Source organism: Hyperolius riggenbachi, chromosome 2 (assembly GCF_040937935.1).
Source record: "Hyperolius riggenbachi isolate aHypRig1 chromosome 2, aHypRig1.pri, whole genome shotgun sequence".
Lineage (NCBI taxonomy): Eukaryota > Metazoa > Chordata > Amphibia > Anura > Hyperoliidae > Hyperolius > Hyperolius riggenbachi.
The window spans coordinates 328,306,070-328,450,248 of record NC_090647.1 but is presented as its reverse complement, the minus strand read 5'-3'; the positions used below and the strand labels follow the sequence as shown (position 1 = coordinate 328,450,248).

General features: G+C 45.1%; 2 protein-coding genes across 5 annotated transcripts; one reads left to right on the top strand and one right to left on the bottom strand.

Moving 5' to 3' along the window:
* Nucleotides 1–37,083: 37,083 nt before the first annotated feature.
* SNRNP40 (small nuclear ribonucleoprotein U5 subunit 40) lies at nt 37,084–73,763 on the bottom strand. Its single transcript, XM_068269297.1, has 10 exons — nt 73,563–73,763; nt 64,408–64,537; nt 62,128–62,221; nt 52,785–52,950; nt 51,945–52,067; nt 49,823–49,943; nt 40,380–40,462; nt 40,237–40,298; nt 40,016–40,119; nt 37,084–37,940 (listed from the first exon to the last, which is right to left on the bottom strand). The coding sequence occupies exons 1-10, from the start codon at nt 73,641–73,643 to the stop codon at nt 37,891–37,893; spliced, it is 1,014 nt and encodes a 337-aa protein (XP_068125398.1). The 5' UTR covers nt 73,644–73,763; the 3' UTR covers nt 37,084–37,890.
* A 64-nt stretch (nt 73,764–73,827) lies between these two features.
* ZCCHC17 (zinc finger CCHC-type containing 17) lies at nt 73,828–101,642 on the top strand. 4 transcript variants are annotated; one of them, XM_068269294.1, is made up of 9 exons: nt 73,828–73,874; nt 79,776–79,879; nt 84,151–84,208; nt 84,292–84,392; nt 85,030–85,121; nt 85,253–85,353; nt 94,379–94,500; nt 97,361–98,921; nt 101,277–101,393. In XM_068269294.1, exons 2-9 carry the CDS (start codon nt 79,838–79,840, stop codon nt 101,300–101,302), a joined length of 2,103 nt encoding a protein of 700 aa, XP_068125395.1. In that variant the 5' UTR covers nt 73,828–73,874; nt 79,776–79,837; the 3' UTR covers nt 101,303–101,393. The 4 variants fall into 4 exon arrangements, with proteins under 4 accessions (XP_068125395.1, XP_068125394.1, XP_068125397.1 ...); XM_068269293.1 differs by having other exon boundaries at nt 73,872–73,944; XM_068269296.1 differs by lacking the exon at nt 97,361–98,921 and having other exon boundaries at nt 73,872–73,944; nt 101,277–101,642.
* The last annotated feature ends 42,537 nt before the right edge of the window (nt 101,643–144,179 follow it).

Sequence of the window (144,179 nt, the reverse complement as noted above, 5' to 3'; positions counted from 1 at the left end):
TTAGATAGTGACAGGGAGTGATTGATGGGTGATTTAGGGGGGTGATTGGGTGCAAACAGGGGTCTGGGGGGTGGGCAGGGGGGGGGGGGGTCTGAGGGGTGCTGTGGGCGATCAGAGGGAAGGGGGGGGGCAGGATCAGTGTGCTTGGTGCAGACTAGGGTGGCTGCAGCCTGCCCTGGTGGTCCCTCGGACACTGGGACCACCAGGGCAGGAGGCAGCTAGTATAATAGGCTTTGTATACATTCCAAAGCCCATTATACGCATTGCGTGCGGCGATCCGGGTGCTAGTAACCCGCCGTCGCTTCCGAACGGCCGGCGGGTTACAGCGCGGGGGGGGGCGGAGCCAGTCGCCGGCGGCTGATCGTGTCATGAATGACGCGATCGCCACATAACCACGCCCACCGCCGCCACCGCCGATGGGCGTATTGCGGTCGTTTGGGCCCAGCCCTTGCCGCCGCCCATCGGCTTAAGGCGGTCGGCAAGTGGTTAAAGCGGATCCGAGATGAAAAACTAACTATAACAAGTAACTTGTCTATATATCTTATCTAAAGTTTAGATAGTTTACACAGCAAATCTAGCTGCAAACAGCTTTAATAGAATATGATTATTTCTTCCTGTGATACAATGACAGCAGCCATGTTGTTTGTAAACATTACACAGAGGCAGGCTTATCTGCATCTTGAGCAAGAAAACCTAATCCCCTCTCCTCCTCCCTCCTCCCCTCTGCCTCTGAAATCAATGGCTAGTAACACCTCCCCCTCCTCCTGCCCAGACTGAGCTCCCATGAGCCCTTGCTACTGTCTGAAAGTGCCTTGGCTCTCTGAAAACCTGTGGGCGTGGCTTGTGTAGTTTATAGGGAATTAGAGTGTTAAAACAAAAACTAAAAAGTATTTGGCTTGAGAAATGCACTATAAACAATAGGAAAGGTACACAATTATGCAATGAGTAAAAGTTCATCTCGGATCCACTTTAAGGGGCGAAAAGACTGTGGTCCTCAAGTGGTTAAAGTTAATTGAAAAATAAAAGTAAAAATAAACATACACACTTAACATAAACTAAACATACATACATACTTACCCCCCGAACAGTCTACTCATCAATCTTTCTCCTCTCCTGCATCCTGTTTGTCCACTGTGATCGGTGGGATTCTTTGTCTTCCATTATAAAAATGGGGATGACCCTGTAACAGCTTCAGGTCAGCACACTGTTAACCTGTAATATTGCCCACTTGGCCCATAGGAAAACATGGACATTATCTTGAGTATTTGTCCTTTCAGTGACAACCGACAGCAACTGATATAGTGGAAAAGGGCTCTAGATCTAGTTGGAACTGGAAGGAATCATTGTTAGAAGAAAATGGTGAGCTTCTAAAATAAAATACTGGTGAGATAAGTATGTAATTTTCATTTGCAGGTACATCATATGTTTATTTTAAACAATTTTACTCGGTTCAGTCTTCCTTTAAGCTAGCCATACACAGTTCGATTATGGCCCAATATACCTAGCTGATCGATTCTCTATCTGACTGGAATTCCATCAGATACTGATTAATTCCTACCATACATAGAAAGCTCAATTTTTATACAAATTTAGCAGAAATCTATCAAGCACTGATGGAACCACAAGCCTTGTACTGCCCGATGCAGTGCAACTCTATGAGCCATTGATTCCCCATTACTTCTGCTTTGCACTGTTGCATGTAAATTTTCCAACATGTCCAATCAGACTTTCAATAACTATACAAAATCAAATCTCAATTGATTGGATATGTTGGTGCAATTACTGGCGGATTTGATCAAAGTGATTGAATCTGTCAGAAACTAATCAGAGAAACATATGTGTGTATAGCCAGCTTTATGTTACAGTCCAACTCAAGTCCAACCAAAAAAAAAGTGTAAATTACAGGCCTAGATTGCTAACCCTTACAATGAGAAAAAAAGGCATACAGCCTAGTTCTATGTTGGCTTGTAACTGTACATACACATGCTTATTTCATCATGTCACATGTCTGTTTAAGCACCCTTTAAATTTCTATCTAAACAATCCTTGAATATTAATAAGTTTGGGAACAAGTGTACTTTTGTTAATGATAATCAGGGTATGGAATTACATTTCCTTGGCTGTTCTATTTATGAATTCTAAAAATCTTGCTGTTGCACTCTTATGCAAATCTGGCTTTATTATAGAATTGCCATTGTCATTTTTTTATGTTGAGCTGTTATCTAGGAAAGACTGCTGTTATTGTACACTCTTTATCTTCACTTTGTTAAATAACAACTCACATTATGAACATTTAAAAAAAAAAAAAATCTTAGATTGCTTATATGCAAATTACGATTATGAGTCTAATGCCAGCCATACAATTGATCTAGAAAATCTATATCTGTGGAAATGTTGGTGATCATTTGCCAGATCAAGTGTACCAATTTATACCACTCAATTTCTATCAGATTTTAACAGGAATCTGACTTAAAGGGTACATGAAGTAAGAAAAAAATGAGCTCTGTAGCCCCTCATCTTAGCCGGCCTTACCGTTCAAAGCTCCGTTTGAACCCAGTCAGAGCAAGGGCGCATGCTCTGTCCATTGCAAATCCAAACACCATGGGCTGGGATGGGAACTTTCAAGCAAAGCAGGTAGCGGGTCTGTAAATTCAGACAGGCGCATTTCTCTAGCTGCAGCTTCTGGTTGACACCAGACAGCAGCTATCTATTAGCACTTTCAGAAAACCTCTCCATTGACATTGCCAGATGAAGGTAATGATATAAGTGTAAGGTGGCCATACACTGGTCGATTTGCCATCAGATTCGACCAACAGATAGATCCCTCTCTGATGGAATCTGATCAGAGAGGGATCGTATGGCCACCTTTACTGCAAACAGATTGTGAACCGATTTCAGCCTGAAACCGTTCACAATCTGTGGTGGTGCTGCCGGCGCTCCCCCCCCCCCCCCCCCGCATACATTACCTGCTCCACCGGCGCGAGTCCCCAGGTCTCCGCTGTCTTCTCCGCTCTGGTCTCCGGGTCCGGCATGCTTCACTTCTTCCTGCCAGGCAGGAAGAAGTGAAGCATGCCGCAGACCAGACCAGACCAGAGCGGAGAAGACAGCAGTGACAGCGGGGACTCGCGCCGGCTGGAACAGGTAATGTATACCCGCTGTATTGCGTCGGTCGTCGGGCATTCGAACGCCGCTATCCACGCACTCCCGACCCGCCGGCGATCGAGAAAAATCTTCTGCACAGATCGTCGGGAATGATCGATTTCAGACGGAAATCGATCGTTCTGTCAGCGGTGTGCGCGGCGATTTCACAGCCGATTTGATCACTGTGATCGAATCGGCCGTATAACGGCAGGAAAAGCGTTAGGTGTATGGGCCCCTTTAGGCAATGAGACAAGGCACTTCTTTGTTTGGTCTAGTACTGTTTTTTGTTCAGTTTTAAAGAAAACTATATTTTCTATCTTTTTTGCCACTGTACATACAGGGTAAAAAGTAAATGTCAAAGTGCAGCAAGTAGGAGTGAAAGTTTGTAAATAGAACCATAGCCCTACAAAAAAACCTATTTACAGGGAACGCGAAATGAGAGGTATATGGAGGCTGACTAATGATCTGCTGAGCTGTCTGCACAGGCAGACAGCTTTTTGACCAATCTTTAGGTCTGAGTGTTGCAGGTCTCTGGAAAAGAGACCTGTTTTCACTGTGCAAGTTTCAGAGGTGCTGTTCTGGTGAGGAATTTGCATCCACTTGTCATGCAAATTGCTTAGCTGCTTCCTTTGATGGCTTGCAGTATAAATACCATTTCCTCCCAGAATTCCCTGCTGGTCATGATGGTTTGTTCCTGCTAACTTACCTGGAGTCTCAGCCCTCTGCTCATTGCAGGCTATTATGGTTAGCTTAGAGTAATCTTCCTTTGGGAGTGCTCCTTGCATTTCTATTTAGTGCATTCAGCTTCGTGTTAATTTGTACTGCCTATTCTGTCTTGTCTTGTCCTTGCGATTGCACTGTCGCCAGCGGTTGGCGGTAGTGAATCGTTCTGTCTGTTTGTATCGCGCTCGCCCTAGCGTTCGAGGCGGTGGATCTCTCTGTATTCTGTCTTGGAGTTTAACCTTGGCTGCGGTTGCTGTTGGTTACTCCTGTCTGTCTTGTTGTATGGATCGCATTCGCTCTTGCGGAAGAGCAGTGGATTATTTCAGTCCTGTTCCTGTGTACGGATCGCACTCGCTCTTGCGGAAGAGCAGTGGACCCAATCTGACTTGTTCCTGTTGTCTGTTTGTCCGGAGCAAACACTTGCTGTTGCCTGAGGTAAGGCATCCGATTAGCAAGCGTTTCTGTTATTTGTTTGTTTGTGTTTCTGGGTTTATTTGTTAGTTAGGGTTGGCGTGTTTTTTCTCTGTTGCGCTTCTCGTGCGGAGACCGCGCCATTAACGTGTTTTGTCGCTGTTGCACTTCTTGTGCGGCGACCGCGTTTAGATAGTGCGTTTGTTATTTTTTTTGGCGTTCTGATCATTATTGTTTGCTGTGTCTTTCTTATTACGTCTATGCTCTATCTTTACTCAGTCTTGTGTCGCTGTTAGCAATCGCCATTTCTTGCGATTGCTTTCCCACTTGGTCTTCACTGTTGTGTGTTCACCGTCGCCAGGTGGCGACTAGATTGGTGGACATACATACATTCTGTCTCTGTGCTCACTCTCTTTCACTAGGGGCTATCTTGCCCTCTATTTCTTCCCCTCGTACAATTCCTATCTGGCATCTGTGGCAGTACAGAGGGTTTATTCCTCTGCACTCCACAGCTCCATCTGCCGGTGGGAATTCCCCCTCTACAGGTGCATTGCACCACAGCTGGGTTCTGTTATTCAGGTGTTTGTGGAGGATTTCCGCAGTGTCAGCGCACATCTTGTGCGTTGACCACGGAAATAATTCCACAATCGTTACACTGCCATATTTATTTCATTTTAAACAATACTAGTTGCCTGGTAGTCCTCCTGATTCTGTGACTAATACTTTTAGCTGTAGACCCTGAACAAGCATGCAGCAGATCAAGTATTCTCACTCAGCTTTTACTGAATTAGCCATATGCTTGCTCCAGGGTTTTGACTCTGACACTACTTATGCTAGAAGACCAACAGAGCTGCCAGGCAACTGGCATTATTTCCAAGGAAAGAAATATGGCCTCCTCCATATTCCTATCACATCGGGTTTCCTTTAAACTTCACTTTTACCTTTTCTACATACATACTACCTGCGCAAGTGCAGAAAACTACTGGTGACAGGGCGCAACGGGGCCACGCATGGATGCATGCTCAGTACAGCCTGGTAGGTGTGACTGAAGCCTCCCTAACAGAGAAGAATGAAGAGGAATGGAGCCGCATGGGAGGAAGCCCCAGGTAAGTATACATTCTTCTGCTTTACTCCTCTCAGGATTCCTTTAAAGTGAACCCACGGTGAGAGTGATATGGAGGCTGCCATATGTAATTCCTTTTAAAAAATACAAGTGGACTGGCTGTATTGTTGATCTTCTCCCATCACTAGTGTCTTAGTCACAACCCTGAAACACGCATGCAGCTAATCCAGTCAGATTTGAGTCAGAGCACCTGCATCTGCATGCTTGTTCAGCGCCTAAATAATAGAGATATAAAATAAGGGGGGCAGTCAGGCAACTTTTAAATTGTTTAAAAGGAGACAAATATGGGAGTGTCCATATTACTCTCACCTTGGATTCTCTTTAGGGCTTGAATCATTCTATTTTTGCTGTCTCGCATTTTAAGGCAGAGGACTCAAATGGACAAAACAAAACTAATGATTTTCTAAGTGCCAGTTCCCAGTGACACAATAGGCTCTATTCACAATGCATTACCGCATTCAGTAATGCTGAAAACAGCTGATTTTACCGATCACCTTTCCAAATTACAATTCACCAAACCTATCTCCACACAGAAAATAAGAGTTTCTGACTAGTGAGGTAAATTACCGACTTGTGCAGTAATTACCTCAGGAAATGTCAATTCACAAAGATTTCCGCATTTTATTTACCGGCCAAAAGTGTGCAGTATTTTTCTCCAGCTGACAGGAGCTGATAACTCACTCTACCCATATCTCTGTGCGGTGGATTTGACAGACAGCCTTTGGAGAGAGCCAGGCAGCCAATAGGGAGAGCCACACAGGCTGCTTCTCACTGATTTGATGGGGTATCGGGTGGGTCTTTCACTGTATCAAAGCAGAGGAAGCTGACAATTCTGACGGCTTTCTTGCATCCCTTTAGATGTGTAAATCTGTATTCTAGCATACAGAAGATCAGCCCCTGGTGGTTGCAGCACATCTAAAGGGATGACAGGCTGCATTGGACAGAAAATCTCCGAGTCCTACACACAGCTCCCTTGCATGCCCACTGACCCGCTGCTACATGCTGGTAAGCCACACTTACCAAGCAGGAATGAGTGAATTGAGGCATGTTTGTTCGGTAAATTACCAAACTTCTGCCTCATGCGGGAAAACTTTAGCGAATTTGAAAAAAAAGGTGTAAAATACCAAATTAGGTATTTTACCGACCTAAAAGATTTTACCGAACTGCCCATTGTGAATAGAGCTAATTGTGTTTGAGTCAGTTGCTGAAAATAAAAATAGACTGCATGCATTTTTCCAGGCAGATGATTTCATGACCATTCATTTGATGAAAAGCATTGCCTCTACTTTAGAGCAACAGAGGATCCTGCAACACACCTCACCAGAAGTACAGAATATTCATCAAAATGGATGCAGTACCGTCTGACTAAGTGTGAACTCTGCCAGATACAATTTGTAAGAGTGTATCTATGTGAGTGAGTCTGTGATCACAAACCATCGTGCCATAGAGGAATTGACACTATGGTTTTACAGAAGGTGATGAATAAAACAACAATTCATTCTGATTCTATAAAAGGAACTCCCAGTTCTGAGATGAAGAGAGGTTCCTACTCGGACTCATAATGTATTCATTGCTGTAACATGATCAAAGGCAATTCATTTCATTACTAACATACTGGCCAATTGATTAAAATGAAAGGTTATGCCATCGTTCGTTTGTGGTTTATTTACTAAAATGTCTATGGTCCATATCCTATATGCTTTTCTCTTCAGTATTCTCCAAGACGATATTTTCAAACCTTATCAATAAAATACCTCTAAAGTTACCACCAAGCAAGAAATTGCTCAAAACAAATTTGATATTACCATTTTACCTACTTTATAATACTTTTTCATTTGCCAAGTGTTGAAAAGTTATTTTTTAGATAAGATGAAAATTATCTCCTCTGAGAAACCTTAGGAGAAAAAGTTAATTGGAGAAGGGCCTAGGCAGCTTGAGCTACATGGACCAGACCACATAAAAACGAAAAAAAAGAGAATCGCTCATAAAGATGCTATTAGGGATAAGTTTATCTATGTCCCTATTGATGGCATTTCAAAGAACAGGCAGATACAGACAATTTACTCATCTCCAGAGTGCTCGAGCATCCTCAGTGAGAATGTCAAAAGTATCCCAGAATACCTGGACTGAATTTGAAAAAAATTATGCTGTAAAAGTTGGTAGCCTTGACTTGGGTCATACTGAAAGCAGCATGACCCATAAGACCATATCCTATTCTATATAAGTAGCTTGCAGTGAGTGTGCAAGCTACTTATCCCCTGACCATTGCACGATTACTGGCAAAAACAATTGCCAGCTCCACTCATGCAATGGCCGTGTGGTAAAGGACAACTGTAATGAGAGGGATATGGAGGCAGCCATATTTATTTCCTTTTAAACAATACTAGTTGCCTGGCAGCCCTACTGGTGTATGTATCTGCAGTAGTGTCTGAATCACACCAGAAACAAACATGCAGCTAATCATGTCAGATCTGACAATGTTAGAAACAACTGATATGCTGCATGCTTGTTCAGGGTCTATGGCTAAAAGGATTAGAGGATCACCAGGACTGCCAGGAACCTGTTATTGTAAGGAAATACACATGGCAGCCTCCATAGACCTCTAATTACAATTGTCCTTTAAGGGCATTACTCAGGTGAATACTAGCTATTTGCGCAGGCGATTCTCCTGCATCCTGAGTGATGGAGAGTGAGTTTTGTGATGCAGAGCTGTCCTTCAGCACCAGGGGAGCCTCTAGGCATAGACAGTACAGGCCATTGCGTGGAGTGTCATTGGTCCTGGGGGCGCCATGTTGCTGGATTAAGCCACGCCCCTATGTAAAGACAGGCCCCCTGACTAAGCCCCACCCCCACAGGTTTTCTATTACTTGCTTCTGCTGCATCTACTTAGGGTAAGTTGTAGGCAGCTGCCACTGTGTCCCTCGGTGCCTTGTACATCTTTTTTCCCCCTTTGTGCCTCCTTATGTCCTTTTTGTGCCATCTTTTGTCTCCTTCAGTCCCTTGTACCATGTCTGACCCGTTTGTCCTTCTGTCTCCCTTTGTGCCTCCTTCTGTCTCCATGTGCCTCCTTCTGTCCCCCTGTGCCTCCATATGTTCCCTTGTGCCTTTCTTTGCCCCCCTGTGCTACCTCTGCGTGATGTTCCTCCTTCAGTCCCACTCTGCCTCCTTCAGTCCTCATGCGCTACCTTCTGTCTCCCTTTGTGCCTCATTCTGTCTCCATGTGCTTCTTCAGTCCCCATGTGCCACCTCTATCCTCTCCACCTTCCTCTGTCCCCTTGTACCTCCTTCTGTGCCCCTTTGTGTCTTCTTCTGTCTCCCTGGGACTGTCTGTTCCCCTCTGCCTCCTTATGTCTCCCTGTGCCTCCTTACATCCCCTGTGTCTTCTTCTGTCACCCTTTTGTGCCTCCTTCTGTCTCTCTTTGTGCATCCTTCCGTTCCCCTTTGAGTCTCCTATTGTCTTCCTGTACCTTCTTCTGCCCCCTTTGTGCTTTTTTCTGTCCCCCATCATTCCTCCTTCTGCCCCCTTTGTGCCTTCTTTAGTCCCCCTGTGCCCCTTTGTGACGCCGGGCGACGCCCAGTCGGCCAAAACGCAATTGCGGTCGGTTTGCGACACAAATCGTTAAACCAAGATTTGATGTGTAGTCTCCCTCTGCCTAGGAACAGCTGGGGGATTTGTCTTAACTGAGTAAGAGCCTGGGGGGAGGTGTTAATTAGCTTGGACATATTCCCTGTGGAAGGCAGAATAACATGGAGGCATGAATTCCCTTTTCTGTTCTGGGAACCAGGTGACACCTAGATGTTAATTAGCCTGAGCCTTTCATAACTTGGAGAGCCAGGAAGCTAATCCCAGCAGGGGGCTATTCAAAACCTGCTTCCACTCCAGACTCAACGGCACCGAGCACGGGCCATAAGAAAGCATGGGTGGTAGGATTTCCTGTCGGTATACGAAAACCGTATATCGCACAGCTATGATATTCATATAGTCTTGTTCGGTAAAATCTGGCCATCGGGTTGATATGAAATTTATTGTGATGGCACATCCGGGTATTGAGATATGAATCTTCTCAGGAGCCTGACCCGCTGGCTTAGCCATGTCTGATGTCATATTAATCTGTATTTTCCAACAAGTATGAATCTCTTACCCCCCTAAATATAACGTGTATGGTTCAGGAGTTACAGCAATTCATAAGTTTAGCCTTAAAATCTCTCAGAGGGAATAAACTGTCATTTGTTGGTAACTCAGAGGGGGCCGGCATTGCCACACCCCCAAACCAGCTTCATCAAAAGCACATGGCCAGCAGGCGGGCTTCATTCCTCCATTTTAACATCTTCCTGAACACACACGGCCACTGTGAGGAACAAGTGGTGGCCATCTTGCCGGAGCTGAAACAAAGGACATCCTCCATTTTGTTTGGATTTTAAATCTTGCTGAACTTTATCCTGGAACAAAGAACTTTGAGAACTTGAAACCGTTTTGCTTGGACTTGATGATTTTCCCACAAAAGGACATATTTCCACAAACCCTAAGTATTTTCTCCCTTTTATTTTTTATACTGGCTATTACTGTTTTAATAATTGTTGATTTTAATAATTGTCTGTATATATTAATTATTTATATTGCTTTCAATAAACCGACGCTATCGTCAGTTGTTGTTCTAGCTACCCTACTATTCAGCATGCACAGAAACTAAACTCAGATCTCTGGAGAGACGCTACTCTTGTTGTTGTTGGCTAGACAGAATACAGTGTGTTTTAACCGTTTTTATTCGCAGGATCAGTCAGGCAGTCGGGTCCACGGGCCCTACCCGTGGTGGTGGCAGTCTTACCCTGAATCGTGTGTGAGTTGTAATTGCCCGTATCTCACAGGCTCCCTTCTGGTTTGTCTGCGGTTTGTCCCAACGGTTCCTGCGCATTGACTGCGACCAGAGTTCGCACGATCCGTGCGCTGGCACCGTTTGGAAGGCCATTTGCGGTCTGACCACCAGGGATCCTGTGACACCCTTCTTTCCTCCCGTGTCTCCTTTTGTCCCCCTTTGTGCCTTAATCTGTCCCCATTGTGCCTCCTTCTGCCCCACTTTGTGCCTCCTTCTGCCCCACTTTGTGCCTCCTTCTTTCCTTTTTTGTGCCTCCTTCTGGCCCTCATGCCTTCTCAGGGACGGATCAAGACCAAGTTGCGCCTGGGGCAAGGTCAGGTTTTGGTGCCTAAAGGTCAGGTTTTGGCGCCTAAGCTGCCATTCATTTTGCCGCCTTTTTAAGAATTTAACAAACTGCGCCTGGGGCAAGATACCCGCTTGCCCCCCCCCCCCTAGATCCGTCCCTGTGCCTTCTTCTGTCCCCCTGTACTGCCCACTGCCCCTCTGTGTACTTCCTTCTGTCCTCCTGCACCTCCTTCTGTCCTCCTTTGTGTCTCATTCTGTCCCCCATTGTGCCTCCTTCTGTTCCCTTGTGCCTCCTTCTGTCCTCCTTTGTGACTTCTTCTGACCCTCATGCCTCCCTATGTGCCTTATTCAGTAACCCTGTGCTTCCTTCTGTCTCCCTTTGTGACTCATGAAAGTGGAGCCCTGCCTATGTGTATTTTTTGGTGAAATGTTGCCGCAGTGAGTGTAATTTCTGGTGAAACGCTGCCGCATTATGATTATTTTCTGGTGAAATGCTGCTGCAATATGATTTTTTTTCTGGTGAAATGCTGTTGCGTTACAATTATTTTCTGGTGAAACGCTAGCGCATTACAATTGTTTTTGGGTAAATTCCGATTACCGTATATTCCGGCAGATAAGACGACTTTTTGAACCCTGAAAATCTTCTGCAAAGTGGGGGGCCGTCTTATACGCCAGGTGTCAGGTGCGGGGTGTTAGTATTGTGGCAGGCAGAGCTTACCGGGTGCAGCAGCCTTGGCAGAAAGGTCCGCTCGTGTCCTCGGTCCTTCTATGTCCTCCACTGTCCCCCGCATCATTTATGTCCACGTCCCCTGTGTTTGAAAATGCAAAGCTGCAATATAATAGCATCTTGCGAGCAGCCGCTCGCATGGATAATATGGCAGCTTCCCGATTCCGGGTCACCTGACTGGTGACGTGCGCTCCACAATTCAGTGTCTTCCTCTTCCTATGCACGTCACCAGTCAGGTGACCCGGAATCAGGAAGCTGCCGTATTATCCATGCGAGCGGCTGCTCGCAAGATGCTATTATATTGCAGCTTTGAATTTTCAAACACAGGGGACGTGGACATAAATGATGCGGGGGACAGTGGAGGACATAGAAGGACCGAGGACACGAGTGGACCTTTCAAGGCTGCTACACCCGGTAAGCTCTGCCTGCCACAATACCGACCAGTGGTGCTCAGCAGAGCTCGAATATTCGAGTAGCTCGAATATTCGAGCTCTTTTTTTCAGCTATTCGAGCTCGAATACCGAGCTCAAATAGCTGCAGCTATTCAAATGGGCTATTCGAGTTAATTCGAATAGCCCATTCACTATTCGAGCAAACAGCGCTATTCGAGCTCGTATACCGCGCTCGAATAGCGTCATAGCCCAGATTGATGTCCTTAGAGCCAATCAGAGGGCTCCCAGGCCCTCTGACGGCAGCCAATCACAGAGGGGGACCCTGGCCAGCCCCTACCCTATAAATAGCGGCCGCCATGTTCCGTTTTTCCGTCCTTGCCTGACTTTGTACAGAGAGAGATCTGCTTCTTTGTGCTTTGGCTTAGCAAGAGCTTTATTGTGGTCAACTACCTAGCGTTTTTGCTCACATACACCTCCTATATACACCTATATTGTTGTTAGTTAGATAGACATTGTATTTTAGTTAGTAGCTTGTGTGTTACATAGAGACAGACACAGCTGCTGCAGGCAAGCTTACACTGCTTTAGGCCTCAGGGCCTTGCCTGTGTGGGCAGCTGTCCTCCTGTCCTCTGTTAGTTTATTATACCAGTGTTTCTGCTGTCCTTTACTACTGAGTGATTGTATTTTGTAGTAACTGTACTAGGACACTCACTGTCACTGTTTGTTCATAGCTCCTGCGTGTGTGCGTGCAGTACACACACTCTATTTCCTTCTGATTACTATTGATTATTGTAATTTCTAGTTGTACTTACTAACTACTTACTACTAGGGACACTCAGTCACTGTTCATAGGCTAGCTCCTGCGTGTGTGTGTGCGTGCACTGTCAGTACACACACTCTATTTCCTTCTGATTACTACTGATTATTGTAATTTCTAGTTGTACACTTACTTACTACTAGGGACACTCAATCACTGTTCATAGGCTAGCTCCTGTGTGTGTGTGTGCGTGCACTCAGTACACACACACACTCTATTTCCTTCTACTTAATCTGATTACTACTGATTATTGTATTTTCTAGTTAGTGTACTAGGGGACACACTCACTGTTCACTGTTCACACTTATTCTGATTACTGAATTATTGTATTTTGTATTAGTACTGTACTAGTAATCACTTAGCGATCTAATCACTTAGTGATTAGTGTCACCTCACCCACCAACCCACTCCATTAAAGTACCCCACTTTTTCACCCGCCCTTTTAAAAAACTTTTTTGTTTACGCCCAAAACATCAAAGATGTCTGGAAGTGGCAGCCAGCGCGGTTTGGGCAAGGGGAAGGGCAGCAAGGGAATCAGGAGGAGAGGGAGCAGCATTGTGGCAAGCCGCGGCCGCGCCACCATGCACAGTTCCGCAGCAGCAGCAGCTGCGTCAGTGGCTAACATTCCGCCTCTAGCCACTGGCCGTGGACGCCTTGGGCGCCGCCCAGCAGGAGCATCTGCAACTCACGCTGCAGAGACACAGCAGCAGCAGCAGCAGCGTGTAGTGCCTGCTCCTATTTTCCTCCAGCCGGGTCGGAAACGTCCCATTGAGGAAAAGGATGCAGTCACTGTGGTGCAACTGATGACGGAGGATGAGCAGCCCGCCATCAGCTCTGCATCTGAGGCCTCAACCCTCACCACCACCACCCCTGTTCGCAGCAGCCGCCCAGCAGGGCCTGGGGAGGAGGCCAGTTCACCGTCAGTCGCCGACCTGTCATTCAGCAGTCTTTTGACCCCAGGCATCATGAGTCAATTGTCTGCTGTTGTTGGCGATCTTGAGGAGGAGATGCTGATGGGCACTTTGGGGGAGGAGGGATTGGACAGCAAGACTGTGGCGACAGTCAAGCAGCCCATCCATGCATCAGAAGAGGAGTTTGGGGGGTCATCATCCCAGCAGGACATGTTTCAGGAGGGGGATGATGATGATGATGACACAGTGACAGACAAAGACTGGGTGCCACCAGCTCAAGGGGATGTCGTCATCAGCAGCTCTGAGGAGGAGGATGCGCTTGTGGGCCTTGCAAGGAGGTTCACTCAAATTAGGCAGGCACTAAGTTTGGTGAACTGGGATAATGTACTACAAGGGGAAGACACTGAAGGGAAATGGAAAGCTTTTAAACTTATACTCAATCAATACTGTAGTATGTATATCTCATATGGAAACAAAATGTCTAGGAATAAAAAAAGGCCTCTATGGATGAATAGAAAGGTTAAAGATAAAATGAAGAGGAAAAAGAATGCCTATAAGGTCTTAAAACAGGAGGGGACCGAGGCTGCACTAAGCAATTATAAGGAGTGCAATAAAAATTGTAAAAAAGAAATTAGGCAGGCAAAGATTGAAGCTGAAAAACAAATTGCTAAGGATATCAAATCTAACCCAAAAAAGTTTTACAAGTACATTAACTCTAAAAAAAGAAAGGTTGACTGTATAGGACTCCTAAAGGATGAGGATGGGAACTCAATGGTGGATGACCAAGGTAAGGCAGAGTTATTAACCACTTGCCGACCGCACGCTTATACCGTGCGTCGGCAAAGTGGCAGCTGCAGGACCAGCGACGCAGTACTGCGTCGCCAGCTGCAGGCTGATTAATCAGGAAGCAGCCGCTCGCGCGAGCGGCTGCTTCCTGTCAATTCACGGCAGGGGGCTCCGTGAATAGCCTGCGGGCCACCGATGGCGGCTCGCAGGCTAAATGTAAACACAAGCGGAAATAATCCGCTTTGTTTACATTGTACGGCTCTGCTGCGCAGCAGCGCCGTAAGGCAGATCGGCGATCCCCGGCCAATCAGCGGCCGGGGATCGCCGCCATGTGACAGAGGACGTCCTGTCACTGGCTGCACAGGACGGATAGCGTCCTGTGCAGCCTGGATCACTGGGGGGACAGGTAGGAGAGGGAGGGGGAGGGAATGTCACCGTGGAGGGGGCTTTGAGGTGCCCCCCCCCCCCCGCAACATGCCACCAGCAGGAGCGATCAGACCCCCCCTGCACATCATCCCCATAGGGGGGAAAAAAGGGGGGCGATCTGATCGCTCTGCCTGCCCGCTGATCTGTGCTGGGGGCTGCAGAGCCCACCCAGCACAGATCCCATCAAACAGCGCTGGTCCTTAAGGGGGGGGTAAAGGGTGGGGGTCCTCAAGTGGTTAAATGCTTTCTTTGCTTCTGTCTTCACAAAAGAAACAGCACTGTTGCAAACTACAGAGGCGGAAGAGTCTCAATCTTCTAACTGTAATATTAAATACTTAACGCAGGAAGAAGTGAAGGCAAGACTAAATAAATTAAAAATAGACAAGGCACCTGGCCCGGATGGCATGCATCCTCGGGTCCTAAGGGAATTAAGTTCAGTTATAGATAAACCCCTTTATCTTATCTTTTGTGACTCTCTTGCAACTGGCAGAGTCCCAGTGGATTGGCGTACAGCCCACGTTTTCCCATTATTTAAGAAGGGCAAAAAATCTGATCCAGGAAATTATAGACCTGTAAGTTTAACTTCAGTTGTATGCAAACTATTTGAGGGGTTACTAAGAGATACTATACATGACTTCATAGTAGAAAATAATCTTATTTCTCAGCATCAACATGGGTTTACTAAAGACAGGTCCTGTTTGACTAACATGCTCAGCTTTTATGAGGTAGTGAATGCTAATATGGATATTGGGAATGCTGTAGATGTGATATACTTGGACTTTGCAAAGGCCTTCGACACTGTTCCCCACAAAAGTCTGGTGCAAAAGTTGAGGATGCAAGGACTGGGGAAGAGTCTGTGTTCATGGATAGGGAACTGGCTAATGGACAGAAAACAAAGAGTTGTGGTCAATGGATCGTACTCAAAATGGGAGACTGTTAGCAGTGGGGTCCCACAGGGGTCTGTTCTGGGTCCAGTGCTCTTCAATTTATTTATTAATGACCTAGTAGATGCAGTAGTGAGCAATGTTGCTATTTTTGCATATGATACAAAATTGTGCAGAATCATCAACTCTCAGGAAGATAGTGTCATATTGCAACAGGATCTGGATAGGATGGCTATATGGGCACATACATGGCAGATGAAATTCAATGTTTACAAATGTAAGGTCATGCATTTTGGACGTACTAATGGTCTAGCACCATACAAAATAAATGGGATACAGTTGGGGACATCAAACTTGGAGAAGGACTTAGGAGTACTCATTGACAACAAGTTAAATAATCGTACTCAATGCCAAGCAGCTGCAGCTAAAGCTAACAAAATTTTGGGATGCATTAAAAGGGAAATAAAAACTCGAGATGCTAGCATAATATTGCCCCTGTTTAACTCTCTAGTAAGGCCACATCTGGAATATGGAATTCAGTTCTGGGCACCACATTACAAAAAAGATATTGCAGTTTTAGAGCAGGTGCAGAGACGAGCAACAAAATTGATGTGTGGGATGGAAGGTCTCACTTATCGAGAAAGGTTAGATAAACTGGGTTTATTTAGTCTAGAGAAAAGACGCCTTAGAGGGGATCTAATTAACATGTATAAATACATCAGAGGGCAATATAATACCTTGGCGGATGAGCTTTTTGTCCCTAGGCCTTCTCAAAGGACTAGAGGACATGATCTGCGCATGGAGGAAAAACGTTTTAGCCATTTATTTAGGAAAGGGTTCTTTACAGTTAGAGTGATTAAGATGTGGAATGCATTGCCACAGGAAGTCGTTATGGCAAACTCTATACCTGCATTTAAAGGGGGCTTAGATGCTTTCCTTGCGTTGAAAGACATCCATGGCTACAATTGCTAGGTAATGCCTAATGATGTTGATCCAGGGATTTTATCTGATTGCCATCTGGAGTCGGGAAGGAATTTTTCCCTTTAGGGGCTAATTGGACCATGCCTTGTAAGGGTTTTTTCGCCTTCCTCTGGATCAACAGGGATATGTGAGGGAGCAGGCTGGTGTTGTACTTTATACTGGTTGAACTCGATGGACGTATGTCTTTTTTCAACCAAAATAACTATGTAACTATGAGGTGCATCATTGCAAGCATTGGCAGCAGTAGGCAGGTCCCACAGCCTGCTGGTGTCTCAGGCTCAGCAGCAGCAGCAGCAGCAGCAGCAGCAGCATCTGCCAGTACCACCACCAGCCGCACCCAAGCCCCCGCCCCAACCACCACAGGGAGACAGGCAGCAGCGGCTCCAGGCCGTAGGGGGTTGTTTTTGTCACCAATCTGGCGATTTTTCACCATGCCCACAGTGTACAGCAAGTACGCCACTTGCAACCACTGTCAGCGGAAGTTGAGCAGAGGTGCAGACCCCTTAAAGTTCAGCACCAGCTTGCTCATCAACCACCTTGCTGCAAAACATTTCCACCAGTATGAGGAGTTCCAGAGGCTGAAGGCATCTGGTGCTGGCAGTGGCACCACACCCATCACTGCACAGCCTTCAGCAGCAGCAGCAGCAACAGCAGCCACCCGCCCTCCTGCTCCTCCAGCAGCACCAGCAGGAGTGCGGAAACGCACTGCTCCTCCCCCCTCTGCAACTCCTGCTGCCGACACTGAGGCCTGTTCTGGCAGCCAGTCCTCAGTGGCCTCCTCTGCTGTGTCCGCTGATTCCCGTGCCAGCAAAAGGCCACGCCAGAGCCTTTTGAGCGAGTCCTTCCAGGGGGTGGTTAGGGCTCTGCCTCCCAGCAGCCGTCGCGTGCGTCAGCTGAACGGCTTGCTGGCACGGGCCATGTGCTCCCAACTCCTGCCGTACACGCTCGTGCAGGAGGGGAGCGACATGCGTGCGCTGCTTGCTTGTGCAGCCCCAGACTGGCAGCTCCCCAGCAGACACTTTTTCGCCCGCAAGGCCATTCCTGCACTGCACCGCTTTGTGATGGCCAATGTGGAGCGAGGGCTGGAGCACGCGGTTGGTGAAAGGGTCCACGTCACCATGGACTCCTGGAGCAGCCGCTTCGGGACAGGCCGCTACCTGTCCTTCACTGTCCACTGGGTCAGCTTGGTGGAAGGGGGTGAGGATGGGAGAGCAGCAGCGGGCACAGCAGCAGCAACACAGTGGGAGGTGCCACCCCGCAGGGTCAGGGGAACTGCAGCAGGTTCCTCCGATCCTCTGCCATCCTCCGGCACACCTGGCCAAACCCCCCGCCTCAGCAGCAGCGTGAAGGACCGCCACTGCCAAGCGCTGCTGCAGTTGGTCAGCCTTGGGAAGACCAAACTGACCGCAACCCATGTGTTGGCCAAACTCCAGGAGCAGGAGAGGATTTGGCTGACCCCCAGAGGCCTCAGAGTCGGAGAGGTGGTGACCGACAATGGGGCCAATCTGGTTGCCGCAATTGACAGGGGAAACCTGACCCACATCCCCTGTCTTGCCCACGTGCTGAACCTGGTGGTGCAGAAGTTATTGCGCACCTACCAGGGGATGGGCGAACTGCTGGAAACGGCAAGGAACGTTGTGCGTCACTTCCGGCGCTCGGCTGCAGCCTGTGCGAGCCTGGAAGACATGCAAAAGGAGCTGGAGCTGCCACGCCATCGGCTGATCCTTGACGTTCCAACTCGCTGGAACTCCACCCTGGCGATGTTGGAGCGTCTGGTTGAACAGAAGCACGCTGTCAACCAGTACCTTGCCCTGGCCACTGTTTCCGCCGCTCAGGGAAGGGACAAGACCAGCAACATCGTCCCCGATGATGACTGGAGGCACATGCAGCAGGTGTGCTTAGTGCTGGCTCCCTTTCTGCAGGCCACTAACATGGTGAGCAGGGACCATGCTATGGTCTGCGAGTGGGTGCCCCTGGTTTGTCTGCTGAACAGGGCCCTCGATGCTTTGCTGGAACAGGGAGCGGCAGCCTTGGACCAGTAGGAGCGGCAAGCAGCTGCACAGTCCACATCTGAGGGGGAGGAGGAGGAGGAGGAGGACTTGGTGGAGGTCCCTGACCTTGCTGCTGATGAGGGGGATCAGCACAGCGCAGCTGAGTTGGTGCGGGGGTGGAGAGAGGATGAGGCGGCAGAGGAGGAGGATGAGGACAGCACTGCCGTCGATGTGCCAGCACACGTGGCCCGCCTCTTCCCAATGGCAGCGCACATGCTGACGTGCCTGCGCAAGGACCCCAGGGTGATCCAGATGAAGCAGAGGGAGGACATCTGGATCAGCATGATGTTGGACCCACGCCTCAAGGAGAAGTTGAGCCAGTTCCTGCCGCCTGCAGGAGGAGACCCAGCGCAACAAATAAGGAGCTTGCAGCAGGCCCTTGTTGAGCGCTTGGAGGAAGCCTTCCCCCAGCCTTCCACCCCCACTGTCCAGCCAGCACAGAGGCAGCAGCAGGTGCCTGCATCCAGCAGAAAGCGCCCCACAGACCTGCTGTCTCTCAGCAACGAGCTCTACAGGACTGTAGAGGCTCCGGCAGCAGTGACTAGAGAGGAGGTGCATGCAGCAGCATCCTCCTCCGGTCACAGCCAGCGCCTGACCCGCATGGTGGCTGACTACATGGGGTCGTACAGCGGGCTTGACAGCGATGCCCCTGTTGATCCCATGGAGTATTGGGTCAAGCGCCTGGAGATCTGGAGCGAGCTGGCGCAGTACACGCCCTGGAAGTGCTGCCCTGCCCCCCTTCCAGCGTGCTGTCCGAGCGCTGCTTCAGTGCAGCTGGTGGCGTGGTCACCGAGAAACGCTCACGTCTGTCTCACAAGTCTGTGGACAGACTGACGTTTCTCAAGATGAACCAGGCGTGGGTGGAAGGCGAGTTCCTGGCCCCTGTTGTCGGCGAGAGGGGGACATGAACTGGCTGCCGGAAGAACCATCGTTAATGTGCCTTACCACCCTTTACCACCTCCTGGCTCCTGCTCACTAAGCCAGCCTGGTTCACTTTGACTATTACGTCGCCTGCAGCCACACATTTTACATCTACAGTGGGCTGCTGTGTACTGCCCTTCTGCTGTCTGTCTGTCTGTGTTTCCCACTGCCAGGGTACACAGATTTACCTTCTGCTGCCACTCTGCCACCAGCTATTACGTCAAACAATAGCTATATCTGTGTAATTTGCTGTAAAAAAAAAAAAAGTAAACCATTAAAAAAAAAAAAAAAAAAGTTTAATTTTTCTGAGGTGCCCGGGTTGAAAACTGTGTTGTCCCAGTTGTGTATTGGACACGATGTGGGCTGCACGACCGCTGTCTGGGACCTCCTGTTGTGTTTATTTACAGCCCTGGTATCAACGCTAGGTACCAGGGCTATTATGTCACGCTGCCTACCTACCTGCTGCCACACTCACACTACTCCTCCATTCCTCCTGCTGCTGCCTGTGTTTCCCACTGCCAAGGTTACACAGATTTTACCTTCTGCTGCCACTCTGCCACCAGCTATTACGTCAAACAATAGCTATATCTGTGTAATTTGCTGTAAAGAAAAAAAAAAAAAAGTAAACCATTAAAAAAAAAAAAGGTTTAATTTTTCTGAGGTGCCCGGGTTGAAAACTGTGTTGTCCCAGTTGTGTATTGGACACGATGTGGGCTGCACGACCGCTGTCTGGGACCTCCTGTTTTGTTTATTTACAGCCCTGGTATCAACGCTAGGTATCAGGGCTAATATGTCACGCTGCCTAACTACCTGCTGCCACACTCACACTACTCCTCCATTCCTCCTGCTGCTGCCTGTCTGTGTTTCCCACTGCCAGGGTACACAGATTTACCTTCTGCTGCCACTCTGCCACCAGCTATTACGTCCAACAATAGCTACTCTCATTACTCCTCCATTCCTCCTGCTGCTGCTGCGTTTCCCACTGCCAGGGTACACAGAATTACCTTCTGCTGCCACTCTGCCACCAGCTATTACGTCCAACAATAGCTAATCTGTGTAATTTGCTGGAAAAAAAAATAAAATTAAATTTAAACAAAAGTTTTAATTTTTCTGAGGTGCCCGGGTTGAAAACTGTGTTGTCCCAGTTGTTTATTGGACACGATGTGGGCTGCACGACCGCTGTCTGGGACCTCCTGTTGTGTTTATTTACAGCCCTGGTATCACCGCTAGGTACCAGGGCTATTATGTCACGCTGCCTGCCTCAATGACTGCCTGCTGCCACACACTCATCCTCCTCCTCCTGCTGCTGAATTTACCTCCTGCTGTCTGTGTGTTTCCACTGCCAGGGAGCACATACAATGGCGCTTCCACCATGCGCCACCAGCTATTTGTTACGCTCAAAAATAGCTGCATTTCTTTAAAAAAACAAAATATATATATATATATATATATATATATATATATATATATATATACACACTTTTTATTAATACTTTGTGATATTATTTTTAGAGGTGTCCGGGTTGAAAACTGTGTTGTCCCAGTTGTGTATTGGACATGATGTGGGCTTCACTACCGCTGTCTGGAACCTCATGCTGTGTATTTACGGCCTGGTACCACCGCTAGGTACCACACAGCCTATTATGTCTCGCTGCCTGCCTCATTGACTGCCTGCTGCCACACAATCATCCTCCTCCTCCTGCTGCTGAATTTACCTCCTGCTGTCTGTGTGTTTCCACTGCCAGGGAGCACATACAATGGCGCTTCCAACATGCGTGCGCCACCAGCTATTTATTACGCTCAAAAATAGCTGCATTTCTTTAAAAAAAAATTATATAAAAGAGAAATAAGTGAAGAAGAAGAAGACGATATAGAAGAAGAAGATATAGAAGAAGAAGAAGATATAGAAAAAGAAGAAGGAGAAGAAGAAGAAGATATAGAAAAAGAATATGGGACTCTTTTTTTTTAAACATATTTTATTTGTTCCATGTGCAGCAAGGTATAACAAAACTGCATAAGCAGATACACAAGTCATACACAAGCCATTTCTTGGACAATTGCCCCAAACCAGCCAAATCTTCAGAGCAATTTAATAAACAAAATCAACAGTGGAACAGTTGTCTTTTTCCCCTTTTTCTTCCCCCCTCCCATCCCTCCCTTCCAACCCCCCTCCCCCTTCTCTCTGCACGGACCTTATACCTACTATATGAAATTTTGGTTCTAAAGTCTCTTTTTATTCTCAGTGTCAGCGATTCGTAGATCTTATTTTCAATCTGCCCAAAGAGTCCATAAGATCCTCTGTACAGTACCATGTTGTATATTTGAAATTTTCCATGAGCAAGTTTATTTCCTCCTGTGTAAAATATTGGACAATAAAGTTCCTCCAGAGTTTGAAAAAGTTCTTTGCTCGTTTTTCTTTTGCTTGCAAAACCAAATATTTTTCTATTGCAAATAAATTAAACATTTCTTTTCTGATATCAAGCATTTTTGGTGGACTTGGTTTTAACCACCAACTGAATAAGGCTTTACGTGCTATAATAATAATTATATGAAAGAGCAATGACGGCTTTACATTTGGGTCCCCGTCATTTGATTGGAAATAGTTAAATAGGCATAAATCGCTATCTTTGGTTAACTGCTTGTGGCACATCTCATTTGCCAATTCAAACACTTTATCCCAAAAGATCTCAATCCTTGGGCATTGCCAGACACAATGAAACAAATTTACGTTAGGTAGTTGACATTTAGGACATTCTGGGACGTAATATGCCGGAGAATGTTTATATTGAATATTAAAGGCGTATTTGGCCTTGTGTGCGAATAACATATGAGATGCACGCCATATTTCGGATTGTATGACCTCATTAATTAGTTGGATCCCTTCACAAATTTTAGTATGCAAATTCACATCTGCTATGTGCTTTTGCCACGGCTTGGCAATTAGCACTTTGCCTTTGTCTTCTTCCAGACCTCTTAAGTTATTATATATCTCAGACAAAGATCGTATGGGGGTTCTGGGCCCTATTAATTTATCAAATGTTGTAGGCAGAGCTATTTTTGTAATGCTTCGTACTGACGCCCCAACAAAGGATCTTATTTGCAAGTAAGGGAAATAATCCATGGGCAATAGAGGATATTGCTTACGTACTTCCACGAATGGAAGCCATGCTCCTGTATGTATGTCAAGCAAATTTCCCAGCCTCTTTATTCCTTTTTCCTCCCATATGGTAACATTTTTTTGTGGCGTACTTGGAGGAAAGTTTGGGTTTCCCCAAATAGGCATGTATTTGGAAATTAATATTGGCAGTCCCAATTTTTTCCTGACTGCCTTCCATGTGGCAATGGTGTCTCTAAATATAACGTTACTTTTGAGCCTTAGTGGTAGAGTATGTAATTTGGAGTGTAATAGTCCCAGTAGTGACCAAGGCTGTACCACTTCTGCCTCCAGCTCATGGTTGGAAAATCTGCTTGTCCCTAGTATCCAATCCTGCACATGCCGCAGCAGCGTGGCTAAATTGTAACTCCTGATGTCTGGGATTTTGAGGCCTCCCAGACCTCTTGGCAGAAACAATTTAGATAGGGATATTCTAGGTTTTTTTTTCTCCAAAGGAATTTATTGAAGGCTGAATTCAAGGCTTGCACATCTTTGTGCTTAAGGAGTAAAGGCAGGGTCTGCATCGGGTATAGAAGCCTACCCATTGAAAACATCTTAATTAGGGCTGCTCTCCCTGGAAGACCAATCGGCAAGTTATCCCAATTTTCCAGTTGGCGTATTATATCTTTAATTAGTGGGTCAAAGTTTGATTTATAGAGCAAAGTAGGATCTCTTGTGATCTTAATACCTAGGTATTTAAATTCCGATTTGGTGAGTAGTACACCCAGCTTGTCCCATTTAGAAAGCTCCGCCCTTTTAGATAACGGGAATAAAATACTTTTAGTTTTATTAATTTTAAATCCTGACCAAGAGCCTATTTCCTTGAGTATTGAAAAAATTTCAGGTACTTGATTGACTGGGTCTTCCAGGAAGAGCAGCATATCATCAGCAAATAATGCTTGACTAATCATCAATGAGTCTACCTGTATTCCTTTTATTTTGGATCTAAGAATCTTGGCCAGAGGCTCAAGGGCTAGGTTGAACAACAGGGGTGACAATGGGCAACCCTGACGAGTGCCTTTGAGTAGATGAATACGCGAGGAAAGAAATCCCTGGGAATATATTTGTGTTTGTGGCGTTTTGTACATGGCTTTTATGCCATTCATAAAGTAACCTTGGAAGCCTTGACTTTCCATAACCTGAAAAAGCCAGTCCCATTCAACGTTGTCAAATGCTTTTTCAGCATCAAGTGACAATATTGCGCTATTCTTAAATGAATTTGGATAAGCTCTTACATGCTCTAATAACATAATTTTGCGTATGTTGCTCACCGCTGCCCTTCCCCTAATGAAGCCGACTTGATCTATATGTATCAACCTTGGCATTATGGCGGCCAACCTATCAGCAAGAATTTTAGATAATATCTTCACATCCTGGTTTAACAGGGAGATTGGCCTATATGACCCTGGGTCCCCTGGATCTCTCCCTTCTTTATGTAGGAGTTTTATATATGCTAATTGTCCTGTTTGGGGATATACCTGGTCTTTTAATATTTTATTGTATAGTTCTGCTAGGGGAGCAGCTATTTCAGCTTTTAATATCTTAAAAAACTCACTTGACATACCATCTGGCCCTGGTGATTTCATGTCTTTAAGGTTTTTAATTGCTGCTTTGACCTCACCTTCAGTGATTTCTTCATTAAGGCTGTTGATTTCCTCTTGGGTCAATTTTATTAGGGAAAGGCCTTCAATAAAGGTCTTCATCTGACTTTTGTCTCTCCTTTTAGTATTATAGATTTCTTGGAAATATTTGGCAAACTGGTCTGCTATTTTTTTAGGATTAGCCACCATATTCCCTTGATTATCTCTCAAACAAATTGGCTTATTTAATCGCGTTGTGTGAGCTTTGGCCATGTTTGCCAGCAACCTCCCTGCTTTTTCCCCGTATTTATAAAATTTCGCTTCTGAATGTGGCTTCATAGCTTCTTCCCTAGCCTTTAACCAAATATCCGCTTTAAGTTTAGCTTTAATCCACTCCTTTCTATTCTCCTCTGATGGATAACATCTGTATTTATTAAACATATCTCCTACGGTTTTCATTGTTTGGGTATATTGCTCATTAATTTGCTTTTTTTTTTTTGCAGTCTGATATGCTATTATTTGCCCTCTCAGGACTGCTTTGGCCGCTTCCCAGTATAGGATAGGACTATTTTTGTGCTGTTTATTATCTTGCTGATAGGTATGCCACCAATTTATCAAATTGGCTTCAAAGGATTTATCTCCGTATAGTTTCGTTGGAAATCGCCATAGAATGTCACATCCCCGGGGATTCCTTTCCTGTACGTCCATCAGTATCGGGGAATGATCTGAAATGATAATTTCCTCAATTGTTGTTTTCTTCAATCTAGTCACCAACTTTTCCGAAATTAAAAATAAATCTATTCTAGACCATGATTTGTGGGATGTGGAAAAAAAAAGGAATATTCTCTAGATAGGGGGTTCATATACTTCCATGCATCAACTAAATTAGCTTTCTCCATCAAAGATTTCAATCTAGTATCACCTGGTCTAACTGATTTTGCCCCATAACTCCTGTCTAATGTGACATCCACAACTGCGTTCATATCACCTCCCACTACCAGATTTTCCTTGTTATGTACCAATATTTTCTGTGTTAACTTATCAAAAAAGCCTTTATTTTCCCCATTTGGGCCATATATGTTATAAAGTAGTAATTGTTCACCTGCGAGTTGCAACCTTAAGCAGAGCCACCGGCCTTCGCTATCATGTTCAGAACTTATAATTTGATGTTGAACATTTTTATGAATAAGGATCAGTACTCCAGCCTTTTTGCCCACCGCAGGAGAGCCATATACAGAGCCAACCCAGAATTTTTTCATATATTTATATCGTTCTTGTGATAAATGTGTCTTCTGCAACAGGCAAATATCTGCACGGAGCCTTTTAAAGAGACTCCGTAACAAAAATTGCATCCTGTTTTTTATCATCCTACAAGTTCCAAAAGCTATTCTAATGTGTTCTGGCTTACTGCAGCACTTTGTACTATAACAGTCTCTGTAATAAATCAACTTATCTCTCTCTTGTCAGACTTGTCAGCCTGTGTCTGGAAGGCTGCCAAGTTCTTCAGTGTTGTGGTTCTGCTATGAACGCCCCTTCCAGGCCCCTCTATGCACACTGCCTGTGTGTTATTTAGATTAGAGCAGCTTCTCTCTTCTCTCTTATCTTTTACAAGCTGGATAAATCGTCCTCTGAGCTGGCTGGGCTTTCACATACTGAGGAATTACAGACAAGGGCAAAGCTGTTTGCAGGAAGAAAAGAGCAGCCTGAAACCTCAGTGCATGACAATAGGGGGAAAGAAACACACAAATGATCTCTTGAGATTCAAAAGGAAGGCTGTATACAGCCTGCTTGTGTATGGATGTATTTTCTATGTGTGGACATACTGTACATCAACCTACTTCCTGTTTTGGTGGCCATTTTGTTTGTTTATAAACAAACTTTTTAAAACTGTTTTTAACCACTTTTAATGCGGCGGGGAGCGGCGAAATTGTGACAGAGGGTAATAGGAGATGTCCCCTAACGCACTGGTATGTTTACTTTTGTGTGATTTTAACAGTACAGATTCTCTTTAAGATGCTTCAGAATTCTAGATCTCTTATTTGGGGATTGTAAACCTTTTACATTCCATGAAATAATTTTCATATTGGATTTTTGTTACAAACAACAGAAACCGGTGTCTCCCCAGGTATCCCCCGAGATGAGGCAACTGTGAGATGCGTATAACTGTCTCATTAATGAACTGTCTCCTCCGTGCAAAGAGAATTCCCCCCCCCCTTCCCCGATAACAAACCCCTAAGTTCGTCACTTCTCTTCTTCCCCAAGTGTATCTTCTCTTTCTCCGTGGCCGTACAACAACTTTAAACCACCACGTTATAATAAACCTTGAAGGCGCCACCCTATTAAGTTCTTATAGAGAGGACCATGAGACCCCTCGGTGGTGGAAACTCAGAAAAATAGGGATTTATTTTGGACGAATAATAAACTTCCCAACAGGGAGTACCCCTTAACCTATATGTCTTAACATTAGTATTCCTCCGAACTTTCCAGATTTCGTTTGGAATCCACAACCTGTATTAAATCTCCATTGAGAAAATCAGCCTGTCACATCAACGGTCATTTCTGGGGCTTGCAGTGTCCTCTTCCTCGCTTTCTGGCCTCTTTTTGAGAAAAGCCTTGGCTTGCTCGGGGGTTTTAAAGATATGTGTGTTCTCTTCCTCATCTGTTACCTTTAGTATGGCAGGATAAATCAAGGAAAACTTGATCTTTTTTTTAAACAGAATACCACATATCGGATTAAAAGCCTGTCTTTTCTTCGAGACTTCTGCGGAAAAATCATTGAACATCCGGATAGTGTAGTCTTGTACTTGTAGATCTTGCTTGAGCGATCTGTATGCCGTCATCATTTTTACCTTATCCGCATAATCCAGATATTTTACCAGCACAATGCGAGGCAATGCATTATCGGGTTTTTGGCGCTGTGGGCCCACTCTATGCGCTCTCTCCACTTTCAGCGGCGTATTTATTCCCAGTAAAGCGGGGATATCGGTTTCGCAGAGTTTATGTAAATGTGAGGGTAAGACATCTTCCGGCACCCCAGTTATTCTCACGTTGCTTCTACGGGACCTATTTTCAAGGTCTTCAATTCTTTCATGAGATGCCTTATTCTCTTTTTGGAGCTGCGCCACCGCCGTTTGTGCGATTGCTAGCTGATCCTCACATGTGGACAATCTCTTCTCTGCCTCAGCTATCCTTTTGCCCTGCGCTTTCTGGTCCTGCTGAATTTTCTTTATCGAATCAGTGATGGCCTCCCCAATAAAGTTATGTATATCTGGCAAAAGTACCTTCCTCATCTCTGCCGCTAGTTTTTTATAATCAAGGTGTACCTGTGGTTGCTGACTTCCGTCACTTCTGGTCTCTTCGTCTGAGTCCCAGTCTCCCGTAGGCTTGCTCTCTGCTTTGCGTGCCTGTGACGCCTTGCTCTGGGATTTACCGCCCGCCATCTTAGGAGTCTCGGCCATTCGTGGCTGTTTGTCTGTGTTCACCGAGCGGGTAAGATACCGCTTCATACAATGTGCTGAGTTGAGCGCCGGTTATTCCCCTTTCAATGGGCTAGTGATCGATATGTTTAGCGGGCGTTTAGCTGGATATTCGTGGTGAAGTTACTGCTGGCCCGCCGGAGCTCTCTTCTCCTCCGTCCTTTCACATGGGCGCCGGAACCGGAAGTCAAAGATGGGACTCTTTAAGACATCGGGCTTGAGTCACAAAGCTTTTTCACCAGTTTTCCTGTTTTCACCTTATCCATGTTACTTTTTAAGCTCCCAAAGAGCAAAAATATAATTAATGTAAGAAAATTAATATTGAAATGAAGTTAATCAGGAACAAGTTAGTTACTTTGATAGATTATTTTGCTTGTGAATGTTCTGAAAGGTTATTTTATCAATTAGGAAAAGAAGCAGGCGGTTTACTTCCGGCAAACAGAAGGAGCGATCAGTGTGGCAGGGTAGAAGAGGGGAAGGATAAAGGTGCTGCTCTTGGTATCCACCTCGGTGGCAAAAGTATCTGTGTTTGAGACAAGAAGAGACAGAGCGCACTCAGGGGAACAGTACAGCAGTAGATTGGGTGAATTCAGAATAATCTCACCTCTAGAAGTTGCTGGCGAGCCTGTACAGGAGTAGCCAGCATGTAGGCTTTTATCCCTCTAGCCAGGGATCAGGCACAAAGGCAGCTGGATTCTTCCTTCACTCGGATGGTTGTTGGCAGGCAGCAAACGGCTCTGAAGTTGTACACCCTGTCTGTGTGCGAGTCCGCTATATGCGGTTGCACAAACAGATTGTGGTGGATTTCAAAGCATCAGCTCCAGGATTGAGGGATCTAAAAGCAAAGCTCCACGCTGCTCCATGAGTCTTGCACAGGCAGTTGGAGTGGTAGTCTGATTGTAATGCAGCAATGTGTGTAGGAAAGAAGAAACGGCGGCTGCCGTATAGTGTTAAGATTTATTAAAATATATTGCAACGCGTTTCAGGAGACCAAGTCCTCCTTTCATGAGGAATGTTTGATTCGGGGTTTTATCTCCAGAGATGCGGAGCTTCTATGGGGGCAAAGTTTTCCCCCTCCCTTGCAAACCTGTATATGGGCTGGTGGGAGGAGCTCCGCATCTTTGGAGATGATAACCCCTATGCCTGCCATATTATTTGGTATGGAAGATTTATTGACGATTTGCTTTTGGTGTGGGGGGGTCCTCCGGCCCTCCTGGGGTACTTTTTGGCCTATGCCAACGAAAATGATCTTAATCTGAGATTTACCATGAACTCTGATTTCCTCAAAATAGATTATTTGGATCTGACTTTAACTGCAGACCCTATTTCCCATACGGTCTCAACACGAACGTATCGCAAGCCGACAGCAGGAAACTCGATTCTACTTGCAAATTCATGTCATCCCAGGCATACTATCAATGCCATCCCCACCGGGGAATTCACAAGGGCAGTTAGAAACTGCTCTAACATAGATGTACTTGATCAGGAATGTTCACTAGTTGAAGAAAGATTAAGGTGCAGGGGGTATAATAAATGACAACTAGCTGTGGGACGCTCTAGGGGTACTAGAAGATCACGTTCAGATTTGCTGAAACACACCAATCGAAATCATGATGGAGCGGGCAAGCCGACTTTCGTTACCGATTATAGCCTTGAGTTTAATAAAATTACGAAAATTGTAAAACAATATATTCCTGTACTGCACTCAGATACCAGGCTTAGAAAAATCGTTAAAGGAAAACTTAAGTCAAATAAAAAAAAATTCAGCCGCGTTCCCAGCCTGTCGGCGGCTGTCGCCGAACCGGAAGTAGCCGCCGGCGGGGACAGGACGATCGGAGCGGGGCTGCGAGGGCACCATCCAGCTTCGGGGTGCTGAGGGATGCCCCAGGTGAGTAAATGTCATTTTTTTTATTTGACTTAAGTTTTCCTTTAAGGATGGTTGTCGTGTTTCGGCTAGAAAAGCCCGCACTTTAGGATCAATCCTCTCCCCTAGCCTTTTTCGATCCCCTTCATCCATGTGCACACTCACTTGGCTTACCACAGTAGGCTCATATCCATGTGGCTTTTCAACCTGCCATTACTGCCACTTTCATAGGCGAGGTACTACGATTTTTTCATTTACAGCCAATAAGGATTTTCCAATCAAACAATATGTAAATTGTAATACCAAATACACCGTCTATGTGATTTCCTGTGTCGCATGCCGTATACAGTATGTAGGGTGCACTACCCGTAATCTTAGAGCCCGAGTAGCGGAGCACTATTGCGGAACTAGTTGGAACACTTTTAGGAAATCGTCTGTTTCGAAACATTTCGAAACAGTCCATAAGGGCGATCTTTCGTCCTTTATTTTCCAAGGGGTGGAACGTGTTACATGTCCTATTAGAGGAGGGGACATCCATAGTTTACTTCTTAGGAGAGAAGCTTATTGGATCCATCCAATGGGCACACGTGTGCCAGATGGTTTAAATAAGCGTTGGGATCTAAGCTTAGTGTATACGTACTAATATTTGTATGTGTCTTTGGTGCAACTGCACACTTGTGTTATGATCCCATTCTCCATGTTGATCCTCCTTTTTCTACTACATTTACTATATTTATTATATCCATGCTGCATATTTTATTACATGTATTTGTCAATATATTGTATTTACACACACTCAGTGGTAACTCTCTTTCTTACCTTTTCTTAAGTTTTATACTGTTGCTATTAAATAGGTTTGTAACATGTTTTTGTATATAACACTGTATTGTACCTTTAAGATCTGGGCTGTATGGTGAGTGGGTGGAGTTTTTTTCTTTCCCCACCTGCATATAAGCCCTGCTTTAGGCAGATTTACTTCAGCTATGATTAAGGGCAGATTGTAGGCCCGATACGCGTTAGCATTTTCTGTCTTTTTTATTGCACTGTCTATGGAATTTTTCAAATAAAGTTTTGTCAGCCTTTTTCATCTACCTGGTCTGGTCTGCGGATCCTTCTTCACACATTACTGCCTAAACCACTAGCGCAAAAAAAATAAATAAAAAAAAATATATATATATCAGTACACAAATGAAGAAATTGTGCCCAGTGTGTCAATTTTTGTGTGTCCACTGATTACTTCACAGCACTGCCTTAACTCTCTTGGTCATGGATTTCGCTAGAGCCTCACAGGTGCCACTGGATGAAACTGACAATGTGGGCACAAGCGGTGCATGGAAAATTTGTGCGCTGCCATACTTAAATATTTACAGTATTATGCAGGAGAACAGAACAGAGGTGCCAAAAGGATAAAAGGAAGCTAAATGAGCTTAAAAACCAAATTCTTGGTAAATAGAGGAGGTAGTGGTGGACTTACCTCCTCCAAGTAGACACACAACGACTGTAGTAAAAGTACAGTCAATATATTTTATTTATGAACTCCAAATATGCAACGCGTTTCGCAGGTTTGATCCCGCTTCATCAGGCAATAACAACGGAGCAATAGTTGTAAACAGAGATAATTGGCTCATAACCCATGTGTAGTCATACAGTCATTAAATTGTATAAAAATAAAATCTATATAAAAATTATAAAGAAATATCAAACATCAGAGGTGAAATAGGTATTAAAAAGTGGGGGTGATTGGGATAAAGACAGTGGAAAAGGTAATTGTGAGCAGTGATGAGCAAAACTGTTAGTATTCTTTTCACATAAAATCTTGCAATAATAATGATTAATTCAAATTTCAAGTAAACAATTTTGGGATAAAAATTCCTGTTAACTTGCACGGTTTTTGCGTACATTGCACATATCCACGAAAAAAACACTGATCTTTTGGGCTAGAATAAAAATTGTTTTAGACGTTTTGCTCTAAAATATAGTTCAATGTTTTCACAATAAAATATTGAGCTAAAAGGAAAGAATGTAAAAATCAAAGATAAACCTCCAATCAAAAACCGACATCTCAATGCAAAAATTCACAAGCAATGGAAAAAAATCAAGGTATCATAAGGAAAGACAGCTGGGACTTACCATATGTGGTCAGTAGAAGAGCCAGGCACCTCTGTGAGGGCTCACTTCCAGGAGTGCTCATTTATACTACTTTGGGGGTTGATTGACCAATCACAGTGCTTGGTAAATGTGCTGAGTCATTCTGCACATGTGCAGATGCAACTAGCAGTTGCTGGTGCCATTTTGGAATAGGGCAAGTTCATTTTAGTGATGCAGTGCCTTCTAGTGGTGGATTGTGATATATGTATATAGGAGATTGTATGATAAAGTGCATAGTAGAGCGTAACAATTACATATTACCTGAACAGATAAAATAAGTACCTGCAAGACAGGTTAAAATGATGTGATACATGTAGAATATTAAGATAATCAAAGAATATTAATAATGCATACTATAAAAATATATATAAAAACCTCTAAGAAAAGCATGATATAAAACACTAGGAAAGATTGTCACATCTGTGTCACTTGATGTTGTAGCATCATGATATAAGTAACCATATTGTTGTCTATCCATCCATAGGTTTTTACAGTTTTGTGGCAATGTATTGATTGTTCATAATTTACAGTAAAAATATAAAAACTGTAAAATCATAACATCAGAAATTAAGAAATTAAAAGAGAGGACTAGATAAAAGTGTGAACGGAACAATATGAATATATTGCTTAGAAAATTAATAGATTTTTTTTTTCTAGGATCTCGTTTAATCCTTCTGGAGCGAGTGTCCTAAGAGTCTGGATCCAGTACATTTCTAGTTTTTTGAGTTTCTCAAATGCTGCTGGTTCTGATTCATTAATGGTGTCTATTAAGGTGATGGAAAAAGTGTCGGGTTTGCTCTGGTGCATGAGGTGAAAGTGGCGTGAAACACTGTGCATGGGAAATTTATTAAGAATGTTCCTTTTATGTTGGCCGATTCGGCTCCAGGCTTCTTGAGTTGTTCTGCCAACATACTGGAGATGACAGGCACAAGTAATCACGTAAATAACGAATTTGGACTGGCAGGAGATGTGTTTCTTTATGGAGTAATGGGTATTGGTGACAAATGATTTAAATTAGGAGGTATTGGAGACAAAGGTGCATGCTAGACAACGGATGTGGTTGCAGGACCAGGATCCTGGTGTGGAGGGGGCTTGGTTAGGTGTTCTTTCAGTTTTGTGGCAGCGGAGTCTGCTGGGGGCTAGTGAGTTACGGAGGTTGGGTGCTCTTCTATAAGTGATGAGTGGCTTATTGGGTAGAATGGGTCTGAGGTATGGGTCCTGGAGTAAAATTTCCCATCTTTACAGACTATAGTCGGAAATTAGGGCACAGGAGCCACCCAATAAAAATAGTGTTGGCAGAGTTCTGCTACAGAACAGCGGAACTCTTTAAGAGTGGTGGGAATGCTGGAAGCATAAGTTCTCCACAGACTAAAGTGAAGCTGAACTCCAAAATATAATAGCAGTGAGTGGGGGTTGGTAAGGCATAAATAGGGAAGGGTTCAAAACAGAATTAGGCTGCAGAGGGTGGTATTATGTGTGTAAAATTACCGACATTCTACTATAGCGGATAATACAATATGTGTAAAATTACCAATACAGTATATTCTCGTTCTAGTAAACTCCAAGGGACCAGGAAAAGGGGTTAACTATATCAGAATAATTTATTTCGCCAAGTACGACGGGGGTTGTACATGGAATTATTTTTGGTACATACAGGGTCGGTGGTGGTACAGTACAATGGACAAAACAGTAAAATAAGCAGAGTGGCATACAGTAGGAGTAGGCATAACATACAGTTAAACATGCCTAGAGCAGTCGTGTGGAAATGGAGCATAGTAGAAAAAGACCAGATGTTTACTATATCAGAAATTGTCCAGCATCCCTTGGTAAATTCTCTGCTGCAAACGAGCAACTCTGTCCTCCTATTGGAGGTACAGTACAAGCACTTGCACATTTAATGGGCTACCAGATTAAGTATACCTTAAGGCTGCATAGCCAGGCTGGACAAATCACTGGTACAATATCCAGGGCTCCTTAAAAGGGAACCAGAGATGATGAATGCTGGAAAAATGATAAAGCTTTTAGACATACCTGGGGCTTCCTCCAGCCCCATAAGCCTGGATCGCTCCCACGCCACCATCCTCCGCTTCCTCTATCGCCGGTACCAGGTCCCGTCACTTCCGGGGGACGCGACCAATTATCCGCATGCACAGGGGCTCCCTCCATAACCTAACGCATGCAGCTGCGTAGTATGCAGCCGCATGCGCAAGCATATAGAGGGAGCCCTTGTGATGCGGACAATTGGCCGCGACCGCCGGCCGACTGGCGGAAATGACGGGACCCGGTACAGGCGGATCTAGGCAGCCGAGGACGCTGGCGTGGGAGCGATCCAGGCTTATGGGGCTGGAGGAAGCCCCAGGTATGTATAACAGCTCTGGTTCTCTTTAGCTCTGGTTCTCTTTAAAAACTGCAGTGGTCACTCATTAGAAGCAGCCACTTGGCTTCCTGAAAGTGGCTCTGAATCCTCCACTGGTGAGACTTGTAGCACATGTTCTGCAAAACTTTCTGCTCACACTTGAGCCAATGAAACCTCTCTTCAAAATACATCCACTCATAATAAGCCAATCGCATCTGTAATGCAAGTGGCTCCAATACCTCCGTGGATGGGACCTAGCATTCTCTGATGCCATTCTTCTTGTTTTACAAAGTTATCAGGCATCAACTCACCTGCAACCAGACTGAAGAGAGCAGCCGACCATGGGTTTCACACTGATATCCACAAAAAAAAAAAAAAGGTTGGCACTTCCACAAAAAGCTTTTATGTATAAAACATAGCTCTTTATTTTATCTCATTAAAAAGGTTCCATAAAAAAAAAAAGGGTGTCAAACTGTGTGGGGCTGCTACCAGTGACAGGCCGCTGTTTCAGACCTCCTGGTCTTTCCTCAGGCTGGACATCCCCACACGGATGTCCAGCCTGAGGAAAGACCAGGAGGTCTGAAACAGCAGTCTGTCGCTGGTAGCAGTCCTACACTGTTTGACACCCTTTTTAATGAGATAAAATGAAGAGCTACATTTTATACGTAAAAGAGCTTTTTGTGGTTCTCTGTACCGCTATTTACCACAAATTTTTCTGCATGCTTTTTTTGCATAGACATCACTGGAATCCACTTCCACTCCTCAATAATGAAGCTGGTGGATGTTGGTGACCTTGCCCTCCTCCATCGTCCATTTGAGGATGCCACACAGATTATCAACAGGGGCCTGGAGACATGCTTGGCCAGTCCAGCACCTTTACCCTCAGTGTCTTTAGCAAGGCAGTGGTCATCATGGGTGCTTGGGGTTATTCTCATATTGGAATACTGCCCTGTGGCCCAGTTTCCAAAGGGAGGGGGTCATGCTCTGCCTTAGTATGTCACAGTACATGTTGGTATTCATGGTTCCCTCAATGTACTGTTGGAAATCCATTATTAACCACATCCTGCCTCTCTACAAACGGACTTACCAGGTTAGAAGCCATCCAATTCAGTTACACTGAATTTAGATATAGATAAAAATATAAGTGTTGTTCTAATGTTGAAAAAAGATAAGCACCTTCCCAAAACAGAAAATACATTTTTTTTGCAGCACAGATAATCCAAGCTAGCTAATTTCCTCAACTAATGATTGCAAAATGACATTAAACCAAAACACTGAGTCTGGATTCACAATGGTGCTTTCACAGTGGATACGATGTGTTCCATGCATGTGGTTTATATTCCCTTCTGTTGTGCATCTGGTGCACTCACATCACCACCTGTGTGGTTCACCTGCCACCATCCATTCAATTCCACCACCGTTGCTTGCAGTGCCACTCTGGTCCATTGCAGGCGAGAGGGGACTGTATACAGATCACTAGCAGCATATGGAGCTCCCAAATGGATTGCAACAGACCAATGGGAAACCTCCCTTCAACCAGGAAGGATTTTCATTGGTCCACTCCTGTGGCACTAGCCACACTAGCAGTGGCAGAACCAAATATAGCAGCAAGTGAGTAAAATTAGTAAAACTTATGCAGCAATGAGACTAATAAGAGTGAGAATGGACAATGTCAGTTCTCATGGGCTTCCACTTACTATGCAATTCTTATCCAGGATTATCGCAAACCGCAGATCCTTCTGTTTCACTTGTCCAAAGGTATCTGTTGCCAATGGACTGATGTGAATGGATTTTATTGCCCTGCAAAGGATCGCCTCCCTGAGAATACACTGTGATAAGTGGAACATTTTTTTTCTGCCACTGTGAACCCAGTCTATGGGGCTTGTTTCCACTACAAATCACAAACCCAAAAGTACAGCAACAACATAGCGTTTTTGCTAATTTTACTTCGCAATTTTCTGGTACTTTTATTGTGAGTTTTTATACAGGTGATTGGATTAGATAAGGAAATTGCATAGCACTATGTTTGTATGCAATTGTTTGCACTCCCGTGAACAATATGCAAATGCTCAAACACTGTAGCAGGCGGTGGGTTTGCATAAAACAAATCAATCATGCCTTATTGTGATTTACATTACAGTGCCACATTGTTGTGATTGGAAAACCGCATGCATTCTGAAAATCAAATTGAAATGCATACAGTGGCAATGGGCCCTGAATGTATTGTCAGTGAAGGATCTCATGGTATAGCCAAACATAAAATAAAGTAGCATAACTGGACAGCATTTTAAGTTTTACATGAAGTTTCATCACAAGCACAAGTGACTTCTAAATTTCAAATCAGCTCAATGAGCATAAGAGAACATAAATAACATAAACACAACAAATTGATTCCATAAGTATTTGGAATATCTGCCCTGTTACAAACATTGCATCCATTTCTCACACACAGCAATGCATCGAGACAGAAGCACATCCATGTACACGTTAGGTGTATGGTGTAATTATTTACTTTCCAATCTCAAGTAAAGCAACCAGTTTATGGAGGAGTGCAAAGATTTATACAAATCGGCATACCAAGCAATCCCTGAGTAAGTGCAGCGGCCAACACAGGAACGATACCTCTGCAGTCTACCTACACTTCAACAAGGGACACTAAGCTTTCCATCCTTCTATACTTCCTCCCTTTCCCTTCTCGAATTCCTTCACGACTTCTGTATTACTGTACGCCAAGCAGCACAGCTGCTGAGTCAACCACCATAACGCATATATAGTACATAGCTCATGCTTTCTATCAGGATACCATGGATATTCAACATATGCTATTCTGTTTTATTACCCACATTGTACTGTAATGTTATTAATGCCTATAGCACTGCATAGCTTGCCACTGTGCCTGAGTGTTTCTGTACAACTCTGGTTTTAAATTCACTATTGCAAGATAAATAAAAAATAAATAAAAATGATTTGTTAAATAAAAAAAAAAAAAAAAGGGACAATACGGATGGATGGTGAAGTACAAATTTTGGAGAGAACCATAACCAAACCGTAATAGGCCTGTGACACCATTTATTATCCATATGCAATTCTGTTCTAACATTTTAAAAACAGCACACAGCATTGTTCAAGTAACTTCAACATCTAACATCTGCATAAATGAGTTTTAATGACTTTTTACTGCCAGAAGTAAGTGGATTATTTGTAAGGACACATCTAGGCCTATCCTTTATATCATTTGAACTGCAGCAGTCAGTTGTAGTACTGATGAAAATGTCCAGGCGTCCAGTTAAAACTACCCAATTTTGCTTTGGATATACGTAATCCAAATTACTCCCTATTTTTAACTTTCGTTAATAAAGTATACCAATTATTCAAATTAACTTAGTGCTACATTTTTTAGCTATTCTCATGTAAATACTTTTTTCCCCTCATAAGAACCAAAATGTTGCTGTATAACAACAACTTGACCAGATTCAAGTCAAAATCATGTAACAAATACAAGGAAACCGGCTTCTGAATTTGTATTAAAAGTATATCATACAATGTAAAATACAAAAAAGGGTGCACCATTTCAGTTAGCAGAACTTAAAAATAAAAATATTACACTGGAGTGACTGGCTGTTGCCTTGAGAACACCCAGATAGTGAATGAAAAGTCCATGTAACGGTTCAGAAATGTTTAGTCTTTGTAAAAATCAGCAACCACCAGCATACAGACCAGGGCATTCACACCAAATATTCCAATATCCGGGAGCAAAAAGCATGTCAGAATTCTGAAATGCTTGTTCTGTGACAGTCTTTTATGTTAGCTAAAAAGGGGAAGAGCACTCTACACAAATGGATGGAAAAGCTGCTGTTCATCACTGGATTTCTCCCATGTATAATCTCTTGTCACTGGATGCGGACAGAACTGTAAAAAAAAAAAAAAAAAAAAAAAAAGAAGAAGGAGAAAAAATGTTTATCATGTTACTGGATAAAAAGCTTTACAGAATAAGAAAACCTGCACAAATATGCCACCTGTAGCTAAAAAAAACTATACTATTAGAAAAGGTCCTCAATTACCAATATCCATATTGTTAATCATATGTGGCACATTTCATTACTTTACTAAGGCCTGTGTTGTAAGGACAATTTAATAAGCAATAATAAAATTCTGCAGTTCAAAGACCCTGTGTGCTTGGATGTGCTGGTGTGGCCGGCCACTGATTGGATGTAGAATTGTATTTGAACTTGTAGAGTGCTCCCAATCATCACCTGTGATAAGTATAGCTTTGGCTAGTTGCTGGGTGCGCACTCAACTGTTTATGATACTCTGGATATTGACCTTGGCTTGTATTTGACTACTCTTATCTGTCGTGATTAACCTCTGCTTGATTCCTGGAAATCCTTGTCTGCTGCCTGAACCGACCTTGCCGGTTATTGGACACCCCTTGCTTGCCGCCTGGACCGACCTTGGACTGTTACTGGATAGCCCTTGCAGGCTACTTGTACTGGATGAGAAGTATAATCCTATCTTCTTTATCAGCCAACTAACAGTGTGCATGCAGTCTTACATAAACTTTGTCACATACCACCTAGAGCATCTGTTTATCTGTTGAATAACTTTGCATGCAGACTAAAAGGAACTTTGTCATAACTTGCGACATCTATTACCTGTTTCATAATACTGCACGCAAACCTACTTAAACTATTTCTTAACCGAGATCAATCATTACCTGTTGAATAACTTTGCATGAAGACTTGTCTGAACTGCATCATACCTGGTTTACTCATTACCTGAACTTTGCCTGTGGATTGCGTGATCCCTCTCTTGTTACTGGATAATCTGCAATCAATATCTCTGCTACTACTGACACACGACGCTGATTGCTTTATTCCTCTGAATCCAGGTAATAACCCTGTGTGATACTGCTGAACTGTTGAACTGTGTTACTAGCCTCATTAGGGCTTTAACAGGTTATCCCTCTTTACATCAGTTTGTATGACTTGCACGTTAAGACCTGGGGGTAACGGTAGTCAGGAGACATATACAGTAACATGTCCTGTTCACGCGGGAGCTTGTCTATAGGTAAAGAAGTGGTCCTGGCTCAGAGCCACGGTAATTAATTTGGGTCATAGAGACTGAGTGAGGGCATAACCTGTCAAGCCTTAGGCCACATACACACATCAGACCATAGTCTTTTGAAAATGAAAGATCACAGACCAATCTTACCACCCTTCATGTAGTATGAGAGCCATACCTTCACAGTCTTTTATATGGAGCTGAACTCCCCATCAGAAAAAAAATCTTTGCAAGATGCTGCACACACGGATCTGTACAGACACAAAAGATCAGTATCTGCAAAAGATCTGTTCCTGCCAAGAATCCATTCCTGCAAATTGCAATGATAGTCTATGAGATCTGCAGATCATCATACACACATGATTTAACTGACATTCATCTGCAGATCAGATCCACCAGGATGGATTTTCAGATCTGCGGATGATTGCTTGATCTGCAGATGATTGTCAGTTAAATCATGTGTGTATGATGATCTGCAGATCTCATAGACTATCATTGCAATTTGCAGGAATGGATTCTTGGCAGGAACAGATCTTTTGCAGATACTGATCTTTTGTGTCTGTACAGCATCTGTGTGTGCAGCATCTTGCAAAGATTTTTTTTCCGATGTGGAGTTCAGCTCCATAGAAAAGACTGTGTAGAGTATGGCTCTCATACTACATGAAGGGTGGTAAGATTGGTCTGTGATCTTTCATTTTCCAAAGACCATAGTCTGATGTGTGTATGAGCCTTTACACTCTGACTCCACAGTCCTGCATGCTGCTCATTAAAACAGGCATTCATGTACAGAATGCAAGCATTTCACTGATTCAAGACGATTGTTGGAGGTTGTGCTGCTAAATCTCCTTATAGAAATCCTGCAATGATCTGACTACAGTATGGAGGCAGCTAAAACAACCTTTACTAAACCTCTGGGAACTCACCTATTGATTCTTCAGGATGAAAAGCAACTTCATTGACTGAACCTGCATGGCCAGGCAGCTTATATAGAATCCTGCGGGATGTCGTGTCCCAAATATACACAAACCTGCACAAAAAAGAAAACAAAACAAAAAAAAAAAAAGTTTAAGGGGTCCATTTTCTGGTAGCAGAATCACACTAGCCAATGCACAGCAAAGTTATGCTAAGGCACACTAGTACATACCTATCTGCCGATCCAGCTGCTATTTTGCTGCCATCCGAAGACCACGAACAACGTAATAGATTCTGCAAGAAACACAAAGCACATCATAAATATGCTACACAAGTATTGAAAGCACAAATGGAAGAATGTACAAATTTACCAACCTTTTCAAAATTGTGAACATTGCCTTGGAAAATCTTTACACATCTTTCCTTTGGTGCAAACGGCCGAACATCCCAAACACGAACTACAGAAACCAAGAATAATATGACAAAAATATAGAGGGTCAGATTAAAGTTGTATATGTTCCTTCTTTCCAATCCACAACAATCCTGTTGCCCAGCTACAGATGTTAGTCATTATGCAATACACTTCATGAGTGTAAACATACACTTCGAGTGTTTGAAAGAGACACTCCTCTTGTTGCCTGTACTGCACCATAAACCTACAAAGAGAATTTAACTTGGTGCAGAAAAACAAAAAGCTCTTTCTTTGGACACTCCCAAGCCTAAGACCCATATTTTTTGCTGATCATTTAAAGGGAACCTCCTAGGAAAGCTGTAATCTATTATTGCTGTGGCTTACCTTACCATTTTTTTTTTATTTATACAAGTACGGCAACTGGATGAAAACCAAGGTAGTGACCAATAATAGTGGTCTAGTTAAGTCCTATAATGACCTAGATTAGGCTCCTGTTTTTTTTTTTTTTTTTAAAGCAGAATTTAAAATGAACAATGCTTGGTGCATTGCATATACACTATTTTTGTGTTATTTAATTACCTGGTTTGCTGGTTAAACACATCTGGCTACTTGTGTGAATGTCAGATACCGCTTTGTTAAGTCTCATACAAACGCTTAACTCAAGTTGGCTGAGGCGGGTGATAACGACCACCTCAGCAGAGCATCAGGCGTGTGTACGGCAGCCGGCGAACCCCCACATGCGAGATATTGCCAGGCGGATCTACTCAAACCTAGCAATGCCGATACCACTGTTCGTGCTTATCCCCCACCTGCCGTGTGGCGTCACACACGCGCTGCTCGTCACCCTCTCCACCCCCCCCCCCCGCATAACATCACAGTGCGTCTACACAGCCGAAATGTGTATGTACAGCCCGGCCCAGCAATGTTGCCAAAGGCATTCAGGTCCTGATTCTCAATGGGCGACATCAGTCAAAGGTGTGTACGCATGCTACTGTCTCTCGACATTCAAAAAGCTTTTGATACGGTATCATGGGAGTACCTGTTTGCACTACTGAGCACCTGGGGCTTCGGCGCCAATTTCCTAAAGTGGCTTGGGGCCCTCTATTCCTCCCCCGGAGCCTTTATTAAGTATCCTCTGTTTTTCCCGTAGGCAGAGGCACCCGCCAAGGATGCCCGCTGTCTCCTTTATTATTTGCCCTCATAATGGAACCGCTAGCTCTCTTAATTAACCAGCATGCTGACATACATGGAATTGAGCTAGCTGGCAGACATCATAAGCTCTGTATGTATGCAGACGATGTGATACTCACTTTGACCCGCCCTCACGAATCCCTCACCCATCTGGCAGACATTCTCCTAACTTTTGAAGATATTTCCGGACTAAAAATAAACAGCCTCAAATCTAAAGCATTGAATATCTCTCTATCCCCGGAAGTACCGCAGGATTTGCAAAAATCCTACGAATTCAAGTGGGAGCCACATAAGCTAAAATATTTAGGCATCTATTTAACTAGCTCCTACCACTCTCTCTTTGAAGCTAACTTCCCTGCGCTTTACACCGAGATTTTGCAACTTCTGGAATGCTGGAAACGGTACGCGATCTCGTGGCTGGGTCGGATAGCAGCGATTAAAATGTCGATTTTACCCAAATTTCTATACGCATTTAGAGTCCTGCCAGTCCCTGTTCCCCCTTCCTTCCTCAAGAAAGTACAAGCATCATTGCTCTCTTTTATCTGGAGGAACACCGGTCCCCGAATCGCTAGAGAAACCCTTTATAGACTTAGAACAGATGGAGGCCTGGGAGTCCCCAACATATCAGCCTACTATAAATCAGCACAAATAGCTCAATTGACACTCTGGCATGAAGAAAAATACTCTCCTATCTGGTGTGACATAGAGAGCTCCTTCTGTTCGCCTATTTCTATCCGAAATCTCCTCTGGCTCACTCCCACGCAAACTAAACTAATAAAAAACCCTATAATCTCGCACTCATTGCGTGTCTGGAACCAGGCAAAATTAAAGGATAAACTTGCATCCCCTCATTTACCCCTCACTTCATTTTTAGGTCACCCAGATTTTATACCAGGCTTGCATACCTCATCTACCTTTAAATGGTGGCAGCAAAAGGGTTTAATAACAATATATAGCCTGGTATCTGACACAGCACTTAAATCCTTCTCCTTTCTCAGGGAACACAAACAAATACCAGACAAAGAGCTGTTTAGATTTCTCCAAATCTCCCATTTCATAAATAAGTATATTAGGTCCCGAGATTCACTATTAACTAGAACATACTTTGAGCATATATGTGCTACAGACCCTGGATCCCCAGGCCTCATCTCTCAATTATATAAAAATGCAATCTCTCCCCCTAATCTCCCTAAACCACAATACATCCTGAGGTGGGAGCGGGAACTTAATGTTAATTTTGATACTGATGATTTGCAGTACATGTGGAAGGGCATCCCTAGCCTTTCAATAAGCTCCGCTCTAGTAGAGACCCAGTTCAAGGTTCTCTTGACATGGTACATGGCCCCAGACCGTGTTGAGAAATTTTGTCCCTCATCCAACGGTTTATGTTTCCGAGCCTGTGGTCAGCGGGGAACCTATCTACATGTATGGTGGTCCTGCCCAAGAGTACGTAGATTCTGGATCAGGATATACCAGGTAATTTACACTACCATTCGCCTTTGTGTTCCTAAACTCCCAGAGGTGGCTCTCCTGGGTATAAAGCCCCCGGACCTCACAAAAGCACAATATAAACTATTAATGCACATATGCCTCGCTGCCAAGAGAGTAATAGCGGGTTCATGGAAGACTCCCTCACTTCTTTTTAACTCCTTCAAAACTAATCTGAGCCATGCACTCTGTTTTGAAAAAATGAAAGCCATACTAGACGACTCTCTTCCACAATTTGAAAAGGTCTGGAAGCCTTACTTTAGTAACTACTCTCATTGGCTCCCGTCCTCGCTTACAGCGGTGTAATACCTTCACTCAATACCCCTAAGTGGTAGCGTTTCGGCGAATGACACCCCCTTCCCCACTCCCTCAACTTTTTCTGTCCCCTTCTTTTCCTACCTCATTCTTCTCTCATTGGATGGTCCTGTCCCATCCACTCCCCGGCTGCTTTAGCCCTCGATGTTGGGCTAACAGAACCAGAGGATACCCTCCTCGCTAAGTACTTCTCCAACCTTATAATACTTAAAACTTTGTATTTAGAAGTAGGGTACCAATAGTCATGAGCGCTTATGCCACCATCTCTGAGGTGGCCCTGGTAATAATTCTTGACATGAGCTATTTGTTGACTTAATGGGGTGCCGGCATCTGTTGCCTCGTGCTACCGACACCCACTTTTATATATGTGGAAACTACCTCTGCTTTTGCAGACTCTTCTGTACCTTATCTAATATACATGTTACTTGTTATGTTTCTAAATGTTCTTTGTAAAACATTTGCTTGTTATTTCTCTTTAAAAACAATAAAAAATATTTGTGATAAAAAAAAAAAAAAAAAAAGGTGTGTACGCACCTTTAGACTGAAAAACCAGTCTGTAAGCTATTTGAACTCCTATCCCATCCAATCATTATTCACATAGCCTAGCCAGGAAGTAGCTGGGAGAGGAAATAGCTTATCTTTCAATGTGAACACAGAGTTGGGCCTGACCACCAATCCGCTGCTGAGAAAGGATTACCCCTTTGTGATGGGCAATGCAGATCAAGCTCTTCAGAATCTCATTTCATGAATATTTTCTCCCTGCTCTGTGTGTAATGAAGCATTAACCTGTCCAACATCCTTACCATTGTGTTCATTAAATAAGAAAAGTTAAATTAAAAAGGGCTATGGGAAACATCTTCTTGCGCTTAGGGCAGAGAAATGGGAGTTACACATGGCTTTAAAGGGAACCTTAATTGAGAGGGATATGGATGTTTCCTTTTAAACAATACCAGTTGCTTGTCAGTCCTGCTGATCTCTTTGGTTGCATTAGTGGCTGAATTACACACCTGAAACAAGCATGCAGCTAATCCAGTCTGACTTCAGTCAGAGCACCTGATCTGCATGCTTGTTGAGGGGCTGTGGCTAAATGTATTAGAGACACAGGATCAGCAGGAGAGTCAGGCAACTGGTATTATTTTAAAAGGAAAAATCCACATCCTTCCCAGTTTAGGTTCCCTTTAATAACTTTGCACAGCTGTCCATAAACTGTTCTTTTTAAGTGACTTCAGGTACCCTTTAAATAAAAGATTATATAAAATGTAAGCGATAAATGGTTTATTTCAGGCAGAGCGGGTTATTAAAAAATACACTTGGCTATTATAAACAAAGTACTAGGGTTTAAGAAGTGTTAAATGCTACAGAGCTGAAAGTGATGCAGTAGAAGGGGGTGGGGCTGGGTCAGGTGATCTGATTTGTCCTGCTGGTAAAAGTACTGGATGCTTCCAGGCTTTCAAAATATGTATTTCAAAACGTACAGACTGCAACGTTAATTTATGATAACGTCTTTAAAAAATGGGAGCGATGTACAGTGAGATGCGAAAGTTTGGGCAACCTTGTTAGTGGTCATGATTTTCCTGTATAAATCGTTGTTTTATGATAAAAAAAAGTCAGTTAAATTTATCATATAGGAGACACACACAGTGATATTTGAGAAGTGAAATGACGTTTATTGGATTTACATAAAGTGTTTAAACAAAATTAGGCAGGTGCATAAATTTGGGCACCACAAAAAATAGAAATAAAAACAATATTTAGCAGATCCTCCTTTTGCAGAAATTACAGCCTCTAAACGCTTCCTGTGAGAGAGTCTGGATTCTGGTTGAAGGTATTTTGGACCAGTCCGCTTTACAAAACATCTCTAGTTCATTCAGGTTTAAAGAGACTCCGTAACAAAAATTGCATCCTGTTTTTTATCATCCTACAAGTTCCAAAAGCTATTCTAATGTGTTCTGGCTTACTGCAGCACTTTATACTATCACTGTCTCTGTAATAAATCAATGTAATCCCAGCCAGGGCACTATCTGCAAAGAGTTTGTATGTTCTCTCCGTGTCTGCGTGGGTTTCCTCCGGGCACTCCGGTTTCCTCCCACATTCCAAAAACATACGGATAAGTTAATTGGCTGCCCCCTAAAAATTGGCCCTAGACTTACACTACATAATATAGACATATGGCAATGGTAGGGATTAGATTGTGAGCTCCTTTGAGGGACAGTTAGTGACAAGACATATATATATATATATACACTGTACAGCGCTGCGTAATATGTTGGCGCTATATAAATACTAAAAATAATAATAATAATAATAAAATGTATCTTTCCCCTGTCAGACTTGTCGGCCTGTGTCTGGAAGGCTGCCAAGTTCTTCAGTGTTGTGGTTCTGCTATGAACTTCCCCCTCCAGGCCCCTCTCTGCACACTGCCTGTGTGTTATTTAGGATTAGAGCAGCTTCTCTCTTCTCTCTTATCTTTTACAAGCTGGATAAATCGTCCTCTGAGCTGGCTGGGCTTTCACATACTGAAGAATTACAGACAAGGGCAAAGCTGTTTGCAGGAAGAAACAAGCAGCCTGAAACTTCAGTGCATGAGAGCAGAAGGGGGAAAGAAACACACAAATGATCTCTTGAGATTCAAAATGAGGGCTGTATACAGCCTGCTTGTATATGGATGTATTTTCTATGTGTGGGCATACTGTACATCAACCTACTTCCTGTTTTGGTGGCCATTTTGTTTGTTTATAAACAAACTTTTAAAAACTGTTTTTAACCACTTTTAATGCGGCGAGGAACGGCGAAATTGTGTCAGAGGGTAATAGGAGATGTCCCCGAACGCACCGGTATGTTTACTTTTGTGTGATTTTAACAATACAGATTCTCTTTAATGGCTTCCAAGCATGGACAGCTCTCTTTAACTCACACCATAAATTTTCAATTATATTCAGGTCTGGGGACTGAGATGACCATTCCAGAATGTTGTACTTGTTCCTCTGCATGAATGCCTTAGTGGATTTTAAGCAGTATTTAGGGTCGTTGTCTTGTTGAAAAGTCCAGCCCCGGCGCAGCTTCTGTTTTGTCACCGATTCCTGGACATTGGGCTCCAGAATCTGCTGATACTGAGTGGAATCCATGCGTCCCTCGACTTTGACAAGATTCCCAGTCCATGCACTGGCCACACAGCCCCACAGCATGATGGAACCACCACCATATTTTACTGTAGGTAGCAGGTATTTTTCTGGGAATGCTGTGTTTTTCCTCCATGCATAACGCCCCTTATTATGCCCAAATAACTCCATTTTAGTTTCATCAGTCCACAGCACCTCATTCCAAAATGAAGCTGACTTGCCCAAACGTGCTTTAGCATACCTCAAGTGGCTCGGTTTGTGCTGTGGGTGGAGAAAAGGCTTCCTCTGCATACAGCACCTCCTTGTGTAAAGTGTGCCGAATGGTTGAACGATGCACAGTGACCCCATCTGCAGCAAGATGATTATGTAGGTCCTTGGTGCTGGTCTGTGGGTTGACTGACTGTTCTCACCATTCGTTGCTTCTGTTTATCCGAGATTTTTTTGGGTCTTAACTTGAACTGAGCCTGTGGTATTCCATTTTCTCAATATGTTCCTAAATGTCAAAAAAGACTGCGGAAATCTGAGACAGCTTTCTGGATCCTCCCTTAAACCATGATGGTGAACAATCTTTGTCTTCAGGTCATTCGAGAGTTGTTTGGACAACCCCATGTTGCTACTCTTCAGAGAAAATTTAAAATAGGAGGGAAACTTACAATTGAGCCCCTTAAATACTCTGTCTCATGATTGGATTCCCCTGTGTATGTAGGTCAGGGGTCACTGAGCTTACCAAGCCAAGTTCCAATAATTAGTTTTAAAGGTTTTGAAATCAATAAAATGACAACAGTGCCCAAATTTACAATTATTACACACTGTAAATCCAATAAACGTCATTTCACTTCTCAAATATCACTGTGTGTGTGTAATGGATTGCGGAGATGCCGCCGCGCGGTCTGGCAGCGGGGCGGCTGTCTCCGCGTTCAGACCGGCGGTTTCCGCACAGCAGCATGCGTCTGGTTTGTCTGAGCCTTCTAGTGCACACGGAGAGCTACGCGCGCTGGGAGGCAGAACCTTTATGCCAGTAGGAAAGGGATCAGCTGATCAGGTTGATCAGCTGATCCCAGCGCAGGCTTTGATTGGCTGAGTAGAGATGGGTGGCGCTGACGAGCGCTTCACTATATATAGATCTCGCTGGTCAGTCTCAAGTTGTCTGCCGTTGCGAATACATACGTGTGAGCACTCAGACCATAGTCAGATCTCACAGTGTGTTAGAACCAGGTGGACCTGGGAATTCACACTTAGCCAGATTACGCTTGTGTCATTACTGTGTTATACTTAAGACCAGTTCCAGGGTGTTGTGATCAAGGACCTCACACCCAAGCTTAGGATTACTGTGTCATTGCTGTGTTATACGTTAGACTAGTTCCTGGGTGTCGAGACCACGGACTTCATACCCCAGACTAGGACTCTGCTCTATTTCTGTTATGACTATTTGCTCTGTCGACCTCTCTAATGCCTTCTGATTCGGTACCCCTGCATATCTGCCTTCCTGTTGCCAGACCCTGCCTGTACCCGGTTACCAAATCAGCCTTCTGTCTCTGTACCTTATCTGCTCATGTGTTGCCGACCTGGCCTGCCCGACCTTCCAGGCTGTCACTCACTCCTTGAGTGCTCAGTCTATCTGTACTAGCAGTGACACAATTCCACCAAGTGCCAGTTGCAACTAGGACTCCTGCTCCTCAGGGAGTCTGGCCTGTTAGCAGCCAGTGGCCTCTTCTCCTGGAGTCCCCTGGCTGCAGTTCAGTCTATATCTTATCTCCAGATATCCCTGGTTGCCAGGTCCTCTCTATTCCCTCTCTCTAGGGGATAGTTCCTGCACTTCCCAGGGCCACCTGCCCCTCAGGTGGTTCTTGGCTAGCTGCCTGTATCTCCCGCCTCACAGGAGATAGCCTACAGTTACATCAAAAACTTACACTTATTAGGTGTCCAGAGGTTAGTCATACTTGGATTATTGGTGATTCTGCAGATCATCCATAATTGGGTATACATCTGTATTGTTGATGATTCTGCAGATCATCAATAATCAGATTCTCTCTGAGTGCTGACACCGATCGTTACAGTGTGTCTCCTATATGATATATATTTAACTGACATTTTTTATCGTAACAACCAACGATTTATACAGGAAAATCATGACGATTAACAAGGTTGCCCAAAGCCAAGTAAGGACAGCAGACAGTCATATACCAGAGTCATATTAGTATCAATTTGTTTAAGGTTTGTTCCCCCCCCCCCCCCCCACTACCTCTCTATATCTTTAATAACATAAGTATAGTGCAGGCTGCTATCTCAGTATAACTACTGTTCTCCATTGATATCTGTGTACACTGAAATCTATACTGCGACTTGACCTATAACTGCCTCTAGCCTTAAAAAAAAACAAACAAACAAAAAAAAAAAACAAAAAAAAAAAAAAAAACACACAACAACTTATAAGTAGGTTTTTCTATGGTTTGCTATAACACAAGATTAACTACTTGTGAAGCAATTTGAGATGAACGGCTGAACTGCACATGTGCTGAGCAGATGAGCCTCATGTCTGTTGCCCACCAGTGCAATTTGGGTGCGGTTTAAATGTAGCCAAATTGCGATTGTAACACCACAAGAGTTGATGCGCTGTGGTGTTACTGTGCGGCAGAGAACCGTGACCTATTGAGCTCGGCCGCCTATACAGCACAGAGACTGGACGCTAACAAGCGTCTGGCCGGTAAGGGGAGTAGGTGACAGGCGACTTCACAGTTTATCAGCTGCCAGTGTGAAAGAACCCTTAGAAATTAGCTCTACTTTTACAATCCAATTGCACTGTGTGCAGTATGTGTTGCACTGAATCACAATGTAAGTGCCATTCACACATGAACCAATCTTTATACCACTAATGTCAGTGTGTTGTGTAGGTAGGCTGCAGGCTGTGCAAGAAAGTGCATTCCATGAATGTTCACTTCCCACATGCCAAGTCATGCAAAGAGTAAAAAACCCAAATCAGGTGAAAATGTTAATTATTAACAGGAATCTGCAGCTTTGACAATACAATTACATGAATTTCTGTAGGATTAATTGTGCACCACAAAACAGATAAAGCTTAGAATCAATTTAGTTTATGAAGAGAGTTTGCCCTTGAGCTGCATTTCTAAATGTATGAGTGGCAACGGTCATTTAAGATTTCAAAATCACCCAGCATTGTTTACATTGATATTACCTCTAGCTGTCTAAACACAACACATCCCCATTTATCGAGTCCTTACGGACAGTGTGTGACATAAACCCATTACATCCCCACAGTTTGAAGTGTATAATACCTGTGTTGTCCATTGCATTTGAGAGCAGGTAGGAACCTTCTGAACTGAGACTGAGGCCTGTCACAGAATCCCCATGACCCCTCATTGTGTACATCAGCTTGTTCTGTCTCAGATCCCAAACCTAACAAAGACAAGGGGTCATGCATGGGGTTCAATATTTGTATTATAACTTTGTGGAAACAAACAAAAACAATGTATAACCAAACATTAAAACAAAAAATTTCAAAAGCTTCTCCAAGGGAAAAATAATATATAATAATAATAATAATAATAATAATAGGTGAAGGGCCAGTGGCTGGTTTGCATGCCTCATATGTTAATGCAAGCTAGAAGTGAAAATTTACCAATAAAAAATAAAATAAATCTGTATATAATCCTAAAAGGTTCCCATAAATTACTCGACTTGGCAGCCAATCAACAATCCATTAATTATAATAAAATGAAAGTCTGTGCCAAGAGCATAGCTATCAACAGTGTGACGGCTTTGGGGCCAAAACTGGTCACATGTATCCATTGGACATGCTGTAAAAATCTGGGGCCGTCGTGCTTTATTGGGTGTGCATGGATAACGGCACGCGATAATAGCGAACGATGAACACGACAGAAACGCCAGCCACTGCCCCCCCCCAAATGTTTTATCCCTTCCCCCGGTGTCCTGTGTAGTTATACGTTACCCATCATGCCACCCGCTAGTGTCCTCTGTACTTACATACAAATACATAGCTATTCTAATAATAGCCAGTGTGGAACCACAAAAAACAAACAAAAAAACACACACAAAAAACACAACAACCTGAAGACACACACAGAAGGTATCAGACGTCTGACAACTTCAGCTGTAAGGAAAAAGGATTACTGGTAGATACATACAGTAAAAATCACTCTCCATGTAAGATAAGCAAGCTGCAGAGAAGAATTACCGTATTTTTCGGAATATAAGACGCACTTTTTCTCCCCCAAAAATAGGAAGAAAAAGTGCCTGCGTCTTATATTCCAAAAGCAGGGAATCCCCGACTTCAGAACCGCCTGCCGATGCCATCCACCGATCCGCCGCATTGTCGGGGACTCCCTGCCTTGTCCCCCTGTGTGGTCTGCCAGATCCGCTCCCCCGGTAACAATAACTGCAGAGCAATTCACCTTTCTATGGATTCCAGCGCTGTGTGGTCCTCCGTCTCCAGCATGTCAGCTACACCTGTAAATGAAAAGTTAGCGCAGAGACGCTCACCTACTCGGCGGCAGCGGCACGATCTGCAGACATCTTGTCCCGGGAGGCTTCCTCTAGTGACGGCTCCTGCTAATGAGTCATGGGGAATGACTCATTGAATCATTAACAGGAGCCGTCACTAGGGGGAGCCGCGCAGCTTCCCCTAGAGAAGGCTCCTGTGAATGATTCAATGAGTCATTCCCCATGACTCATTAGCAGGAGCCGTCACTAGGAGAAGTCTCCCGGGACGAGATGTCTGCAGATCGTGCGGCTGCCGCCGAGTAGGTGAGCAGACATCTCGGCCTCCCGGGACCGAGATGTCTGCAGATCCTGCCGCCGCTGCTGAGTAGGCGAGTGTCTCTGCGCTAACTTTACATTTACAGGTGTAGCTGACATGCTGGAGGCGGAGGACCACACAGCAGACTACACAGCGCTGGAATCCATACAAAGGTGAGTTGCTCTGGAGGTATTGTTACCGGGGGAGAGTGTCGACATGGGGGGGGGCACACACATGGACATGCACAGGAGGGGGCACACACAGGAGGACAGGAGGGGGACACAGGACTGGAGGACCACACAGGGGGGGGGGGGGGGGTGAAGGGGACATAGAAACACACACAAGGAGGGCAGGAGGGGACAGACACACACACACACGGGGACAGGAGTGGACACAAGGGGCCTGGAGGACCACACAAGGTGGCAGGAAGGGATGCCACACACAGGGGGACAGAAAGGGACACATAGTGGACACAAGAGGACAATGGGGAGAACATGTACTGTACAATACTCTCCTGGAATATGGACGCACCAGGTTTAGTATATACTGTAAACATTTTTTTCCCCCAGATTTTTGCCCTCTAAACCTAGGTGTGTCTTATATTCCAAAAAATACGGTATGTAACATTGCAGAATTCTCACCTTTATGTCATTATCTATGCCCCCAGAGACGATCTGGTCGCTGGTGTCATTGAAAGTAACAGCTAACACTTGGTATGTATTTTGAAAAGTCTGAACAGCTGCCTTTTTTCTGAAGTCCCAAAGCTGTGATGTACAAAACAAAGAAATTCAAAAGGATTAGCAAATAATTCATTGTAATCTAAAATCGTGATGTAAAGAGGTTCATCATACTTTGCACTTGAATCATTTCAGGGCTCCTGGAATGAGTTTCTACTACTATCCTGTTCTGGATACAAAAATCAAAGTGCAATTCAACTTCCTTTAACAGCCAATTTAGAGGCTTGCAAGTGCTCCAGGCTAATTTATTTTAACACTTTTTATTTCTTATTTGTTACAATTCCTTGCTACCAATTAGTACTGCTGTAATGTGTATGCATGGCCACTTGTCACTAGGAGGCAGTGCGAGACAATAACAGAGGATTTCTGCTTTCGGTTTCTATATTTTCTGCTAGCAGAGAGAGATCAAAGCATTCCAAGAATTTACAGCACAAGTTCTGCCGGCTGAGGTCTAAAGGGAGGTGGTGAATAATACTTTTGCAAGGTACATTTATTTTGACTGACCAGACATACCACAGTGCTTCTGTAGCCTCTGAAGTGTCTAATGGGGAAGGGGGGGGGGGTGCTATAGAGGATAAAAAGGCACATTCCTAAGCGGTTCTATTTAATATCTTTGAAAGGTTCCTTTCTTGAGTGTAAAAAAAGATGAAGTGATAAGAGTCTGTAGGTCTACCAATTATTTCACATAGACTCATACTGAGATAACAAAAATCTTTTCCCTTCGCTATTACAAGGGGTACTTGCCTTCACTGTCCCATCATCGCTGCCTGTACAGATTAACTGTGGACCTCGCCTTGCTGGATAACAGGAATTCACAAATGATGTGTGTCCTTTCAGCCGTTTTACTCTTTCCCCGGTTTCACAATCCCAAATTGCAACTGTTTTATCAGTTGATGCAGAGAAGAGATAGCTGAACAGAGGAACACAAAAGTGAATTATAACAATGTACCTAAAGGGTACATGTAGATCAAACAGTGTAACTGAAAAGGACATAAAATGTTGACATATTTAAACATTTTAACAAACACTATTGCTACACGTCTAGAAAGTGCCAATACGTTCTGCAGTAAAGTCATATCACTAACAGTCTGGTGGTAGCCAAAAAACTGAGCAGTAGATATTTTTATGTGACAGCAAAAACCAGAACGTTCAGGGTAAACCCAAGCAAGCATGATCATACAAACTCCATGCAGACAATGTCCTGGATTACTTTCAGACACAGGATCCTAGCAGCAGCAGGGCAGCTGCATTACTCTCATTATACAACAAACCATTACCCCTGACCTAAAGGGAAAAAAGGCTGACGGATCCTGTGCACATCCTTAGGGCCATTCACACTTGAGCGTTTTGCCGGCGATTTCGGCAAAAAGCTCAAACGCTAGCGCTTTTGAAAGAGCTAGTGTAATAAAAGTCTATGGGCCTGTTCTTACTTGGGCGATTTGCGCTAATCGCCGCAAATCGCCCAAAATTGTGAAACGCAAACGTGTAACCTGCACCATTTTCAGGCGATTTCCCCGTAATTGTGTTTCAGTGCTATAGAAGCGCTAAACGTGGTCGCAGAAAAATTGCACTGTCCAATCACTTTTGCGCGTGAAATCGCGGAAAAATCACTCCCGCAAAACGCAGGCAAAAATCGCCCGCATTTTGCGTTTCTAAGTGTGAATGGGCCTTAAACTGTATTCATTGGCAACGCATAGAACTGCATACATATGCTTCTAGAGCTTAAATGAGAACTCCAAGCAGTGTCATTGGATGGGACGTTGAACAGGAATAACACAGAAAATGTATATCGTCAAACGTAATTAGGTGTAAAACTTCTAAACGCTTTTTAGTCAGCTTGCCAGCACATCTATTTGAGGCTTCTTTTAAACTGCAAATCTGATTTCCGATTATTAGTGGATGCTAGCAACACAAGAAAAAAAATGCAGAGAATTTTTTTTAAAAAAATCTGAATCGTATGTAAAATTGCATCAAAACCAGAATCAGGTGTAGTGTAAAAGAGCCCTCAGCCTGGTTAGAACCAGAAACAGTTCATTTGCATTACAGCTCCAGGGACACAAATGTGTCCAGAAAAACAATAGTTACTCACCGGGTAACGTTCTTTCTAGTGATCCTCTGGGACAAGACTCCGAGATATCCACGCCCCTTCCAGGAAATATTTCAATCCCTCCCCTATAAAAGAAAGGCCATGAGAATCTCCCCTCAGTCTTAAATAATAACTGTCTAGAACTCTTCCTTTCACTTATTTATACTATGAACCGCTCCATACCAAGTACAGAATTAATCTATTATACCCCAATCGGGTGGGACTCTTGTCCCAGAGGATCACTAGAAAGAATGTTACCCGGTGAGTAACTATTGTTTTATCCAGTGATCCTCTGGGACAAGACTCCGAGATGATAAGCAAGAATCAAACCTCAGGGTGGGTAGCAGCCTTCAGGACCTTACGACCAAAGGCTTGCTGTTGTTCTGATAACACATCCAACTTATAATGTTTCACAAAAGTGTTAAAACTTGACCACGTAGCGGCTTTGCAAATCTGCTCCGGGGTAGCACCAGAATTATGTGCCCAGGATGATGCTACTGCTCTAGTTGAATGTGCCGTGAAGGACAACGGGAGTTCCAGGTTCAACCAAGAATAAGACATATTAATAGCTTTCTTAATCCATCTAGATATAGTAGATTTGGATGCAGTGCAACCTTTATTCTTACCCCCAAATAGGACAAACAAGGAATCCGACTTCCTAAATTCTGAAGTAGTCTTGATATAGTGTAAAATACACCTAACATCTACTAGGTACAGATCTTTATCCTTCTTTTTCCCCCCCTGGATACTAAAGGAAGGAATAACAATAGATTGAGATCTATGGTATTTGGACACCACCTTGGGAAGAAACCCTGGGTCTGTCTGCAAAACTAATCTGTCTCCTAAATCCTGAAAATATGGAGGCTTACAAGATAACGCTTGTATCTCACTGACCCTCCTAGCTGTAGATATGGCGGTGAGGAACACAGTTTTAATTGTAACATGCAATAAATCACTCTGGTCCAATGGTTCAAATGGAGTCCTGGATAACCCTTTTAGCACTGACGGTAGATCCCACGGGGACACATTAGGTGCTTTTGTTGGAACCTGTCTACTAATAGCTTTAAAAAATCTTACCACCAAGTCCTCCGCAGCTAATTTTTTACCTGTCATGGCAGCCAAGGCTGAAACCTGCACTTTTAATGTGCTGACCGATAAACCTTTTTCCCAACCTTCCTGCAAAAAATCCAATAATGCTGGAATAGAAAAAGAATCATAGGAGGAAGAATATAACCAATGAAAAAAAGTTTTCCAATACTTAATATACATACTTCTGGTAGAATCCTTTCTACTTTTCAATAAAGTTTGAATAACTCTACTGGAAAGTCCCTTGCTCTTAAGCCAAACTACCTCAGGATCCATGCTGCTAGTTTTAACTTTTCCACCCCCGGATGCCAAAGCTTTCCTTGGTACAGTAGATCTTTCCTGTCCGGCAACCTCAGAGGAGGTTCCACAGCTAACTTTTTTAGAATTGAGAACCAACTTCTTTTTGGCCAAACCGGCGCAATCAGAATTAATGGGGCTTGAATCTCCTTCCATTTTTTGATGACTAATGGAATGAGAGGCAGAGGAGGAAAAGCAAACGCCAGAGGAAAGTTCCATACTTGTGACAGCGCATCTATCCCCCAAGGCTCGTCCCTTGGATTTATCGAGCAAAAAACTGGCAGAAGAGCATTCTGCTTCGTCGCAAAAAGATCGATTGAAGGAACACCCCAGACATCTGAAATCAGAGCAAAAACCTCTCTGTTCAGGGCCCATTCTCCCGGAAGAACAGCATTCCTGCTTAGCTTGTCCGCGTCTAGATTCTGAAGACCCTTCAGATGAAGAGCTTTCAGAGATAGCACATTCACCTGGGCCCAAGTACAGATTTCCTTTGCCTCCTCTTGCAACCATTCCGACCTCGTGCCCCCTTGCTTGTTTATATATGCCACAGTGGTGGAATTGTCTGACCTCACCATAACATGTTTGTTTTGAACAATCTTTTGTGCTTGAATGAGAGCCAACTTTACTGCCCTCAATTCTTTCCGATTGGACGAGAATTTTTTCTCTTCCTGATTCCACTGTCCCTGAAAGGCCTGATGCTCCACGTGAGCACCCCACCCCCAAGCACTGGCATCTGTTGTGATAGTTACTTCTCTGGGGTATACCCATAAGTTCCCCTGGGACAGATTTCCCTTGTTCAGCCACCAGTCCAAATCCCGGATGACTGTTAAGGGAAGCATCACTTCCTGATCCAAGTTCCGCTGAGATCTGTCCCAGTTCTTTAATAGAAAAGATTGAAGCAGCCTTTGGTGTGCCAAAGCCCACTGAACTTCTGGAGCTGTGGAAGACAAAAGTCCCAGAGTTCTCATTATCACTCTTAAGGAAACTTTTGGGTTCCTTTGTAGACCGGTTATTTCGTTCATAACCTTGTCTATCTTCTCCTGTGGCAAAAACATCTTTTGAACTGACGTGTCTACCATCATTCCTAAAAATTTTATCGTTTGAGTTGGTATCAATACAGATTTGTCTCGATTTACCAACCACCCCAGATCTGCCAGATACCTCAAAGAAGTCTCTAGATGTGCCTTCAAAAGCTCCACTGAATCGGCAAAAATCAAAATATCGTCGAGATAAAAAAAATCACCTGGATAGCTTGCTCCCGGAGAGGAACTAACGCTTCCGCCATAATTTTTGTAAAAATGCGAGGTGCTGAACTGATCCCGAAGGGAAGGCAAGTAAATTGGAAGTGACACAGAGTGCCTTCTAGAGATACGGCAAACCTGAGGTATTTCTGTGAATATGGGTGAATGGGAACATGCCAATATGCATGCTGCAGATCCAAATTGACCATGAATGACTCTGCTTCCAACAGATTTCTGATAGAATAAATCGATTCCATCCTGAATTGTTTGTACTTGACCAACGGATTTAATTTCTTTAAGTTGAGAATTAACCGGAATTTCCCCGACGGTTTCTTTACCAGAAACACGGAAGAGTAGAACCCCCTTCCCTGTTCCGACCGAACGACTGGAATGATCACTTTCTGATCTACCATGACTTTCAGAATTCGAGACAATTCCTGCGACATTGCGGCATCTACCGGATTTCTTGCTATCATAAATCTGTTGGGAGGAACAGAATTGAACTCTATTCGATAACCCATTTTCACAATTGCGCAAATGTATGGGCTGGCGACTGAATTTCTCCACACCTCGCTGAAGTTCTTCAGTCGACCCCCCACTTGATGGTCATTGGGGTTTTTTATTATCCTGGGGCTTGATAAGAAAACCCCCCTTACCATTTTTGTTAAAGGACCATCCTTTCCTTTTAGACTGTCCTTGACGCTGATTACGTGGCCTATTGAAAGGACGTTTGGTAGGCTGCGTAACCTTTTTCTTTGGAAAGACCTTCTTTTTACTAGAAGTCCTTTCCAAAGTAGCATCCAATTCAGGCCCAAATAACAGATTACCTGTAAAAGGGACTGAACATAACCTGGATTTTGAAGTGATACTTCCTTCCCAAGTTTTAAGCCAAACTGATCTTCTAGTAACATTGGCTAACCCAGCTGCTCTCGCTGTATACTTGATGCTTTCTGCTGATGCATCTGCCAGGTAGCTAGTGCCTTTAAAAAGTAATTCTAAGGCCTCCAGAAGTTCTTCCTTAGAAGCCCCCTCCTGAATCTTATATTTAAATTGATCCAACCACAACAACATGGTTCTTGATACACACGTAGAAGCTATAGTCGGCCTAAAAATAGCCGAAATAGCTTCCCATGTACGTTTTGAAAAAGCGTCCGTCTTCCGATCTAACGGATCTTTTAAAGAGCCTAAATCTTCAAAGGCCAACTCTCCCTCTTTAACCATCTGAGAAAAGGGCGTATCAAGTTTAGGACATTTACCCCATAAATTAACCTCCTCTTCACTAAACGGGAATCTTCTCTTCATTCCTTTGAAAAAACAAGTTTTTTATCAGGCTCGGTCCACTCCTTCAGGATAGACTGGCGAATAGACTTATGAACTGGAAAAACAATGCCTTCTCTGTCTTGCCACCCTTCATAGAGTTTATCATGAGGAGTTAACAAATCTGAATTCCCTTTATCAATCTGTAAGCTATCAATAATAGCATCAATAAGGCCCTCTGTGTCCCCTACTTTAAATTTAAATTTAGACGGGGTCTCTTTAAATTCTTCTGCACTATCATGAGAATCTGAACCCACCTCCCCTTCTGAAGTAGAAGAAACTGCTGGTACAGGGGCTTCTGGTTTAGATTGTGTCTTAGTTTCAGCCAAAGAAGTTAAACTGTTTAATAGTATCAGCCATTTCCTGTCTAAAGGCTCTTATTGTATCCTTGACAGAGAGGCCATCCTCTGCTAAAACCTTCTTAGAGCAGGGTTTGCAGAGTGTCTTTTCCCATTCAGCTGGCAGTCGTGCATTGCATACTGGGCACTTTCTCTTGGATCCATCTTTTGCCTGCAAAACATGATCCAAACAGCCCATTTAGAAAGTGGAAGTGACGTCAGCGGTAGCCGCGCGCGCGGCTATAAAACTTCCCCAGAACAGACCCGATGGATCTTCTGTTCCACTGACGCTGTCTCCAGCTGCGTGCAAGACAGCCCACCGCCACCTCCAACCAGGCCAGAGGGATCGAGGACGCCATCCCGTTTTCTCCCTCCTCTTAAGGGAGCAAACACGAGGCAAGGTAATAAACCTTGATGCTGCCAGACTGACCAACTCAGTCTCAGCAGCCCCCTACAAGGTTCCCCAGGCCCTACCTACCACAGACCTGGTTCACCCGAGGGAAAGAAACCTCCTTCTCGCGCAGGAAATATTTCAAACTGAGGGGAGATTCTCATGGCCTTTCTTTTATAGGGGAGGGATTGAAATATTTCCTGGAAGGGGCGTGGATATCTCGGAGTCTTGTCCCAGAGGATCACTGGATAAAATCAAAAAGAGTTTCCAATACGACTCAAATGTGTACAGCTACATCAATCCCGGCGCAGTATAAATATTAGCAAGATCGTTGTACGATTTGGCCTATAGCACATTTATTAGAACTTGACCACCACTACAGAGGCCAAAATCTAATTCTTCCTAAAATAAGTAATTAGTTGAATCCATCCAGATAAACACAGGGATACATTTCTTTGGTGCTGTCCTTAGGTGAAGCCATTATCTATGGGCATGCATTCTAAATTGTCATATAAGCAGGGATTCTACTGTGGCCTCTGAAGTGGATAGGGTTCACAAAACATGAATCATTCAGAAACATTGCTAAACGCTAAAAATATATGGTGAATGTATGGACCCCATGGATCTGCTCATCTGCCACCAGAGCTTCAAAGTCGGAGTTGAGAAGTCAGAGCAATTTGTGGGTGCCTGGAGTTGGAGCTGGGAAAAAAATGCACCGACTCAGACTCCTAATGAATTTAAACTGTAATTAAAATAGAAAATATGATAAAACGTTTTATTTCTCAGATAACAGTCATCATAAATAATTTATATATACAGTAATAGCTCTGCTTAGTCCACAAAAATGAAATAAACCAATCAAAAAAATAGTTACTTGTGCTGCTTCAACAAAGCAGTCCCCGTATTTTTAAAGTCAGATATACAGATCTGATTGTGAGTGTATATTTGATGTGTACACAGGAATCTCATATATACTAAACAACATCTACGCTGTAAGAGTAAAGCTTGATATGTAGCTGTGTCTCTATTAGAGATGGTCAATGAGATGCAAATAATTCTGCGTTGATGCTGGTTTATGCAAAATTTATGCACCCTCTTTGCTCATTAAATCAAATAATTTGATATGCTGTTAAAATTTGGTTTGGTGATTACGAATTAAGGGTACCTGAGACGGATGAAAAGAAAAGTTTTATACATACCTGGGGCTTCCTCCAGCCCCATGCAGGCTAATCAGTCCCTCACTGTCCTCCTCCGCCACCTGGACCTTCTACTGAGTCCCGGTAATTCAGCCAGTCAGTACAGTCCGGCCGTGTGCAGCTCCCACAGCCAGGAGCATTCTGCACCTGCGCAATAGTGTTGCGCAGGTGTAGTAAACTCCTGGCGGCGGAGTGTGTGCATGCGCACTATGCCCGACTGGCTCAAGATCCAGGTAGCGGAGGACAGCGGGGGCTGATTAGCCTGAAGGGGATTGGAAGAAGCCCCAGGTATGTATAAAACTTTAATTTCCTCTATCTCAGGTTTACCTTGTTACACAGTAGTTCTTTACGCTACATATGCATTTCACACAGAGCTGCAGGGAATCCACTGAGAATGTTGTGCTCATTGAACACAGAGGTGTTGTCTATCACCCATAAACCTGGTTCAGATTGTACATGAAGAATGTGTAATAGAGGAAGAATCTCCTTATTCCCATGCAGAGTACCTGCACATCACTCTTACATGTACTCACAGTTACATTGCCTAGGGCCTGATAGATGTTCTTTGTTCCTGTCTGTATCTTCTACAAGTACTCTTACCAAGGAATAGTTTTAGTCTAGGACTAAAAGTATTAGAGGCAGAAGATCATCCGGATATCCAGGTAACTGGTAGGGACTGTTTCCACTTGTCAGGATTCCTTTGCGTTTTTCTGTGCAGAAAAAATTTGCACGGCAGAGCCATCAGAATTCGCATACCGCTATGCGAATCGCATACAATGTATTTAATAGGAAATTCGCATGCGGTTTGAGTATGCGAAATTTCATGCGAATTCACATAGAAACAATGGAAAAATCACACCAGCACTGCCATGGTTTAATTCGCATACATCGTCAGCCATGCAAATTCGCATGAAAACTCGCATACACCCGCATGCGAAATTCGCATTCGAATTTTTACCGCGGCGATTTGCACTGCACAAGTGGAAATGGGCCCTTATTGTTTAAAAGGGAATAAATATGGCAGCCTCCATATCACTCTCACTTCAGTTAAAATTCCTAAGCGTTGGCAGTTAAGAGATGCATTTCATGTTACATACTTTCAATCAACAAGATTGTAATATGCAAATTAGAGGAGTTGGAGTCGAGGATTCTGTGGAATCCTAACCTGAGGAGTCGGTGGATTTTTGTACCTACTCCACAGCCCTGTTTGCCACAGGCCACAAATGCACAAATAACCAGCTTATAAAATCAATGAGTTAAGAAGTTAACTTTTCACATATATGTTATTATAACCACATTTTGTATAGATAGTAAGCATTCATTCATTCATTCAAGACTCATTTGTTAAAATTAGAATACTGAATCCTGGATCTCCCAATTTTTAATGTTATGCTAGTTTCATGGAAAAACAAAGAAAAAAATCCACAATTCTAAAACTAATGTATGGTGCATGTAGCAGTTGTAAAAACAATGAACCATATTGGAAACATTTTTTTCAGATATATAAACACCACAGCATTTTTAATGGTTCATAATGGATGCAACTGAACAGACTAGTCTGTGCAACTGCATGTTCAATATATTACAGTTCTAATTGTTCAAGGTGGTCCATGGTATGCTTCCTTTACATGGTGCAACCTTATTTCCCTTTAGGTTTATCATCCATGGGAACATAGGTCTTTAATGTGACTTGTGTCACCAGGAGAGATGAAGGCTTCAATTGTACACACTCAATTATGATTGGCCAATCACTGGGCAATGATACCACCTCCATGTAGTATGAGGGTCAACAAATATTATGAACATGTTGTGTAGGTAAACCCTCATTCTAAATGGAGGTGGTAAAACTGATCAGTGATTAATTAAATCAAATCCTAAGTGCAATAATTTGCATTGGTTCCACAGCAACTGAGTCCAAAGTGGCTATTTTTGCTGCAAGACTATTAGGGTCTGCTCATCTCTGCACTGGGGCCACTGTTTATTGGTGCTCCCAGTACTGCATGGAAACATGAGCAATGAGATCATCAAAAGCACCCCACACGTGCCACTCACTGGCTTAGCCGAGACTAATGCTTATTTGTAAGTGTGCATACAGTATAAAACTGACGGAAAAACTAATAGTTTCATTAACTTACCTTCCATCTGTATTGTAATGCAATTCCATTACAGCTCCACTATGGCCCTTTAGCGTTGCATAGTTATCGCAGTCTCCATACACATTCCATAAAACTGCAAAATAATAAAATATTTTCTTATATTTTATATGCCCACTTAACACTAAAATGTTATAGTCAGATGAGAAATCCAATACAAATATATAATCCTTTCACCCTTCATAGAGACACCGTCTCTAGTGTCTTATGGAAAGGATTCACCTATCCCCAGCAACAGCTACACAACATTATCGGACACACAATTAGAGGGAGATGCAATTTGGGGTCTGGCGATCAGCTACAGCGGCCCCTAGTTTCCACCTGCTTCGCCTGAATCCATGTAGAAGAAAATGTGAACATACTTAAGGACAGAGCATTAAATTGCTTTCCGAAAACTTTTGTATAACGTAGGAGGCAAGGGGACTGGTAATTGGGACATATGGTACTAGGGTTTTAGAATGGCAGAACACAAAAACAAATGTATACAAGTAGTTTAAAGGATCAGCCTATCAATCATTGGAGAAATCAGGTGGACTTTTTTTTTTATTTCTTGTGAACTCCAATGTGAAGATGACCTTGGCACTGTCCTCAAAAATCAGAATATTCCCTCTCATAACAGATATATCACTATCCAGACAAAAACATAATATTTTGGTATAGGATGCGTGGAAATGGGAGAAGTACTGCCAGACATGATGCTTCCCTTGCGTTGAGGGACATCCATGGCTATAATTACTGGATAATGCCCAGTGGTGTTGATCCAGGGATTTTATCTGATTGCCATCTGCATGCGTGAAGAACATTTTTCCCTTTTGGGGCTAGTTGGACCATGCCTTGTAAGGGTTTTTCACCTTCCTCTGAATCAACAGGAATATGTATGAGTGCAGACTAATGTTGTACCTTATTTTTTGGTTGAACTCAATTGACGCATGTCTTTTTCAACCCAAATGTCTATGTAACGTTGCCAACCATAACTGAATTGAGTTGTCTGGCATGCACGTCACTTACTTTCTCTTTGCTGGCATAATTAAAGGGAATCTGAAGAGAGAGGTATATGGAGGCTGCCATATTTATTTCCTTTTAAACAATACCAGTTGTCTGGTAATCTTGCTGAACTCTATGGCTGCAGTAATGTCTGAACCACACACCTTAAAGAGAACCTGTACTGAGTAAAAATATTTAAAATAAACACATGAGGTAACTTCAAATGAACATTACATAGTTACCTTGCCATCAGTTCCTCTCAGAAGCTCACCATTTTCTTCTGACAATAATCCCATCCAGTTCTGACAATATTTTGTCAGATCTGAAATATATCAGTTGCTGTCAGTAAAATATCAGTTGCTGTCAGTTATAGCTGAGAGGAAAACTGATGTACCAGGTAATATCCATGTTTCCCTATGGCTCAAGTGGGCGATGTTACAGTTTAACTGTGTGCTGACCAGAAAGCTGTTATGGGTAATGGCTATTTTCAAAATGGAGGACGGAAAATTCCCTTGATCATAGTGAACAAATAAGACGCGGGACAGGAGAAAGACACTGAGGAGTAGACTACATGGAAGGTAAGTATGACTTGTGTATGCTTATTTTGACTTTTATTTTCAGTACAGGTTTTCTTTAAACTAGCATGCGGCTAATATTGTCAGAAACATCTGGTCTGCTGCATGCTTGTTCAGGGTCTATGGCTTAAAGTATTAGAGGCAGAGGATCAGCCAACTGGTATTGCTTAAAAATAAATAAATAAATATGGCAGCCTCCCTATCCCTCTCACTTCAGGTTATCTCTAAGTTTCATCCCACTCAGTTAATATTTAACATTGTTGTAAAGTATGTAAATACTGCCCCCTCCATAAATCTGATAAATAGCATTCTTGGTCTTACAAAAAGATTTGTTATGCTCATGGCCTGTCACTTCCTGCCACTCTCTTCTGCCCTGCTATAGTCTATATAAAAGTGGGATGGCACACACTCCTACTCATGCTTTCTCAGAGTGTCCTAAAAGAGGTATAGCCAGGTTGTCACTCAAGGTCCCTTCTGCATGGACAGCTTCCTCGAATGTGTGGCTACAAGAAGTCACATGGCTGCCAAGATTTTTATTTCTATAAACATTTAAATATTGAGACTGCTGTTTATTTCATATGTGGAGGGATATTTTTAAATCACAGAAGAGTGGCTTTAATGTGGATCTGCTGCGCTGCACATTTAAAAAATAAATCATAACAGACTTTTATGACATTTTATGGAAAAAAAGAAAAGTGCTTACGGACTAATCTATCAAATCCTGCAGATGCCAATGTTACTCCATTGGGGTGAAATTTGCAACAATAGACTTCTCCTTCATGTCCAGACAACAGCATAATAGGTGCTTGAAGGCTGGATGATCTTGGAGGTCCCTAAAGAAGAAAATTCAATACAGAGTTAAAAAATTTTCTTTTAAAAATTCTGTTGGTTATCCACAAAGCAGTTTACAATAGCCCAAACAAAATATTATCAGAGCATGTACTAAGATTTCAGTAGCATCCTGAGTGACAAAAAGTCAGATGCGAGATATGTTCTTGAGCTGCAGATGACAGGAGCTGGTTAGAGAGTGTATGTAATGGATAAAAGAGAGAGAGAGTCAAATATTACTCCTAAGCACCATACTTTGAGAAATGACTTTGTAAGGGTGTTACTAAGCCCCGTTCGGCTCAGGTGCAGTATGTCCGCGGGGGTACATGCGCACTTCCAAGGGAAGACGTAGCCGGCGTGCGCTGTCACCAGGTACCATAGTGGACATATTGCTCATGCACATGTAGCATGCCCGGGTCAGGTGACTGCGTGTGCTGGCTACGTCTTCTAACAGGAGTGCACGCGTACTCCTGCAGATATACTGCGCCTGTGCCCACCCTGCCGAACAGAGCTTTGGAATGGGGCCAGTTACAGCTGAACAGATAAAGATGCCAGCCCACGGGAGGTGCGGTAAGCCTATGCACGTACACGTACACACACACACACACACACACACACACACACACACACACACACACACACTGGACTGGAGTTCTGCTCCAAGTAAGATAATGTGAAAGACTTTCCAGAGAGATAGGGAGATCTCCAGAAGAGAGCAAGGCCCTTTATGCCTTCAGATGAAAGTATCTGTGAGTAAGAGGTGGTCAACAGTATCAAACGCTGATGACAGATCAAGGAGGAGTAAGAAATAATTGCCTTTGGATTTAGCTGTAAAAAGATCATTGGTCACTTTAGTAAGAACTGTTTCTGTGGAATAGTTAGAGTGAAAGCCAGATTGGAACTGATCAAGAAGGGAGTTAGCAGATAAATAATCACTAAGTTCAGCATGCATATGCCAATCAAGTAATTTGGATGCAAATGGGAGAAGTGTCACAGAGCGGTAGTTGGCGAGTGCGATTGTTTTCTAGGTAGTGGTGTCACAAACAGGGCTGTGGAGTCAGAGCAATTTTTGGGCACCTGGAGTCTGTGGTTTCATAAACTGAGGAGTCAGATGATTTTTAACAGCCTTTCTGAGTAAGGACGGATGCCAGCAGAAAGAGTTATGTTAAATAGTGATGTTAGTACAGGCATGAAGGATGAGGATAGCTGAGGAATGAGATGGGAGAGAATAGGATCCAAAGGACAGGTGGTTAAAGAGAACCAGAGACGAAAAAATAACATTTATACATACCTGGGGCTTCCTCCAGCCCCATCAGCCTGGATCGCTCCCACGTTGCCTTTCTCCGCTGCCTCTGTCCGCCGCTGCCGGGTCCTGTCATTTCGGCCAGTCGAGCCAGTCATCGCAAGCGCAGTGCGCTCCCTCCGTACTGAGCAGGCGCATGCGTACAGAGCCAGAGGGAGCCCCTGTGCATGCGGAAGGGTGGCCGCGTCTGGCGGAAGTGACAGGACCCGGTACCGGCGATAGAGGCAGCGGAGGACGGCGGCGTGGGAGCGATCCAAGTTTATAGGGCTGGAGGAAACCCCAGGTATGTATAGCATCTTTTTTTCATTTTTAAAATACGTTTGTCTCTGGCTCCCTTTAAAGGACTTACGAGCCCAACACGGTAAAAAAAGGTCTGTACCTGTATGACGTTGGAAGGCACGGAGGACGCCATCCGCGCCCTCCGTGCATCTCCGCCGGGTCCCCGCTGCTTAGCCTCCCCCCGGCCGGACCCCGACCACACAGCCCGGGTCGGGCTCCCCTGCCTCCTCAAATATGGCCGCCGGAGGAGGCCGCGGCTGCGCAGTCCACACCGCCGCGAGTGCTGCTGCGCAGCTCTAGGGCCTCTCTCCCCGATCCACGCTACGTAGCGTGGTTCAGGGAGGGAGGCACTAGAGCTGCGCAGCCGCACTCACGGCGGTGCGGACTGCGCAGCCGCGGCCTCCTCCGGCAGCCATATTTGAGGAGGCAGGGGAGCCCAACCCGGGCTGTGGGGTCGGGGTCCGGCCGGGGGAGGCTAAGCAGCGGGGACCCGGCGGAGCTACACGGAGGGCGCGGATGGCGTCCTCCGTGCCTTCCAACGTCATACAAGTACAGACCTTTTTTTACCGCGTTGGGCTCTGAAGTCCTTTAAGAGGTTGAGGTGGAGAGAGAGTGGAAAAAAGGCAGATAGAAAGCAGTCTATGAGAGGGGTTTTGTCAATTTTATCAGTGAAATATGTTTCAAATTATTCAAGCTGATAAGCAGGGAGGAGAAGTAAAGTGAAGGGGACGAAGAAGTAAGTTAAAAGTGCTGAACAAGTGCTTTGGATTGTGCAGTGGGAGGATATTAAGGAAGGAAAATATGACTGTTTTGCCAAAGAGTACATTTCTATTTTCCTATCAGGGCTTCCCCCGTCCCACGGTGGTCTCGCAGGGCCCCTAAGAACAGTGGCCATGTAAATATTTACCTTCCCGGCTCCAGCCCAGGCACAATAGCAGCTCTCGGCTTGGGATCAGGTGGAAATAGCTGATCCCAGTTGTGTCCGCTCTACTGCGCAGGCGCAAGTCGCAGGGTCAGCTATTGGGATCAGCCATTTCCCCCTTAGCCCATCGGGGAGCTGCTACTGCGCCACAGCTTGACAAATTGTTGGCTGCGGCTTCGGAGGGGCCCAGAGAGACCACTGTGGAATGGAGGAAGATAGGGGAGGTCTCGATAGGATCCAGAGGCTTCTCCCTCCTGAGGCAAGTACCCCCCAGGGGCACTTTTTTGTTACAGAGTCTCTAAAGTTTTTTTAAGACTTTTTTTTGTAAGAAATTAAGTTCACACTTGTGTTACTTTTTCTCAAATGCCGTTCAGCTATTCTAGAGCACCTTTTCAACTGTTTAGTAACTTTGGTCAGCCAAGGTTGGCAACTGACATGCTGAGGGCAGACATTCGTAATGGCCCATACTCACGAGGGACTTTTGTCGCCTCAACACGCGGCGCGCGCGTGTTGCGGCGACAGGTCGCCCGTGAGTATGGGCCGTTGCACGCGCGCGCACCCCGAACTGTCGCCCGTCGCTCATGTCGCCATGCGATTGAAAGTTTCAATCGCATGGCGACAGTCGCCGCCGCACCTCCGCCGCAACTGTCGCTAGTCCGCGTGAGTACGCGGACTAGCGACAGCAACCTCCATTAAAGTATATGGAGCTTCCGGCGGAGGGAGGAGGAACGTTGGCGACAGCTTCTGCCTCGCCGCTGGTCCCTCTTCCGCGTGTGTACGCGGAGGGACCTGGCGAGGAGCTGTCGCCGGCCTGTCGCCCACACGCTCAGGTGTGCTGGCGACAGGCAACATTTGCTGCCCGTGAGTACGGGCCATAAGAGGCGTGAAGCCATCCATGACCATGGAGCTGTGGTAGTGTGTAGCTGCCGAGTCTGGATCAGTGAAGGATGATGTGAGGAGAGGTGTCAGTGCGTCACAGACAAATTGCATATCTAGGTTGCGGTAGTTTCTGCGAATATGTGAGCATACTTGTGCCAGTGTAGTAGGAAACGAGGAAGAGAGTGAGAAGACATGTAAGTTATGGTAAGAGAAAAGAAGTGAAACATTAGTAAAATTAGTAATAGAACAATGAATAACAAATATGAGGCCAAGCGTATGGCCATCAGTGAGAGTTGGAGCAGTGGAACACTGAGACAAGCCATAGGAAGAAGGAAGTGTCAGAAGTTTGGTGGTGACAGAATTACTGGTGTCAACAGAAACAGTATTCTCACCAGGCTCGAGCTCCTGGCTAATTTTGGGGAGCACCCAGCCATCATTGACTCTCCTCCAATCCTGTAAGCAGAGTTGCACCAGCTCTGCATTCCCCATCGCGCCCCACCCGGCTAGAAAAAAAATTCTGGGGAGAACACTGAGGAATGCTAAAATCATTCTTGATAATGGTAGGGCTTTCAGAGAACAGGAACTTAAGGGATAAGCCATGCAGAGAAATGATATAAGAAAACAAAATCAGGCCCACTAGGTCAGTAGATAACTACAATTTGGAGTTTAGAGGGAGAGTATAGTAGACTGCATAAATTTCAAAGAATGGTAGAGTGAGAGAGAAGGAATAGGAGCGAGTGGCATAAAGGTGCATTTATCAGAGACGAAAATGCCCACACCACCACCATGTTTAATTCTAATTGTAGGAGCATACTCCTACAATTAGAAATAAACATGGTGGTGGGGTAGGCATTTTCCTCTCTGATAAATGCTCCTTTATGCCACTAAAGTGGAATCCCCATAAGAGAGAGTGGCAGATGAGGCTATGTCAGGAGAAGTCAGCCAAGTTTCAGTGACCCCAAAGAATGTGAAGGCATTGTAATGCTGGGCATAAACCATGAGATTTTATGGCAGACAGATGGTTCGATAATTTCCGACAGGTCCGATCTGATTTTTGATCATTTTTCCTGATAGGTTCTCATAGAAGTAAATGAAAGTCGATCGGAAAAACGATCGAAAAAAAAATCAATCAGAAAAACCACTGGACAGTAAATCTGCTGAAAAATCTCATCATGTATTCCCAGCATAAGTGAAAAGATCATGGATAAAGGAGAGTTTGTTACAGACTGGTGGGGTAGGCTGGCAATGTGTGCATGTAAGATGAAGTAAACACTCCCATCTCAGTAACTGATATAATCAATGTTAGCAGATATTAAAGTGAACATATAAAGGGCTCTGAAGTAGTCAACTCAATTATGTCTGCATAATGAAGTTTGTTAAAGTACTTAAAATGTATGCAGACAATTTAATGAAAAAACTAAACAAGACCAAAACGTAGAGCAAAACAAACCAAAATCTAGAGCAGCATAATTTTTTGCTGCCTGCTATGAATTTCTAAAACTGACCTTAAGCTCAGACTTAACTTCCTTGCTACACTTTTTTTTTAATTTATGGATTGCCTACACAATCTCAATATCCAGAACAGTATCTGTTGTTAACCTCCTGAGCGTTACGCCGCTCAGGAGGAGGTCTTGTTACTTTTTGCCCGATTGTTAAATTATTGTTGCAAATGAATGTAAAGCATCTAGCTAGCTAGTAGTAGTCTCCGGCACCCCCTGATCCCCGCCGCTCCCCTCATATATACGTTACCCAGCCTGGATCCAGCGATCGGCGCAGCCTCCCCGGACAGCTCGGTTATTCAATATGGGGAGGATCTTCATGAGCAAACCCGATCCTCCCCAGAGACCGGAGCTGTGATGGGAGGCTGCACGGTCGCTGGAACCAAAGAGGGGGGGTGGGGCTGGTAACTTATTAATGGGGAGATCGCGGGGGATCCGGGGGTGCCCGACACTCTTACTACCTAGCCTAGTGCTAGCTAGAGGCTTTACGGTTATTTAGGTAAATAATTTCATTAAAGTATAACTAACTGTCGGGCATAAAAATCAATTCTTTATTTTTATCTGGTAAACAACAATACGGATGCTAACCAGGCAATCCAAAAAAGTTAAAATCTATTACTTTTCTTGTTTAATGATCATTCCCCAGTTTACCTGACTCTTATTTGGCACTTTGCCGCACAAAGGAAGTGGCAGGGCATGCTGGGTTGTCTTTTTTTGCTTCTTTATTTCCCCTCAGACTTAACTAATGTTCAGAAGCAAAAAAAGGACAACCCAGCATGCCCTGCATCTTCCTTTGTGCGGCAACGTACCAAATAAGAGTCAAGTAAACTGGGGAATGATCATTTACAGTGGGTTGCAAAAGTATTCGGCCCCTTGAAGTTTTTCACATTTTGTCACATTACTGCCACAAACATGCATCAATTTTATTGGAATTCCACATGAAAGACCAATACAAAGTGGTGTACAGGTGAGAAGTGGATCGAAAAAATCATACATCATTCCAAAATTTTTTTACAAATAAATACACATGCACATCTAAAGACTGAAATCCTTGCCCATTCTTCTTTACAAAACAGCTCCAGCTCAGTCAGATTAGATGGGCAGCGTTTGTGAACAGCAGTGTTCAGATCTTGCCACCGATTCTCGATTGGATTTAGATCTGGACTTTGACTGGGCCATTCTAACACATAGATATGTTTTGTTTTAAACCATTCCATTGTTGCCCTGGCTTTATGTTTAGGGTCATTGTCCTGCTGGAAGGTGAACCTCCGCCCCAGTCTCAAGTCTTTTGCAGTCTCCAAGATGTTTTCTTCCAAGTTTGCCCTGTATTTGGCTCCATCCATCTTCCCATCAACTCTGACCAGCTTCCCTGTCCCTGCTGAAGAGATGCAACCCCCGAGCATGATGCTGCCACCACCATATTTGACAGTGGGGATGGTGTGTTCAGAGTGATGTGCAGTGTTAGTTTTCCGCCACATATAGCGTTTTGCATTTTGGCCCAAAAGTTCCATTTTGGTCTCATCTGACTAGAGCACCTTCTTCCACATAGTTGCTGTGTCCCCCACATGGTTTGTGGCAAACTGCAAATGGGACTTCTTATGCTCTCTGTTAACAATGCCTTTCCTCTTGCCACTCTTCCATAAAGGCCAACTTTGTACAGTCCATGACTAATAGGTGTCCTATGGAAAGAGTCTCCCACCTGAGCTGTAGATCTCTGCAGCTCGTCCAAAGTCACCATGAGCCTTTTGACTGCATTTCTGATCAGCACTCTCCTTGTTCGGCCTGTGAGTTTAGGTGGATGGCCTTGTCTTGGTAGGTTTACAGTTGTGCCATACTCCTTCCATTTCTGAATGATCGCTTGAACAGTGCTCCGTGGGATGTTCAAGGCTTTGGAAATCTTTTTCTAGCCTAAGCCTGCTTTTAATTTCTCAATAACTTGATCCCTGACCTGTCTTGTGTGTTCTTTGGACTTCACGGTGTTGTTGCTCCCAATATTCTCTTAGATAACCTCTGAGGCCCTCACAGAGCAGCTGTATTTATACTGACAGATTACACACAGGTGCGCTGTATTTAGTCATTAGCACTCATCAGGCAATGTCTATAGGCAACTGACTGCACTCAAATCAAAGGGGGCTAAAAAATTATGCAAACACCACTTTGCAGTTATTCATTTTTAAAAAATGTTTGGAATCGTGTATGATTTTCGTTCCACTTCTCCCATGTACACCACTTTGTATTGGTCTTTCATGTGGAATTCCAATAAAATTGGTTCATGTTTGTGGCAGTAATATGACAAAATGTGGAAAACTTCAAGGGGGCCGAATACTTTTGCAACCCACTGTATAAACAAGAAAAGTAATAGAGATTTTAACTTTTGGATTGCCTGATTAGCATCCTTATTACTTGTTTACCAGATAAAAATAAAGAATTGATTTCATGCCCGACAGTTACTCTTTAAGGGGGACTCCTGGGGCCACAGAGCGGTATGCCGACACAGTGTTGGGCATACTCCTAAGGAGGTTAAAGAGACACTGAAGCGGAAAAAAATAAATTATGATATAATGATTTGTATGTGTAGTACAGCTAAGAAATAAAACATTAGGATCAGAGACATAGGTCTAATTGTTTCCAGTACAGGGAGAGTTAAGAAACTTTAGTTGTTATCTCTATGCAAAAAAAGCCATTAAGCTCTACGACTTTCAAAGTCGCAGAGAGGGCTGTCCACTGGAGTTTATTATCTCAGCTGTCAGTGAAGAATTTTCTTTTTCTCTGCTAGAGGACAGGTCAATAGGTCGCAAGACTGCCCTGAAAAAAATAATTTAGAATGCTGAGTAGTGTGCACACTGCACATATTAAAAGACTTCCGATGCCAAATCGGAAGGCTGTTTCCTGTAGCGTGGATTGCGGGGTTGGCCCTAGAGCTGCGCAGTCGCACTCGCGGCTATGCGGACTGTGCAGCCGCGGCCAGCTCCAGCGGCCATCTTTGTGCAGGCAGGAGAGCCCGACCCGGGCCGTGCGGTCGGGAGCCATTCGGGGAGCTATTGAGCGTCAGGGACCCGGCGGAACGGCACGGAGGGCGCGGACGGCGTCCTCCATGTCTTCCAAATTGATATGGGTATCTAACTTTTTAAAAAAAATTTTTTTTGTAGATTTGGCCTTGGAAGTCCTTTAAAGAATGATGCAATGCTATAAAACACACTATATAACTGAAAATAAAAATATGAGACTATTTCCTTTGCTACTAATCTTCTAGTAATTATCCGTACTACGCAACCAATTCATTTTATCTTTTTTACGCTTCAGAGTCTCTTTAAGAGGAGTTGGATTTATTTGAACTTTCATCCAACCAGGGCTGTGGAGTCAGAGTCGAGGCAATTTTGGGCAACCGGAGTGGGAGTCGTGGTTTCATAAACTGAGGAGTCAGAAGATTTTTGTACCAACTCCACAGCCCTGCATTCAACTGCTATTGCTACCCCCTTCCCAGTGGAATACTTCCTACAACTTTTGACCTCTACACAGTACAGTGCATGCTGCACCATAGAATTTATTTAGCACATTTTGCACATACCCCAATTTCCTCAAGCCTGCACGGTCTTATATAAGCTCAAAACAGGTGCTCACTCTTCCACTCACTCTAAGCATTAATGCATGGGCGTAACAATAGCCACCTAGGGGGGCCACATGCAATCTTTTTGTTTTTGCATGGGAGCTCCATACATGGTAGTTATGCCCCTGTATACGTGTGTATTCCCAGCCTTCTGTACATGTTTATCAAAGAGTAGGTACTGAGCAGAAAAGTGTAACCTGACTCTGGCTGTGTAATAAACATAATCTAATAAAAACATTGACTAACTGAACCACGGTTAGCAGTTTTCATTCACCACACTGCTTCCACTCGCATTGATAGACTTTGTTCATCACAATCTATGTGCTGGAAAGCTCACAGCGATCAAAATTGGCATGTAAGCTTATTCAGATCTCGTGCAGATTATGGGAAACTAATAATATAAATTGCATGTAAACTAAACGTAACCAAAAATTATCTGATTGGCTCTAGTGCGCCTCGCGGATTGCAATCCCCGCACTGCAGAATGAGGACATGAACTGCTAGTCTGGAAATGATTCAGCCCCCCTCCTTCAGCACTCACCGCTGCCACCAACTCAGTCCGCGGCTTCTTGGCTTGCATAGCCACCAGCTCCATTCCTTTCCTCTTATTCTGCTCAATCATGGTTCCGTCTGACTGCTTCACAATTCTACTGCAAAGAAAAATATATCACCCTCAATGGCACCAACTCCACACTGTTCCGGCGACAAGTGTTTTCGTCATCAATCCGAGACTGCCGTATTTCGAAGACGCTGCTGTAAAAACATCACGTGACGTAATTTTGATTGGTTACAAATAAAAGGGATGGGCGGGGATTTAGTAATGTAGAGCAATGAGAGCATAGACTGGAGGCAGGTTAGTTGCTGATAGCTGCTTGTGATTGGTCAGTGAGTTTGTTAGAGCGTACAATGGCGGCTTACACAAGGTACGAAGTGTAGGAATTGCTCTCGTCTTATATTTATTCTGAAGTAAATGGTTTTCAGCAATTGAAGTATAGTAGTCAGAACACAGGGACTTGGTTGTGTAATTTCTGTGTTTCTTAGCTTTAGCATAGCATGGTCCACTGTCCTCATACAAATCCACTTCGTGGTGGTTAGAGTGGAAAACTATATATGCAAATATACACAGACTTGGGGAGTTGAAGCTATGCTAGCAAATGGATGCAATTAGTTAAAGCTGGCTATTGTCAGTTGCTGGTAGTGGTTTGGAAGCTAGCACCTTTCATTTGCTTGATCATTTTCTGTTTAGTTTCAGAGGATTTTTATTTTGGCACAGCCAAATAGTCATATCAAGCATTTATTATTTAGTATTTATATAGCGTCAACATCTTGCTCACAATCTAATCTTTACCATAGTCCTATGTCTTTATCATGTAGTGTATGTATTCTAGTCTAGGGCCAATTTTAGGGGGAAGCCAATTATGTATCTGTATGTTTTTGGGATGTGGGAAGAAACTGAAGTGCCTGGAGGAAGCACACACAGACATGGGGAGAACATACAAAGGTACTTATCCGTTAGCCGGGCGCATCCTCTAGGTGGCGACAAAAGTCCACCAGAGTTACATCTTTCCCTACTATCCATGTCGGCCTGGAGGGGGAATAGTAATTAGCGCCACCTGCCGGATGTGCCCGGCTAACGGATAAGTACCGAACAAGTTATTTTGTAATATTTTAAAATACAACTGTGTGTAACTAGTGGTTAGCGCTTTCATCTTGTAGCGCTGGGTCCTTGGTTCGAATCCCAGCCAGGGCACTATCTGCACGGAGTTTGTATGGGTACTTATCCGTTAGCCGGGCACATCCGGCAGGTGGCGCTAATTACTATTCCCCCTCCAGGCCGACATGGATAGTAGGGAAAGATGTAACTCTGGTGGACTTTTGTCGCCACCTAGAGGATGCGCCCGGCTAACGGATAAGTACCCTTGTTCTTATGCAGGGAACCAACAGCAAATACATTAATATAACAGATATAATATAAATGCATATTTCTTGTCCAGAATATTAAAGCACTCTTGACAAATTTGTCTAATATACTTCATTGAAAATCCCCTCCCAGTGATGACTTGGGTAGGCTAGCCTTCTCTAATGCTGGTCTGATGACCTTGGAATGGCCCATCGCCATTTCATCTATGTCGCCATACACTGGTCGATGTGCCATTAGATCGACCAGCTGACAGATCCCTATCTGATTGAATCTGATCAGAGAGGGATTGTATGGCTGCCTTTACTGCAAACAGATTGTGAATCGATTTCAGCCTGAAACCGATTTACCATCTGCTGAGCTGCACCTGCCGCCTGTCCCCCCCCCCCCGTATACATTACCTGATGCTGGCTCCCGGGCATCTTCTCCGCATTGCACGGCTCTGTTCCGGCTCCATTACGGCGCTTCCTGTGTTACTCCGTGACCAGGAAGTTCAAATAGAGCGCCCTCTATTTGAACTTCCTGGTCACTGCAGTGACACAGGAAGCGCCGGGATGGATGGAGCCGGAACAGAACCGTGCAGCGTGGAGAAGACGCCCGGGAGCCAGCCTCAGGTAATGTATACTTGATCGGATCGGTCGCCGCTAGCGACGCGCACTTTACCCGCGGGCGATCGAGGGTAATTTCCCGCACGGCGCGATCGACGGACCGATCCGTTTCGGGAGGAAATCGGATCGGCGGCTGCGTTTACCGCGAACGATTGGCAGCAGATTCGATCCCAGGATCGAATCTGCTGTCGAAACGGCCGGGAATCGAGCCAGTGTATGGCCTGCTTTTTTATTGCTTCCTCTGTGCAGGAGTACAGGGCTAGCCAGACAGTAGGATTCTGGGTTCTTATCTAACTTTTCCAAAATGATGGAACTCTATTGTACAGAATTTACTTACTCATCTTACAAGACTTTATGCTAAGATTTTGTTGAGGCTGAGACCAGTATAGTATTTAAATTTTGTTTAATCAAGGGTAGACAACTAGGCATTCAAGCTCAGTCTGGTTTGTGGATTGTGGGGGCTAAAACTTCTGAATACAGGTAGTAAGGACATGTTCACAGTGTTGCAGAGTAACCTATGCTTTGTAACATGGCTTACCACACTGCAATGCAACACCTATGTGATGTCCACAGTGCAGCGGGATTATTATGGTGTGTTGGGTTGTGGCATTGTAATGCAGTGCATTACCGCTAAACACGTGTTAACGGTAGGTGAAGCATAATTTTCATTATCTTTATGCTTCACTGTACCCAACTCAATGCAAACATAATGGGCTCTATTCACAAAGGGCAGGTTGGTAAAATTGTCTTCGGTAAAATACCTCATCTGTTATGTAATTTTTTTTTTTTTTTTTCCTACCAAATTCACTAAGGAGGCAGAAGTTCGGTAATTTACTGAACAAACATGCCTCAATTCACTAATCCCTGCTTTGTAAGTGTGACTTAACAGCATGTAGCAGGTCAGTGGGCAGGCACGGGAGCTGTATGTAGGAGGTTTTCCCTACAGTGCAACCCTTTTGGTACTTATCCGTTAGCCGGGCGCATCCGGCACGTGGCGCTAATTACTATTCCCCCTCCAGGCCGCCATGGATAGTAGGGAAAGATGTAACTTTGGTGGAGTTTTGTCGCCGGATGCGGCCGGCTAACGGATAAGTACCACCCTGTTATCCCTTTAGATGTGCTTCAGCCACCAGGGGGAGCTCTTCTGTATGCTACAATACAAATAAGCACATCTAAAGGAATGCAGAGATGCCTTTTGAAAATGTTACTCCTCTGCTTTGCTACACTGAAAGGCCCAGTGCACACCAAAAACCTCTAGCAGATCTGCAAAACGCTAGAGGTTTTTGAAGCAGATTTCAGAGCCATTCTAGACATGTTTAGAGAGGTTTTCTAAACATCCCTGCGTTTTTTTTGGAGCGTTTTTGTGTAGCAGATTACAAATATTGTTACAGTAAAAGCTGTTACTGAACAGCTTCTGTAACAAAAACGCCTGGAAAACCGCTCTGATCTAGAGTTTTTCAGAGTGGTTTTCCACTTTCCTATACTTTAACATTGAGACAGAAACGCCTCAGAAATGTAAGGGCCCATTCACACTAGAAATCGCTAAACGCTAACGCAAAACACTGAGCGTTTTTCTGGTGTTTTTTCCTAGCGATTTTTCACTGTATAGAGAGCGTTTTTCCAGCGATTAGCGGTTTGCGATTTCTAGTTCAATTCAAATACTTTTATTGAAACGCTAATCGCTCCAGAATCGCACAGAAAACGCTGCATGCAACGCGTTTGCGTTTCAGCAAATCGCTAAATGCTTAGATGAGAACACTTCCATACACTTTCATTGTGCACATGTTTTTCAAATCGCTAGCAATTTTCAGCAAAGCTGAAATCGCTCTGAAAACGCACAAGTGTCAATGGGCCCTAAAAAATGCTGCAGCCCCCGAGTTTGCGTTTATAGAAAAACGAGCCACTCTGGTGTATTCACTTTCATTAGCCAAGCGGTTTTCCCCCTGCAAGCGTTTTTTAAAACGCTTTAGAACTGCTCTGGTGTGCACCAGCCCAAAGTCCCACATATCAGCTGAGAACCAGGACTGTTTGGCTCTCCCTATTGGCTGCCTGGCTCTCCTCAAGGGTTGTCTGTCAAATCTACCACACAGAGACCGCATGGGGAGAGCCAGTTATCGGCTGCTGTGAGCTGGAGAGAATTACTGAACACTTTTGGCCGGTAAACTAAATGCGGAAACATTTATTAACCCTCCTGGCGGTATATTACAAACTGCCAGGGGGCAGCGCTGCCTTTTTTTTTTTTTTTTTTTTTTTTTTTTTTTTTTGCTTTAAATCATGTAGCGAGCCTAGGGCCCGCTACATGATAGCCGCTGCTCAGCGGCATCCCCCCAGCCCCTCCGATCGCGATAGGCGATCAGGAAATCCCGTTCAAAGAACGGGATTTCCTGGAGGGCTTCCCCCCCCCCCCCCATGGCGGGGCGGGATGACATCACCGACGTTATGGACGTCGTGACGTCTAAGGGAGACCCGATCCACCCCTTAGCGCTGATAGGCCAGGCAGCGGTCTGGGGGAGCTCTGTGGCGGCCCGGATAGCGGCGAATCGGCGCGGGGCGGCGGCGATTGGTGTGCTGACGCAGCTAGCAAAGTGCTAGCTGCGTTCAGCAAAAAAATTTTTTACGCAGAATGGCCCAGCAGGGCCTGAGAAAACCTCCTGCGCGGCTTACCGCCAGGAAGGTTAATTGACATTTCTTGAGTCAATTACCGCACAAGTTGGTAATGTTTATTTTCTGTGCGGTGATGGGTTTAGTGAATTGGAATGTGGGAAGGTGATAGGTAAAATCAGCTGTTTTTCAGCATTCTCAAATGCGGTAATGCTTTGTGAATAGAGCCCAATGTGTGGCGTTGCTTTCCTGCTGTCACAGTGAATGCAATGCAGTGGCTACTGTGAACATGGCCTGACATAAACTGCTTAGAAATGTTGTTGTACACTATGGCCTCAATTCACTAAGCTTTATCAAACACTTTATCAAACGTTTGATAATTTACCTCATGGGTAAAATCTAATTTTGAATTCACTACTGTGTTATAGATTTATTGAACGGTTTATCAATAAAACGTTCAATAAATCTATAACACCTTAGTGAAGTCAAAATTAGATTTTACCCATGAGGTAAATTATCAAACGTTTGATAAAGTGTTTGATAAAGCTTAGTGAATTGAGGCCAATATGGCTACTGATCTTCTTATTGTAATATGGTCATAAAGAAAACTTGAACTGAAAATAAACTGATAGATAAACAATAAGGTTTTTTTTGTTTAATCCCACTATCTCTTATGAGTTTAAGAGCTAAAGGCAAGAAATTGCTAAATTACTGTTTTTTTGTTTGTTTTTTAGATTTATTTTTTTTTTTTTTTTTTTTTTTACAAATTCCTCCTTTAACTATTAGCTCTTTACGTTTTTGAAATCATTAGCTCACTTTCTCCAGGCATATATGAATCGTTTCAGTGTTCTTTTTACTCCCTTTTGCCACCTTGCAAATTTTTACTTGACATCAAGACTGTCACAATGCAGCTCGTCAATCTGTCATCAGTCACAGGTGGTATCATACTCCATCCACAGTACTTTGTGTAAACACTAAAAAAAAATCAAGTAAACCCTAGAGGGGGGGGGGGGGGGGGGGGGGCACAACGAAGCTGGAATATTTTGAGGGGTTGTTAAGGATTGCTGGGACTGGATTTAATATAGGGGCACTGGAAGGTTGGGATGTACTTTAAAAATTCACCATGCAAATCGGGGCACTAAAACTCTGAAGCTGAATGTTACACGTGGTACTGCCCACTATTGACTACACCTGCGTTTGACCACTTAACTTTGGCTTCATCCCACCGGTTGGAATACATTTCTGGCGAGAACGCTTTCTCTTAATTAGCCCTTTTATCACTGTGTGCCTACGACTAACCAACTTTTCACTGCCCCTTTTGATAATGACCAATATCTACCGGATATCAATAATTTTCCACCTTTCCTCACTTGATATTAGATTTTAGTAGAGTTCATTCCTACTTCTGTTGCCCCTTGCCTTGTACTACTCAATGCAGTGCTGTTCATGTATTGCTCCCTCCACTGTCAATCCCCCCTCAGCCCACCCCCACCCCACCAACAACAAAAAACACTTAATACAAACGATTGACTGTTAGTTGATGTGGTCTTTACCTTGTATAGATTTTAGTAGGTTTATTGTCTTTATTGAATTTCTTGAATCTATTGCCTTTTTTTCCCTCTTACAGATGATATCACAGTCAATTGAAAACTGCTCAGAGCTTCCAGTTTGCATGCCGATTGAGAAGCGATGGATAATATACCAGACGTGTATGACATTTTCCAAGGACAGGTAAATGGGTTAAAGTAAATTTATATAAACCATAAGCACCAGGGTAATCAGATAATCTATTGCTGCTGAGGAAAGACAATGTCCAAAAGTCCACACAAATAAAATTATTAAGAAGTCAGCGCAGATCATAAGTGAATCCACTGTTTCACAATCAGTTATATTTCAGCCAAGTGGTCATCCGGCTCTTATATACAAGTGGTAGACCATCACCCAAGTGAATAAAGGGAGCTTACCAGCTGCTGACAACCCACATTATAAGGTTGTAGGTCTCACATTCAGTAGTAAAAGGGACCAAGAAACACCCAAGATCCAGCTTCCAGCAGTCCTTATTTCAGTTCATGCATGCCATCTAGAAGGCCAAGTTCGACAAAACATGCAAATAAACGGCAGATCTAAGTGTAACCCGTTTATTGGTAAAACATAGCATATGGTCATAAAAGAAAATTAAAAATCAGTAAAACTTACATACGGGGCCCAAGCAATGGGAACCCCGGACAAATTTTGTGCAAAATTTGTCCGGCGTCACCATTGCTTGGGCCCCGTATGTATTTATTTATTTTTTTTTACTGATTTTTAATTTTCTTTTATGACCATATGCTATGTTTTACCAATAAACGGGTTACACTTAGATCTGCCGTTTATTTGCATGTTTTGTCGAACTTGGCCTTCTAGATGGCATGCATGAACTGAAATAAGGACTGCTGGAAGCTGGATCTTGGGTGTTTCTTGGTCCCTTTTACTACTGAATGCGAGACCTACAACCTTATCATGTGGGTTGTCCGCAGCTGGTAAGCTCCCTTTAATCACTTGGGTGATGGTCTACCACTTGTATATAAGAGCCGGATGACCACTTGGCTGAAATAACTGATTGACTGTGAAACCGTGGATTCACTTATGGTCTGTGCTGACTTCTTAATAAGGTAAATTTATAGCACTTTAACCTGTCAAGGCTTTGAAGTACATTTGTTGTAATTTGGTATTACTCCTTTTAGCACAGTGAGAGTACTATCCACTGTACCACTGTCACATTTAGGGCTCGTTTCCACTAGTGCGGCGTGCGTCTCGTAGACGCGCGCCGGCACTGAGCGGGTGGGCGGGATCGCAGGCGATTCCCATCAGCCGTGCCATGCACGGCTATGGGAATCGCAGCCTCCGCCGCGAATTCTGTGGGGGTTTCCGGCCGAATCGCTACTGCAAGCGATTCGGCCGGCGGCGCCGTTATCCCCTATGGCAGAGTTTCCCCGCGCGATTTGCCTGCGGGGAAACTCTGCGGATTCGCGGCCGTTTCCGCGAGAGTGGAAACGGGCCCTTAGCTATGACCGTGGCATCAAAGCCAGTTGGCAGGCTTTCAGGGGCTTAAAAGTAATCGGACAAATTAAATAATTGGAAATAAAATGTTCATTTCTAATATTTAGTTGCAAGGAGTTTTGAATCAGGATGATACCATTTATTGGCTATCTTAAAGATTAATAAACAATACTTAGTCCTCCAATCAGAAGCTAAGCTGCAACCTAGGTGGGGGAGCCATGTAATGGGGAGGCAATGCAGAGGACACTAACAGGCTGCAGGTAAACAAAAGGCTAGTGTCAAGCAAATGGTCGCTAGCCTATCGGTATTTTTTAGCGGGAACAGTAGGGAGGGGGGGGGGGGGGGCTGTCAGCGGCAGCAGAAGGACACAGAGGCATGTCATTGTGCACAGAACTTGCCTCTGTGTCCTATCAAGATTTAAAAAATCTGCCTCGAATTCTCTTTAAAGGGGAACTTAAGCCTAAACAAACATACTGTCATTAAGTTAAAGCAAGAAGTTTTAAATCAGGATGATACCATTTATGTACAATACCCTACTGCTCATTAAGTTAAATTAGCTATATTAATTACAACAGCTAGGTAATCTCTTACCCACCCGGTTTTAAAAAAACAGGCAAATGTTTGTGATTTCATGGGGGCAGCCATTTTTTTTTTTATTTTTATTTTTGAAAGGAGGTGACAGGGAGCATGAGACACACTTCCAACTGTCCTGTGTCCTGATCACCAGGGATGCTCAACTTCGGATTCGGGAGATACCCGAATAGTTGCTATCCGGATATCTCCCAGTAAACCTGTGCGGCTGGGCGGGGGGGGTCAAGCTTACCTGTCTGACGTCTTCTTCGGTCCGTCCCTCGGCGCCTCCTACGATGCGTTCCACGCAGCGGTCCTGTGACTACAAACACTTCCTCCTTCCGGGTTGAAGGAGGAAGTGTCTGTAGTCACGTGACGCGCGTGGAACGCATCGTAGGAGGCGCCGAGGGACGGACCGAAGAAGACGTCAGACAGGTAAGCTTGACCCCCAGCCGCACAGGTTTACTGGGAGATATCCGGATAGCAACTATCCGGGTATCTCCCGAATCCGAAGTTGAGCATCCCTACTGATCATCACACCTCCCAGCTGCACACGCTAGACTTCAAATCTCAAATTTAAAAATAAAAAAATATTGCACCAAAACAGCAGAATGAGAACCACATCAGCAATCCCATCATGCTTTGCACAGCATCAGGGGAAAAATCTGACGAAGGCGCAGAGCGCCGAGACGCGTAATGACGCTACAAGCACGTCCATAGTAAGCCAGAGACGAGCTACGGACCCCACCGGACCGCACTGCTGGCCACAGTGTGAGAGCTAAAGCACCTGGGGAGCTAAGCGGAAGGGCTTGCCGCTGATAAGCGAATTGATTTTAAACACCTTGTGAGTATAACTTTTTATAGCGCAATAAACTCTTTTTATGATAATGCACCATGGAGCGCTCCATGTTTTTGTTTTAAAATCAGGGGAAAAATGCCTGGGCAGTTTGCTTCTGTGCAGCCAAAAATGAGGCTTGGGTAAGAAAAACAAATGTCTGATGCTGTGAAACTGTTAAACACCAAGCCTTTTCAGTGCTGCTGAGTAGATTTTTAGTCTGGAGGTTCACTTTAAGGTTGGCTTCATACACCTGCATGGGGAGCTCCATTGACCGCATCTTGTGTGCAAAATCCTCCACATGCAAGCAACACACCTCAAATCAACTCCTGGCCCTTTTTTCTGCTTATTTGATGACATAACAATGGACTTGCCCACACCTGCCCATGAAATAGCCTTTGAGTCAATTATCCAATTACTTTCGAGCCCCTGAAATGGATTGTGTTTATAAAAATGTAATTGCCACACATTTTCATGCAATCGTTTTGTTCACCCCACTGAATTAAAGGACAACTGTAGTGAGAAGAATATGGAGGCTGTCATATTTATTTCGTTTTAAAACATACCAGTTGCCTGGCAGCCCTGCTGTTTTATTAGGCTGCAGTAGTGTCTGAATAACACTAGAAACAAGCATGCAGCTAATCTTATCAGACCTGACAATGTCAGAAACACCCGATCTTCATATGCTTGTTCAGGGTCAATGGCTTACAGTATTTGATTAAGAGAATCAGCAGGGCAGCCAGGCGACTGGTATTGCTTAAAGGATCTCTGAGGCCAAATGTTTAAAAAAAACATTAAAAAAGTTATATACCTTTTTGTAGGACACGGAGGGCGCCCTCCGTGCCGTTCCGCCGGGTCCCCGCCGCTCATAGCCCCCCCCCCCCCCCCCCCCTGGACGGCTCACGGCCAGGGTCGGGCTCTCTGCCTGTATCAAGATGGCCGCCGGCCCTGGCCACGGCTGCGCACTCCGCATTGCTGCTAGTGCGGCTGCGCAGCTCCAGGGCCAGCCCTCCGATCCACGCATCCTGTTGCAACAGGATGCGTGGATCGGGGGGCTGGAGCTGCGCAGCCGCACTAGCGGCAATGCGGAGTGCGCAGCCGTGGCCAGGGCCGGCGGCCATCTTGATACAGGCAGAGACCCTGGCCGTGGGGTCGGGAGCCGTCCGGGGGGGGGCTATGAGCGGCGGGGACCCGGCGGGACGGCGTCCTCCGTGTCCTACAAAGTTACACAGGTACATAACTTTTTTTTTTTTTTTTTTTTTTTTTTTTTTTTTTTAACATTTGGCCTCAGAAGTCCTTTAAAAGGAAATGAATATGGCAGCCTCCACATCATCTCATTTCAGGTGTCTTTTAAAGCTGAAAGTCTGTACTTCAACTGCATCTGAGTTGTTTAATTTAAAATTTATTGTGGTAATCATCGTAACCAAAATGAGAAAAGGTTGTCTCTGTCCAAATACTTATGGACCTAACTGTAAATTCACAGTAATGGCCATTTAATAATGGGTTTTCTGTTCATGACATTTGAACTTTAAAGTCTAAATCTGTGTCTCATCCACAGGTTGCAAATGTCACAGATTATGGTGCTTTCATTAAAATCCCAGGCTGCACAAAGCAAGGTCAGTACTTTCACTGAGAATACGGCAGTGTACACAAGTCCCCAAATGCAATATTAAGTAAACGTTGTCTTGCTCACTTACAGGCCTTGTGCATAGAACACACATGTCATCCGCCCGGGTTGACCATCCATCTGAAGTTGTAGATGTTGGCGAGAAAGTGTGGGTGAAGGTCATTGGTCGTGAGGTACAATGTATTGTTCCCAACAAACATTTACATACATAGATATGTGTGTGTGTGTGTGTGTGTGTTTCATTACATATTGAGTGAGCATGAGAGCAACACTGCCCACTCGGGTAACCGCATGAGGGGGGCCTGAGAGCAAACTACCCCCCCCATCCTTTCCTCTTGGGTAACGGCATGTGGGGGCCTGAGAGCATACCCCTCCCCCCCCCCCAACCAGATATATGTCCGGCCTGAACCACCCAACCAGTGGACAGCCGGGGAGCCTTACTTGATGATGTGTGCTGCAGCTGGCTGGAGAAAATGGCGGAGTGTTGCTGCTCTGATTCCAGGAGCAGGTCTGCTGCACATGCCCACAGGAGAGGATGGTTGCATATGCAATATCAGTGAGAATTTATTTATTTATTTTTTTTGTTAATAGTAAAGTCTGATTGAGAGACCAGTCTCCGCATGTGAATACAAATCATGTGACCGTAACCTCCTCTACTTAGAGATTTACTCTTTAGGGCCAGCACTGAAGCTACAGCACATAAATAAATGATATACCTTGTTTAAGCTGATTTTGCAGCATTTAATGCCTTTGCTGAGTTGTAATAAACAGAAAAAGAAAATCCTGACAAATGTCCTATACCTTTTACAGGTAAAAGATGGCAAGGAGAAAATCTCCTTATCTATGAAAGTTGTTAATCAAGGAACAGGGAAGGATATAGATCCCAACAATGTGGTACTGGAGTAAGTGACGACATTGAACCTTTATTGCTGATGTTTTTTTGTTTGTTTTTGTTTTTCCCATAAATGTATGTTTTTGTGTTGTTGTTTTTTTTCTTTTTTTTTTTACACTAATTTTTTTTCTTTTCTATTAGACAGGATGAGAGAAAGAAGAGAGAGTTTAAGGACTACAGCAAGCAGAAGATCACACTGGAGGCTGTGCTGAATACTGTGTGTAAAAAATGTGGCTGTAAAGGTTGGTTATTCCCCAGTTTCCCTTCCTTTTTACTGGAGTCTAAAGGCACATCAGACTATAGTCTTTGGAAATTGAAAGATCAGACCAATCTTACCACCCTTCCTGTAGTATAAGAGCCACACCTACAGTCTATTCTATGGAGCTGAACTCCCCATCAGAAAAAAATCTTTGCAAGATGCTGCACACACAGATGCTGTACAGACACAAAAGATCAGTATCTGCAAAAGATCTGTTCTTGCCAAAAATCCATTCCTGCAAATTGCAAGGATAGTCTATGAGATCTGCAGACCATACACACATGATTTAACTGACATTGATCTGCAGATCAAGCGATCATCCGCAGATCTGAAAATCCATTCTGGTGGATCTGATCTGCAGATGAATGTCAGTTAAATCATGTGTGTATGATGATCTGCAGATCTCATAGACTATCATTGCAATTTGCAGGAATGGATTTTTGGCAGGAACAGATCTTTTGCAGATACTGATCTTTTGTGTCTGTACAGCATCTGTGTGTGCAGAATCTTGCAAAGATTTTTTTTTCTGATGAAGAGTTCAGCTCCATAGAATAGACTGTGTGTACAGTATGGCTTTTATACTACAGGAAGGGTGGTAAGATTGGTCTGTGATCTTTCAGTTTCCAAAGACTATAGTCTGTGTGTATGCACCTTAACAGATCTAGGGCAAAATCTCGAACTGACCATTAAAGGACTTACGAGCCCAAAACCGGAAAAAAATGTGTTTACCTGTATGAATTTGTAACGCACGGAGGACGCCATCCGTGGCCTCCGTGCAGCTCCGCCGGATCCCCGCTGCATTCGCTCCCCCCGGCCGGACCCCGACCCCACAGCCCGGGTCGGGCGCTCCTTCCTCCTCAAATATGGCCGCCGGAGGAGGCCGCGGCTGCGCAGTCCGCACCGACGCGAGTGCGGCTGCGCAGCTCTGGGGCCTCCCTCCCCGATCCACGCTACGGGAGGCAGTATGTATCATGTGTAGAGTATGTATTGTAGTCTAGGGCCAATTTAGGGGGCGCCAATTAACTTATCTGTATGTCTTTGGGATGTGGGAGGAAACTGGAGTACCTGGAGGAAACCCACGTAGACACGGGGAGAACATACAAACTCCTTGCAGATGGTACCCTGGCTGGGATTTGAACCAGTGACCCAGCGCTGCAAGGCGAGAGCACTAACCACTGCGCCACCATGCTATGAGCTCCTCTGAGAACAGTCATTGACATGACTATGTACTCTGTACAGTGCTATATGAATGCATAAAAATAGGCTAGGGCATTAGGCTATAACTGTGGTACGATTAGATTGTGAGCTCCTCTGAGGACAGTCAATGACATGACTATGTACAAGTAGCATGCCCAATTAGCTGGATACGCCCATCAGCAGTGAGGTGACAGAAGGGGAGAAGAGGGTGGCAGAGCGGGGTCCACAAAGGGAGGGGAGGATGGCAGAAAGGTGGCAGAGAGGGGGTCAGCAGGCAAGGAAAGGGTGGCAGAGGTGGGAGGAGGGGAGGGTGACAGCAGGAGGAGTAGAGGGTGGCAGAGAGAGGTGGTAATAGAGGAGGAGAGAGTGGTTGAAAAATTCCAGCAACATCAGTGTTCTCCCCAGAATTTTTTTCCAGCCGGGTGGCATGAAAAAGTAGCCGGGTGGTGAAGAAAAGTCATGCTGGGTGGAAAGGCAGTTTCACATCGAAGCGGCAAATTTACTTTGGGTCCCAGCATAGGCACCTATGTTAAAAGCTGTGATTAGCAGCTACAGCTGGAAATTTGTACGCGTCATAGCAATTTAAGATTAAAACTGAGTACCCCTGAAAAGATAGATCACGGAATTTAATCATGAACAATCGTTTCACGATCTATCTTTGAACATTGGAGCGGAGTTATGTGAGCAACAGGACGCAAACAATCGTTCAAATCAAACCATGTTTTGCTAACGTCCATTGGGCTCGATTCACAAAGCGGTGCTAACCCAGTTAGCATGCCTAAAAGACTTTAGGCATGATAACCATTGCACCATGCTGGTGAAAAGCCAGTTTAGGTGTGATAAGTTTAGGTGTGATAAGTTTAGGTGTGATAAGTTTAGGCATGCTAAGTTTAGATAAGTTTAGATCGCTTGCAAAGTCCCGCACGCAAAGCAGCGCCAATAAACTTTATACAAAGTGCACCAGTCTTTGCTAGCGTAAAACTTTTGATCAGCTGTGCACTGCGGTGCTAACGCAGTTGGCGCTTAAACTTAGCATGCCTAAACTTATCACACCTAAACTTATCATGCCTAAACTTATCACACCTAAACTTATCACACCTAAACTTATCATGCCTAAACTGAGTTTAGGCATGATAAAGGGCTTTTCACCAGTGTGCTAACTGTTAGCACCGCTTTGTGAATCAAGCCCATTGACTTTAGTAGAAACTATTGTTTCGTTTGAATGATCATTTCCATTTGTGATCTATCAGAACTTTCTTTTAAAAAAAAAAAAAAAGTGAGCATCACGGTTCGTAAGCCATCTGCAACTTGTATAACGAATCTCCATTAAATGATGGTTACGTAATGTCACGCTGTTTAATTTTTATGTGGATATGGACCTTTTGGACTGAGATCATAACCAATGCCTGCTGTACCAGATTGTTATTAAGATGCAGGTGGGTATGATGTACTGAATATATAGGTAATCATCAGCTTGGCAGACAGCTTGGCTGGGAAAAGCACAATGAGCTGTGTAAATAGATTGTCACAGGTCAGCAGCAGCTGTATCCCCCAGCCCATTCCCCCCTGCCGTGATTTCTCACCTCTCTGTTTGATTTCTGGACAGACAGACAGGTGGGAAAGAAGTTTACAGCATGAGGGGAAAGAGTCCTTCACCCGTTGCCTGTCTAGCATAGTAGCATTCTCCGATGTTTGCTTTGAAAACAAGAGGCCAGCATGTCAGTAGATAATGACAGATAAGATCACTTAGGAGCCCCTCGGGAAAGCATCCTCATTTTCTCCCCTCTCCCACCGCTTTTACAGCCGCCAGGAAAACACACAGACCCAGCGGCTTGGAGCATCGATAGCAGCAGCACATTAGCTGACCCACGCTACAGTGCACGCCCCCCGCTGGTGAAGCTGTAATGTGACTGGCTAAGGAGCTTGTGAGAGGCAGTCTTCTGAGCTGCATGAAACAACGTCATACAGTACTTCCCCCTGTCCCTCCCTCCTTACCACTGACAGACAGGAATTGAGGAGGAGAGCTGGTATAGCGTCCTTTAGCAACAGTGGGCTGCCTGCAGAAGCAGTTCTGCTGCGGATGCCAGCTGATTGGCAGCCGGGCGGTGAGGAATTTCTGTTGGGCGGAGCGCCCAGCTAATAGGCTCTAGGGAGAACACCGAACATGCTGAAGGTGACTGGAGAGAGTGGGAAAGATGCTGAGGGTGAGGAAAGGGTCAGTCAGAGTATGGGGGTTGAGAAGTCAGGATGGGGGAGCAGTAAAAGATGAAGGGATAGTCAGGGGCTGCAGCTAAAGTACCTGACATCTGATCCTCCAGCTCCCTGCTAGCCAGGCTGCTATAGAAATTATTCTCCATCCCTCCCTCACCATGCCCCCCCCCCCCCCTCATGTGTGTGTCCAGAGCGCAGCGTGTAATTGTTACATAGTCTCTTTCAGCTCTGCCCTGCTGCTCCTGGATGTTCTCTCCGTGTTGAATCAGCGCAGGCAGAAATGATGATACACATCCATCCAGCAGCCAGCCGCTCACTTCTCTGCATGTCCCTTGATTACACAGGACATGCAGGGAGAGAAGGTAGAGAGCAGCCGGCTGCTGAATAGATGTGTATCATCATTTCTGCTTGCGCTGATTCAATACGGAGAGAACATCCAGGGCAGAGCTGAAAGAAACTATATCAATTACACGCTACGCTCACAGATGAGGGGGGCCCATGGTGAGTGCGTCCTCACTACAGTGCCCTGCCATTTCTGCCCGGGTGTCACTTCCCCTAGAAACTGCACTTTGCTGCTCACGCTAGTATCGCGTGACTTCAGCAGCCCCTGCCTGGAAACGCCGCCTATACCTCCTCCTCCCCAGAATTAGGTCCCATGATTACCTGCAGCATGGGATCAGACGCAGAGGCGCAAAAGGGGCTGGGGGGGCGTGGCTTTATGAATTCAAGTATTTGGGAATAATAATGATAAAAAAAGAATTTTGGGGAAGATTGCCCTAGAAACTATATGCAAGGGGCTCATAAATGAGGTCCGCAAAACTTCATCTCGGATCCGCTTAAAGTATAGGAAAGTGGAAAACCGCTCTGAAAATTGCTAGATCAGAGCGGTTTTCCAGGCATTTTTGTTATAGAAGCTGTTCAGTAACAGCTTTACTGTAACAATATTTGTAATCGGCTACACAAAAACACTCCCAAAAAACGCTAGGCATGTGTAGAAAACATGCCTAGAATCGCTCTGAAATCTGCTTCAAAAACCTCTAGTGTTTTGCAGATCTGCTAGAGGTTTTTGGTGTGCACTGGGCCTTACATCTCGATGTTCATAAGAGTAACAACTGGTGGCCCTAAAAACGACTTCTCACACCAGATTAGGTTGCTTGCATCTATTAGGATCTTGGGTCCGTTTCTAAAGAATCTGTGATGTGCTTTGATCACCTACCATAATCCTAAAGTGGTGGTCCTCAGGCCTTGTACACACTGCCCAACAGTCATTGGAATTGATCACTTGGGTGACAGTGCGAGCTGAGGCTGTACAGCAATGTATTCTGTTTCTGTGGAGGGGGGGTGGCAGATAGAGCGGGAGGGGTTAGTAGAACAATGCCAGCTGGGGGAGGCGTTTGAAAATGATGTCAAATTGCTGGTGAGGTACTTAGCCTTTTGATTCTAGTAAAATTTTCAAAGCGGTTTACATTAAAGGACAACTGTAGTGAGAGGTATGTGGAGGCTGCCATATTTACTTCCTTTTTTAAAGAGGCATTGTTGGCCACAAAATGAAATTCAATTTGCCCACTGCTGTGTTTATCATGCAGCTTGCAACCTTACCTTGCACTGCAATCACTGCAATCTAGTCAAATGTTTCTGCTGTAATAATTCTTATCTCAGTCAGCCTCGCTTTATTTGGTGCATTGCCGATGAGAAGGAAGCTTGTCGTCACCCCTCCCACATTCCTGCTCCTCTCTGATTGGCCGAAGGCAATTCAGTGAGCTGCTAAAATATGATCCATGTTTTGTTTAGAAAGCAAGCTAACTATGATGTGCAGTTTCACGGCTGTGGAGTCTCGAGGAGTCGGAGCAATTTTGGGTACCTGGAGTCGGTTGGTTTCATAAACTGAGGGGTCAAATGATTTTTGTACAGACTTCACAGCCCTGGTTTCTAGGGGGGGAAAAGTAAGTAAGGAAGGAAATGACATCAGGATTGGCTTCAGTCAGAGCGAGATGGAAAATGCCAGGAACAGTTTTCTCTTTATTTACGCTCCTAAGATTTGCTAAAATTAAAACGTGGTCAGTACATCTGTTATGTAAGTAGAACAAGTAGTTATGTACTTATATATTTTTTTGTTTTTCTTGGTATAGTAAAGCTGTCCTTGCTGCTTTAAGCAATACCAGTTGCCTGGCAGAACTGCTGGTCTATTTGGCCGCAAATGTCTGAATCTGACCAGAAATAAGCATGCAGCTAATCTTGACAGATCTGACAATGTCACACCTGATCTGCTGCATGCTTGTTCAGGCTGTATGGCTAAAAGTATTAGAGGCAGAGGATCCGCAGGACTGCTCCACAATCATTGCAGTATATATACTTGTTCTGAGGAATTATGTTGCGTGTGTTTTGTGGGTGGCTTTTTCTTTGTTTGTTTTTTCGCAGAGCTTGTTTTATTTTAATAGCACTACAGATAGACATGTCTGCGTTAAGTAAGGCAATATTCCCAGTAGAACCTGCCATGAACCTTTCAAAAATATTTCATTTTTGGTAGCATGTAAAAACATGCAAAAAAGAGAGCTCTGAGTGAGAAATAGGAGCATCCACCCTGCCAAAGACAGGTCTCACCTGTTCAGAAATGGCTGCTCGTAGGACACAGCCTCTGATAGCGTTTTTCCCTTTAGGGGCCAGGGACCAGGCTCACGATCCAGCTCCAGGCGGAGAGTCCGGAAGGCCACCAGGGAGTCACGTTCTCAGTTTGGACACTTCCAGGGAGGTTGTAGGCAGGCCATTAGATCCTGGCGCACGCTCACCTTGCGGGACCAAACGAGAGTGAGCGGTGTCTATGCGATGTCCATGTCTATTGCACGTTTTTACTTTCTCTAGTGCAGTGTTTTTCAACCGCTGTTGCCGCAAGATGTTACCTGGTGTGCCGTACGGCAGGGGTCCCCAACCACCAGGTCTCGCCTCTCGCTCCTCCCCGCGGCCACCGCTCTTGTTACCTTATAAGCAGGCGGCCGCTTGTCTGATTAGATTCCCCCGTAGCCGCTCTCCTCAGTGGCATCTCCTATTACAGCAGCGCGCTCGGCAGCTGCTGTGATGAGCAGGAAGCGGTACAGCGGTTCCCATGGTAACGGCGATGCATATCGCCGCTGTACCGCTTCCTGCTCATCACAGAAGCCACCGTGCCCGCTGCTGTAATAGGAGATGCCACTGAGGAGAGCGGCTACGGGGGAATCTGATCTTCTGATTCATGCTTTATAATCACTCAGCTGGAACAATGCAAAGGATGCAGATTCCATGTTTTCACTTTTCTAAAATGTGTACCTGTTGAGTGAGTGATTCAGAATGAGAATAGCCAGTATTGCAGCCAGGCTATTAGATGTCATGCAACTGTCCTAGAGCTAGTATGCAGCTTGATAAGCTTACTGCAACTGTTGGTTATATAAAGCTTCTTAAAGAGGAACTCCAGTGAAAATTATGCAATAAAGTGCTTCATTTTTACAATAATTATGTATAAATGATTTAGTCAGTGTTTGCCCATTGTAAAAGCATTCCTCTCCTTGATTTACATTCTGACATTTATCACATGGTGACATTTTTACTGCTGGCAGGTGATGTTGCTGGAAGTACCTGCTGCTTGCTTTTTTTGCAGTTGGAAACCACTGTAAACAGCTATTTCCCACAATGCAACAAGGTTCACAGACAGGAAACTGCCAGGAAAATGGTCCTCAGTCTCCTGTGGGAGGGGCTTCACCACAATATCAGCCATACAGAGAGCCCCCTGATGATCCATTTGTGAAAAGGGATCGATTTCTCATGGAAAGGGGGTATCGGCTACTGATTGGGATGAAGTTCAATTTTTGGTCATGGTTTCTCTTTAACTACTTGCTGACTGCTCCACGCCAATTGGCGTGAGGAGTGCGGCAGCCCCAGAACTGCTCCACGCCGATTGGTGTGTACGGCCATCTATGGGGCTAGCAGGAGATTGCGTGCATCTCCTGCTTAGAAGGCCGAGCTCCGCCTTCAGTCTCCGAGCGGCGGAGACTGTTAGATTGATCTAATTACTTTGTACAGCGCTTCGACACGGCTGTCCCCCTGGCAGGCTAAACAGTGATCGGCTTTCATAGGCTGAAGCCTATGACAGCTGATCACGCTGATTGGCTGAGGGAGGGATATAGAATAAATTATAAAAATAGTAAATTTTATTGAAAATGTAATCAAATTTTTACCATAAAAAAACCCACCTGGGGGCGATCAGACCCCACCAACAGAGAGCTCTGATGGTGAGGAGAAAAGGGGGGGGAATAGCTTGTGTGCTGAGTTTTGCGGCCCTGCAGCTTCGCCTTAAAGCTGTAGTGGCCATTTTAGTAATAAATGCCCTGGTCTCTGAGGGTGTGGGGGGGGGAGTTGGGTTAACGCCATGGTCCTCAAGTGGTTAAGGCACACCTAAACTGATGGGATATGTTGAAATAAACATGGATTCCTATTGTAACCATTCCTACTAAAAAGTAATTAGAAGTCTTTAATCTTATTCAATGACTGTTATATTTACCATTACTATTACTCCTTTTGTTAATCTCATAAATGTATCTCCACTTTTACTTTAAAGAGGAGCTGTCGGCCATACTATCTCAGGGGGAAAAAAAATTCATACATAAGTAGATAAATGCATGCTTTACTTAACATATGTATTGCACTATCCACCGTTTTTGATTTTAGTGATTTTTCTACAGTAAAAAAAGAGAAAATCCTTCTTAGCATTTCCCATATTAACTGTGGCTATTTTGAAGCCAATCCTGATGTCATTTCCTGCCCTACTCTCATCTGCCTGATTTGCCTGCCCTTCGCTATAGAAAGTGCATTGTCTCAGCATGAGAAATATTGGCCAATCAGATAGGAACAGAGGTGTGGGAGGGGAAAATATGGGGGAAAGAGGCTTCAGCCAATCAGGCTGCATTAGTTAAGTCTGAGGGGAGGGGAGAGAAGCAAAAAGGACAACCCAGCATGCCTTCAACTTCCGGTTTTGTTTTGTACCAAGTTTTGTGTACCAAATAAGAGTCGGGTAAACTGGGAAATGATCATTTATCAACAAGAAAAGTAATAGTGATTTTTACCTTTTGGATTGCCTGGTAGGTATCCTTATTACTTGTTTTACCAAATTAAAATAAAGAATTTATTTTTGATTTTATGCCCGACAGTTACATTTTAACTTTATAAGATACTTGTTATCCTGGAACTGGGAATTGTTTTGAATATTGTGGAAATAATTTAGAAATGTTTGGGAAACTTGGTCATGCCAGGGACCACAAATAACCTAAACTAGTCTGATATTGGAATTTTTTTTATTTTCCCATATCTTCAATAAAAGTCTGCCTTACACCTTTTGAGGTTCCCTAACTTCCTGTTTGGTTTAGAATGAGAGTAAATTTCCACAGTTCAGAGACAGAACAGTAAAATCCAGAAGTGGTTGTTACTTGCCTCACTCTCCAATAACTAGAATTGTGAGGACCCCCCCCCCCTTTCCAAATTTGGCCTTTGGATGCTTTTCCCTGACATCTTTTGAACCAGCTATTGAACAAAAACACAAACCTTATGACTGATTACGCCCCCTTTTTTTATTTTAGGTCATTTTGCACAAGATTGTTTCATGCAACCTGGAGGAACAAAGTACAGTTTGGTGCCAGAAGAGGATGACCATGAGAAAGATGAGACCACCTCTGAGATGACTACCAAGAAGAAAAATAAGGTAGTATGGGATAAGGTAGTGTAATATTAAATTGGAAAAATTCTAGCTGCAAGATCACTGCTAGGACTGCCTCCTCCCTCAAATAAATCCTACTGAAGCAGGTTTTACCTGCTAATTTTTTTTTCTTGTATAATTTGTGTTTTTAATACACATATGTAGGTAGAGGCAGTTGTCTGCTGTAGGACCAGCTTCTTCTGCCCAGCAGAAGTCTGGTTGGGTTCCCATTCACTTGTATTGTGTAAGCATTACTGAAGTGATCCGAGATAAACCTATACATATTTAGTTCTAGCTTTTCTAAGAAATTGACTGAAATCCTTTTTTTTCCACTACAAGCTAAAAGTTGAGTTGTTCTCTATGGAAAAGAGAGGCAAACAGTCTATGGCCTGGTGCACACCAAAAACCGCTAGCAGATCCGCAAAATGCTAGCAGATTTTGAAATGCTTTTTCTTATTTTTCTGTAGCGTTTCTCCTAGCATTTTGCGGTTTTGTGAAGCGTTTTTGGTGTAGTAGATTTCATATATTGTTACAGTAAAGTTGTTACTGAACAGCTACTGTAACAAAAACGCCTGCAAAACCGCTCTGAAGTGCCGTTTTTTCAGAGCGGTTTGCGTTTTTCCTATACTTAACATTGGAGGCAGAAACGCCTCCGCAATCCAAAATCTGCAGCAGCCCGGGAGTATGCGTTTCTGCAAAAGCTCTTTACAGAGAGCACTAATCACATCATCACTGGAATTTAATTTCACAATCTATTTTATCAATTTATCCTATGAAATGTGTGGTGAAAGGAACACCCAGAGAGGGACAAAGTAAACACTGGGAGAAGATAACTCAATTACAACTCCGTCTGTGTCAGAAATAAGACACATTACCCTATAGCCCCAAGGTCCGTGTGCTAAACACTTAGCTACTCTGCTGCACACTGTCACTAACCTGCAGATGTGTCTAGTCCTTTTTTGTTATTGCTATTCAGTCACCTAGCCCCAGTAATAGTCTGAGCCAGTATCTTATTGCTATTAGGCACTAGAGATTATCTGGGACATGCAAATTATTAATTGTACATGTGAAGTTTAATTATTTGCAGCTTAGAACTGGGCTGATTTTAAATTGGCAGGAAGTGTGTGTTAGTGAGGCTCTATGGCCAACAGCATTGAACATCACGATGCTTGTGGCTTGAATGATGCTTGATGGAGTTCTGCTGGAACCTCTCAAGATTAGGTTTGCTATATAGGGTAGGAATTGATCAGCTCAGAATATCTGAATATGTTTAATCCTTGTCTGGCCACCTCTTAATCTAGAAAACTATTAAAAAAATATATATTTCTCCCAATGTCCTCCATGGCAACCTAACAGGGACAGATCTTTGGCTCCTTCACTAAAAACACATTTTAAAAGGGGGGGGGGGGGGGGGAAATCCCCTCAGCTTTGTTTCCCTACCCCAGGAAACCGAAGTCCTATGTCTCTTCTTGCTTGGGTTGGTTTTGTTCTTTGTTTTGTTTTTCATTAAGCCTGCATTGAATTTGTGGGGAAAGCGTAGTCCAATAGGCCCTTTCCCCTTGCATTTTGGCCAGTATGTTTGTGTCTTAGAGAGCATGGTGGTGTGATCATCAGGTTTTGTAGGGCTCAGTAGCAATTGCCTTGCAGCAGACTGCAGAGGCGCGAAGGGTCTCATCTAGCTCCCTCTTGGTATATCCCTGGCATCTCTCTAGTTTCCCCAGAGATGCTCTGATATTGGACATCAAAGTTCCTGCCTCCCACTGAACTGGCATCCAGATATATTTAGGTTGCATGAGCAGTCATTAAAGGGAACTGAGACCCAGTAAAAAAAAAAAAAATTACCCTCCCCATAAATATTTGTAATACAGTATGTTACAAACATCCTTTTTATAGGTAAGCAATGGTACTAACCCCTGGCCCCCCAATGGCATACTCTACTAGGCCCAGTGCACACCAAGCGAATCCGCCTGAATATCCGCATGGCTAATGTATCTCTATGGGCCGGTGCATATCGGCGGTTTGAGGTTTTTAGCAAGCCGCAAACGTGCCTCTTGCTGCACGTTTGGGGTTTGCTAAAAACCTCAAACCACAGGTGTGCGCCAGCCCATAGAGATACATTAGCCATGCGGATGCGGCTGGTGAACACCCGGCGGATCGCATCAAGATCTGCCCGGTGTGCACTGGGGCTAAACCCTGTCATCCGCACCCAAAACCGCTAGCGTCTTGTGGATCTGCTAGCGGTTTTGGTGTGCACTAGGCCTTACTAAACATCCCTTTATAGGGAGGTTAGTTTTTGTTTCACTGGTGCTCCAGTTCCCATTAAGATGTGGGTGAAGACTCCATGGAGCAGTGTTGAAGTATGTTTGGGCAGGGATAAGCGAATGCTAAGAGCATACTAAACGAACAATGTCTCTATTGTACCAGGTGGTGTTCAGTATATGCTGAATTTTTTTTTTTTTTTTAGCTTTTCTCCTGGCGCCAGAGCTTCAGTCACTAGGACAAGCTCTATAGGCAGTTAGCAGTGTTAGGGAGCCTTGCCTAAGATATCCTACTGAATAGGTGCAGGCTTTCTGAACAGTAAGGGCTCTAGTACAACTCCTAGAATTGGGGCGTGGTGTTTTATTGAAGCCAAGCGTTAAGATGGAACTAGATACAAACATATATGGTAGTTCTGCAATGTGCAATTTTGTGTACATTTTACTTGTGTATGTGGACGTTCCTCTGGGCACTTTCTCAGCCTTTGAGTGCACCTTTTTTTCATATTTTATTTTATTTTTTTGGGTCTTGAGTGCTGGCTATATTTCTAAAGTTGACACATTTTTTTTTTTTTAAATGTGGTTTTTGTTTTTTTTTGTTTTTTCCTCAGGCAATAACTGTGGAAAAAGAGCCCCCTCAAAAACAGAAGGCAAAATCTAAGAGGTGTAATGATTGTTCAGAAAAAATACCTGATACATGGACTGAGCCCGTGTGTCAAAAGTGCCTGAATGCTTGCATGGGCCCAGATCACACAAGTGTAATGAAAGATTTCCTTGATGAAATGAAAAATGAAATGATTTCCACCCTGCAAGCCTTTCACACAGCAATGTCTGAATCTATGACTAGTGCCTCAGGCTCAGGTGCACCATCAGTTACAACCCAGATTCCCACAAGTGAGGTTTCTTCTCAGTCTGTGGATTCCTCACTTAAATCCTTGGAGGAAGGGAAGGCTAAACGGAATTCTGACAACTCAGAAGTACCACAATACTTATTCAATGTAGAGGAACTTCCTGAATTGCTTAAAGCCATTTATGAAACCGAACAAATTGAAGAAGCTCTGCCTTCACCCTCAGTCCAAGACCAGATTTATATGGGCTTAGGAGTAGAGATCGGTAGATCCTTTCCCGTACACAAATCTTTAAAAAAGATTATTGAAAAGGAGTGGATGAATCCAGAAAAAAGATTGAACATGCCAAAATATTTCAAAACCAAGTATCCATTTAAGGAAGAAGATGAGAGAATGTGGTCAAAATGCCCTGAATTAGATAAATCTTTCTCTCAATACTGTAAAGATACTTATTGGTGTTCTGAGGCTATTGGGGCCTTAAAGGACCCCATGGACAAAAAGGTGGAAGTTCAACTTAAGCGGGCCTGGGAGGCTGCAGCCTTTGCGTTCAAGCCAGCTATTGCTTCCATTTGTGTTGCCAGATGTTTGATTGTTTGGCTAGAAGATCTACAGAACCAATTAGCAGCAGATAATCCTTCAGAAGGGATTCTTGAAACCTTGTCTCTGATGCGTAAAGCAGCTGCCTTCCTTGCAGATGCAGCGGTAGACTCTTTGCGTGCAACAGCAAAAGCTACAGCTCTTATTAATACTGCCAGAAGAGCAAATTGGCTAAGAGCATGGGATGGAGATCTGGCAACCAAGAATAGACTTTGTGCAATGCCCTTTGATGGGAACTTAATATTTGGTAAAGATCTTGATTTGATTTTGAACAGATCAACAGAGAAGGCTAAAAAATTAACTGACAAAACGAGAAGGAATAAGAAGAAAACTTTTCTTCTTGCGAACAGAAGCCTTTTTCAAGTAAGCAGGAATCCAGCAGATGAGCAAAGATGGTCCTGTAAAAATACAGAGAGAGAATTCCTCCGGAAGAAAGGTCTCTCAGAAAGAGTGATTTCCACATTACTTACTGGGAGGAATGAAGTAACAAGAAAGATTTACCTTAAAGTTTGGAAAACGTTTTTGACCTGGAAAGAAAAGAGAAGAATCCACGATAACTCTCTGTCAAGTATTCTTGAATTCTTACAGGATGGTGTCGATATGGGGCTAGCAGTCAGCACTCTAAAAGTTCAGGTCGCTGCCCTGTCTGTTTTCTTGGACAAGCCTCTAGCTAGTGAATATGTCATTAGGCAGTTTATTAGAGCAGCAAGAAAACTGACTCATTCAGGTAAAGCTTTATCCTTCCTGGGATCTGTCAGTGGCATGAAACACAAACTAAATCACGGCTCTAACTGCTGGAAGTGCATGAACACTTAAAGTACCTTATCAATGTAATCACTAATAGAAAAGCAAGAGTGGAAGATATTCATTCACTTTCTATTAAAAACCTTTATCACTTACCACAAGAGAAAATCATTTTCAGACCTGATCTCACCTGATGTTTGCTTTTTCCTCTTGGTTGTAAAGGTGTTTGTGTCACTGGGTTTTCTTTTTCCTCCCCCTTAGGCCTATTTCCTTTTTGGCTTTACTAGAGGACTCCTAGAAATACTGTTAAGTTTAACTGAGATTTTCGTGTAGTAATCCATGATTAAAATATTCCATGTTAGTGCAATCAAAAGGCCATACAATGTAATTGTATTGTATGATCGCACTGCACCATGTCCTTTTCCATCCTTCCCTGCGGCTTAGTGCGCTTACTGGGTAATGCATAGCCACCTCTCTCTCAGTGACTTACTTCCTACTGGACAGGAAGTACATCACTGGATTTCCTTTGCTCTGCGCATGGGCGCTGCTACAGTAATCGATCGCTTACACTTACCACATTGCCATAGACTTGCATTGCTGCATAATCCATGCAGTAGGCACTGATCATGTGGCAATGCACTGCAAAATTTGAGGCTGGCTTGTGGCAATTTTGCAACTACTGTTGCAATAGTGTGTAAGTCGCCATAGACTTGCATTGCCCTTGTGATGAGCTGCAATGGGGGAGAGTACGGAGACGCGATGTGCCACATATAGTGTGAAAGAAGCTTAAACAATGCAAATTGCCTGGTTGTCCTGCTGATTCTCTGCCTCTAATACTTTTAGACATGGCCCCTGAGCTAGCTTGCAGACCAGAAGTTTCTGACTGGATTAGCTGCGTGCTAGTTTTAGGTGTTTGATTCAGACCAGCTTATTTTGCATGCATCAGTAGTGATTCCAGATAACTGGTATTGTTTTAAAAGGAAATAAATATGGCAGCCTCCATATCACACTCACCTCGGGTTCACTTTAAGCTACCCTAACACCATTAGACATATTGAATGGATTAGCAGTTCCATATAATATAATCATAGAACTAAATATAGATCTATTCAAAACAAAGGCACCCCTTGAGTTATTATTTTTTTCACTGTATGAGGTTGAACACATCAGGAATAGAAAAGATATAATCGGCGCCAACGTATATTTAACAGTTGACAACTGTGACAACTGCTGAGGAGAGACTGTCCAAAGTCCACAAACCATCCCTTAAATATAAATCTGTGCAGGCCATAACAGTCAATATAAAATTGCACACATTTCCAAAAATCTTCACTGTAGTGGTATTCAAGCTCTATGAATTTCTGTGTCCACCATCCCCAAAAGAGAAGGCAGGCTTACCAGCTGTAAACTCACATTATAAGGTTGTGTATATCGCAACGTTAAAGTGAACCTGTACTGAGTAAAATTATTTAAAATAAACACATGAGGTAACTTCAAGTGAACATTACATAGTTACCTTGCCATCAGTTCCTCTCAGACGCTCACCATTTTCTTCTGACAATGATCCCTTCCAGTTCTGACAACATTTTGTTAGAACTGAAATATATCAGTTGCTGCCAGTTACAGCTGAGAGAACTGATGTATCCATGTTTCCCTATGGCTCAAGTGGGCTATGTTACAGTTTAACTGTGCTGACCAGAAAGCTGTTATGGTGTAATGGCCATTTTCAAAATGGAGGACTGAGAATTCCATTGATCAGTGGACAAACACGATGCAGGAGAGGCAAAAGAGATGGAGTAGACTACACAGGAGGTAAGTATGACTTGTGTATGGTTATTTTAACTTTTAATTTTCAGTTCAGATTTTCTTTAAGCCAAAGGGCCGAAAACCATCAGCTGAGGTTCACACGTACTCCAGACTCACGATTGAGACTAATACGGCAATGGTAAACCTCTAGCCAGAATAAACCTAGTCACCATGTCCCGGTCATGTGCCAGATGAGAGCACCGGACCAAGTAGTGCAGGCAGCAGAGTGAGCCACCTGATGCAGATCACTCAGTACAATGGGCTGGGAGGAGAGTGTGTGGTATTTTATATTGACTTTTATGACCTGTACATCATCAGGAATGTTTGTTTTCTAATTGCTAGTCCACTAATCTTCATCTAATATCTGGTGTTGCTAAAATAACCAGGTGGGTGACTGATGTCAGATGTAACAAGAATTCAACAGTGTGTGGCAGGCATTGAGTCCTGCTCAGACACATTGTAGGCGGAAGGCATCATAGAGTGTATGAAATGTATAATAATCAAAAACTACCTTCTCTTTCTGGTTTCTTAGGTGGAAAAGAAAAGAAAAAAACGTAGCCAAGAGCAGGAAGACTCCTCGAACAGCGAGAGCTCTACGGCCTCCAGCTCTGATTCTGAGCCAGCCAAAAAGAAAAAGCGTCATGCGGAAAAAAGAAAAAAGAGCACAAAGAAAAAGAAAAAACATAAAAAACACAAACAAAAACACTGAGCCAGAGATTGGCTGACAATTTATTTTATACTGGTTTACATCTGCTGTACAGACTATGGCTTTATACTTTGTGGAAAGTTGCAGGGCCACATTTCTCAGTTTGGCAATTATGTGTAATTCAAGTGACCAATCACACAATAATGTAAAAAATATATATATGAAAAATTAAAAAAAATGTATAGTTGCAAATGTGATTGTCTATAGTTTTCCGGTGTTTCAGTGTTGTTCCCTTGTAGAACGATCTCTCCACTAAGTCTGGATGGTTGCTCTTATCATAATTTTGCAGAGCAATGGTTTATAAAGCAATGTCCATCTGAAAAATCTCACCAGTGTGAAAATGCCCATACACTTATCAAATTCCCCTGTCACTTTTCTAGTAAAAACCGTAGCCCAACCGATGCCCAACATGTCGGCCTGATGAAGGATTAGATAGATTTGCATCCAAAATCAGTGGATTGTACTTGATAGAAGACAGACTGGGTCAGGAGCAGCAGGAAATCTGCCCATTGCATTTCTTCAAACGGTGTAATGCTGCAATAAGCGTAAAGGTGGCCACACACGATACAATAGAATGATCCGATTTTACAGCAATTAGATACAAGCGATCGGATCTCCTGAAAAAAATCAAATTTTTCATTTGAGTGAAAAATCCGATCGGATTTCCCTTTTTTTTTCTTTTTAATTTTTTTAAAAGATTCTTTATTTAAAAGATTTTAAACACATCAAACAACATAAAGCCATCAGCAACATACTGTGTATAGTGACATAGGAACACATACAGTGGTCAGCCAGTGCTGAACCATCAAATTTACATCACAGTATTAACATTGGACTGAACATGTAATGAGTCATTGAAGCTCGGGCAGGCAAAATAGAAAAACAAGAGATTTGGTGATATCTACACCTGTGATCTATGAGCCACATGTCTGCCCCCATGTGTGCATAAGTAAGAGCCCCGTCTTAGTCTTCCCAAAGGGAGAAAAATAGTCTGAGATGGGTCCAGGGCCCATAGGGAACATACACCTGGCCCCATCTAAAAGATGAAAGGGGATATCACATTGGGGTTTATGCAAAAAAGGTGTGATATTATAGCCTGCAAGATAGCAGGGGAGAGCATACACTTCAGAGCCAGATTATATCAGCATAAAAACACACATGACAGTACACAAAGAATGGATAACATCTAAGAGGAAGAAAAGAGAAAGTAAGTAAGAACAGGAGTGTAGACTCGTGGCCATAAGAGGCCAGCTAGAAGGCATGAAAGGAGAAAAAGGAGCAACTGCGGCGGTTGGGGAGAAGGGGGGAAGAGAGCAGGTACACATAGCTTCCAGTCAAGTACAGCCCAACGTCCACGTATGTCAACTCTGTGTATGTTATCACCTTCAAGGATGGTCGAAAGTTTCATGAGCGTATGAGTTCCGTAAACTCATTGGTTTCCTCAAATTCATGCCAGGGGGCCCAGGTGCGGCCAAACTGCTCCTCCCTATCGTGTATTAATTGGGTGAGATTCTCCATCCTTTTGATATGTTGCACTTCTAACAGCCACTCTCGGACTGAAGGTGCAGATGTGGATTTCCAATGCCGAGCAATGAGCAGTCTTGCTGCATTGATTAAGTGTTTGGATAATGATTTTTTTATATCTGCTCAGACTTCTGGGTGTGTTATGTATCAAATAGGCTGGGTCCGAGGTAGGCTCAACTCCAGTGATCTTGGATATAGTTGCCTTCACCGTCTCCCAGTATATAGCCAGGCTTGGGTAACTCCAAAAAATGTGCAAGAACTTACCCTGCTGCAATCCACACCTCCAACAGATGGGGCTTGTCGCAGGAAACATCTTATGGAGTTTTTCAGGCGTGCGGTACCATTGCGTAAATAGTTTATAGCCTGACTCTCTTGAATCTGTGCAGACACTGAGGTCTTTTGCGCAAGAATGGTTACTTTTTGCCACTGGGAGTCGGAGAAAGCAGAGCCTAGTGTCTCTTCCCACTTGGTACGAAGATATAGTGCAGATTCCCCACTAGTGGACAGTATCGTATAGATCTGTGATATACTTCTTGTGATATAACCCTCCCCCGAGCATAGTGTCTCAAATTGTGATAAGTTACGGGAGAGTTGTTGTTTAGATCCTAAACTCAGGAGAAAGTGACGAAATTGTAGTAGTGGCCAACTGTCTAAGAGAGGGTTTTACCTCTGAGCCCGAAGGGATCCCAATTCCAACCAGCCCCCGTCCTTCAGCAGGTGTCCCGCCCGTAAAGTATGGTTCCCACGCCAGTGCAAATATGCCCTTTTACACATGCCTGGAGGAAACCCTGGGTTATCTAACAATGGAGTCAGGGGGGAAGGTGAATCAGATAGCAGGCCTTTTTTGTTGTATTTTGTAAATAGCTGTAAGGTGTGGGCAACCAGCGGGTACGAGATGCCTGAAACAACTGACCTGTCAGGCGCCCAAATCAGATGTCTCAGGGATGGGTGAGATAAGTCATGTTCCATAGTGACCCATTGCTTAAGAGAGTCGTGCCTATGCCAGTCAACAATCCGCACCATGGTCGCAGCTGCATGATATAATTGTAAATTGGGAATGACCAGGCCTCCATTCTCCTTTGGGAGGATGGATACAGAGTATCTCAGCCTCGGAGGCTTATGCTGCCAGATGAAACGCTGGAAGCACTGTCTGATTTCCTTAAAGTATATAGCCGGCACTGCCACAGGAAGCGTCTGAAATAAATACAGAAAGCGGGGAAGCAGATTCATTTTAAAGATGTTAATACGCCCGAACCAAGAAAATTTAGAGATGTCCCACCGTTGTAGGTCTAATTTTGCCCTGGTTAGGAGCGGTTTGTAGTTAAGTTGAAATGTATCGGCGGGGTCACTAGGAATTTTAACGCCAAGATAAGTCAAGGCCCGGGTTGACCATTTGAAGGGAAAGTTCGCTTCCAATCTCTTTTGAAGTTCCGGGTCCAGGTTAATATTTAAGGCTTCACATTTACCGAAGTTAATTTTGAAATTGGATAATGGGCCATACTCCTGAAATTCTTTCAATAAATTTGGTATGGAGATGTGAGGACTAGAGATGTAGAACAGCAGATCATCTGCATATGCAGCGATCTTATGCTCTGCAGATGGCAATTTAAGACCCTGTATATTACGATTGGCTCGTATAGTTCTTAGAAGAGGTTCCAAAGTGAGTGCAAATATAAACGGGGAAAGCGGGCAGCCTTGGCGCGTTCCGTTTGTGATAGGGAAAGGATCAGACAATTCTCCGTTAATTTTAATACGCGCCGAGGGTTTTGAATAAAGGGCCATGATAAATGTCAGCATGGGGTGGGGTAGCCCGATATGTTGTAAAGTGCTTTGAATAAAATCCCATCGGACACGGTCGAAGGCCTTCTCCGCATCTGTGGAAAGAAGCATCATGGGTGAGTCCTTCGACCGTGCCCAATGTATTGCCCCTTGTGTGCGAATTGTGTTATCCCCGGCTTCGCGCGTGGGAATGAAGCCGACCTGGTCGAAGTGGACCAGTTTTCCCATAAAGGGGGACAATCTGTTCGCTATAATTTTAGCGTATAGCTTAAGATCTATATTTAGCAAGGAGATAGGGCGGTAGTTAGAGCAAAGTGACGCATCCTTACCCGCTTTATGGATCACTGTTATATGGGAGAGTAGCATATCGTCTGGGAAGGACGTGGGATTAGCTTCCTCTGAGATTGAGTTATAAGCTTTAACCAAAAATGGTTGTTGCAAGCTCAAATAATGTTTGTAATAGTCGAGCGGGAACCCGTCGGGACCAGGGGCCCTACCTGTGGGCATCTGGGAAATCGCCATGGTAAGCTCATCTATAGAGATTGGAACCGCTATTTCTTTAATTTCATCCTCTGACAGTGCCGGCATTTGGGACTGGGCTATGTATTCCTGTATTTTAGATAGTTGCCTGGCCCGGGAGAACCCAGAGGATTCTACCGAAATATTATATAAGGTTGCGTAGAATTTTTTAAAGACTCTAGCTATAGAGGCTGTCTTATGATGTTTAACTGAGGCTGAGTCATTGATATGTGGAATATAATTTAATACTTGTTGAGCCCTCAAGGCCTTGGCCAAAAGAGTGCCACATTTATTGCCGTGTTCGTAATAGTGACGTTTACAATGTTGTGCCGCGAACCGTGCCCTGGAGAATAGCAAGGACTTTAGTTTCTCCCGTTCGGCCTTTAGTGATTCCCCTTCCCCCATAGAGGAGGAGTTCCTATGGAGTTGTTCCAACCTCTGTATCTCCGAGAGCTTTTTCAATTGCTTCGTTTTGTTACCGTTTCTTCCTACTCCCCTCTTGTATAAGAATTCCCCTAATGACACATTTGTGTGCTGCCCAAAGTGACATTGGTGATATGTCGTCTACATTGTTGGTTTCAAAATATCGCTCAATAGAGTGCTTTACCTTCTCGCTGACCTCCCTATCCTTTAGTAAAGAAGTGTTTAGGCGCCAGTTCACTGGACTCCTCCTCTTCTCTAAAATGGAGAAAGAGATCGTTGCTGCTGCATGGTCAGAGAATGTTCTCGTACCGATATCAGCCTCAACCACCTCAGAGAGCAAGTTATGTGAGGAGAATATATAATCAATACGTGAGTATACATTATGGGGATGCGAAAAGAAGGTATACTCACGGCTGGTGGGGTTCAGGATACGCCACGGATCAACTAGCTGCCTCGCCTGCAAGGCTGATTTACATTTCTGGATAAGCCTGTAGGGGAGGGTAGATCTGCCAGAGAAGGAATCCAGAGAAGGGTCCAAGGTGACATTTAAATCCCCGCCTAAGATTACACTGCCCTCAGCGAACGCATCCAGTTCTGCTAAGAACTTCTTAAGAAATGTGTGTTGCCCAGAGTTTGGGGCATAGAAAGTGCCTAATGTCACTTTCCTTTGATTAAGTATACCTTTCAGTAAGTGGAAGCATCCCCCGGGGTCTGTAAACTGCTGAATCTGTGTTAGGCAAGTTTGTCTAGAAAGAACGATTGCTACACCTTTCGTCTTAGTATCGGGGGAGTTGCTAAAGAAAACCTGTGGGAATCTTGCATTGCACAATTTGGGGTGGTCTGAGCCTCTGAAATGCGTTTCCTGGAGAAACGCCACCTGCACCCTGGATCTGTGTAGTTCTGCCAGAAGAGCCGAACGCTTTTCAGGAATGTTGAGCCCGTGGACATTGAGCGTCACAGTCTTAAGTGAGCCCATAATCCCCCCCCCCCCCCCCCCCCATCCCCACCGCCAGCAGTCCAGACTATAGCATCGAGAACACTCCGGAAAAAAGAAAAAGACAGATAGAGACAACAATGAAAGAAAGAAGAAATCCAGGGGTAAATACCCCCGCGTATATGGGTATAAGAGCAAAAGCTCCAATAACCATAACACCCATACTGGGTCAGACCACCATCCCAATAAAAGGGAGGGCGGCTTTCTCACGCCGACCGTAGAGGGGAAAGGGAGGAGAAGGTCCACACCCATGCCGACCACTCCCCCTCCACTCCCGACCACGTGCAGGTATCTAGTATAGGTAGGGCTAAACCCTAGTAGTACAGTGACAGAAAATCCGCCTCACAGCACAGAACGTCTATGCATAGTCCGACTATCAGACAATAGCATCTATATCTAACCCATCCCACTCCCCCCCGCCCGCCATTTAGTCAGTTGTATATTCACCCCTCGCACCCCCCCCGCACCCCCCCCCCCCCCCCCCCCCTCCTCGTCAAACACAGGGCAGTTATTTACGGAGAGCGCTAACAGAGCTTAAAGCTTCTCAGTTCTCAGAACCTAAGTGATCTTTTTAATTTTTATCGATCCGGAATGCCAGCTATTTTTCTTCAATCTGGTGTGTATGGTGTGTTTAAGATTGTCAATTTATTAATATACACACCCTAGCAATTTTTGTCAGTTTCCAATTATTTTTATCATAATTGGGGAAAGATTAAACATACGTGTGTGTGTGTGTGTGTGGTACATTGGTCATATTTTTGAAATGTTACAATTAGTCAGAGAAATTGATTGCAATTCTTAAATTGAACAGATATTTAAAAAATTGTATGGTGTGTGTGACCACCTTTAGATTTCAGCATCAAATCTATTTTAAAAAAAAATGCAATGCATAAAAAGATTTGATCAGTTTGATCCCTTTCTGATCCGAGAGATATCGATCTATCTTTGTTACATCCAGTAGTGTATGGCGAGCATTTAGATGGAGGTGAAATGGCAAAAGCATGACCTACATCTAAATTTCAACCACTGGTGTAAAAAACAGATTGCATGTCTAGCAATTTCTCCAGATGGCCATTGTCGGGCTGTGTAGCAATGTGGCATAACGGCCACTTTGTAACGCAACTTACTGCAATGCAACACCTACAGTATGTGACATTAAAGTGAATGTTAACCGACTTAACAATAAAGTCAGATACTCACCTAAGGAGAGGAAAGGCTCGGTCCTAATGAGCCTTCCCTCTCCCGGTGCCCGGTCCCACGCAGGATCCCCCGTGGCAGTATTCGACCAGTTCGGTCAAATACTGCCACCTCCGCAGCCGAAGGGAGCTTTCGGGAGCACTCTGGCTCCCGAAGTCGGGCCGCTCCATACTACGCATGTGCAAGCGCCCTCTATGACGCACTCGCGTAGTATGGAGCGGCCCGTCTTCGGAAGCCCGAGTGCTCCCGAAGACCTCCGAAGTCCCTGCGGCGGTGGACGCGAACGGGGGAGCCAGCGCAGCACTGGGAGAGGAGAGGGAAGGCTCATTAGGACCGAGCCTTCCCTCTCCTCAGGTGAGTATCTGACTTTTTTATTTTTAAATTGGTAAACACTGGCTTTAAGTAAGGCTGGTGCAGTATAATGGCGTGCAGCATCCCAATGCAAAACGTGTATGTTCACAGTTGTGGTGAAGAATACTTTACATCGACTGTATGGGACGCACCGGTCAGATAACATGGTACGATTTGCATTTCTGCTTTACAGGGACTGCAATGAAATGACCCACTGTAAACCTAGCCTTATAAAGATATGAGTCCAATCTGAAAAAAGGCTTTAATAATCGCTGAAGTTTCGCTTTGCTCCAGGATGCTGCCATCCCCTCTGTAAGATCCTACGACTGGGGTGTGGTGGTCTGTGCATGTGTGGCGCTCCTGATCATGTTCCCGTGCCTATAATGAACATTGGTTCTCAGTTTTCCTGCACAGAAAACTCGCATAGAAACAGACAAGTGTGCCCCCAGCCTTCGTGTCAGGCCATGTGAAAGACTGTCATTCCACTGAGACAATAAAACATTAAACCCACTTAAGTTTTTTTTGAACTGAAAAAAAAACTAAAACCATTTTTTTCCCCCCCCTTCTTAGGAGTGTTAGTTCTAGACATGATCATCACTAGCACAGAATAAAGCAATAATTTATCTGGTGCTTTACTCCACCAGGAAGCAAAAAATGCTCAAAATAATTTTGACAGTACTTTCTTGCCTACTTTTTGGTACTTTTTCAATTGCAAAGGGCTAAAAAGTGATTTTTAAATTGAAGATGAAAAATTATCTCCTAGGAGAAAACTCTGGTGCAAAAGTGAATTGCATATGGCCCAATGTATCTATATAACTGAAAATAAAAATATTAGAATATTTTCTTTGCTACCAAAATTGTAGTAAGTATTCGTATTAAACAACTAATTCATTATATCATAATTTTTTTTTTTCGCTTCAGTTTCTCTTTCAATCCATTTTTTTCCTCTCCTTCTCTGTGTTGATTGGGATACTTCTCTTTCCTGGCCCAACCTTTGTTGCAAAGCAATAGCGAACACTTCTCTTTTCCCATAGGAGGATGACCTGCTGCCATGACCTTCATATAAAAGGCTGCTTCCCTTTACTTGGGTATCAATATGTTCTGCAATATAGCATTCTAATCTACCACCTCTTAGGGCTCATACACACATCAGATAAAAGTCTTTGGAAAATGAAAGATCACAGACCAATTTTACCCCCTTCCATGTAGTATGAGAGCCATACTCTACACAGTCTATTCTATGGAGCTGAACTCTCCATCAGACAGAAATCTTTGCAAGATGCTGCACACACAGGTGCTGTTCAGACACAAAAGATCAGTATCTGCAAAAGATCTGTTCCTGCAAAATGCATTCATAGTCTATGATATCTGCAGATTATCATACACCCCTTGTTTAGACATTCATCTGCAGATCAGATCCACCAGGATGGATTTTCAGATCTGCAGATGAACAGATATTTTGCAGATACTGATCTTTTGTGTCTGTACAGCATCTGTGTGTGCAGCATCTTGAAAAACACACGATTGGTTCGCACGATGGCCAGGGGCCCCGGACCTCTCTCACTGGCCGGGGCCCCAAGGCCAATGCGCGATACCTGGAGGGGAGTGCAGGTGGGCCTGGACCTCTCACACCCAGGCTCTGGACCTCTCACATCCAGAAAACCCACCAACACTGCCTCCATACTGAATGCTAAATTCGACACACACAAGCAATAGAACACAGCAATACATGCATGCAGCTACATTTAAGTCGTCAGCAGGTGCTCGTCAGCCAATCAGGATGCACTGTCATACACCCTTTACCTGCCATACCACATCTAGCAGCCATTAGCATTCAGGTGGGAGGCTTCAGTTGGACGCAAATCGCAAGATTGCGTCGCTAGCAGGACCGCCCCGTGCAGGCATTCCTCCCACAGGGGTCCCTCCCTAACCGCTCACCTGTCTGCCATGTCCTAGAGCTGAAAAAAAACGTTTAAAAACACACGATTGGTTCGCACGATGGCCAGGGGCCCCGGACCTCTCTCACTGGCCGGGGCCCCAAGGCCAATGCGCGATACCTGGAGGGGAGTGCAGGTGGGCCTGGACCTATCACACCCAGGCTCTGGACCTCTCACATCCAGAAAACCCACCAACACTGCCTCCATACTGAATGCTAAATTCGACACACACAAGCAATAGAACACAGCAATACATGCATGCAGCTACATTTAAGTCGTCAGCAGGTGCTCGTCAGCCAATCAGGATGCACTGTCATACACCCTTTACCTGCCATACCACATCTAGCAGCCATTAGCATTCAGGTGGGAGGCTTCAGTTGGACGCAAATCGCAAGATTGCGTCGCTAGCAGGACCGCCCCGTGCAGGCATTCCTCCCACAGGGGTCCCTCCCTAACCGCTCACCTGTCTGCCATGTCCTAGAGCTGAAAAGAAACGTTTAAAAACACACGATTGGTTCGCACGATGGCCAGGGGCCCCGGACCTCTCTCACTGGCCGGGGCCCCAAGGCCAATGCGCGATACCTGGAGGGGAGTGCAGGTGGGCCTGGACCTCTCACACCCAGGCTCTGGACCTCTCACATCCAGAAAACCCACCAACACTGCCTCCATACTGAATGCTAAATTCGACACACACAAGCAATAGAACACAGCAATACATGCATGCAGCTACATTTAAGTCGTCAGCAGGTGCTCGTCAGCCAATCAGGATGCACTGTCATACACCCTTTACCTGCCATACCACATCTAGCAGCCATTAGCATTCAGGTGGGAGGCTTCAGTTGGACGCAAATCGCAAGATTGCGTCGCTAGCAGGACCGCCCCGTGCAGGCATTCCTCCCACAGGGGTCCCCCCCTAACCGCTCACCTGTCTGCCATGTCCTAGAGCTGAAAAAAAATGTTTAAAAACACACGATTGGTTCGCACGATGGCCAGGGGCCCCGGACCTCTCTCACTCGCCGGGGCCCCAAGGCCAATGCGCGATACCTGGAGGGGAGTGCAGGTGGGCCTGGACCTCTCACACCCAGGCTCTGGACCTCTCACATCCAGAAAACCCACCAACACTGCCTCCATACTGAATGCTAAATTCGACACACACAAGCAATAGAACACAGCAATACATGCATGCAGCTACATTTAAGTCGTCAGCAGGTGCTCGTCAGCCAATCAGGATGCACTGTCATACACCCTTTACCTGCCATACCACATCTAGCAGCCATTAGCATTCAGGTGGGAGGCTTCAGTTGGACGCAAATCGCAAGATTGCGTCGCTAGCAGGACCGCCCCGTGCAGGCATTCCTCCCACAGGGGTCCCTCCCTAACCGCTCACCTGTCTGCCATGTCCTAGAGCTGAAAAAAAAACGTTTAAAAACACACGATTGGTTCGCACGATGGCCAGGGGCCCCGGACCTCTCTCACTGGCCGGGGCCCCAAAGCCAATGCGCGATACCTGGAGGGGAGTGCAGGTGGGCCTGGACCTCTCACACCCAGGCTCTGGACCTCTCACATCCAGAAAACCCACCAACACTGCCTCCATACTGAATGCTAAATTCGACACACACAAGCAATAGAACACAGCAATACATGCATGCAGCTACATTTAAGTCGTCAGCAGGTGCTCGTCAGCCAATCAGGATGCACTGTCATACACCCTTTACCTGCCATACCACATCTAGCAGCCATTAGCATTCAGGTGGGAGGCTTCAGTTGGACGCAAATCGCAAGATTGCGTCGCTAGCAGGACCGCCCCGTGCAGGCATTCCTCCCACAGGGGTCCCTCCCTAACCGCTCACCTGTCTGCCATGTCCTAGAGCTGAAAAAAAACGTTTAAAAACACACGATTGGTTCGCACGATGGCCAGGGGCCCCGGACCTCTCTCACTGGCCGGGGCCCCAAGGCCAATGCGCGATACCTGGAGGGGAGTGCAGGTGGGCCTGGACCTCTCACACCCAGGCTCTGGACCTCTCACATCCAGAAAACCCACCAACACTGCCTCCATACTGAATGCTAAATTCGACACACACAAGCAATAGAACACAGCAATACATGCATGCAGCTACATTTAAGTCGTCAGCAGGTGCTCGTCAGCCAATCAGGATGCACTGTCATACACCCTTTACCTGCCATACCACATCTAGCAGCCATTAGCATTCAGGTGGGAGGCTTCAGTTGGACGCAAATCGCAAGATTGCGTCGCTAGCAGGACCGCCCCGTGCAGGCATTCCTCCCACAGGGGTCCCCCCCTAACCGCTCACCTGTCTGCCATGTCCTAGAGCTGAAAAAAAAAACGTTTAAAAACACACGATTGGTTCGCACGATGGCCAGGGGCCCCGGACCTCTCTCACTGGCCGGGGCCCCAAAGCCAATGCGCGATACCTGGAGGGGAGTGCAGGTGGGCCTGGACCTCTCACACCCAGGCTCTGGACCTCTCACATCCAGAAAACCCACCAACACTGCCTCCATACTGAATGCTAAATTCGACACACACAAGCAATAGAACACAGCAATACATGCATGCAGCTACATTTAAGTCGTCAGCAGGTGCTCGTCAGCCAATCAGGATGCACTGTCATACACCCTTTACCTGCCATACCACATCTAGCAGCCATTAGCATTCAGGTGGGAGGCTTCAGTTGGACGCAAATCGCAAGATTGCGTCGCTAGCAGGACCGCCCCGTGCAGGCATTCCTCCCACAGGGGTCCCTCCCTAACCGCTCACCTGTCTGCCATGTCCTAGAGCTGAAAAAAAACGTTTAAAAACACACGATTGGTTCGCACGATGGCCAGGGGCCCCGGACCTCTCTCACTGGCCGGGGCCCCAAGGCCAATGCGCGATACCTGGAGGGGAGTGCAGGTGGGCCTGGACCTCTCACACCCAGGCTCTGGACCTCTCACATCCAGAAAACCCACCAACACTGCCTCCATACTGAATGCTAAATTCGACACACACAAGCAATAGAACACAGCAATACATGCATGCAGCTACATTTAAGTCGTCAGCAGGTGCTCGTCAGCCAATCAGGATGCACTGTCATACACCCTTTACCTGCCATACCACATCTAGCAGCCATTAGCATTCAGGTGGGAGGCTTCAGTTGGACGCAAATCGCAAGATTGCGTCGCTAGCAGGACCGCCCCGTGCAGGCATTCCTCCCACAGGGGTCCCTCCCTAACCGCTCACCTGTCTGCCATGTCCTAGAGCTGAAAAAAAACGTTTAAAAACATCCTGATTGGCTGACGAGCACCTGCTGACGACTTAAATGTAGCTGCATGCATGTATTGGGCAGCACGGTGGCGTAGTGGTTAGCTCTCTCGCTTTGCAGCGCTGGGTCCCTGGTTCGAATCCCAGCCAGGGCAATATCTGCAAAGAGTTTGTATGCTCTCTCCGTGTCTGCGTGGGTTTCCTCCGGGCACTCCGGTTTCCTCCCACATTCCAAAAACATACAGATAAGTAAATTGGCTCCCTCTAAAATTGGCCCTAGACTACAGTACTTACACTTCATAATATAGACATATGGCAATGGTAGGGATTAGATTGTGAGCTCCTTTGAGGGACAGTTAGTGACAAGATATATATATACACTGTACAGCGCTGCGTAATATGTCGGCGCTATATAAATACTAAATAATAATAATAATAATTGCTGTGTTCTATTGCTTGTGTGTGTCGATCCTGATTGGCTGACGAGCACCTGCTGACGACTTAAATGTAGCTGCATGCATGTATTGCTGTGTTCTATTGCTTGTGTGTGTCGGGCCAGTGAGAGAGAGGTCCGGGGCCCCTGGCCATCGTGCGAACCAATCGTGTGTTTTTAAACGTTTCTTTTCAGCTCTAGGACATGGCAGACAGGTGAGCGGTTAGGGAGGGACCCCTGTGGGAGGAATGCCTGCACGGGGCGGTCCTGCTAGCGACGCAATCTTGCGATTTGCGTCCAACTGAAGCCTCCCACCTGAATGCTAATGGCTGCTAGATGTGGTATGGCAGGTAAAGGGTGTATGACAGTGCATCCTGATTGGCTGACGAGCACCTGCTGACGACTTAAATGTAGCTGCATGCATGTATTGCTGTGTTCTATTGCTTGTGTGTGTCGAATTTAGCATTCAGTATGGAGGCAGTGTTGGTGGGTTTTCTGGATGTGAGAGGTCCAGAGCCTGGGTGTGAGAGGTCCAGGCCCACCTGCACTCCCCTCCAGGTATCGCGCATTGGCCTTGGGGCCCCGGCCAGTGAGAGAGGTCCGGGGCCCCTGGCCATCGTGCGAACCAATCGTGTGTTTTTAAACGTTTTTTTTCAGCTCTAGGACATGGCAGACAGGTGAGCGGTTAGGGGGGGACCCCTGTGGGAGGAATGCCTGCACGAGGCGGTCCTGCTAGCGACGCAATCTTGCGATTTGCGTCCAACTGAAGCCTCCCACCTGAATGCTAATGGCTGCTAGATGTGGTATGGCAGGTAAAGGGTGTATGACAGTGCATCCTGATTGGCTGACGAGCACCTGCTGACGACTTAAATGTAGCTGCATGCATGTATTGCTGTGTTCTATTGCTTGTGTGTGTCGAATTTAGCATTCAGTATGGAGGCAGTGTTGGTGGGTTTTCTGGATGTGAGAGGTCCAGAGCCTGGGTGTGAGAGGTCCAGGCCCACCTGCACTCCCCTCCAGGTATCGCGCATTGGCCTTGGGGCCCCGGCCAGCGAGAGAGGTCCGGGGCCCCTGGCCATCGTGCGAACCAATCGTGTGTTTTTAAACGTTTTTTTTCAGCTCTAGGACATGGCAGACAGGTGAGCGGTTAGCGAGGGACCCCTGTGGGAGGAATGCCTGCACGGGGCGGTCCTGCTAGCGACGCAATCTTGCGATTTGCGTCCAACTGAAGCCTCCCACCTGAATGCTAATGGCTGCTAGATGTGGTATGGCAGGTAAAGGGTGTATGACAGTGCATCCTGATTGGCTGACGAGCACCTGCTGACGACTTAAATGTAGCTGCATGCATGTATTGCTGTGTTCTATTGCTTGTGTGTGTCGAATTTAGCATTCAGTATGGAGGCAGTGTTGGTGGGTTTTCTGGATGTGAGAGGTCCAGAGCCTGGGTGTGAGAGGTCCAGGCCCACCTGCACTCCCCTCCAGGTATCGCGCATTGGCCTTGGGGCCCCGGCCAGTGAGAGAGGTCCGGGGCCCCTGGCCATCGTGCGAACCAATCGTGTGTTTTTAAACGTTTTTTTTCAGCTCTAGGACATGGCAGACAGGTGAGCGGTTAGGGAGGGACCCCTGTGGGAGGAATGCCTGCACGGGGCGGTCCTGCTAGCGACGCAATCTTGCGATTTGCGTCCAACTGAAGCCTCCCACCTGAATGCTAATGGCTGCTAGATGTGGTATGGCAGGTAAAGGGTGTATGACAGTGCATCCTGATTGGCTGACGAGCACCTGCTGACGACTTAAATGTAGCTGCATGCATGTATTGCTGTGTTCTATTGCTTGTGTGTGTCGAATTTAGCATTCAGTATGGAGGCAGTGTTGGTGGGTTTTCTGGATGTGAGAGGTCCAGAGCCTGGGTGTGAGAGGTCCAGGCCCACCTGCACTCCCCTCCAGGTATCGCGCATTGGCCTTGGGGCCCCGGCCAGTGAGAAAGGTCCGGGGCCCCTGGCCATCGTGCGAACCAATCGTGTGTTTTTAAACGTTTTTTTTTCAGCTCTAGGACATGGCAGACAGGTGAGCGGTTAGGGAGGGACCCCTGTGGGAGGAATGCCTGCACGGGGCGGTCCTGCTAGCGACGCAATCTTGCGATTTGCGTCCAACTGAAGCCTCCCACCTGAATGCTAATGGCTGCTAGATGTGGTATGGCAGGTAAAGGGTGTATGACAGTGCATCCTGATTGGCTGACGAGCACCTGCTGACGACTTAAATGTAGCTGCATGCATGTATTGCTGTGTTCTATTGCTTGTGTGTGTCGAATTTAGCATTCAGTATGGAGGCAGTGTTGGTGGGTTTTCTGGATGTGAGAGGTCCAGAGCCTGGGTGTGAGAGGTCCAGGCCCACCTGCACTCCCCTCCAGGTATCGCGCATTGGCCTTGGGGCCCCGGCCAGTGAGAGAGGTCCGGGGCCCCTGGCCATCGTGCGAACCAATCGTGTGTTTTTAAACGTTTTTTTTTCAGCTCTAGGACATGGCAGACAGGTGAGCGGTTAGGGAGGGACCCCTGTGGGAGGAATGCCTGCACGGGGCGGTCCTGCTAGCGACGCAATCTTGCGATTTGCGTCCAACTGAAGCCTCCCACCTGAATGCTAATGGCTGCTAGATGTGGTATGGCAGGTAAAGGGTGTATGACAGTGCATCCTGATTGGCTGACGAGCACCTGCTGACGACTTAAATGTAGCTGCATGCATGTATTGCTGTGTTCTATTGCTTGTGTGTGTCGAATTTAGCATTCAGTATGGAGGCAGTGTTGGTGGGTTTTCTGGATGTGAGAGGTCCAGAGCCTGGGTGTGAGAGGTCCAGGCCCACCTGCACTCCCCTCCAGGTATCGCGCATTGGCCTTGGGGCCCCGGCCAGTGAGAGAGGTCCGGGGCCCCTGGCCATCGTGCGAACCAATCGTGTGTTTTTAAACGTTTTTTTTCAGCTCTAGGACATGGCAGACAGGTGAGCGGTTAGGGAGGGACCCCTGTGGGGGGAATGCCTGCACGGGGCGGTCCTGCTAGCGATGCAATCTTGCGATTTGCGTCCAACTGAAGCCTCCCACCTGAATGCTAATGGCTGCTAGATGTGGTATGGCAGGTAAAGGGTGTATGACCGTGCATACTGATTGGCTGACGAGCACCTGCTGACGACTTAAATGTAGCTGCATGCATGTATTGCTGTGTTCTATTGCTTGTGTGTGTGCAGCATCTTGCAAAGATTTTTTTCTGATGAGGAGTTCAGCTCCATAGAAAAGACTGTGAAGGTATGGCTCTCAGACTACATGGAAGGGGGTAAAATTGGTCTGTGACCTTTCATTTTCAAAAGACTATGGTCTGATCAGAATCAATTTATTTTCGCCAAGTAAGTTTGCACCTACAAGGAATTTGTCTTGGCAGTTGCTTAACCTCTTGAGGACTGCAGTGCTAAACCCCCCTAGTGACCAGGCCATTTTAAGCAAAATGTGCCACTGCAGCTTTAAGGCTAAGCTGCAGATCTGCACAACACAGCACACACGTGATTTCCCCCCCCTTTTCTCCCCACCAACAGAGCTCTCTGTTGGTGGGGTCTGATCGCCCCCAGATTGTTTTTTTTTTTGTTTACAAATATTTTTGTTTCTTTTTTTATTAAAAAAAAGCGTGTTCTTTTAAATCTATTCCCTCCCTCCCTCCCTCCTTCCCCACAGCCAGCCAATTGTGGCGATCGGCTGTCATAGGCTTCTGCCTATGAGAGCCGATCGCTCTCCAGTGTCCCAGGGGGACAGCCGTGTCACATGGCTGTCCCCAGTACAGCGCTGCTGCCGATCGCAGCGCTGTACGGGTAAATAGACGGTGATCACGCCGTCTATCAGTCTCCCGAGCGGCAATAGCCGCTCGGAGACTGAAGAGGGGGCGGAGCTCCGCCCTCCGAGAATGAGATGCGCGCGCAGCGTGCGCGCGATCTCATTCAAAACAGAGCCCCAGGACTTTACGCCAATTGGCGTTAGGCGGTCCTGGGGCTGCCGCCGCGGCCACGCCTACCGGCGTGACGCGGTCGGCAAGAGGTTAACAAACACAAACAAAAACAATACAAGGACAGACAGTGTGAATATTACAAGTTAAGGACATTATAAGTATAGTGGCAGTAAGCAATGTGAGAATTGTTCATGTTTAGTTCTGTGCTGATTACTTTCAGTCCTAGCAGCTCTAACGTGGTTCGGCATTAAGTATGGCTACCGCTTGAGGAAAAAAACTGTTCCTGTGTCTAGAGGTTTTGGTAGCGATTGACCGGAATCTTACTCCTGAAGGCATGCGCTGGAAGTGAGCTGGGTGGGAGGGGTCAGAGGAAATTTTGGATGCTCTCTTTCTGCACCTGCTAGTGTAAAGATCCTGCAGGGAAGGTAAGCTACAGCCAATTATCCTTTCCGCTGATCGGATGATGCGCTGCAGCCTCCCCTTTTCTAATGTTGAGCAGGAGCTGAACCATACAGTCATGGATGATGTTATGGTGGATTCGATGATTGCAGTGTAGAATTGCACCATTAGATTTTGAGGTAGGCCAAACTTTTTCAGCTGCCGCAGATGGTACATTCTCTGTTGTGCTTTCTTGACAATAGTGGCGGTGTTGTTGTCCTATTTTAAGTCGTTTGAGATCGTGGACCCAAGAAACTTGAATGACTCTACTTGGGTTATTGTGGATCCATTTATGGTTAAGGGGAGGTGCTGGGGGGGGGGGGAGATCTCCTAAAGTCTATTATCATCTCCATGGTTTTGAGAGCATTTAGTTCCAAGTTGTTGCTGCTGCACCAGGAGGAAAGCTGTCCCACCACATGCCTGTATGCAGACTCATCCCCGTTTTGAATGAGACCAACAACTGTTGTGTCGTCTGCAAACTTCAGAACCTTAAAACAGATGGATCTGTGGAGATGCAGTCATTGGTGTAAAGTGAGTACAGCAGTGTGTATGTGGCCTTATATTGCAGGAAGAATTTAGCTGTCTTGCGGGAAACTACATCTAAAGCCATGAGCTGACTAACGCAGTTGTGTCGGCTTCTGTCATCTTTTCAGGATCTGTAACATTAATGTGTAACTGAAAAGCAAACACAACTGCGTTAGTGGGTTCAGGCCCTTAGGCCACATACACACATCAGACCATAGTCTTTTGAAAATGAAAGATCACAGACCAATTTTACCCCCTTCCACGTAGTATGAGAGCCATACCTTCACAGTCTTTTCTATGGAGCTGAACTCCCCATCAGAAAAAAATCTTTGCAAGATGCTGCACACACAGATGCTGTACAGACACAAAAGATAAGTATCTGCAAAAGATCTGTTCCTGCAAATTGCATTCATAGTTATGAGATCTGCAGATCATCATACACACCTTGTTTAACTGACATTCATCTGCAGATCAGACAATCATCTGCAGATCTGAAAATCCATCCTGGTGGATCTGATCTGCAGATGAATGTCTGTTAAACAAGGTGTGTATGATGATCTGCAGATATAGACTATGAATGCAATTTGCAGGAACAGATCTTTTGCAGATACTGATCTTTTGTGTCTGTACAGCATCTGTGTGTGCAGCATCTTGCAAAGATTTTTTTCTGATGTGGAGTTCAGCTCCATAGAAAAGACTGTGTAGAGTATGGCTCTCATATTACATGAAGGGTAGTAAGATTGGTCTGTGATCTTTCATTTTCAAAAGACTATGGTCTGATGTGTGTATGAGCCTTTAGGGCTTGTTCACACTATACACACTGCTGTGTGCATTTCAGAAGCACGTATGGCATGCGATCAACAAGAACATCCGAAGTGCATAGAGAGCACGTCTGACATTCATACTAGGTGTGTTGCACAGCAGTGCGATGTGCTATCGCACTGCTGTGCACATTTTTGGCAAAGTGCATCACTGATCCCATTCACTGTAAAAAATGGGATCAGCAGCGCAACGCATATGGGGTGCGCTTGTGTCCCGAACGCACAGCCATATGCGTTGCCTAATGTGAACGAAGGCCTAACTTGTTATAGTAGCTAATGATCTAACCTTCTAGGTAAGTGCTGATTTTAGTTTACTCAGTGCTGTATGAACCCTCGTGTTGCTACTCTCGCAGATTACACTAGGTGTCACACTTAGCTGTACTTAGTTGTAAAAGTATGCAACTGCATCTTATTATATAAAATATTGTACAGTGAATTTAAATAAAGCACCTTTTCCCAGAACGTCATTTCGGACAGCACCCCTGGATGAGACTTGTCTCCCTCCCCACTGTGGACAGGAAACTGTTAAAAGAAGAATTTGCATAAGCAATAGGCAGCCACATATAAGATACTACACCTGCCACAGTACCTCAGTTTAGTTTCCTGTCCCGGACGGGATGCATGGGAGAGGTCTCCAGGAGTGCCATCCATGTCAGGCGGCAGGGGCAGCGTTTTCCAGGGCTCCAAGCAGCACTGTTCAGTGAACAGTCGGAGCCCTGCAGCGTGGAGGAGGCTTCTCCATCGGAGGCAGCAACTTTATGCGCGCAGGTGCGTGCATTGGAGAGAGTTCACTTCCAGTTGAACCGGAGGTAGTCACGCGCTGGCGTCCCGCGTGATCTGAAGTCTGAGCCGGGCGGCAGGGGCTGCGGCGGTGATTAGGAATCGGCATACAGCTGATTCCTTAAGGTAAGAAGCTGATTAAGCATATGCTTAGCCGGCAGGGGCCGCATGCATAATTGGATCAGCTGCATCAAATCAGCAGCACAGGTATAAGTTTGTAGAGTCCATGATGCACTCTGGTTTGTGGCTGGGATCATGGAGGACGCCTCTGGGTCAGCTCCTGCACAATCTGCTGAATCTGCCCAGGATCCCTCTCTGGCAAGTAGATGTGATTATGTTTCTTCTGCTTGGCTGGATGTATGTTATGTATAGAGGGATTTGTCTAATGGCTGGCTATCGTTTATTATGTTTTATACCCCAAAAGACATAAGACTGAGAAGGTTGAAAAGTCTGAAAAATCTTCTACTCAGTCCAGTCAGCATGGATTGGCAACTCTGAATGGAAATTGTGCCAGTATTGTACAGAGAAGGCCCACAGCAATAGGAAATTAAAGATTCTGCTATTGCTTCTACCGCCTCAGCTGCTTCAGATGGGCCTGGGACTAGTACTGCTATGGCTTATCTACCTGTTATAGCTAATCCATCATCTCCTATGTTGTCTGCACCTCTAACTATGCCTCCTGCTTCCAAGAGACATAGGCCTCTATTTATTGAGCATTCCTGCATGCGGTAATGCTCAAAACAGCTGACTTTACCCACCATTTAGTAAAGTGTGCATTCATAAAACCTGTGTCCGCATGAAAATCTATAATTCCTGAGCAGGTGCGGGAAATTAACAACTTGTGCGGAGATTATCACAACACAGGTCACTGAAGGTTAATTCATAAAAATTAAAGCAGGCAAATGTGAGCAGAGAAACCCTGGCTGTTTAGAGAAGGCGATAAGCCAGCCATAACAGGCAAGCTAATGGAGAGACAGACCTCCCAGGCAGCTGCAGTGAGAGCAGAACAAACTGCATCCCAGAATACCCAGGCTGTGTTTTTAACCCCTTGGGTACCTGTTTTCAGATAAATTTCACATTAGAAAGCCTGCATGTGTAACATTCTTGAAGTTATTCTAAGCTGCAGCAATTAAATAGATTGTTTAAAAGAACTAGACAGATTCAGGGCAAGGAGAGGCAATTTAAACAAAAATGCACATGTAAAGGAATGCTGGGGCTGCCTCCTTTATAGTAACTCTCTCTGCACAGAGAAAATGTATCAAACTAGGAGGAAGATTTGAGTAAAACTGACTAAGGGCCTTTTTTTCATTACTCTGCGAGTTACGATTTGATTCTGATCACGAGGTACGTTAAACCAATGGAAACTGCAGCAGCAATTTCCATTAGTGCAATCTGATTGCGATGCGATTTGGACAAAGCACAATCGTCATCCTCCTGCATTGTATGCAATTGAGCTGTACTATAAGTATAGTAGCGCAATCGCATAGTGGAAATTGAAGTGCGATTGGGATCGCAAATGCGGTTGCGATCGCATTTCATAGTGGAAAAGAGCCCTAACCGCAATGTTTTTTTCCTGAATTAATGAAAGACTTACTAATGGGTATTAAGTCTGAGCAGAAATCTTTGACACCTTTGGATCAAATGTATGAGAGTTTGGCGGATCCTCATTCTCGCCTTATTCCAGTCCATTCTACTCTTAAGATTAGGATTAAGGAGTGGGATAATCTAGGAAAAGTTTTTTTTTTTTGGCCCAGATAATTATCTAAATGTTGTTTTTTTCTCCTGAAGATCAGGGTTTTGGGGAACCCCGCCTAAATTAGATTCATATTTTTCAAGGGTATCAAACAAAACTGACCTACTTTTTTGAGGATTTCTGGGAAATTTTGAATGATTTCCCTAAAGTTTGGAATGCTTCCAATTATCTAGTGGACGCTTCAGATGATACGGTTAAACTTATGGCCAGAACTACGGCATTAGTTAATTCAGCCAGAAGAGGTGTATGGGTAAAAACTTGGAATGATGACAATTCTTCAAAATCAAGTTATGTGGTGTACCTTGTGAAGGGGGTCTGCTGTTTGAGTCAGTTAGACAACCCTCTAAACAGAACGGCAGACACACATTAAAAAAAAAAAAAAAGTATTCCTGTTAAAGGAATTCTATCGATTCACATATTTTCAATTGACACAGGAATTGTTGGGAAGTGTTGTTAAGTACTGGTGTATACATTTTAGTAGCAACCTCTTTGTTTACTGTTATCAAAATGCTTTCAAACTTTACTGACAAAACTGACTCTGAGCCATGAGGAAAGGGGAAATTCCCCTCACACTTGATCAGATAACTCTGTGTAACTGTGTGTGACAGAGAGAACAGCTGCAGCTTCTGTGTCCTGTTTCGGACTGAAGTGTCTGTAGAGAGCAGAGGAAATGTAACTAATTGTTACAGCTTTTCATACTGTTTTTTGCTTTCAGAGTTTGTTTGATATTTGCTTTCTGTAGTCCGATATGCAACTCTGGCTGTGCATTGAAGTAGACACCCCTTCTGCAATTGATTTGTCCCAATATAGCTAATCCTACCCTCAGTAAATTACAGCTTTTGCCTCTGATATTTAACATGAAAGGTAGGAAAATGTTTACACAGCAACTTAGACATTATTTGTACATTGTCATTTTAGAACACTTGGGTATCGATAGTATTCCTTTAAGAAAGGACCTTTTCAAAGTAAACGGTCCTTTCGTCCCTCCTTCTAAGAATAAGTCAGATCCCTAGTCCTCTAAGGGCAGGAGATGGGCTCTCTAGAAGTCACAGAAGCCTAAGGGCCTGTTCAGACTGCACACGTTTCCAGCTGCGTTTTGGAAACGCGTGCAGAAGGCCAACACGCACGACATCAGACAGTGCACAGAGTGCACTGTCTGATGTTCACACTGCATGCGTTCCGGACCTGTGCGGTCCGGGAACGCATGCTGCACGCAGATTTAGCAAAAACGCGCGGCTGTCCCATTCACTTTTCAGTGATGGGATCAGCCACATAACGCATGCAAACACGGATGGCGTGCGTTCGTACGCGTTGCGTTCCGCATGCGTGGCCGTCCGCGTTTGTAATGTGAACCGGCCCTAAGTCCAACTTCACTTTTACCAAGAAGTCAGATAAGCAATGACGCTAGTATTCCAGTGAGATGGAGAATTGCAAATTTCAAAACATGGCAACTACAGTGCACAAAATATTGGTTATTTAGGCTTCTTTCACAGTGGGACGTTACGGGCGCAGGTTAGAGCAGCTTGTAACGCAGCCCAGCTCACAGTAATGACAAATCAATGGGCTGTTCACAGTGCCCACGTTGTGTTACACTCTAACGCTGGACGTTTAAAGAAAGTGCATCATGCTGTGCGTTATACACGGTTTTAGCCGCATTAGACTGTTTGCATATGCTCAATAATGTGTGTTTTTTGTTTTTTCTTGCAGGAGAGGAGGGGAGAGTCCGCTGTTGTGGCCAGCCACATGACTAATTAATATGCACTGCAGTGTTAACTTCCTGGAGCGGCCGCTTATTGGCTGGCAGGACCACGTGATGCGGAGTTTTCCGATCACGTGCTCTCCAGTCTTTTGCCGCATGCGCCGTTTTCGTCCGATAGTATGCGTCAAAAAGTACGCATCACAGACCCATCAGGAGACTCATAACGTGGCTCTAAATAGCATCCAACTTCAAAGCTCACATGCGTTGCGTTGGGGGCACGTTATGTGACCTTAGCGTCGCATCTAACGCAACGTCTTAGTGGGAAAGAGCCCTTAAGGTGTTTTTTTTTTTTGGAGGGATACAGAATAGAGTTCAGCCAGCCTCCTTTTAAGAGCTTTTGCATTACTCCCCGCTTGCAGGACCAAATAAAGTTTTCAGCCCTACAATCGAAAGTCCTTTCCCTGTTTAGAAAAAAAAAAAAAGGGTAATTCGAGAAGTACCGAAATGTCAGAGGACAGGGATTCTATTGCCCTGTGTTTTTTCTAGTAAAGGAGCTACAGGGAAATTATCAGTTCATACTAAATTTAAAGAGTCTAAACCAGAAGGTAAAATACAGAAAATTCAGGATGGATTTGATCTATTATTCATCTCTTACAGAAGGACGATTTCCTAGCCTTTCTAGACTGAAAAGATGCGTATCTTCAATTACCGATACATCTGTCTTCTCAATAATACTTAAGGTTTGCCATCCAGATGGAGGAAGAGGTAAGAATGTATCAGTTTAATGCTTTGCCCTTCGGATTATCCTCAGCTCCAGGGTTGTTTATGAAGGTAATGTCTGGGGTTCTGGCTACACTTAGACAGAGAAAGGTTAACATTTTGGGTTACCTTGATTTTCTGTTTTGGGGGACATCTCCCAATTCGGTAAGAGATCAGATTGTTACGACAGTAGTCTTACTACAAGATCTAGGTTGGATCATTAATTGGGAGAAATCTTCCTTAATTAAATCCTACACAGATTACGGTATACATTTGTTTGGGCTATTTCATTAGCATATCAGACACAGGGGGAGCAATTCAATTCTATCATGGCTCATTCCACAAGAGGAATTTCGACTTCTTGGGCAGAGAGGGCAGGGGCCTCTATAGATCAGATTTGCAGAGCTGCGACCTGGTCAAGTCACAATACGTTTGTAAAGCACTATTGCCTTAATGTATCTGTCTCTGCAGGTTTATCCTTCAGAAGGAAAGTTTTGCAAGCTGTGGTCCCACCCTAAGGTTTTAACTCTTGTATATCGTCTCATCCAGGGGTGCTGTCCGAAATGACGTTCTGGGAAAGACCACTTTACTTACGGTAAAGTCTTTTCCAGTAGTCATGAGGACAGCACCCCTGCAACCCGCCCTTATTTGGGTAGGAAAGAGAAATAAGTTTGTGTAAGCATCATTAAATGTCCGTGTCATCTTTTTATTAACTGAGGTACTGTGGCAGGTGTAGTATCTTATATGTGGCTGCCTATTGCTTATGCAAATTCTTCTTTTAACAGTTTCCTGTCCACAGTGGGGAGGGAGACAAGTCTCATCCAGGGGTGCTGTCCTCATGACTACTGGAAAAGACTTTACCGTAAGTAAAGTGGTCTTTCTGAACTAAGTACTGGAGAATTTTTTTTTTATTTTTTTGTGCACTCACATACTCAATTAGTAATCCTGAAAATTCCGGTGTGTGTTTTCAGGGAACCTGATTTGGGTACCTTAACCACGTAAGGACCACGGTGTTAAACCCCCCCCCCCCCCCCAACACACACACACACACACACAGTGACCAGGCCTTTTTTGACAAATTGGGCCACTGCAGCTTTAAGGCCTCGCTGCCGGGCCGCACAACTCGGCACACAAGTGATTTTTCCCCCTGCCCCCTTTTCTCCTCACCAACAGATCTTTCTGTTGGTGGGTCAAATTGCCCCCAGAATTGTTTATTTTTAATATTTATTTTATTATTTTTTATTAAACTTTTTTTAAAATATATTTTAACCACCCTCCCAGTGGCAGCCTATGACAGCAATCAGCTGTGATAGGCTTCAGCCTATCACAGCCAATTGCTCCTGTGTCCCTAGTACAGCGCTGCCTTAGATCGCAGTGCTGTACTAACTAAATAGACGGCAGTTTCGCTGTCTAACACTCCAAGAGACTGAAGCAAGCGGAGATGCACGCGATTTAGCGCGTGTCCTCTCCTAGAAAGCCCATTCCCAGTCGTTCACGCCAATTGGTGTGGAGCGGTCCTGGAGCTGCTGCACTGCTCACGCCAATCGGCAAGAAGTTAAAGGGAACCTAAACTGAGAAGGATGTGGAGTTTTTCCTTTTAATATAATACCAGTTGCCTGTCTCTCCTGCTGATCCCGTGTCTCTAATACTTTTAGCCACAGCCCCTGAACAAGCATGCAGATCAAATGCTCTGACTGAAGTTAGGGCCAGTGCACACCAAAAACCTCTAGCAGATCCGCAAAACGCTAGAGGTTTTTGAAGCAGATTTTCAGAGCGATTCTAGGCATCTTTAGAGAGATTTTCTAAACGTGCCTAGTGTTTTTTGGAGCGTTTTTGTGTAGCAAATTTCATATATTGTTAAAGTAAAGCTGTTACTGAACAGCTTCTGTAACAAAAATGCTTGGAAAACCGCTCTGATCTGTCGTTTTTCAGAGCGGTTTTCCACTTTCCTATACTTTAACATTGAGGCAGAAATGCCTCAGAAATCTAAAAAATGCTGCAGCCCCCGAGTTTGTGTTTGTGGAAAAAATGAACCGCTCTGGTGTGCACCAGCCTATTGAAATACATTACCCAAGCAGTTTTCAAACATATGTTGTGCCCCCCTCATGGCTCTCCATTAACCACTTGAGGACCCACCCTTTACCCCCCCTTAAGGACCAGCGCAGTATTCTGTGATCTGTGCTGGGTGGGCTCTGCAGCCCCCAGCACAGATCAGGCAGCACGCAGAGCGATCAGATCGCCCCCCTTTTTTCCCCCCTATGGGGATGGTGTGCAGGGGGGGTCTGATCGCTCCTCTTGGCTGGCATGTTGCGGGGGGGGGGCACCTCAAAGCCCCCCTCCGCGGCGAAATTCCCCCCCTCCCTCTCCTACCTGTCATCCCCGGTGATCGGGGCTGCACAGGACGCTATCCGTCCTGTGCAGCCAGTGACAGGACGTCCCCTGTCACATGGTGGCGATCCCCGGCCGCTGATTGGCCGGGGATCGCCGATCTGCCTTACGGCGCTGCTGTGCAGCAGCGCCGTACAATGTAAACAAAGCGGATTATTTCCGCTTGTGTTTACATTTAGCCTGCAAGCCGCCATCGGCGGCCCGCAGGCTATTCACGGAGCCCCCCGCCGTGAATTGACAGGAAGCAGCCGCTCGCGCGAGCGGCTGCTTCCTGATTAATTAGCCTGCAGCTGGCGACGCAATACTGCGTCGCTGGTCCTGCAGCTACCACTTTGCCGACGCGCGTTATGAGTGCGCGGTCAGCAAGTGGTTAATTGCTACTATTGTGTAGAGATGGTCAATGAGTTGATGCAGAATTAGGCCTGGAAACCACTAGAGCATTTTTTTGAGCGTTTAGGGAGCAATTTAAATCGCTAGCGATTTCCCTAAACGATCTGCTAATGTAAATGGATGCGACAGATTCCACTAGAGCAGCGGTGGCGAACCTATGGCACACGTGCCCGAGGCAGCACGCAGAGCCGTCTCTGTGGCCACGCAAGCTGTGTCCCATCGCCACCGCTGACGATCTGGCCGCACGCCTGGATGATTGGAGCGGGAGGTAGAGAGTGGCCGACCGGGAGCAGTGCTGGGGGGAGGAGGCAACTATCATGTCACCGTATTCCTCCATAGTACTGCTGCTGCGGAAGAAACCGCTTCAAACTCACCTTCCTTGGCTCCAGGCTCCATCAGACGCTAGAGCTCCAGGTCCACGTCGTCTCCTTTCCATTGCCGCTCACAGTACTTCCGGATGCTGTGTTAGCGGCAGTGCAGAGGAGACAGCGTGGACATGCAGCGCTAGCATCAGATGGAGCCCGGAGTATGAAGCAGTTTCTTCTGCAGCTGCAGCACTATGGAGGAGTACAATGACAGGAGGGGGGTGCTCCAACGTTTTGTCCTACATTGTCGAAATGTCCTACGCTCATGACAGAATGATGGAGAACTCCATCGAGGAGACCTACAAATCGAAATAACCTACTATGAAAATAGGCTGATTGTATATGTGTTTCACTATATGTTATTGCTAATAAAGTAATAACGGAAATAAGTTTGAAAATGCAGCAGTTAAAGATGATTAATTTGTGCTCAGGGCGGCTGCACGACCCCTAGAAAGGGGCCTGCTCATTAGGACACACTTGCCGCTGCACTCCCTCCAGCCACAGGCTTACTCCGCACACCCGTAGGATAAACTGATGAGGGGAAATGAGAAAACCTAAATGCGCATGTGCAGAGTGGGCGTGGAAAGTACTGAGCACGCGCAGAAGGGAATGTAGGCAAAATCGACGCGTAGGTCAAAATGTTGGAGCAGGTGCCCCGATGTAAGTTTACTACCCCATAGCAGCCACCAGCAGCCCATGTAGTCACCCTTCCACCTTACCCACAGCAGACCATGTAGCTGCAGCCCACCCACCCCACAGCAGCCCACTCTCCCACCCACCTACCTACCTACGCCACAGCAGCCCATGAAGTCCAACCTCCCACCCACCTACCCCACAGCAGCCCACTCTCCCACCTACCTACCTACCCCACAGCAACCCATGGAGTCCACCCTCCCACCCACTTACCCCACAGCAGCCCATGGAGTCCACCCTCCCACCCACTTACCCCACAGCAGCCCATGGAGTCCTCCCTCCCACCCACTTACCCCACAGCAGCCCATGGAGAACACCCACCGACCCCACAACAGCCAGCCCACCCTCCCAACCCACAGCAGCAGCCCATGGAGCCCACCCACCTACACCAAAGCAACCCATGGAGTTCGCGATCCCACCCCACAGCAGACCATGGAGCCACCCTCCCTCCCACCCCACAGCAGACCATGGAAGTCCACCCTCCCACCCACTTACCCCACAGCAGCCCATGGACCCACCGACCCCACAACAGCCAGTCCACCCTCCCACCCCACAGCAGCAGCCCGTGGAGCCCACCCACCCACCTACACCAAAGCAGCCCATGGAGTTTGTGATCTCACCCCACAGCAGACCATGGAGCCACCCTCCCTCCCTCCCATCCCACAGCAGACCATGGAGCCTCCCTCCCTCCCACCCCACAGCAGACCATGGAGCCTCCCTCCCTCCCACCCCACAGCAGACCATGGAGCCTCCCTCCCTCCCACCCCACAGCAGACCATGGAGCCTCCCTCCCTCCCACCCCACAGCAGACCATGGAGCCACCCTTCCACCCCACAGCAGACCATGGAGCCTCCCTCCCACCCCACAGCAGACCATGGAGCCACCCTCCCTCCCACCCCACAGCAGACCATGGAGCCACCCTCCCTCCCACCCCACAGCAGACCATGGAGCCACCCTCCCTCCCACCCCACAGCAGACCATGGAGCCACCCTCCCTTCCTCCCACCCCACAGCAGACCATGGAGCCACCCTCCCTCCCACCCCACAGCAGACCATGGAGCCACCCTCCCTCCCTCCCACCCCACAGCAGACCACGGAGCCACCCTCCCTCCCTCCCACCCCACAGCAGACCATGGACCACCCTCCCTCCTTCCCACCCCACAGCAGACCATGGAGCCACCCTCCCTCCCTCCCACCCCACAGCAGACCATGGAGCCACCCTCCCTCCCTCCCACCCCACAGCAGACCATGGAGCCACCCTCCCTCCCACCCCACAGCAGACCATGGAGCCACCCTCCCTCCCTCCCACCCCACAGCAGACCATGGAGCCACCCTCCCTCCCTCCCACCCCACAGCAGACCATGGAGCCACCCTCCCTCCCACCCCACAGCAGACCATGGAGCCACCCTCCCTCCCTCCCTCCCACCCCACAGCAGACCATGGAGCCACCCTCCCTCCCACCCCACAGCAGACCATGGAGCCACCCTCCCTCCCTCCCACCCCACAGCAGACCATGGAGCCACCCTCCCTCCCTCCCACCCCACAGCAGACCATGGAGCCACCCTCCCTCCCTCCCACGCCACAGCAGACCATGGAGCCACCCTCCCTCCCACCCCACCCCACAGCAGACCATGGAGCCACCCTCCCTCCCACCCCACAGCAGACCATGGATCCACCCTCCCTCCCACCCCACAGCAGACCATGGATCCACCCTCCCTCCCACCCCACAGCAGACCATGGATCCACCCTCCCTCCCACAGCAGACAATTGAGCTACCATCCCACTCACTCACTGCACAGCAGCCCATGAAGTTACCCTGAATTTTCTTGCCAGCTACTGTCTGTGGAGAGAGAAGGAGGGGAGGGAGTGGGGGTAACCGTAATCTGTTGCCCAGTATGTGATCAGCTGTCTGGAGGAAGAGGGGTGTTGATCTGTTGCCCAGTCTGTCATTAACGGTCTTGGAGAGGAGGTCGGTTATCCGTTGCCCAATCTTTCATTAACTGTGTGTGTGTGTGGGGGGGGGGGGGGGGCGTGCGCCACTTTGCCATAGACAATCGACTTTTGGGCGGCAGTTTGGGCACTCGGTCCCCAAAAGATTCGCCATCACTGCACTAGAGCGATTGCGATTAACTACTTGCCGACTGCTCCACGTCAATTGGCGTGAGCAGTGCGGCAGCCCAAGGACCGCTCCACGCCGATTGGCGTGAATGGTCTTCTATGGGGCTAGCAGGAAATTGCGCGCAGGCTGCGCGTGCATCTCCTGCTCGGGGGGCGAAGCAGTCTATTAGGGCAGTACAGCGCTGCGATCAGAGTGTCGCCTGTGACAATGATCAGCCAGCGGGGAGAGGGTGGGCGGGGTGTTAAAAAAAATAATAATAAATACACATTTTTATTTAAATAATAATAATATTTATAAAAAAAATAAACACTGGAGGGGGGGGGGGGGTCATGTGTGCTGTGTTGTGCGACCCTGCAACTTGGCCTTAAAGCTGCAGTGGCCCTATTAACAAAAAATGGCCTGGTCACTAGGGGGGTTTAACACTGCGGTTCCTTAAGAGGTTAAGGAAATCACAATCGCAGGACATGCAGCATTTTGGGAGCGTTTCCATTCTAATGAATTGTATAGGAGCAGGGAAATCGCTTGCAAAATGCTATCTCAAATCGCTATTGCGATAGCGCGATGCGATTTCTAGTGGGTTCCAGGCCTCACGCAAATTTTAAGCATTTTGAAAATGAACCGATCTAATCCCACTTAATTTTCATTCAATTGGTTCATTTACCAGCTCCATGTTAAAATTTTGCATAATTCTGTATCAACTCAGAATTATTTGCATCTCATTAACCATCCCTACTAATATGTGCTTAGTTGCTTCCACACCGAGCCCCCTGCCCTCTAGTCTGCTACCCTTTCCTGTTGCTGCCATTCTTTATTCCCCCCCCCCCCCCCCCCAAACACACACACACTTCCCACCGTGCCCTTTTGTAAACTGGTCCTGCCACCACTGGTCTTCCTGACATACTGTATATTGAATCCATATACAGAGTGTGCAGTGGGTGACTGGTATAGTTATCTTTCCTTGTTATAATGAAGGTACAGCTACACATGTTCATGAGTATGTGTCCTAAAACCATTGTGCCTTCAAGCCACATACAATTAGAGTTCATTATTTAAAGGGTCTCCGAGCACCTCTCATGGGCATGCCTTAAAGTGAATGTTTACCGGATTAAAAAAAGAAAAAGTCAGATACTCACCTAAGGAGAGGGAAGGCTCGGTCCTAATGAGCCTTCCCCCTCCTCTCCCGGTGCCCGGTCCCGCGCAGGATCCCCCGTGGCAGTATTCGACCAGTTCGGTCAAATACTGCCACTTCCGCATGCCTTCGGGAGCTTTCGGAAGCCTTCGGGCTCCCGATGACGCGGCCGCTCCATACTACGCATGCACGAGCGCCCTCTATGACGCACTCGCGCATACGTAGTATGGAGCGGCCCGTCTTCGGAAGCCCGAGTGCTCCCGAAGACCTCCGATGTCCCTGCGGTGGCGGACGCGAACGGGGGAGCCAGCGCAGCACCGAGGGCACCGGGAGAGGAGAGGGAAGGCTCATTAGGACCGAGCCTTCCCTCTCCTTAGGTGAGTATCTGACTTTTTCTTTTTTAATCCGGTACCCATTGGCTTTAAGACCAGTACTCCAAAGTACTTAACCACTTCCCGACCGCCGTATATACAATTGGCGGCCGGGAAGTGCACCCCGCAAGGACCGCCGTATAGACAAATGGCGGCGGTCCTTGTAGGGGCATGGGCGGAGCGATCGCGTCATCCGTGACGCGATCCTCCGCCTCCGCCTGGCGCCGCTCACCTGCCGCAACATCCTGCCGGCCATACGGAAGCGCCGGCGGGATGTTAACCCGACGATCGCCGCATACAAAGTGTATAATACACTTTGTAATGTTTACAAAGTGTATTATACAGGCTGCCTCCTGCCCTGGTGGTCCCAGTGTCCGAGGGACCACCAGGGCAGGCTGCAGCCACCCTAGTCTGCACCAAGCACACTGATTTCCCCCCCCCCTGCCCCAGATCGCCCACAGCACCCCTCAGACCCCCCCCTGCCCACCCCCCAGGCCCCTGTTTGCACACAATCACCCCCCTAATCACCCATCAATCACTCCCTGTCACTATCTGTCAACGCTATTTTTTTTTATCCCCCCCATGCCCCCTGCTCCCTCCTGATCACCCCCCCCACCCCTCAGATTCTCCCCAGAACCCCCCCCCCCATGTACTGTATGCATCTATCCCCTCTGATCACCTGTCAATCACCTGTCAATCACCCATCAATCACCCCCTGTCACTGCCACCCATCAATCAGCCCCTAACCTGCCCCTTGCGGGCAATCTGATCACCCCCCCACACCAATAGATCGCCCGCAGATCCGACATCAGATCACCTCCCAAATCCATTGTTTACATCTATTCTCTCCTCTAAACACCCACTAATTACCCATCAATTACCCATCAATCACCCCCTATCACCACCTGTCACTTTTACCTATCAGATCAGACCCTAATCTGCCCCTTGCGGGCACCCAATCACCCGCCCACACGCTCAGATTGCCCTCTGACCCCCCCTTATCAATTCACCAGTGCATTAATTACATCTGTTCTTCCCTGTAATAACCCACTGATCACCTGTCAATCACCTATCACCCATCAATCCCCCCCTGTCACCCCCTGTCACTGCCACCCATCAATCAGCCCCTAACCTGCCCCTTGCGGGCAATCTGATCACCCACACACACCATTAGATCGCCCGCAAACCCGCCGTCAGATTACCTCCCAAATGTATTGTTTACATCTGTTATCTTCTCTAAACACCCACTAATTACCCATCAATCACCCATCAATCACCCCCTATCACCACCTGTCACTGTTACCTATCAGATCAGACCCTAATCTGCCCCTTGCAGGCACCCAATCACCCGCCCACATGCTCAGATTGCCCTCAGACCCCCCCCCCTTATCAATTCGCCAGTGCATTAATTACATCTGTCCTTCCCTGTAATAACCCACTGATCACCTGTCAATCACCTATCACCCATCAATCACCCCCTGTCACTGCCACCCAACAATCAGCCCCTAACCTGCCCCTTGCGGGCAATCTGATCACCCACCCACACCAATAGACCGCCCGCAGATCCGACATCAGATCACCACCCAAGCGCAGCGTTTACATCTATTCTCTCCTCTAAACACCCACTAATTACCCATCAATCACCCATCAATCACCCCCTATCACCACCTGTCACTGTTACCCATCAGATCAGACCCTTATCTGCCCCTTTGCGGGCACCCAATCACTCGCCTACACGCTCAGATTTCCCTCAGACCCCCCCTTATCAATTCGCCAGGGCATTATTTACATCTGTCCTTCCCTGTAATAACCCACTGATCACCTGTCAATCACCTGTCAATCACCCATCAATCACCCCCTGTCACTGCCACCCATCAATCACCCCCTGTCACTGCCACCCATCAATCAGCCCCTAACCTGCCCCTTGCGGGCAAACTGATCACCCACCCACACCAATAGATCGCCCGCAGATCCGACATCAGATCACCACCCAAGCGCAGTGTTTCCATCTAATCTCTCCTCTAAACACCCACTAATTACCCATCAATCACCCCCTATCACCACCTGTCACTGTTACCCATCAGATCAGACCCTAATCTGCCCCTTGCGGGCACCCAATCACCCGCCTACACGCTCAGATTGCCCTCAGACCCCCCTTATCAATTCGCCAGTGCAATATTTACATCTGCTCTCCCCTGTAATAACCCACTGATTACCTGTCAATCACCTATCAATCACCCATCAATCACCCCCTGTCACTGCCACCCATCAATCACCCCCTGTCACTGCCACCCATCAATCACCCGCTGTCACTGCCACCCATCAATCAGCCCCTAACCTGCCCCTTGCGGGCAATCTGATCACCCACCCACACCAATAGATCGCCCGCAGATCCGACGTCCGATCACCTCCCAAGTGCAGTGTTTACATCTGTTCTCTACCCTAAACACCCACTAATTACCCATCAATCACCCCGTCACTGCTACCTATCAGATTAGACCCCTATCTGCCCCTAGGGCACTCAATCACCCGCCCACACCCTCAGAATGCCCTCAGACCCCAGCCCTGATCACCTCGCCAGTGCGTTGCTTGCATCTATTCCCCCCTCTAATCACACCTTGAGACACCCATCAATCACCTCCTGTCACCCCCTAGCACACCTACCCATCAGATCAGGCCCTAATTTGCCCCGTGTGGGCTCCTGATCACTTGGCCAAACCCTCAGATCCCCCTCAGACCCCCTTCCGATCACCTCCCCAGTGCATTGATTGCATCTATTTTCCTCTCTAACCACCCCCTGAGACACCCATCAATCACCTCCTGTCACCCCCCTAGCACTCCTATCCATCAGATCAGGCCCAATACAACCTGTCATCTAAAAGGCCACCCTGCTTATGACCGGTTCTACCAAATTCGCCCCCTCATAGACCACCTGTCATCAAAATTTGCAGATGCTTATACCTCTGAACAGTCATTTTGAGACATTTGGTTTCCAGACTACTCTTGGTTTTGGGCCCGTAAAATGCCAGGGCGGTATAGGAACCCCACAAGTGACCCCATTTTAGAAAAAAAAACACCCCAAGGTATTCTGTTAGGTGTATGATGAGTTCATAGAAGATTTTATTTTTTTGTCAAAAGTTAGCGAAAATTGATTTTTATTGGTTTTTTTTCACAAAGTGTCATTTTTCACTAACTTGTGACAAAAAATAAAATCTTCTATGAACTCGCCATACACCTAACGGAATACCTTGGGGTGTCTTCTTTCTAAAATGGGGTCACTTGTGGGGTTCCTATACTGCCCTGGCATTTTAGGGGCCCTAAACCGCGAGGAGTAGTCTAGAAAACAAATGCCTCAAAATGAGCTGTGAATAGGACGTTGGGCCCCTTAGCGCACCTAGGCTGCAAAAAAGTATCACACATGTGGTACCGCCGTACTCAGGAAAAGTAGTATAATGTGTTTTGGGGTGTATTTTTACACATACCCATGCTGGGTGGGAGAGATTTCTATGTAAATGGACAATTGTGTGTAAAAAAAATCAAACAATTGTCATTTACAGAGATATTTCTCCCACTTAGCATGGGTATGTGTAAAAATACACCCCAAAACACATTATACTACTTCTCCTGAGTACGGCGGTACCACATGTGTGGCACTTTTTTACACCCCAAGTACGCTAAGGAGCCCAAAGTCCAATGAGTACCTTTAGGATTTCACAGGTTTGCAACATTTGGTTTCAAGACTACTCCTCACGGTTTAGGGCCCCTAAAATGCCAGGGCAGTATAGGAACCCCACAAATGACCCCATTCTAGAAAGAAGACACCAAAAGGTATTCCGTTAGGAGTATGGTGAGTTCATAGAAAATTTTATTTTTTGTCACAAGTTAGCGGAACATGACACTTTGTGAAAAAAAAACAATTAAAATCAATTTCCGCTAACTTGTGACAAAAAAATAAAAACTTCTATGAACTCACCATACTCCTAACGGAATACCTTGGGGTGTCTTCTTTCTAAAATGGGGTCATTAGTGGGGTTCCTATACTGCCCTGGCATTTTAGGGGCCCTAAACCGTGAGGAGTAGTCTTGAAACAAAAATGACCTGTGAAATCCTAAAGGTACTCATTGGACTTTGGGCCCCTTAGCGCAGTTAGGGTGCAAAAAAGTGCCACACATGTGGTATCGCCGTACTCGGGAGAAGTAGTACAATGTGTTTTGAGGTGTATTTTTACATATATCCATGCTAGGTGGGAGAAATACCTCTGTAAATGACAATCTTTTGATTTTTTTACACACAATTGTCCATTTACAGAGTTATTTCTCCCACCCAGCATGGGTATGTGTAAAAATACACCCCAAAACACATTGTACCACTTCTCCCGAGTACGACGATACCATATGTGTGGCACTTTTTTGCACCCTAACTGCGCTAAGGGGCCAAAAGTCCAATGAGTACCTTTAGGATTTCACAGGTCATTTTGAGAAATTTTGTTTCAAGACTACTCCTCACGGTTTAGGGCCCCTAAAATGCCAGGACAGTATAGGAACCCCACAAATGACTCCATTTTAGAAAGAAGACACCCCAAGGTATTCTGTTAGTAGTACGGTGAGTTCATAGAAGATTTTATTTTTTGTCACAAGTTAGCGGAAATTGATTTTTATTGGTTTTTTTCACAAAGTGTCATTTTCCGCTAACTTGTGACAAAAAATAAAATCTTCTATGAACTCACCGTACTACTAAGGGAATACCTTGGGGTGTCTTCTTTCTAAAATTGGGTCATTTGTGGGGTTCCTATACTGTCCTGGCATTTTAGGGGCCCTAAACCGTGAGGAGTAGTCTTGAAACGAAATTTCTCAAAATGACCTGTGAAATCCTAAAGGTACTCATTGGACTTTGGGCCCCTTAGCGCAGTTAGGGTGCAAAAAAGTGCCACACATGTGGTATCGCCGTACTCAGGAGAAGTAGTATAATGTGTTTTGGGGTGTATTTGTACACATACCCATGCTGAGTGGGAGAAAGATCTCTGTAAATGGACAATTGTGTGTAAAAAAATTAAAAAATTGTCATTTACAGAGATATTTCTCCCACTCAGCATGGGTATGTGTAAAAATACACCCCAAAACACATTATACTACTTCTCCTGAGTACGGCAATACCACGAGTGGCACTTTTTTGCAGCCTAACTGCGCTAAGGGGTCCAAAGTCCAATGAGCACCTTTAGGCTTTACAGGGGTGCTTACAAATTAGCATCCCCCAAAATGCGAGGACAGTAAACACACCCCACAAATGACCCCATTTTGGAAAGTAGACACTTCAAGGTATTCAGAGAGGGGCATGGTGAGTCCGTGGCAGATTTCATTTTTTTTTGTCGCAAGTTAGAAGAAATGGAAACTTTTTTTTTTTTTTGTCACAAAGTGTCATTTTCCGCTTACTTGTGACAAAAATTAATATCTTCTATGAACTCACTATGCCTCTCAGTGAATACTTTGGGATGTCTTCTTTCCAAAATGGGGTCATTTGGGGGGTATTTATACTATCCTGGAATTCTAGCCCCTCATGAAACATGTCAGGTGGTCAGAAAAGTCATAGATGCTTGAAAATGGGAAAATTCACTTTTTGCACCATAGTTTGTAAACGCTATAACTTTTACCCAAACCAATAAATATACACTGAATGGTTTTTTTTAAAATCAAAAACATGTTTGTCCACATTTTTCGCGCTGCATGTATACAGAAATTTTACTTTATTTGAAAAATGTCAGCACAGAAAGTTAAAAAAATCTTTTTTTTGCCAAAATTCATGTCTTTTTTGATGAATATAATAAAAAGTAAAAATCGCAAGAGCAATCAAATAGCACCAAAAGAAAGCTTTATTAGTGACAAGAAAAGGAGCCAAAATTCATTTAGGTGGTAGGTTGTATGAGCGAGCAATAAACCGTGAAAGCTGCAGTGGTCTGAATGGAAAAAAAGTGGCCGGTCCTTAAGGGGTAGAAAGCCCTAGGTCCTCAAGTGGTTAAAGATGCGTACCTTTGTAGCTTGTGCTCTCCTCTTTCATTTGATGCCTGAATTCTACAACAAATCGTTTTTGTTCTATTTCAATTTAAAAATCCCGGCTGCCATCTTGGCTATGTCATAACTTCCGGGTCACCCCTGTCTTCTCAATTAGAGAAGTGCATCAATGAATGAATCAGGAAGAGGAAGTGACACGCTTGGCCATTGCAAGAGATTCCTCCAGACGAACACTGTTAATCCAGCGCAGGAGAGTTGGGCGCAGCCGGCGCCACCATAGGCCGTAATAGGAATTACGGCTACAGCAGCACACAGGGATTAACTGTGGTGCCGTCAGAAGATAGAGATGAAGTTACTTTTAAAACACAATAATTCAGCTTTCAGCAATTGCTGCAAGCCGAATTATTTCATTCCCCACCATCCATGGCGGCCGAGAACTTGTGCAACAGCAGGATCAGCTATTTAGCGGCTGTATCCTGCGCCCAAGTCTCCTGCGCTGATACCTCTAGTACGCCCTCCAGAGGGGTCATAGCATGAATTTATTGTCTTAAAGGCATGCCCATGAGAGGTGCTCGAAGTCCCTTTAAATGGTGTATGCTGCTCCCTGGAAGGCTGACTGATGCAAGCTTGTGTCCCCTTTACTTAAAGGTTTAGGACCTGAATAGCACCAAATCTGGGATTCAGGTTCAGATGCATAAAGTATCTGCTTGCATTCGAATACAAAAACGCTCCAGTTTTTTGGGAAACGAATGCCCTCCATTTTTATAATCTCTAAGGCTATGTTCACAGTGGGAGTTGTGCTGCGTTTCCTGTGACAGCAGGAGTGTAGCAGAATAGGAAAGAAATGCCGCACTTTATCTGCGTGTTGCATCATATACAGTCAACGAAAAGTATGCTTCACTATCACTATTAACGCAGGTGTTTTGCGGTAACGCATTGCATGTCGTGCATTGGGATGCTGAACACCGTTATACCACACCTGCTGCACTGTGAACATTTCATAGGTGGGGCAAGCTGCATTAGAATGTGGCCGTTACATCAAACGCCCCACTAGGGGGTGGACCCCAGGCCGGCGGCCACATAACTTAGTCGGGTGGTGATGGACACTTGGGGCGCCTATGGATGCGAGGCCCTGGGGCAATTGCCCCCTTTGCCCTTATAGTAGCACTGACCCTGGGTGTAACCAACATATCTGTCCCCAAAGCAAAACATGGGTAAAATTGGCAGCTTATGTTGCTATTTGACTACTTTTTAAAAAAAGGTGACAAAATTGCCTCCTTTATCCAGTTAGATATGCAGAAGGAAAGAAGAAAGAATAATTGTATTTGTTAACATAAATGATTATGGTGAGAAGAAATACAGACACCATGCAAAAACATATTTTAATAAAATTATACACACGTTAAATTCATTTTAATAATGTCCAACTTTTTACTCCATATCAATTGTTTAGATAGTTTTCATGTTTGCATTGTGTTCTGGCTGGATTACAGAATGCTCAGCAGCAGTCATCACTGCTTTCCCGAGCCAAATTGCTAATTGAATTTCCCAATATGGTTTCTAATTGGTCTAGATGAATGGACCAATAGGGGTCCTTGACAGCAAGTCGAAATGAGCCACTGCAGGAAATTTAAATCGAATTCTCCTCTGGGGATTTACATCTGGGCGGCCGGATGAGATATTTTAATGCACGGGCACATATAATATTTGAGGGGACAGTGGACTGGGGTTCTGTCGTGTTTGTTGGGCACAATACCACACCTTGTTACTGCCGTGCACTTGGTCCACCGCGTCGGCCCAAGATTTCCCAGCATGCTCAATCCATACATTCAACTGATTTCAACCTGAAATCGGTTGAAAAGTCAATTGGGTATGCTTGTTGCAGCACATATTTCCCTCCAATTCAATACTTATCAGATCGGATGATCGATCGGCCACAAAATCGCCAGTTGCATGGCCACCTTTAGAGTATGTTTATGTACATCTACCTTGTGATCAGGGCTTTGTAATCAGTGAAACAATCAATGGGAACGAGGAGTAGGGCAGAGTTTTTCTACCTTATGAACGAGGGTGCTAGTTCAGTACCACATGCTGGTACAATGGCAGCTGCTTCCGATTGCTAATTGATTGCTGCTGGCATGGTGGTGGTTGCTGCTGGCACGGTGGTGGCTGCTGCTGGCACAGTGGTATCTGCTAATCAGTGGCTGTTATTGTTGCTGGCACAGTGGCAGCTGCTAAATAGTGGCTACTGGGGCTGTTGGCACAGTGGTGGCTGCTAATTGATGGCTGTTGCTACTTCTGGCAAAGTGGCGACTGCTTAACAGTGGCTACTGCTGCTTCTGGCACATTGGTAGTAATTGATGGCTGCTGCTGGCACAGTGGTGGCTGCTGCTGGCATAGTGGTGGTACAGGCAGAGTACACAATAAACCAGGGCTGTGAAGTTGGCTTCTACCGTAATTGGTGGTTGATACTGGCATAAAGTCGACAGTATGAAGAGTCTGTGGCAGTCCTGCGCATTCCTGGCTGCTGCAATTCATGCTGAGAGATATAGTCCTTCAATGTGAGTACATCTTCTTGCCAGGAGATGTCCTCACAATTAAAGAGGAACTGTCATGAAAATCGTAAAATTTAAAACACATACAAATAAGAAGTATGTTTCTTCCAGAGTAAAATGAGCCATAAATTACTCCTCTCCTATGCTACTGGCATTTACAGTAAGTAGTACAAATCTGGCATTACCGACAGGTTTTGGGCCAGTCCATCTCTCCATAGGCGATTCTCAGCATGGCCTTTATTCTTTATAAAGACACTCCCTGAAAAAGATTTATACACCCTCCTGCGCGTGCATGTGCGCACTACCGCGCTTGCACGTGCGTTACCGTGCACGCGCGATTAGTGAGAAAAAAACCCATAAAAAATACACCTTTATTTCCAAATAATATATTGTCACCATACTTTTTACTAGGGACATAATTAAAATTCTTGTGATAACCAGGACAAATAGGCAGATAAAATGAGTGGGTTTTATGTACAGTAGCAGTGTTTATATTAAAACTATAGGGGATGAAATTGGAGAAATTGTGTATTTTTTTCATTTTTTCCTTGTTTTTCCCTTTAAAATGCATACAAAATAAAGTAATTACTGAAAACAAATATCAACCACAAAAAGCCTAATTGGTGGTGAAAAAAACAAGATATAGATCATTTAATTTGATTAGTAATGATTAAGGTATAGGCAAATGAAAGGGATGAGCACTGAAAGGTGAAAATCGCTTTTTTCCATTAGGCTTTGGGGTGAAGTGGTTAAGGACACAAAAATGTATGAGCCAGTCCCAGAGCTTTCCAATTTCCTTTTTAATTCACCTTACTACAATGAATAAACAAGCTGTGCAGGTCCATCCATGAACGCAGTAAACATACCAGTAGCTCTTAGCAATGTAGTAATAGCTCTTTATGAAGTTGCAGAGAAATGGAGATACAAGTGGAGGTACTTACCTACCACTTGAGAAAGGAGGTCTTGTACGTCCGAAGCGGCAACAGTGCGTAGTCTTTTGGAGGCCATGCCTGATGTGATGTAATGAGGGAAGGGCTGTATCTCTTTTTCCTTGCATGCAACTTCATAAAGAGCTATTACTACATTCATAAGAGCCACGGGTATGTTTCCGTGTTCATGGATGGATCTGTACAGCTTGTTTATTCCCTGTGGTAAAGTGAATTAAAAAGGAAATTGAAAGGCGCTGGGGCTGGCTCATAAGTTTTTGTGAAGAAATTGGTCTGTCAGTGTCAGACAGACGTGGCCTTGCACGGAGGACTGTTCAAAGGTGTGCTGTCTTTCACTTTCTACTCACAATTAAGGACTACATCTCCCGGCATGCATTGTGATGGCCGGGAACGCATGGCTATGCTGCAGGAGCTTGATCTGCTACGGCACACAGGAGGACAGGGAGCAGCCCCCTAAAGATAAGCAATGTCTGCCCATGTCCACAGAACTAAGTTAACAACCGACAACTGTTATTACAATACTGTAACGTAATAACAAAATCACTACAGTACATAAGGACAACTCTGTATGCATGTGACATTTTCATCAGTTTATTTAACCAAAGATAAGTTTATTAAACAGTAACTTGGTCATGATATACAGCGGACTTGTGACCAAAAAGCATCAGATGAAGGCTATACAGTTTAGCCAATAAATGGTATCATCCTCATTTAAAACTTCTTGCTATTACTGATGGCTAACATGCCACACTACCCTACTGCTGCAAAAAGCATCAGGCATAGACAGTCTACACAGAACATGAAAGTAGTATAATGTTGTTCAAAGTAACGCAAAAGTGGGATTACAGAGGTAGCATATTTTCATCTTTAGCGTTTGTGGGTAGGAAAGTATCTGTATGAGGATATTAAAAAAATCCATTATTTCTACATAGGTAACGTTACAGCTATGTCCAGAAAAGATAGGACTGACAAATCACTCTAAACACATGTCTGCATTGCTGAAGGAAATTGCTGGTGTGCTTTAGTATTCCACCCAGTAGAAAATAAATGAAGGAATCCGGACAATTCAAGAATGAAAACACCTAAATCTTCCGCCAGCTGCACTCTCTTGTTATTCCTCAGTGAAGATGACTGCTGGGAAGTTGTTGTGAGGTCTCTGGGGTATCTAGCTTTGAGAACTGTGGGGGTCTGGGAAGTATGCTACACTTGCCATGTGTATTTTCTTACTTACTGTGAAGCCGAAAACTGTATTTTTGAAGAGCCATGAATGTATTAGGAACACATTTACCTCTGCTGCTGTCATTTCCCTCAGAGTGCAGTTTAGATAAACATCCCTACATACATGAGAGGCTTCCATTTCTAAGACTGTCAAGTATATGGTCTTTACAGATGCCAGGTGGAACACAATGAGTGGATTAAAGCAGACCATTTTGGACAATACGCAGTGCGAATACAAAAATGGAGATGGCCAAAGCAACCAAACAGGGTTCCGCTGTAAAATACAATAGAGTCTCATTTATCCGACACAGGCGGGGATTGCTTGACGCTTTATATGTGTGCTTGCCGGTTGCTTAAAGGACATCCAAGGCGGAAAAAAAAACTGTTTATCTATCTGTCCTCCTTCTTCTAAAAACTTTTTAGGCTTTTACTGTTTCATGGCCTTTTCTCAATGACACATCAATTGAAGTATGCCAGGGCTAAAATATATGAACTATTGACCTATTTTATCTCTTTCCTGCTTATAGAAGCCATTTACTGCCACAAAAGTGTTTTATGGCTGCAATTCCTCATCGGTGAGGGTTACACTAGAGTCCGACCCGGACAGGAACTGCCACTTACATTTTTAACTTTTTCAGGCAGAGAAAGAAAAAAGGAACACAGCCTAGTTATTTGTGTACTAGGCACTGTACATACCCATGTCTATCTCATCATGTCACATGTCACCTCATAAGTCCTTTAAAGAGAATCTGTATTGTTAAAATCGCACAAAAGTAAACATACCAGTGCGTTAAGGGACATCTCCTATTACCCTCTGTCACAATTTCGCCGCTCCCCGCCGCATTAAAAGTGGTTAAAAACAGTTTTAAAAAGTTTGTTTATAAACAAACAAAATGGCCACCAAAACAGGAAGTAGGTTGATGTACAGTATGTCCACACATAGAAAATACATCCATACACAAGTAGGCTGTATACAGCATTCCTTTTGAATCTCAAGAGATCATTTGTGTGTTTCTTTCCCCCCTGAGGGGGGAGTGCATAGCAGAACCACAACACTGAAGAACTTGGCAGCCTTCCAGACACAGGCTGACAAGTCTGACAAGGGAAAGATACATTGATTTATTACAGAGACTGTGATAGTACAAAGTGCTGCAGTAAGCCAGAACACATTAGAATAGCTTTTGGAACTTGTAGGATGATAAAAAACAGGATGCAATTTTTGTTACGGAGTCTCTTTAAGAAGTCAAGCACCCGGGTCTGAAATGAACACACACCTCCTCCTGTAGATGAATTGCAGAGTGGTGGGCAGATGAAACAGCTCAATCCTCCCGGCCCGACCCTTTCCTTCTGCAGCTCCCAGCTGCTCTGCTGAGTCCTGGCA

Coding starts and splice junctions, on each gene's coding strand:
- SNRNP40 (XM_068269297.1), bottom strand. CDS start 73,643: ATGATTGAGCAGAATAAGAGGAAAGGAATGGAGCTGGTGGCTATGCAA. Junction 40,120..40,236: donor GCAGCTGGATCGGCAGATAG/GTATGTACTAGT, acceptor TTTTTTGTGCAG/GTTTGTGTATATTTGGGACA. Junction 37,941..40,015: donor TCATCCTGAAGAATCAATAG/GTGAGTTCCCAG, acceptor TTTTTTTTACAG/TTCTGTCCGCATCCAGTGAC.
- ZCCHC17 (XM_068269294.1), top strand. CDS start 79,838: ATGGATAATATACCAGACGTGTATGACATTTTCCAAGGACAG. Junction 85,122..85,252: donor CCCAACAATGTGGTACTGGA/GTAAGTGACGAC, acceptor CTTTTCTATTAG/ACAGGATGAGAGAAAGAAGA. Junction 98,922..101,276: donor AAGAAAACTGACTCATTCAG/GTAAAGCTTTAT, acceptor CTGGTTTCTTAG/GTGGAAAAGAAAAGAAAAAA.